At 41.5% G+C, this 111,889-nt stretch overlaps 2 protein-coding genes, 1 long non-coding RNA gene and 1 pseudogene across 7 annotated transcripts; 2 read left to right on the top strand and 2 right to left on the bottom strand.

Annotated features, from left to right (window-relative positions):
- The first annotated feature begins 28,238 nt into the window (after positions 1 to 28,238).
- Positions 28,239 to 89,882, top strand: LOC129865387 (solute carrier organic anion transporter family member 1C1-like). 5 transcript variants are annotated; one of them, XM_055938141.1, is made up of 15 exons: positions 28,239 to 28,818; positions 37,330 to 37,493; positions 54,016 to 54,157; positions 59,627 to 59,759; positions 61,803 to 61,936; positions 62,276 to 62,422; positions 67,925 to 68,023; positions 68,735 to 68,983; positions 69,208 to 69,372; positions 73,135 to 73,330; positions 76,527 to 76,692; positions 77,219 to 77,403; positions 81,262 to 81,326; positions 81,763 to 81,880; positions 87,964 to 89,882. In XM_055938141.1, the coding sequence occupies exons 2-15, from the start codon at positions 37,344 to 37,346 to the stop codon at positions 88,202 to 88,204; spliced, it is 2,190 nt and encodes a 729-aa protein (XP_055794116.1). In that variant the 5' UTR covers positions 28,239 to 28,818; positions 37,330 to 37,343; the 3' UTR covers positions 88,205 to 89,882. The 5 variants fall into 5 exon arrangements, with proteins under 5 accessions (XP_055794116.1, XP_055794114.1, XP_055794117.1 ...); XM_055938139.1 differs by having other exon boundaries at positions 62,273 to 62,422; XM_055938140.1 differs by lacking the exon at positions 28,239 to 28,818 and adding an exon at positions 31,333 to 31,594 and having other exon boundaries at positions 62,273 to 62,422.
- Positions 82,715 to 87,400, top strand: LOC129865388 (uncharacterized). Its single transcript, XR_008761356.1, has 4 exons — positions 82,715 to 82,809; positions 84,674 to 84,844; positions 85,196 to 85,258; positions 85,355 to 87,400. It is a non-coding gene; the product is annotated as an uncharacterized LOC129865388 (long non-coding RNA).
- Positions 89,883 to 93,976: 4,094 nt separating the features above from the next.
- Positions 93,977 to 106,078, bottom strand: LOC129864685 (B-cell receptor-associated protein 29-like; annotated as a pseudogene).
- Positions 106,079 to 108,566: 2,488 nt separating this feature from the next.
- Positions 108,567 to 111,501, bottom strand: LOC129865386 (B-cell receptor-associated protein 29-like). The gene is made up of 7 exons (XM_055938138.1): positions 111,353 to 111,501; positions 110,301 to 110,419; positions 109,983 to 110,130; positions 109,565 to 109,700; positions 109,219 to 109,321; positions 108,854 to 108,945; positions 108,567 to 108,665 (listed from the first exon to the last, which is right to left on the bottom strand). Exons 1-7 carry the CDS (start codon positions 111,487 to 111,489, stop codon positions 108,630 to 108,632), a joined length of 771 nt encoding a protein of 256 aa, XP_055794113.1. The 5' UTR covers positions 111,490 to 111,501; the 3' UTR covers positions 108,567 to 108,629.
- Between the last annotated feature and the right edge of the window lie 388 nt (positions 111,502 to 111,889).

The following is a 111,889-nucleotide window of genomic DNA, read 5'->3' as shown; positions in this document are numbered from 1 at the left end:
AGGTTGGTCAGATGTCTCTTTTCTGTTCACTGATGGTGTCTGTGAAAACGGCACTTTGAATGAGGAGCCAATTAAAATGTATGTCTGTCCCTCCGTCTTTCTGCCTGTCTGGTTCTCCTTGAAGATTCTACCCTTAACAGATTGTTGTAGCCGGTAATATTATCAGGAAAAATTATTTGTGGGATGACAATGTTTAAAGCAATACTGACACTTAATCTGTATCTGAAGCGTTTGAGTTGCACTTCGTGATCTCTCTCTATATCTCTCTCTCTCAAACACCAACCTCTTTGTTGTGTGATCTGTTATGGGTCATTATTTAACAGTAGCATTTAGTGTTGTAGCTGACATAACATCTTGTGATGGGCTAGGGGCCAGGTGGTTGCGTGAATCGTTAAAATAGTTATTGGCCCATATTAAACGATACAGAGAAGAGGAATCAGACATTGCTAGTCAACCCCTGACCTATACATCTGCTGAGTCACTGCCTCATCTGAATAAGGCCTTTCACGATTTCAGCGTGGCCTAGGGGGAACTGAACAGTAACAGACGCAATGGAGTGAATGCAAAAGCAATATTCACAGCCTATGATGACCTGTGTGCGTGCATGTGTGGATGCGTGCCTGTTCTGCGGGAGCAATTGTTCAAGGGGTATTGTGAATGTGATTTGGTGGCCAACATTAATAAGCTACTATGGTAGGACAGCAATATATTGCTCTTCCTAGTATGTATGACTAGTCCATCTCTAATTCCTCGATGTGACCACACTTCCACTGTACCTATTCAAGTCTGACAACACCTAACCAATGAGTTCCGTCACCAACTGTGATTACAGATAGCTTTTGGAGTGGTATATATCTCAACATGGATTTCTAGAAACATCCGTTTCCCCACTGCTTGGTTTCCATGCAGACTAGAGGTGGATGGGAGATGGAGAGAGACGAGTCTGGAATTTTACGCTGTTCCTTAATTGAGCTGTGGAGAAAAGGAGTCCACATGTTGGGAAATATGGTGAGGGCCTTTCAGATGCTGGGTCTTGGAACAATGATTCATCCTTTACACTTTGTCCTCTACCTCCCGCCTTCTCGTCTGTTGTTGCATGCTAGCTTCCCTCTGTATCGGTAAACACAGGATTGATATGACCCTTGGCAACAGCACTGTGCGTCCCTGACACACGGATACAGTGCAGGGAGGCAGCGGGAGAGGGAAGGGAGGGACAGCAGCAGAAGAGAGAGAGAGATGAGAGAGGGCTGTGTGTCATAGCGGATAATTGGTTTGTCTTTAAGTGACACTCGCTGTGTCTCAAATGGCACCCTATGTGTGTGTGTTTGCCAGCTTGACAGCATGGTCTGACAGTCCTCTGAGCGCCTAAAGACAAAAACCCTTCAAATGTTTGTCCTCCAGAACATTTCTTCCTTCTTCATCTCTCTTTTTTTTATCCCTCTATTTCTACATGCGTGTTGTTCAAAACACACCCAGGATTTATATTTTAAACTTATGTTTCCATTGAGTTGTTTTGATCACATTTTCACATTTCTGTAAAGGTTAGTTATGTAGGGATTTTTGTTTTGTGGTATTACCGAAGGGCTGTGTTTATTCCTAATTTGCAAAGGTCAGCTATGTAACTGGTATGTGATGGAGATTCTACAGTATGTGTCGCGGTTATATGTGTGTGAGAACACGGTTATTCATGTAACCACCTATCAGAGGAGAGGTTAGTTCTGTTTGCTCTGATTCCATCTGTCTGAGCTGGGGGGGGGGAGCTCACACACTCATACGCGCATACACACACATGCGCGCACACACACCAACTGTAGACTGCCTCGTGCAATTACAAAGTCATGTGCAATTGTCTAGGGGAGCTCACACGCAATTCCAAAGTGGGTCATAATACATCCTATTCAGAACCGAACCTTAGATTAAGAATAACATCTTGGCATTTAGTAATTGACAAGGACGTGATAGTGGTCACATGCTCTTGTTGACATTTCTTTCAGAGTACTACTATTCCCGTAATTCCACCCTATCAGTGGGCAGCAGGAACTCTAGAATAGGAACCAAACATGGGCAATTGGGCATTGAAAGCATTGAGCCTCCCGTGGTTTAAACAACAACAGGCACGGTTTGAAGCCCAACATCCTTCCGCAGACTTTGCCTTTGCTTCATGTTTTAACTCTGTCCTGTGTGATGTTTTTTCAGGCTATTGCCAGATTCTGTGTGTGTCCTAAATGGCTCCCTATTGACCAGGGCCCATATGGCTTTGGTCAAAAGTAGTGCACTATACAGTATAGTGAATAGGGTGCCATTGGGAATGAACAAAATGTCTCTCTCTTTGTGGGCATATGTCTGATTACCATAATCTTCATCGGCTCACATATTAGCCACAACGAGAACCAAACGAGCTTTACACCTTCTTAAATGAGACATACGAGATTTGTTTTATATATTTATCTTTAGCGACACTTCACAAACTGAATAATTATTACTGTTTCTTCTCTCTTGTATCTTGCACTTAACACATGTAGCAATACCTATAGGATGGGGAAAACAGACGTGTGATTCACCAGTATTTGTGAAGTATTTCATTTTATTACTGGTTTATTGTTCCATTTTGTACAAAATACATGCTGTACAGATATAACAAATTAAAACGACAACAAAAGTCTTTTAGATAAACTTAATTTATTTTTACTGTTTTTGTAATTTAGACACTATACTGTAGCTTCTTTTTGGCCAGAATTACTGAAAGTGCCTCTTGGTATAATGTATTACAAAGTAAATATACAGTATATTGAGATAATTAGAAATTGTCACTAGCTGAACAATGTGGATGTTGTAATGTGAATACTGAATAACATGAGTTAAATGCTGTGGTAATCGTATGTGTGGTCTCTTTGCCTCGACTTCCATTTATCTTTTCATCATTATCTATTTCATATAACTATGTCAACATGAAGTATGTAAATGCCTTTCAACTTCTCAGGTACGTCCTCAAGGTTACTGATACATTCAATATTTTGTTTGATTTATGCCTACCCGATAAGCCAACAGTCATAGTTGATTAGGGGTGGCAGGTGGCCTAGTCGTTAGAGTGTTGGGCCAGTAACGGAAAGATTGCTGGATCGAATTCCCGGGCTGACAAGGTAAAAAAAATCGTTCCGCCCCTGAACAAGGCAGTTAACCCACTGTTCCTCGGTAGGCCATCATTGTAAATAAGAATTTGTTCTTAACTGACTTGCCTAGTTAAATAAATGAATTTTGGCAACATCATAGCATACTAGTGATAGGTTTGGTTTTTGAGCTTTAACTATTATTAACCATTAGTTATAAAAGGAGACATGAGGGGTGCCATAAATGAAGTTTGGGAGGGGCTGAGTGCAGGGAAAACGGTCACATGTGGCAGTACTGATAAGGGGAGGAACCGTTTAAGGCCCAGATCTCTTAGCTCCCTGCTTAGCAATAAGGATCCAATGTGTAGCGATGAGGAGGAGACTCCACCCAAGGTGGGGTATGTATACACTACCACGGGTGACACCATGGCTTTGTCTAATGCAGCTGTATTGACCCTCTGGGCAGAATAAACTTGGTTTAAAGCTTTCATAGTGTCTGTTGAGTTTGTACTCTGAAAACTAGAACCTAACTGTTATGCCCTGACCTTAGAGAGTCTCTTTATTTCTCTTTTTGGGTAGGTCGGGGTGTGATTTGGGTGAGCAATCTAGGTGTTCTATTTCTTTGTTGGCTGGGTATGGTTCCCAATCAGAGGCAGCTGTCTATCGTTGTCTCTGATTGGGGATCATACTTAGGCAGCCTGTTTTCCACCTGAGTTTGTGTGATCTTGTCTTTGTATAGTTGCTGTTTAGTGCTACAGATCTTTACGTTTGTTTATATTTTGGTGTTTTTTTGGTGTTCATCTATAAAGTACGATGAACACTTTCCACGCTGCGCTTTGGTCTCATTCAATTGACAACGAACGTAACACTAACACTAGAAAGATCCCATTCTTTTCCCACCCTGTTATAAGATGTTATTGAGATATAAACAGTAGTGACGTGTCAGTATGGAGGGATTAAAAGAGAGAAAAAAGATGGCTATGTTACGAGCTTATGCCTGACTCATTAGTTGAGGATTTGTCTTAAAGCGTAGCTTTATACTCTGACGCCCGGGGTTTAACACGTTCTATACCAGATTAGCCACCATCCACCAGACCAACCTGGGTTCCAACAGTATTGGTTTTCTGTCAAGTACTTTTTTGATCGTTAGATTGAGTATGCCTGGAGTGCGAGATGCCATATGGGTGGGTTTGCACTTTTGAGACTATTTCATTGGCTCCATTGCATCACGCAAGCTCAATCAAACTCAGCTAATGTATTTGAAAAAGAACAGACATAATTTGAACCCAGGTCTGCCGAACACACTGGTCTCTGTCTTTTGATCCTGAGACCTGAGCTATGTGGAGCTGAAGGTAATTAACATCAACAGGTCTCACTTCCACCATAGGGATCAGCCAGATCAGCCAGCCATGGGTTGAACCCTGACCTGTAACCCCTTCATTTCCTCATTCACTAATCTAAAATAATGGTGATCTGGCAGTTTTTAATGCGGTTGTGTTGTCTCGACTCAAAGACAAAGGGATTGAGGCAGCACTTAACACCAAGTTACCCTCACATGTTCAATTCCAGCCAAAAGTTTGGACACACCTACTCATTCAAGGGTTTTTCTTTGTTTTACTATTTTCTACATTGTAGTAATAGTGAAGACATCAAAACTATGAAATAACACATATGGAATCATGTAGTAACCAAAAAAGTGTTAAACAAATCAAAATATATTTTATATTTGAGATTCTTCAAAGTAACCACCCTTTGCCTTGAGGAAAACTTTGCACATTTGGCATTCTCTCAACCACCTTCACCTGGAATGCTTTTCCAACAGTCTTGAAGGAGTTCCCACATATGCTGAGCACTTGTTGGCTGCTTTTCCTTCACTCTGCGGTCCAACTTATCCCAATCCATCTCAATTGGGTTGAAGTCGGGTGATTGTGGAGGCCAGGTCATCTGATGCAGCACTCCATCACTCTCCTTATTGGTAAAATAGCCCTTACACAGCTTGGAGGTCTGCTGGGTCATTGTCCTGTTGAAAAACAAATGATCGTCCCACTAAGCGCAAACCAAGTGGAATGGTGTATTGCTGCAGAATGCTGTGGTAGCCATGCTGGTTAAGTGTGCCTTGAATTCTAAATAAATTACTAAATTACAGTGTCACCAGCAAAGCACTGTCACAACATCACACCTCCTCCTGCTCCATGCTTTACAGTGGGAACCACACATGCGAAGATCATCCGTTCACCTACTCTGCATCTCAGAAAGACACGGCGGTTGGAACCAAAAATCTCAACTTTGGACTCATCAGACCAAAGGACAGATTTCCATCAGTCTAATGTCCATTGCTCGTGTTTCTTGGCCAAAGCAAGTCTCTTCTTCTTATTGGTGTCCTTTAGTAGTGTTTTCTTTACAGCAATTCGACCATGAAGGCCTGATCCACGCAGTCTCCTCTGAACAGTTGATGTTGAGATGTGTCTGTTACTTGAACTCTGTTCTGGTAACTCTATCTATTCTACCACGCCCAGAACTCTGCCCCTTTTATTCTCTGTTCCCAAAGCACTAGTTCTTATAGCCTTTAGCCGTACCCTTATCCTACTCCTCCTCTGTTCCTCTGGTGATGTACAGGTTATCCCAGCATGTAGCCCCCAGCATCACACCTATTCGCCAGGCGCTCTCATTTGTTGACTTCTGTAACTGTAAAAGCCTTGGTTTCATGTATGTTAACATCAGAAGCCTCCTCCCTAAATGTGTTATATTCACTGCTTTAGCACACTACGCCAACCCTGATGTCCTAGCCGTGTCTGAATCCTGGCTTAGGAAGGCCACCAAAAATTCCGAAATTTCTATCTCCAACTACAACATTTTCCGTCAAGATAGAACTGCCAAAGGGGGCGGAGTTGCAATCTACTGCAGAGAGAGCCTGCAGAGTTCTGTCAAACTATCCAGGTCTGTGCCCAAACAGTTCAAGCTTCTACTTTTAAAAATACACCTTTCCAGACATAAGTCTCTCACTGTTGCCACTTGTTATAGACCCCCCTCAGCCCCCAGCTGTGCCCTGGACAGCATATGTGAATTGATTGCCCCCCATCTATCTTCAGAGTTCATACTGTTAGGTGACCTAAACTGGGATATGTTTAGCACCCCAGCCGTCCTACAATCTAAGCTAGATGCCCTCAATCTCACACAAATGATCAAGGAACCTACCAGGTACAACCCTAAATCCCTTAACATGGGCACCCTCATAGATATCATCGTGACCAACTTGCCCTCTAAATACACCTCAGCTGTCTTCAACCAGGATCTCAGCAATCACTGCCTCATTGCCTGTGTCCGTAATGGGCCCGCAGTCAAACAACCACCCCTCATCACTGTCAAACGCTCTCTAAAACATTTCAGCGAGCAGGCCTTTCTAATCGTATCCTGGAAGGATATTGACCTCATCCCGACTGTAAAGGATGCCTGGTTATAATTTTAAAATGCTTTCCACACCATCTTAAATAAGCATGCCCCATTCAAAAAAACGTAGAACAGATATAGCCCTTGGTTCACTCCAGACTTGACTGCCCTTGACCAGCACAAAAACATCCTGTGGCGTACTGCATTAGCATCGAATAGCCCCCGCGATATGGAACTTTTCAGGGAAATCAGGAACCGATATACACAGTCATTTAGGAAAGCTAAGGCTAGCTTTTTCAAACAGAAATGTACATCCTGTAGCACTAATTCCAAAAAGTTTTGGGACATCGTAAAGTCCATGGGGAATAAGAGCTTCTCCTCCCAGCTGCCCACTGCACAGAGGCTAGGACATACTGTCACCACTGGTAAATCTACGATAATCGAGAATTTCAATAAGCATTTTTTTCTACGGCTGGCCATGCTTTCCACCTGGCTACCCCTACCCCGGCCAACAGCTCTGCACCCCTCGCAGCAACTTGCACAAGCTCCCCCCACTTCTCCTTCACCCAAATCCTGATAGCTGATGTTCTGAAAGAGCTGCAAAATCTGGATCCCTACAAATCAGCTGGGCTGTACCCTCTCTTTCTAAAATTATCCGCCGAAATTGTTGCAACCCCTATTACTAGCCTGTTAAACTTCTCCATCTTATCCTCTGAGATCCCAAAAGATTGGAAAGCTGCCGCGGTCATCCCCCTCTTCAAAGGGGGAGACACTCTAGACCCAAACTGTTATAGACCTATATCCATCCTGCCCTGCCTTTCTAAAGTCTTTGAAAGCCAAGTTAACAAACAGATCATCGACCATTTCAAATCCCCCTCTCCTTCCAGACTCACATCTCCAATCCAAAATTAAATCTAGAATCGTCTTCCTATTTCGCAACAAAGCCTCTTTCCCTCATGCTGCCAAACATACCTTTGTAAAACTGACTATCCAACCGATCCTTGACCTCGGTGATGTCCTTTACAAAATAACCTCCAACACTCTACTCAGCAAATTGGATGTAGTCTATCACAGTGCCATCCGTTTTGTCACCAAAGCCCCTTATACCACTCACCACTGCGACCTATATGCTCACGTTGGCTGGCCCTCGCTACATATTCGTCTCCAAACCCACTGGCTCCAGGTCATCTACAAGTCTTTGCTAGGTAAAGCCCTGCCTTATCTCAGCTCACTGGTCACCATAGCAACACCTACCCGTAGCACGCGCTCCAGCAGGTATTTTTCACTGGTCATTCCCAAGGCCAACATTTCCTTTGGCCGCCTTTTCTTCCAGTTCTCTGCTGCCAATGACTGGAACAAATTGCAAAAATCACTGAAGCTGGAGACTTATATCTCCCTCTCTAACTTTAAGCATCAGCTGTCAGAGCAGCTTACCGATCACTGTACCTGTACACAGCCCATCTGTAAATAGCACACCCAACTACCTCATCCCCATATTGTTATTTTTGTTGTTGTTGCTCTTTTGCACCCCAGTATCTCTACTTGCACATCATCATCTGCACATCTATCACTCCAGTGTTAATGCTAAATTGTAATTATTTCGCCACTCTGGCCTATTTATTGCCTTACCTCCCTAACCTTACTACATTTGCACACAGTTTACATATATTTTTCTATTGTGTTATTGACTGTATGTTTGTTTATCCCATGTGTAACTCTGCGTTGTTGTTTTTGTCGCATTGCTTTGAGTTATCTTGGCCAGGTCGCAGTTGTAAAAACTGGCCTACCTGGTTAAATAAAGGTTAAATAAAAAAATAATGAACTTATCTTCTGCAGCAGAGGTAACTCTGGGTCTTCCTTTACTGTGGTGGTCCTCATGAGAGCCAGTTTCATCACAGCGCTTGATGGTTTCTGCGACTGACAAAGATCTTGAAATGTACCGGATTGATTGACCTTCATGTCTTAAAGTAATGATGGACTGTCGTTTCTCTTTGCTTATTTGAGCTGTTCTTGCCATAATATGTACTTGGTATTTTACCAAACAGGGCTATCTTCTGTATACCAACCCTACCTTGTCACAACAAGACTGGTTGGCTCAAACGCATTAAGGAAGAAAGAAATTCCACAAATAACATTTAACAAGGGACACCTGTTAATTGAAATGCATCTAGGTGAAATGCATCTAGGTGACTACCTCATGAAGCTGGTTGAGAGAATGCCAAGAGTGTGCAAAGCTGTCAAGGCAAAGGGTTGATACTTTGAAGAATCTCAAATATTTTACTACATGATTCCATATGTGTTATTTCATAGTTTTGATGTCTTCACTATTATTCTACAATGTAAAAAATAGTACAAATAAATAAAAACCCTGAAATGAGTAGCTGTTTCCAAACCTTTGACTGGTACTGTAATTGCTCTGTAATTACTTTGGTAACTTAAAAGTAATTATCTAGACATGTTACTGGCTGTGCTGCCCTGCCTGACACTCACTGGAGGACTTCCCAGAGGTTAGGTAAAGCCCTTACACGGAACCCAAACCGGCTGCACGCGTGCGCATCGTGCATACATTTGTCCCCCCACACCAAACGCGATCACGACACGCAGGTTAAAATATCAAAACAAACTCTGAACCAATGACATTAATTTGGGGACAGGTCGAAAAGCATTAAACATTTATGGCAATTTAGCTAGTTAGCTTGCACTTGCTAGCTAACGTTAATTTGTCCTATTTAGCTAGCTTGCGGTTGCTAGCTAATTTGTCTTGGGATATAAACATTGAGTTGTTATTTTACCTGAAATGCACAAGGACCTCTACTCTGACAATTAATCCACACATAAAACGGCACACCGAATCGTTTCTAGTCATCTCTCCTCCTTCCAGGCTTTTTCATCTTTGAACTTATATGGTGATCGCATCTAAACTTTCATTGTATTACCACGACAACCGGCAACAAAGTTCGTCTTTCAATCACCCACGTGGGTATAACCAATGAGGAGATGGGAGAGGCAGGACTTTCAGCTCGATCTGCGTCAGAAATAGGAATTACTTCTATTTTAGCCCCTGGCAACGCAGACGCGCGCGAGCAGTGTGGGTGCAATAATTGAATAACATGGATTTCTAAATTTATTTTGCGATGCTCCCGCACGCGAGGTGTCTGGTCTGGTCTGGTCAGCATGTCAGGCAGCTGGCACAGATCTAGGATCAGTTTACAATCCCCAATTCCTATCCCTAACCATTAGGGTGGGGGTGAGCAAGCCTGAGCTAAGATTAGCTTCTAGGGTTAACGTAATTATTCTTGAAGAACGTGGAATAATGAAAGCTGTGTCTGACAATCAAATTTAGTCTGCAGTGAGACATCACATGACTCTCTGTCTACCACTCTCTCCCTAGCTCTCTCTCTTCTCTCTCTCTCTCTGGTCTGCTCTCCCTGCCCTCTCGCACTCTCTTCTCTCTCTGTCTTTCTTTTTCTCTCTCCCTGTTCGCTTTCTCACCCTTCCGACCCCCTTCCCTCTCACTCTGTAGCCTGCTGCTTTCTTTCCCTTCCTCTCTTCCCCCACTCTCTCTCACTCTCAGATAGTTTGTGTTCCTCACTTCATCCTCTGCTCTAATCTCTTCCCCTCTTGAGATCTAGCAGAAATACTGTTAATGACCATGGGAATGGGCCCGGCAAGAGATGTAGAGAGACTGAGAGATGGGAGCATCAGTCATAAGATCACATATGCCTGGTAATTAAGGACTCACACATACAGTGCCTTTGGAAAATATTCACAACCTCTGATCTTTTTTCACATTTGGGAAACTGTTCATGTTTTTATTTAATATTTATTTTAAAAAGGATTAAAAAATAAAAATCCTTAGCAATCTATACACAATACCCCATAATGACAAAGCAAAAACCGGAATACCTTATTTACATAAGTATTCAGACCCTTTGCTATGAGACTCAAAATTGAGCTCAGGTGCATCCTGTTTCCATTGATCATCCTTGAGATGTTTCTACAACTTGATTGGAGTCCACCTGTGGTAAATTCAACCAAAACATTTCTGCAGCACTGAAGGTCCCCAAGAACACAGTGGCCTCCATCATTCTTAAATGGAATAAGTTTGGAACCACCAAGACTCTTTCTAGAGTTGACCCGATGGTCACTCTGACAGAGCTCTAGAGTTCCTCTGTGGAGATCGGAGAAACTTCTAGAAGGACAACCATCTCAAAGATGAACTGAGCAAAGTACAGAGAGTTCCTTGATGAAAACCTACTCCAGAGTGCTCAGGACCTCAGACTGGGGCGAAGGTTCACCTTCCAACAGGACAACGACCCTAAGCACACAGCTAAGACAACACAGGAGTGGCTTCGGAACAAGTCTCTGAATGTCCTTGAGTGGTCCAGATCAAACATCTCTGGAGACACCTGAAAATAGCTGTGCAGCAACGCTCCCCATCCAAACTGACAGAGCTTGGGAGGATCTGCAGAGAAGAATGGGAGAAACTCCCCAAATTCGTTACACTCGCATAAATGTCTGCTAACAATGTGTATGTGACCAATAAAATTGGATTTGATTTGAATACAGGTGTGCCAAACTTGTAGCGTCATACCCAAGACGCATCGGTGCTGTAATCACTGCCAAAGGTTCTTCAACACCTTTGGCAGCGATTACATGACCTGCCACTGGCATTAAACAAAGCATGTGTGTCCATGTATGCTGATGATTCAACCATATACGCATCAGCAACCACAGCTAATGAAGTCACTGAAACCCTTAACAAAGAGTTGCAGTCTGTTTTGTAATGGGTGGCCAGAAATAAACTAGTACTGAACATCTCTAAAACTAAGAGCATTGTATTTGGTACAAATCCTTCCTTAAGTGCTAGACCTCAGCTGAATCTAGGAATGAATGGTGTGGCTGTTGAACAAGTTGAGGAGACTAAATTACTTTGCGTTACCTTAGATTGTAAACTGTCATGGTCAAAACATATACAGTTGAAGTCGGAACTTCAAAATACATTGAAACTAAGTTTTTCACAATTCCTGACAATTAATCCGAGTAAAAATTCCCTCTTAGGTCAGTTAGGATCACCACTTTATTTTCAGAATGTGAAATGTCAGAATAATAGTAGAGAGAATGATTTAATTCAGCTTTTATTTCTTTCATCACATTCCCAGTGGGTCAGATGTTCACATGCTACCCAAAAACTAATTGAGTGTATTGCCTTTAAATTGTTTAACTTGGGTCAAACGTTTTGGGTAGCCTTCCACAAGCTTCTCAAAATAAGTTGGGTGAATTTTGGCCCATTCCTCCTGACAGAGCTGGTGTAACTGAGTCAGGTTTGTAGGCCTCCTTGCTCACACACACTTTTTCAGTTCTGCCCACACATTTTCTATAGGATTGAGTTCAGGGCTTTGTGATGGCCACTCCAATACCTTGACTTTGTTGTCCTTAAGCCATTTTGACACAACTTTGTAAGTATGCTTGGGGTCATTGTCCATTTGCAAGACCCATTTGCGACCAAGCTTTAACTTCCTGACTGATGTAATGAGATGTTGCTTCAATATAGCCACATAATTTTCCTACCTCATGATGTCATCTATTTCGTGAAGTGCACCAGTCCCTCCTGCAGCAAAGCACCCTCACAACATGATGCTGCCACCCCCGTGCTTCACGGTTGGGATAGTGTTCTTCAGCTTGCAAGACTCACACTTTTTCCTCCAAACATAACGATGGTCATTATGGTCAAACAGTTCTATTTTTGTTTCATCAGATCAGAGGACATTTCTCCAAAAAGTACAATCTTTGTCCCCATGTGCGTTGCAAACTGTAGTCTGGCTTTTTTTATGGCAGTTTTGGAGCACTGGCTTCTTCCTTGCTGAGCGGCCTTTCAGGTTATGTCGATATAGGACTCGTTTTACTGTGGATATAGATACTTTTGTACCTGTTTCCTCCAGCATCTTCACAAGGTCCTTTGCTGTTGTTCTGGGATTGATTTGCACTTTTCGCACCAAAGTACGTTCATCTCTAGGAGACAGAACGCGTCTCCTTCCTGAGCAGTATGACGGCTGCGTGGTCCCATGGAGTTTTACTTGCGTACTATTGTTTATACAGATGAATGTGATACCTTCAGGTGTTTGGAAATTGCTCACAAGGATGAACCAGACTTGTGGAGGTCTACAATTGTCTTGGCTGATTTCTTTTGATTTTCCCATGATGTCAAGCAAAGAGGCACTAAGTTTAAAGGTAGGCCTTGAAATACATCCACAGGTACACATCCATTTGACTCAAATTATGTCGATTAGCCTTTCAGAAGCTTCTAAAACCATGACATTTTCTGGAATATTCCAAGCTGTTTAAAGGCACAGTCAACTTAGTGTATGTAAACTTCTGACCCACTGCAATTGTGATACAGTGAATTATAAGTGAAATAATCTGTCTGTAAACAATTGTTGGAAAAATTACTTGTGTCATGCACAAAGTAGATGTCCTAACCGACTTGCCAAAACTATAGTTTGTTAACAAGACATTTGTGGAGTGGTTGAAAACTAGTTTTAATGACTCCAACCTAAGTGTATGTAAACTTTCAACTTCAACTGTAGATTCAATGGTTGCAAAGATGGGGAGAGGTCTAGCCGTAATTAAGAGGTGCTCTGCTTTTTTGACACCACACTCCAAAAAGCAAGTTCTGCAGGCTCTAGTTTAGTCTAATCTTGATTATTGTCCAGTCGTGTGGTCCAGTGCTGCAAGGAAAGACCTAGTTAAGCTGCAGCTGGCCCAGAACAGAGCGGCACATTTAGCTCTTAATTGTAATGAGGGCTGATATAAATACTATGCATGCCAGTCTCTCTTGGCTAAGAGTTGAGGAGAGGCTGACTGCATCACTTCTTCTTTTTATAAGAAACATTCATGTGTTGAAAATCCCAAATTGTTTGCATGGTCAATTTACACACAGTTCTGACACACACACTTATCCCACCAGACATGCCACCAGGGGTCTTTTCATAGTCCCCAAATCCAAAACAAATTCAAGAAAACGTACAGTATTATATAGAGCCCTTATTGCATGGAACTTCCTTCCATCTCATATTGCTCAAATAAACAGCAAACCTGGTTTCCAAAAACAGATAAAGCAACACCTCGCGGCACAACGCCTCTCCCCTATTTGACCTAGATAGTTTGTGTGTATGCATTGATATGTAGGCTACGTGTGCCTTTTTAAAAATGTATGTAGTTCTGTCCTTGAGCTGTTCTTGTCTAATGATGTTCTGTATTATGTCATTCTGTATTATGTTTTGTGTGGACCGCAGGAAGAGTAGCTGCTGCTTTTGCAACAGCTAATGGGTATCCTAATAAAATACCAAATACCAAATACAAACAAAGTACTGAGTAAAGGGTCTGAATGCTTATGTAAATGTGATATTTCAGTTTTTTATTTGTTATACATTTGCAAAAAATTTATAAAAACGTGTTTTTGCTTTGTCATTATGAGGTATTGTGTGTAGATTGATGAGGGGGAAAACTTTTCTTTAATTCATTTTAGAATGAGGCTGTAACATAACTAAATGTAGAAAATAGTAAAGTGGTCTGAATACTTTCCGAAGGCACACACACACATTCATGTACGGAGGAGAGCACATATGCACACCCACACATGTATGGCCGCACACACACTTGCACCCACCTATGCCAACAAGATTTATCTCGCTGCAGAATTAGACTTTCATCCACATTCTCCAACTGTCAAATTTAGAAGTTTCTCCTGAGTGGCGCAGCGGTCTAAGGCACTGCATCTCAGGGCAAGAGGCGTTACTACAGTCCCTGGTTTGAATCCAGGCTCTATCACATCTGGCCGTGATTGGGAGTCCCATAGGGGGGTGCACAATTGGGCTAGCATCGTCCGGGGTAGGCCGTCATTGTAAATAGGAATTTGTTCTTAACTGACTTGCATAGTTAAATAAAGGTCAAATAAAAACATCAAATTTCTAAGAGTTTTTGTTCAGACCTGGGTCAAATAGGTATTCGGTTTCCACCACAGGAGGATGGCTCATAATAATGACTGGAATGAACTTAATGGAATGCTATCAAACACATGGAAACGACGTGTTGGATGTGTTGATGCCATTCCATTTATTCCATTCCAGCCATTCCTATGACCCCATCCACCCCAAGTAAGGTGCCACCAGCCGCCTGTGGTTTCCATCCCATAATAATCTAGACGCACCTGATTGAGCATAGGCCTATAGTCATCTCCAGATGTGCACTAAATGTCACGTGCGCTTGCCAGATCCTCGTGTTCACTCTGTAACGAGATACGAAGCATTTACTAATGAAGTTGTGGTCCGGAAAAGGGCAGTGGTGGCGGTGGGTTAAAAAAAAGAAGAAGGAAAAAAAGAAAGAAAAACCACAGTACTGACAGAAGGTGGTTGTTGACTTGTCTGGAACAGAGCGTCATTGTCCCCCACAGAAAGCCATTATACTGTAAAACACAAGGGGCCCAAGATGCTTCCCTTCTCTTGCAACATATGTGGAGGAAGTGGGAGTGAACTGGAACTCCGAACATATTGAGCTTATCATGCTATATGAATAATAGAACTTGGTCAAATACAATTCATTTCAAAAACTTGGGGTGCACTTGATTTATCTATTGGACCCAAGTATGGTGAATGGGAGTATTTGGCAACAAGATGACAATTTGCAGCTTGATCAGGGGTGATTCACTTAACATAGAGTTTGTATTCAGTCAGTATGCGCTGAAACCTGTACGTATCTAATAATTTGGATTTGTCTGCAAGGTATGAAGAATAGGCTATATCTCTAGGAGACAAATTACACTACAGTATATAGAAAGATCCTTGTCGGATTTTAGCAATCAGTTAAATAACCCACAATTAGTAGTGTTGTCAGTAGGAGACAATGACTTACATCCTTGTCAGAATTCAACGTTGAGTGAAAGCACAGAGGGGAGCGGAGTAGGGTGGGAAATTAGCTTTCTTCTGTATGGCTGCTGGCTGAGGGGAGGTTATTCCTCCAGTGTATTGTAGAAGAGAGAGGCTTGACAGGTTTAATCTCTGCTCAAATCCCTCTCTAGGGATCCCTGCTTAATGCACAGCAGGGCGCCTTGATAACCACACAACTATAGCCACACCGGTGCACGCCCTGAATACAGCTTTGCATATCATGCTTTTCCCCTCTGAACCTGGCATCGTAAAGATGGGCCAACATGGATAAGAGTCAGTGAATACTTTAAGGGTGATGATCATGGATTGGCAGAAACAGAAATGCATCCTATGCAATCAGACAGACCCACTTATTCCAACCCACAAATTCTCACTCATGGTCACCATGGCAGCAGAGAAACACAGGACACACTTGCAACTCCATAGATGCGGTAAAGAGGTCAACGGATCGCAGACCATGGTGGACAGAAGGATGCCGGTTTGGCGCACATTCAACAAACTGATGTATTTGTCAAATCCGTCATGATTGATTTATTGTAACAGGCCCAATGTGGTTACTAAAGTCCAGTTTTGATATATTTGGCTGTTTTCGATGCATAACATGTAGAAGTAGTCCCATTCGATTAAGCCGGTAGCTTAGCGAAATCAGTGGTGGTAGTCAACGTCGGTCCTATTTTTACCTGAACATAGTATGAAATACACATATAAACAATAGCCACATTTTGCTGGGGGGCAGTGAGGATAGTCAGGATCTTTCCCCTACAAGTTTCCATTGACCTCTTTTTATTTAACCTTTATTTAGCTAGGCAAGTCAGTTAAGAACAAATTCTTATTTACAATGACGGCCTAAGAACAGTGGGTTAACTGCCTTGTTCAGGGGAAGAATGACAGATGTTTACCTTGTCAGCTCGGGGATTTGATCTAGCAACCTTTCAGTTACTGGCCCAACACTCTAACCACTAGGCTACCTCTATACCGCATCTATGTGATCCTTGAAAGTTCTGTAAACAGCTCTGGTTCAAAACAATAAATCACAAGTATTTGAGTGTGATGCCTATAGGCCTGCCTACAGTAGCATGGGATGGTGGTCCCAGATATGTTTGTGCTCTCTTGCCAACTCCTATGGTTGTTTTAAGTCATGTCCCTACTTCTTAAATGACAGTTTGAGTGAAATTAATCTCAGTAAGTATGCATACTCCCAAATGGTGCAGTGGTCTAAGACACCACATCTCAGTACAAGAGGCATCACTGCAGTATCTGGTTTGAAACCAGGCTGCATCACATCCGGCTGTGATTGGGAGTACCATAGGGCGGTGCACAATTGGCCCAGTGTCGCCGGGGTAGGCCGTCATTGTAAATAAGAATTTGTTCTTAACTGACTTGCCTAGTTCAATAAAGGTTAAAAAAAATATTATAATAATATGCTGATAAATTATTAGAAGGTGGTGAGCCCTATGTGATTCAATATAAATAACTTTTATTTCCTAAGAGTTAACTTCATATGTGGTGACTGGTTTGTATGTATAAGATACATAACAACATACACTCTCAGAAAAAAGGTATGGTTGGTGTAGAGTATTGTTCGCAGGTATACAAAAAGATCTAAATACACATACATAATGTACTTTGAGGTACACATATCGCAGATTTTATTATTCGGTACCTTTTAGGGTAGATGTAAACACCTCTGCTGTTTTCAACCAAGATCTCAGCGATCACTGCCTCATTGCCTGCATCCGTAATGGGTCAGCGGTCAAACGACCTCCACTCATCACTGTCAAACGCTCCCTGAAACACTTCAGCGAGCAGGCCTTTCTAATCGACCTGGCCGGGGTATCCTGGAAGGATATTGATATCATCCCGTCAGTTGAGGATGCCTGGTTATTTTTTTAAATGCTTTCCTCAGCATCTTAAATAAGCATGCCCCATTCAATAAATTTAGAACCAGGAACAGATATAGCCCTTGGTTCTCTCCAGACCTGACTGCCCTTAAACAACACAAAAACATCCTATGGCGTTCTGCATTAGCATCGAACAGCCCCCGTGATATGCAACTTTTCAGGGAAGCTAGAAACCAATATACACAGGCAGTTAGAAAAGCCAAGGCTAGCTTTTTCTAGCAGAAATTTGCTTCCTGCAACACAAACTCAAAAAAGTTCTGTGACACTATAAAGTCCATGGAGAATATGAACACCTCCTCCCAGCTGCCCACTGCACTGAGGACAGGAAACACTGTCACCACCGATAAATCCAATATAATTGAGAATTTCAATAAGCATTTTTCTACGGCTGGCCATGCTTTCCACCTGGCTACCCCCACCCCGGACAACAGCACTGCCCTCCCCTCTGCTACTCGCCCAAGCCTTCCCCATTTCTCTTTCTCCCAAATACAGTCAGCTGATGTTCTAAAAGAGCTGCAAAATCTGGACCCTTACAAATCAGCCGGGCTAGATAATCTGGACCCTTTCTTTCTAAAACTATCTGCTGAAATTGTTGCCACCCCTATTACCAGCCTCTTCAACCTCTCTTTCGTGTCGTCTGAGATTCCCAAAGATTGGAAAGCAGCTGCGGTTATCCCCCTCTTCAAAGGGGGGGGACACTCTTGACCCTAACAGCTACAGACCTATATCTATCCTACCCTGCCTTTCTAAGGTCTTCGAAAGCCAAGTCAACAAACAGACCAGCCGTAGAAAAATGCTTATTGAAATTCTCAATTATAGTGGATTTGTCGGTGGTGACAGTGTTTCCTATCTTCAGAGCAGTTGGAAGCTGGGAGGAGGTGTTCTTATTCTCCATGGACTTTACAGTGTCCCAGAACTTTTTTGTATTTGTGTTGCAGGAAGCAAATTTCTGCTTGAAAAAGCTAGCCTTGGCTTTTCTAACTGCCTGTGTATATTGGTTTCTGGCTTCCCTGAAAAGTTGCATATCACGGGGGCTGTTCGATGCTAATGCAGAACGCCATAGGATGTTTTTCTGTTGGTTAAGGGCAGTCAGGTCAGGAGAGAACCAAGGGCTATATCTGTTCCTGGTTCTAAATTTCTTGAATGGGGCATGCTTATTCAAGATGGTGAGGAAGGCATTTAAAAAAAATGACCAGGCATCCTCTACTGACGGGATGAGATCAATATCCTTCCAGGATACCTCGGCCAGGTCGATTAGAAAGGCCTGCTCGCTGAAGTGTTTCAGGGAGCGTTTGACAGTGATGAGTGGAGGTCGTTTGACCGCTGACCCATTACGGATGCAGGCAATGAGGCAGTGATCGCTGAGATCTTGGTTGAAAACAGCAGAGGTGTATTTGGAGGGCAAGTTTGTTAGGATGATATCTATGAGGGTACCCGTGTTTACGGAATTGGGGTGGTACCTGGTAGGTTCATTGATAATTTGTGTGAGATTGAGGGCATCAAGCTTAGATTGTAGGGTGGCTGGGGTGTTGAGCATGTTCAAATTTAGGTCGCCTAGCAGCACGAGCTCTGAAGATAGATGGGGGGCAATCAGTTCACATATAGTGTCCAGAGCACAGCTGGGGGCAGAGGGTGGTCTATAGCAGGCGGAAACGGTGAGAGACTTTTTTAAAGTAGAAGTTCAAATTGTTTGGGAACAGACCTGGATAGTAAAACAGAACTCTGCAGGCAATCTTTGCAGTAGATTGCAACACCGCCCCCTTTGGCCGTTCTATCTTGTCTGAAAATCTTGTAGTTGGGGGTGAAAATGTCAGAATTTTTGGTGGTCTTTCTAAGCCAGGATTCAGACACGGCTAAAACATCAGGGTTGGCAGAGTGTGCTAAAGCAGTGAACAAAACAAACTTAGGGAGGAGGCTTCTAATGTTAACATGCATGAAGCCAAGGCTATTACGGTTACAGAAGTCATCAAAAGAGAGCGCCTGGGGAATAGGAGTGGAGCTAGGTACCGCAGGGCCTGGATTCACCTCTACATCACCAGAGGAACAGAGGAGGAGTAGGATAAGGGTACGGCTAAAAGCTATGAGAATTGGTCGTCTAGAACTTCTAGAGCAGAGAGTAAAAGGAAGTTTCTGGGGCCGATAAAATAGCTTAAAGGAATAATGTACAGACAAAGGTATGGTAGGATGTGAATACAGTGGAGGTAAACCTAGGTATTGAGTGATGATGAGAGAGATATTGTCTCTAGAAATATCATTGAAACCAGGTGATGTCATCGCATATGTGGGTGGTGGAACTGAGAGGTTGGATATGGTATAGTGAGCAGGGCTAGAGGCTCTACAGTGAAATAAGCCAATAAACACTAACCAGAACAACAATGGACAAGGCATATTTACATTAAGGAGAGGCATGCTTAATCGAGTGATCAATAAGGGTCCAGTGAGTAGAGGTTGGTTGGGGTCACGGCGATCCAGACAGCAGGCCGGGTAGATGGCTATCGGTAGCAAGATAGCATAGGATGGAGGTCTAATTGTAGATACCTCGTGCGTTTCCGTCGGTAGGTTAGTGGGGTTCCGTGTGGTAGAGGGGATCAATCCAAATTGGCAAAATAGATATAGTGACCCAAGAAAAAAAAAAAAAAAAATAATAATAATAATAATAATTGTCCGATATACTTATTCAGATAGCAGCCGATAAGACAGCTAACGATTAGCGGGCCCCAGATGAGCGTTCAGGTAACGTCGGGACGGGGGTGCCAGTTGGATAGCTCCCTCGGGCAGATAACGCCGCCAGTCAGTCGTGAAGGCCCGGTGGGGCTCCGTATCTGCAGCAACAACAACAACAACAAGAAACGGGTCCGGATAGGTGACTGTAGCCCAGGAATGGCTGATGGAACTCCTCAGCTGGCTGGCTCCGGAATAAATTACGTTTGCTCCGGGATCGACGTAAGCCAATAGTCACACGGTTTGCAGCTAGCTAGCTGCGAGATCAAGGTGCAAATGTCCAGAGCCTGCGGCTGAAATCCGGTGATGAAGTAGAAAAAAAATCCGGTGATGTGGTAGTGAAAAAACAGTCCTATATGCTCTGGGTTGATATCGCGCTTGCAGACTGGCAGGTATTGGCCCGAGCTGAAGCTGGCTGGTGTCCGAGTTAAGGGTGAAGACCGCAGCAGTGGCTAACTGACTACTAGCTAGTTATCTGGCTAGCTTCTGATTGGGGTTACGGTTCTAAAGTATAAAAGAAATAGCAGATCCGTACCACATTGGGTGAGGCGGAATGTATATTCAGTTCCTAAATGGAAAGTGAAATTAAAATATATACGAAATGCATACGGAAAAAAAACGAGGACTATTTACGCGGGACAAGACAAGACAAACACACGTCCGACTGCTACGCCATCTTGGTCGATACAGATTGAATAGGGCCCCTGGTATAATGGTGCCTTGTAAGAGGCTATATCTGTTGTACCCGTGAGTGAGAATGCTGTACCCCCACAGAATACGGTAATATACTATATTTTTGGAATTCTACAAATATTGTCCTGTAACTCTACAGTAAGTTACTGGCCAATTGCTGCCAGTGATTTACTGTAATTCAGAATACAGTACCATACCGCATTTTTTGTGTGCCTTTTGAACAGTAGGGGGTGCGTGGTATTGTTGTTTCTCACTTATTAACATATTTTGAGACGTCTTGTAAGAGGCTATATTTGTTGTACACTTCAGTGCTGTACCAATTAAAGTGATATGTGGTAGTGGTTCCCTAGCAATTACATTTATGTAGAAGACAGATCAGAGAGGCAGCAAGTCTCAAACCTTTAAGCAAACCATATCCTTTTGCTCTGTAGTCACTGTCAGTTTAGAAGCCTTTGTTAAGGCCTAATTTGCAATATCAGTTGGCATGCTGTAATATACAGTTAAATATTCACTATTAGCAATTGCTGAATTCATTTAGAATACAATTCATAAATAAAGTACTGTATAGTTGTTTTGCTATATATTTACTGCAGCATACTGTAAATGATGGTGCATTGTGGAGAAATATTATGGGAGGAGAAAGAATCCCTGACTCATTAACATATTTTAAGGCGTTCCTTGTAAGTGGCTATATTTGTTGCACCCGTTAGTAAGAGTCCTGTAACAATTTAATTGATATGTGTTAGTAGGTATACTGTACAAAAACTATAAATGCAACATGCAACAATTTTGAAGATTTTACTGAGTTACAGTTCATTGAAGGAAATCAGTCAATTTAAATAAATGAATTAGGCCCGAATCTATGGATTTCACATGACTGGGCAGGGATGCAGCCATAGGTGGGCCTGAGAGGGCATAGGCTCACCCACTGGGGAGCCAATCAGAATCAGAATGTGTCTTTCCCCACAAAAGGGCTTTATTTCAGATAGAAATACTCCTCAGAACGCCCCCTCCTCAGACAATCCCGCAGGTGAATAAGCCGGACCTAGAGGTCCTGAGCTGGCGTGGTTACATGTGGTCTGCAGTTTTGAGGCTGGTTGGACGTACTGCCAAATTCTCTAAAATGACGTTGGAGGCGGTATATGGTAGACAGAAACACTCGCTCTGTTGGCCATTCCTGCAGTCAGCATGCCAATTGCACCCTCCCTCAAAAATCTGTGGCATTTTGTTGTGTGACAAAAGTGCACATTTTTTAGAGTGCCCTTTTATTGTCCCCAGCACAAGGTGAATCTATGTAATGACCTTGCTTTTCCTTCACTCTGCAGTCCAACTCATCCCAAACCGTCACAATTGGGTGGAGGTCGGGTGATTGTGGAGGCCAGGTCATCTAATGCAGCACTCCATCACTCTTCTTCTTGGTCAAATAGCCCTTACACAGCCTGGAGGTGTGTTTTCGGTCATTGTCCTTTAGAAAAACAAATGACGGTGCCACTGGTGTATCGCTGCAGAATGCTGTGGTAGACATGCTGGTTAAGTGTGCCTTGAATTCTAAATAAATCACTGACAGTGTCACCAGCAAAGCAACCCCACACCATCACACCACCTCCTCCATGCTTCACGGTGGGAACCACACATGCAGAGATCATCCGTTCACCTACTCTGCATCTCACAAAGACATTGGAACCAAAAATCTCAAATTTGGACTCATCAGACCAAAGGACAGATTTCCACCGGTCTAATGTCCATTGCTCGTGTTTCTTGGCCCAAGCAATTATCTTCTTATTATTGGTGTCCTTTAGTAGTGTTTTCTTTGCAGCAATTTGACCATGAAGGCCTGATTCACGCAGTCTCCTCTGAACAGTTGATGTTGAGATGTGTCTGTTATTTGAACTCTGTGAAGCATTTATTTGGGCTGCAATTTCTGAGGCTGGTAACTCTAATTAACTTATCCTCTGCAGCATAGGTAACTCTGGATCTTCCTTTGCTGTGGCGGTCCTCATGAGAGGCAGTTTCATCACAGCGCTTGATGGTTTCTGCAACTGCATTTGAAGAAACTTTCAAAGTACTTAAAATGTTCTGCATTGAATGACCTTCATGTCTTAAAGTAATGATGGACGGTTGTTTCTATTTGCTTATCTGAGCTGTTTCCTGCCATAATATGGACTTGGTATTTTACCAAACAGGGCTGTCTTCTTTATACCATCCCTACCTTGTCACAACACAACTGATTGGCTAAAACTCATTATGAAGGAAATAAATTCCTCAAATGAACTTTTAATAAGGCACACCTGTTAATTGAAATGCATTCCAGGTGACCACCTCATGAAGCTGGTTGAGAGAATGCCAAGCTGTCATCAAGGCAAAGCGTGGCTACTTTGAATAATCTTTTTTTAAATGTTTTGGTTACTACATGATTCCATATGTGTTATTTCATAGTTTTGATGTCTTCACTACTATTCTACAATGTTTAAAATAGTAAATATAAAGAAAAACCCGTAAATGAGTAGGGGTGTCCAAACTTTTGACTGGTACTGTATGTGCAACAAAAATTCAACATTCACCTTCTGCTACCATTTCTGTCAAGCCATCTAAGCATACAGTTTGATGCATGCATTCGATCAATCCAACATACGCACCACACAGAACGCACTGCAACTGCCTATGCTACGCAATGTTGCAAGGCAAATGCAGCATTCCCTAGGAAATAAATGACCTTCTGATGTACCAAAATACAATGACGCTGTAGGTGTGATTGAGTTGTAAATACTAAGCCTATAGAGCACCTGGTATAGCACCCTTCAGCACAATTCAGAGACAGTCTTTTGGTCTACATACAATGTTGGTAGACATAGAACCATGTAGGGGATATGTTCAAGACATGGGTAGATCAGATGCAGATGACTGCAGATTAATGACCAGGAGATGAATAATGCTTCTGTTTGCTAGGAACAAATATCTAGGCCCATTTAGAACCTCTATCTATTTCACATTTTCTTCAGCTTGGTCCCATTGACGTCAGAGTTGCTTTGTAGACACATTTTCCAGACACGTCTCATTGAGTCGAAGTTCAGGAATGTCATTTATCTCCAGCATGAGTAAGCCCTACATGTCCTTTACAATACTGAGGTGAATTACATTTAGGGTCATCCCATGAATGTGCAGTGCATTGTCAATCAGTTTAATGATAAGGCATAACATACCGACAACACAGGAAACACCATTAGACCCGTGTGTGTGTGTGTGTGTGTGTGTGTGTGTGTGTGTGTGTGTGTGTGTGTGTGTGTGTGTGTGTGCGTGTGCGTGTGCGTGTGCGTGTGTGTGTGTGGTTTTACTATCATTGTGGGGACCAGAAGTCTTCGCAAGGACAAGTGGGGACATTTCGCTGGTTCCCATGAGGAAAAAGGCTACTTTAGGCTTACACCTTGACCAAATCGTGCACATGTTGATTTTTGCCTATCCCCTCCAGATGTTCTCATGACACGCAGGTTAAAATACAAAAAACAACTGTGAACCAACTATTAATTTGGGCCAGGTTGAAACACACATGAAACATTCATGGACATTTAGCTAGCTTGCTGTTGCTAGCTAATTTTTAATTGGCCCTTGATCATGAGTCTCCGTTCCATTATATTGGACAGAGTCTTTTGTACAAAGTTTTGTTAAAGCCCCAACACTCGGTCTGAACATTGACATGCAAAGCTTGCGGTACAGTTTTGGAAGCATAAGGACCTTATCTTTCATATCAGCAAGAAATAATTTCCAAAAAACTAAAGGTTAAATTGATACACACCTTTAAAGGGTTAGGTTTAGGGTTACAATTAGGGTTAGGGAAAATAGGATTTTAATGGGAATACATTTTTTGGTCCCCACAAGGATAGTAAAACAAAGATGTGTGTGGGTTGGGGAGTAACTGATTACATGTAATCTGATTACACTGTAATGACTGTAAATGATATGGTAATTTGGGGTATTATCAACATTAAAATACCCTGAAACATTTTACTGCAGCATTCTGTAAATGATGGTGCGTTGTGGGAAAAGGTTGTGGGCGGGCATAGAATTGCTGTATTTGCAATGGTACTGTAATACCACCCCACAGAATACAGTACCGTACCGTATCTTTAGAGCACCAAAAACCTTTTGACCACTAGGTGCATGGTGTTGTTGTTTCTGGCTCATTAACATATTTTGAGGAGTGTCTTGTAAGAGGATACACCGTATTTGTTGCACCCATGAGTGAGAATGCTGTACCAATTTAACTCGTATGTGATTATAGCGCCCCATCAATTTGTGTAGGAGACAGATTGGAGTGGCAGCAAGTCTTAAATCTTAAATGATTGAGCATTTTGCCACTTCCTTTTGGTCTGTTTTTGCCCTGTAGTAGCTGCCAGTTAGGAATAATTTGTTATGACCTCTAGAAGTGCAAGTGATATAAATCACCAAATATTCATTAATATACTGTAATGTGCAAACACTTTACCTAGCAGCCAACCTGCTTGCACCAATCCCCGTAATTACAGTAAAATACTGTGAAAAATAAACCGCTCCCCTCAATAAATGGCCATTAATTCATTTTGATTATGGTTGCATCTACTTTTTTTTTTTTTTTTTTTTTTTTAACAGTATAATACAGTCATTACATAATGACACACATCCAACTTCTAATATACCGTGCTGTCTGTTTGCTACTGGGTCGTTCCATGTCATTTCAGCAAGCCATGACACCCACCATCTCAGATTGGTGCTGTTCCTGCTATTAGGTGATTTTTAAAGAACCCCCTCTTCTCAATTTTAAAGGGATTGTTCACCCAAATTACAAAATGACATATTGGTTTCCTTACCCTGTAAGCAGTCTATGGACAAGGTATGACAGCAACCCATGCTTTGGTTTTCTCTGGCCACTTTGTCCAATGCAAGTCAATGATACCTTTATTAGCATTGTTTTGCTTAATTTCCAAATCATCTATAAGTAACATGATTGAGTTACACAATAAATGTTTAGATACTTTCATGATGATTTGAACATGAAGCTTGAAAATGCTAATATACAGTGCCACATTTTGTTACATCACAGCCTTATTCTAAAAAGGATTAAGTACAAATATTTCCTCAGCAATCTACACCCAATACCCGATAATGACAAAGCAAAAACAGGTTTAGAAACGTGTGCAAATGTATTAAAAATAAAAAACAGAAATACCTTATTTACATAAGTATTCAGACCCTTTGCTATGAGACTCGAAATTGAGCTCAGGTGCACCCTGTTTCCATTGACCATTCTTGAGATGTTTCTTCAACTTGATTGGAGTCCAACTGTGATAAATTCAATTGATTGGACATGATTTGGAAAGGCACACACCTGTCTATATAAGGTCCCACAATTGACAGTGCCTGTCAGAGCAAAAACCAAGCCATGAGGTCAAAGGAATTGTCCTTAGAGCTCCGACACAGGATTGTGTCGTGGCACAGATCTGGGAAAGGGTACCGAAACGTTTCTGCAGCATTGAAGGTACCCAAGAACACAGTTGCCTCCATCATTCTTAAATGGAAGAAGTTTGGAACCATCAAGACTTTTCTTACAGCTGGCCGCCCGGCCAAACTGAGCAATCGGGGGAGAAGGGCCTTGGTTAGGGAGGTGACCAAGAACCCGATGGTCACTCTGACAGAGCTCTAGAGTTCCTCTGTGGAGATGGGAGAACCTTCCAAAAGGACAACAATCTCTGCAGCACTCCACCAATCAGGCCTTTATGGTAGAGTGGCCAGACGGAAGCCACTCCTCAGTAAAAGGCACATGACAGTACGCTTGGAGTTTGCCAAAAGGCACCTAAAGACTCTCAGACCATGCAAAACAAGATTCTCTGGTCTGATGAAACCAAGATTGAACTCTTTGGCCTGAATGCTAAGCGTCACGTCTGGAGGAAACCTGGCACCATCTCTACGGTGAAGCATAGTGGTGGCAGCATCATGCTGTGGGGATGTTTTTCAGCGGCAGGGACTGGGAGACTAGGCAGGATCGAGAAAAAGATTAACAGAGCAAAGTACAGAGAGATCCTTAATGAAAACCTGCTCCAGAGTGTTCAGGACCACAGACTGGGGCGAAGGTTCACCTTCCAACAGGACAAGACACAGCCAAGACAACACAGGAGTGGCTTCGGGACAAGTCTCTGAATGTCCTTGAGTGACCCAGCCAGAGCCCGGATTTGAACTTGATCTAACATTTCTGGAGAGACCTGAAAATAGTTGTGCAGCAACGCTCCCCATTCAACCTGACAGAGCTTGAGAGGATCTGCAGAGAAGAATGGGAGAAACTTCCCAAATGCAGGTGTGCCAAGCTTGTAGAGTCATACCCAAGAAGCCTCAACGCTGTAATCGCTGCCAAAGGTGCTCCAATAAAGTACTGAGTAAAGGGTCTGAATACTTATGTAAATATGATATTTCATTTTTTATTTTTTATGAATTAGCAAAAATGTCTACAATTATTTTTGCTTTGATCATGGGGTGTTGTGTGTAGACCGATGAGGGGGGAAAAACGATTTTATACATTTTACAATAAGGCTGTAACCTAATAAAATGTGGAAAAGGTCAAGAGGTCTGAATACTTCCCGAAGGCACTGTAGGTACCATTGACTTGTATTGGATTTGTGCCACAAATGCAAAAAAGTTACCATTTGAAATAGTGGCCAACAAAACCAAAGCATGGGTTGTTGTCATACACTTGTCAATAGATTGCTTACATGGCAAGGAAACCGATGTAATTTCATAATGTGGGGGAACTATCCCTTTAACGTTGGGGGATAATAGCAGGAACAGCATCATCTAGTGGTCAGAACCTGGTAACATCAGGATTTGGGATGAGACATATACCGAACAACTGTATGTCTCTAAATGTTGTCTATCACTAGCAGCACCATATCACCAAGTAAAATTCTGAGTATATGTAAATGTACTTGGCGAATAAAGGTGATTTTGATTCTTAATGGGAAAGTAATCCAAAGCTAACAAAGTAATCAGATTGCGTTACTTGAGTTTGGGTAATCCAAAAGTTACATTACTGATTACAACCTCAGGAGTTTGTGGTATATGTGGTATATGGCCAATGCATCATGCCTAAGAACAGCCCTTAGCCGTGGTATATTGGCCATATACCACACTCCCCCGTGCCTTATTGCTTAAATATACCATGGCTGTCAGCCAATCAGCATTCAGGGCTCAAACCACCCAGATTATAATATGGACTAGGCTACTTTATATAAGTAGAATTGTTATGGTGTATTATGCCTTGTTATGTGACAATTCTATGTAACAATTCTACACACAATAACATCTGTTTGCCTTGTTGTTTCTCTCACTGACATCAAACTTGCATTGCAGACGTCACATGCTAAATAGTGTCTGGCATGATTTAGGATTCTTAGAACATGTTTTGGTATTAAACTTGTGTGAAAGGATCATGCCCAACACCGCAACGCCCCTTTGAAAATGAACGACTTTACCATCACTTCACCTCTTTTCAATCACAACCTAATAACGGTTAACAAATTCAAAACAACATAACCCCGGCACGGTGTTTTATTTTCGTTAGTCTTTTTGTCCATTGAGAAGCTTTGCGTTGGAGCGAATCAATTCTGGAACTAGGATACATATATCACCATACCGCGCGCTCTGCTTTTCTCCCTTTCAAGTGTTATCACGTGCGTGAGCTAAATTCTACAAGCAGTGTAGGGTTGCACAAACACATTTAGGTTCCAAACTGTTTAATTTCTCAGCGAGAACGTTGTGAAAACTCGGTCTGATAGAGGTCAAATATTTAGATAATTGGAACTGTGATGATGACAAGAGGCGGGAAGAAGAACTTTTGAGAAATACCTTCTTCTATGACCTTTAATAACCGGTGGCTTTACTGCCCTTCATCCATATGAGAAGTTTTCCCTGAGCTCGAGACATCTGCCGCGCACTCTGCGCTGTCCAAACTCTCTGCCACCGGGAATATTACGCGCGTTTTTGTCATAGGTTGTTCTATTACCACATTGGGAGATATAGGGCGATTGTTTCATGGTAGACTTGGTAAGTGACTCAACATTTCTTTCTCCTACACAAGTGTTTGATAGCTTTTGTAGTGACGCTTTACTTATACTGAGCATCACAGCTGGAATAGACCCGAAGCTGTCAGATAGTTCGACCAGGAAGACAACTATATTTTAGTTAGCGTTTATTTATTTAGGCTACTTAGTCAGAGTGTGTTTTGAATTCAGTGTTTGGAAAGCTATGACTCGTACCCATCACAAATCATGTAATTTTAGCTTTTTATGCATCAAAGATTCACAGTGAATTTAAGTGAGGAACCTGCCTACCTACACTGTAACAAAAAAACTATAAATTATACAGTAATTTGAGGTATTATCAACAGTAAAAAAAATCTGAAATCTTTCACTGCAGCATACTGTAAATGATGGTGCATTGTGGGAAATTGCTGTATTTCGAATGGTACTGTAATTCCACCCCACCGAATACAGTGCCCTACCATATATGGCAGCAGGTAGCCTAGTGGTTAGAGCGTTTGGCTCATTAACATATTTTGATCTGTGCTTTGTAAGAGACTATATTTGTTGCACCCCTGGGTGAGGATGCTGCAACAATTTAACTCGTATGTATTTAAAGTGCTTCATCAATTCAAAATGTACAGTGCCTTCAGAAAGTATTCACACCCTTAGATTTTTTTCCCACATTTTGTTGTGGGATTAAAATTGATTTAATTGTGATTTTTTGGGGTCAATGATCCACACAAAATATTCTGTAATTTCAAAGTGGAAAAAAAATGCTAACATTTGTAAAAAATAGATGAAAAATAAGACACTAATATATCTTGCTGACATAAGTATTCAATCCATGTTAGAATCACCTTTGGCAGCAATTACAGCTGTGAGTCTTACTGGGCAAATCTCTAGATTTTGCACACCTGGATTGTACAATATTTGTGGCACAAATCCAATACAAGTCTATGGTACCTATTAAAAACTATAATATCCTATATTTGACAGAGTCGTGGCTGAGCAAGGACATTGATAATATACAGTTAGCTGGGTTTTCTGTGGATCGGCTAGACAGAATAGCAGCCTCCAGTAAGATCGGGGGGGGGGGGGGGTGTTTCTTTACCAACAACAGCTGGTACGCAATCTGTAATATTAGGAGGTCTAAAGGTTTTGCTGCGTCCTGCGTTCGAGTACCTCACAATAATCTGTAGACCACACTATTTACCGAAAGAGTATATTCTTCGTAGCTGTCTATTTACCACCACAAATCAATGCTGGCACTAAGACCGCACTCAGCGAGCTGTATAAGGCCATAAGCAAACAAGACACTGCTTATCCAGAGGTGGCGCTTCTTGTGGCCGGGGACTTTAATGCAGGAAAACAGAAATCAGTGTTACCTAATTTCTACCAGCATGTCACATGTGCAACTAGAGACAAAACAACAAACTCTGGATCACCTTTACTCCACACACAAAGCTCTCCTCTCCGTCGCCCATTTGGCAAATCTGACCATAACTTTATCCTCCTGAATCCTACTTACGAGCAAAAACTCAATCAGGAAGTACTAGTGACGCGCTCAATACGGAAGTGGACCGATGAATCGGATGCTAAGCTACCCTAAGCACACAGCCAAGACGACGCAGGAGTGGCTTCGGGACAAGTCTCTGAATGTCCTTGAGTGGCCCAGCCAGAGCCCGGACTTGAACTAATCGAACTTCTCTGGAGAGACTGAAAACAGCTGTGCAGCAACGCTCCCCGTCCAACCTGACAGAGGTTGAGAGGATCTGCAGAGAAGAATGGGAGAAACTCCCCAAATACAAGTGTGCCAAGCTTGTAGCGTCATACACAAGAAGACTCGAGGCTGGAATCACTGCCAAAGGTGCTTCAACAAAGTACTGAGTAAAGTGTCTGAATACTTATGCAAATGTGATGTTTCAGTTTAACATTTTTAATACATTTGCAAAAATGTCTAAAAACCTGTTTTTGCTTTCTCATTATGGGGTATTGATTGTAGATTGAAGAGTAAAGAAATGAATTTAATGCACTGTACATATTACCTCAATTAGCTCGACTAACCCAAACCCCTGCATATTGACTCGGTACCAGTACTCCTTTTATGTAGCCATGTTATTGTTATTTTATTGTGTTACTATTTTTCTTTTAGTTTATTTAGCAAATGTTTCTGTTAGGTGAGAATTATCGGTTAATTGAATGATTAGAATATTCCGCCCTGAAACATATAATTGTATGGAAGTGATTAGAATGTATAACATCATAATCAATAAATGTGTAGTCTAGTCAGAATTAGGGTAAAGACAATATGTCTTTATGGTATTATAAACACAGACTGTCTGAGCTTGGTGCCGACCTGACTAGAGATTTGGGAGAAGAACAGGGAATATGTTTCAAGGACAAGGTCACTAATCTCTGGCGGCTGGGTAGCAGGACATGTGTGTGCGTCTGTTTGTATGCATGTGTGTGTGTGTGTGTGCGTCTGTTTGTATGCATGTGTGTGTGTGTGTGTGTGTGTGTGTGTGTGTGCATATGGTTGTGTGAATGTGTGGGCGTGAGAAGTCAGTATAAAATGAATTGTTTTGTATTCCTGACTTTAGGACGTTCCCGTGAATAAACCTTTTTGATTATCTATTGTAGCTGGACCTCCGTCTGTTTCATTCGACCAGGATCTTACAAATTCTGGTTTGCAGACTGAGTAATACAATTAAATTGGGTTATGTACCTGGAGAACAAAATTCTCTTATCAATTTCTTACTTGCTTTGTTCGTTAAGGGCTTGTAAGTAAGCATTTCACGGTAAGGTCTATACCTGTTTTATTCGGCGCATTTCACAAATACGATTTGATTTATTGTGTATAGGCCAGTGACAAATCTAAATGGAATCTATTTTAAATTCAGGCTGTAACACAGCACAATGTGGGAAAAGTAAAGGGGTGTGAATACTTTCTGAAGCACTGTATAGGGGGCAGATTAGAGTGGCAGATTAAGTCTTAAACCATAAATGGTTGAGCATTTTTTCCATGTCCTTTTGGTCTGTTTTGCTGTGTAGTCGGTGCCAGTTTAAGCATCTAGAAGTGCAAGTGATATTTTAAAAAACTAATATTCATTAATATGTTGTAATGTGTAAACACTTTATCAAGTAGCCAACCTGCTTGCACCAATCCCTTGTAATTACAGTAAAATACAAACCTCTCCCCTCAATTAATTATATTCATTCATCCATTCATTCATTCGGATTACGGTAGCATTTACTTTTTCACAGTATAATACAGACAATTTTACAGAATTGTACCGTGTGTCATCACACAGTACTTGTTTTGATACTGTATTTATATTATGTGTACTGTAATATGAAATACAATTTTTTTTGCCTGTAAGATACTGTCAAATTCATGGCAGCCCCAAGTTTATAGGGACCACTATATGTTTGGACATCATTTCTCATAATCTCTCTCTCTCTCTCTCTCTCTCTCTCTCTCTCTCTCTCTCTCTCTCTCTCTCTCTCTCTCTCTCTCTCTCTCTCTCTCTCTCTCTCTCTCTCTCTCTCTCTCTCTCTCTCTCTCTCTCTCTCTCTCTCTCTCTTCCCCAGTGTTAAATCAACACTGACATTGGTAAATGTCTATACGAGTCCACACTTTACAGTGTTAAATTAACACTGTGCTTAGTGCTGTTACACTTTCTCAGTTAAGGAATTAACACTGTTAGTGTAAAGCAATAACACCTCAATACGTCTTTTTAACAGTAGGAAGTGAATATAGTTTGCATTAATGGTGGTACATTATGCAGTATTTTTAACCGTTACATGAAGAGGACCTCTTGGCAAGATCACTAGTTTTGGATTAAGGACATTACAATAATATTTATAAATATTTAATGCCAAAAGCTGTTATGTTAGCATTTACAAAGACTTTAGGACTGGCGGTGGACATGCTCAAACTTTCAATTAACATAACCATAGACCACTTAGACTGGTACAACACTTCCATTCACAGGTGGCTAAAAACAAAGAATTGAAAGCCACACCCCCACTAAACCACGCCTCCAATATAATTTTCCAGTGTGCCTTGCTTTTTCGAGTGAACTGTGCATTTCAGGTAAAATCACAACCCAATGTTTATATCACAGGACAAATTAGCTAGCAGCAAGCTAGTTAGCTAAATTGCCATAAATGTTTAATGCTTTTCGACCTGTCCCCAAATTAATATAATTGGTTCAGAGTTTGTTTTGATATTTGAGCCTGCGTGTCCTTATCGTGTCTGGTGTGGGGGTACAAAATCAAACATGCGAGCGATGGCGCACACTTTCGTCTGGTTTGGTCAGCATGTTAGGCCATCCAACAGTTGGCATTTTTATTCTCCCACAACCTGCATTCAGAATGACTGTTAGGTTTAGGGACATTGTGATGAGACGACCTAAAACATTGAAACTGGAACAACTGCAATAAATCTAACTAACTGATTGGATTGGTTTAGAAAAATGTGTTATCTTTGTGTAGCATAAGATTCAATCAATCAATCAATCAATCAATCAATCAATCAATCAATGTAAATGCAAAAACCGAGATACTAAAAAAATCCCCAAAATGTGTAGCTGCAGTATAGCATGCTGGAAAATCTGATGATGGGCTTGGTTTTGATGAGAACGTTTTTCTCTCCACAGTAAAACTGACACAATCACACTCTCACTCAACACTAGTTATTAACACCAACACTGGGGTTATTTTACACTACTGTAAAATAACACTCTTACAGAGTTAATTTAACTCCTGAATCAACACTAGAAATGTTACTGAAAAATCAACACTAGGTAACAATAGCCAATTTGCTGTGAGCAAATGCACACAAAGTCGTTGCCATGTCCATGCTTGTAGAAGGAAGACCTATAACAGCATAAAACAATATATATAATGGAAAGATTTATGAGCACATGTTGTGCCCTACACCTTGTGCTTACATCTTTTTGGTTTACATAGCAGGTTTGTTCATCCGCAGGAAAAAAATCAATAAGTGGTCAATGTGATTATTTCCCAAGGAAAGTCAAAATGACAGCTAGGCTACTGATTGAACCCAGTACCAGTTACAGTGAGAAAATAAGTAACAACAGCATTTCTGTTCTGTTTTCTCAAATATGATTAAAGAATTTAGGCTACTAATCCTGTTCAATTCTGATTCCTTTGTCGATAAGGGATTAATCAGCAGCATTTTATCCTGACTCAGTGTTAGGCATGCAGAGAGCCAGGCAGAAATATGTCAAAAAGGTCCAAGTTCCTATAACTTAATAAGATCTCATTCAAAGTGAATCAGACTTAATGTATCCTATTGTAACAACACTGAGGATCTACTAAATTGGTGAAATATAATAAGCTTATCCTTGGAGACAGGAGTGCTCTGGAACTGCCCATCTGGTAAAGCAGTCATGAGCTCCAGTCTATGGAGTTCTGTAGTCTGTAGTTAGTCAGATAGAGATTGGATTGGAGGATAGCTGTAACAGGTTACCATGGTGTGAATCAATTTATGTTTGTCTCTATTATCTTCCTCCTTTGAGAATGACCTTCCAGGCTAGCCATCATTGCACTCGTGGTGTGCTGGCGTCTCTTCTCCCTCCTGCTCAACAAGTAGAATATTGTTTTTCTTTATTAAAGCGCTGCTGGAAAGATTTAATTTCATGACTAACCTGAGTAATTCACTCAATGTGGGCCACAGCTTCAAATACAGACTGTTTATCCAGGTCTGTATCAGGACCTGTAAGTAAGCACTGTAGGCCTACCAGTGAATTTGTTTTCTTATCAGAGAGAGAAAAGCCTTTTGCAATCAACACTAGGCTCTGATCGCCTGCTGAGTGACACCCTGCAGCTACTTACCATGCTGTATGCAGCATAGCGCTCTCACATGACTAATGGGGAGGTCTCGCTCTCGCTCCCCGGCTCCATGTCAATTTTCATCAGCTAATGTAAATATCAAATAATGACCATGTTACATCCCAGATAACGGACAAGATAATGAGACATGTTTAATGACAGAAAGCCTTATTTGGTTTCATTAAGGATCCAATATGTGTGGTGTTTGGACACAGAGTGAGGTGGGATGGCTGTAGTGACCTAACAGTAATTGGTTATCAGTTTTTCAGCATTGTGCTTTTCCTCTGAGGTAGGGTGGGTTATTACTTGGTCGACTCTAATTAGGGGTTCAAGCAGCGAAGCTGGGTGAAACATTACTGTATTTGTTGAGTTGATTATAATTTCCCTTCTTCTGCCGAATTGGTGAATAAAAAGCAAATTCCTGTGAGATCGTCAGGCCCAGGAGGTTGCAACCTTGCATGATGGTTAAAGGGTCACACCCTCTCATGCAATGCCAGGCCAATTGGCCACATGGTGGCGTTATAACAAGCATTTTAAAATGCATACTTTGAAAGCTCACGCCCCTCACCCCGTTTGAGCTAGACTCCTGAAATTCTGTACATAAGTCCCTCTACTCACAAATAACAAATTTGCCCATAAGGTCCACCATGAGGAATTTTCCGCCATTTGGAATTTGATTAAAAACACTTAAAACACTACTCCTCTGGCACCGAATGACCAATCTGCACGAAGCTTGACACATGGCATCTATGGACCAAGGTCTCACAATGCATCTATGGACCAAGGTCTCACAACGCATGTGTTTCCAGGCTAGCATCTCAAACAACATGGCAGGTACTGACCAATAAACATTCAAGTGGGTGTGACCTGACACATAAATGCATATAAATCAGACATGGTTATTCGTATTGAAACAAAACGTGATACACATGTACCCAACACTGTCAAGACTCAACATATGCAAGAACAATCTCTTGATTTGTTTGACAAAGTCATGGAATTTGGCACACATGCTCAGCTATGTGAGTCTAGCAAACCTGTAGAGTTTGGTTCTGTTTGGCCTCATGGTGGTGTTGTTGGCTTGAAACGCCTATGTTGTTTGAACTATAGTCTTGGAATATATTGGTGCAGATCGGTCAAGCTGTTCTCGAGTAGAAGACGTTTCAAGTAGTCAACATCACTAAATGGTCCAAAATCTATCAAAAGCATATTAGATTATCTTGTTTGATTTTGAGTTCTGTTATTTGGGAAACGTGGTAAGAAGTACAGAAGTACACTACATGAGCATTCTCCTGGCATCCGCCAAACCCAGATTAGTCCGTTGGACTGCCAGATGGTTAAGTATTATTCATCACTCCAGAGAACATGTTTCCACTGCTCCAGAGTCCAATGGCGGTGAGCTTTACACCACTCCAGCCAACGCTTGGCATTGCACATGATGATCTTGTGTGCGGCTGCTCCGCCATGGAAACCCATTTCATGAAGCTCCCGATGAACAGTTATTGTGCTGACATTGCTTTCCAGTTTGGTAGTGAGTGTAGCAACTGAGGACAGATGATTTTTACTCTTTGTGAGCTTGTGTGGCCTACCACTTCGCGGTTGAGCTGCTCCTAGACGTTTCCACTAAACAATAACAGCACTTACAGTTGCCCGGGGTAGCTCTAGCAGGGCAGAAATTTGACGAACTGACTTGTTGGAAAGGTGGCATCCCATGACGGTGCAACGTTGAAAGTCACTGAGTAAGGCCATTCTACTGCCAAATGTTTGTCTATGGAGATTGCATGGCTGTGTCCTCGATGTTATACACCTGTCAGCAACGGGTGTGACTGAAATAGCTGAATCCACTCATTTGAAGGGGTGCCCACATACTTTTGTATGTGTGTATATATATATATATATATATATATACTTTTGTATGTGTGTATATATATATATATATATATATATATATATATATATATATATATATATATTGTAGCTCATCCAAGAATGATGTGTCCAATTTGTCCTGATGGTTACACTGCAGGGCCAAAGCTTGAACCCCAGCATGGCTGCTTGCAGCTACAGTATATTTCTATCTGGATTGGATCATTTGAGTGTGATGAGGGGAAGCTATTTACTATTCATAAGGTTGTAGGCTTCCTGAGAGACAGGGAAGGGGGAGAAGGAGGGGAGAGTGTGAGAGAGAGAAAGAGGGGGAAATGGATGAGAGAAAGAGAGTGTCTGCGCGTGTGAGTGAGTGAGTGAGTGTGAGAGCGAGATCGAGAGAGAGAGGTGGGTGGGTGCTCTGGACAGGTTGCGTCTAGATCACATAGTTCTCTCATGTATAAGGCTCTTTGGTTGAATTAATGATTCATCAATACATTCCTGGAAGTAGGAGCAAGATTCTAGGACTTAGGCAGTCTCCCCTTTAGATATTTTGTTGTTGTTGCCCAAAGTGTGTCAAATCTCAATATATAGTCTTAATCTATGATATGCTACTAAAACATTTGTTTTTCTAATAAAATACTGTTTTATTTATTTATTGCCCGTGGACTGCAGTTCTAAAAACTCTTAAAACTAATTTAATTCACTGGCCTTCCTAGCCTTCGGACTGGAGCAATGCTGCTGCAAACACACTTATTTTCTGGATAGAAAGAGATCTGGGTCACATGCTTGAATGATCTATTTGCAGGGTTGCATGCATCAATGCCAAGGAATTTCATTAGGGGAACTTTGCCCAAGGAAAACGAGAGCCGTCTGTCTAGGATGGAGCCGGTGGCCAAGGAGAGAGGGACGACAGAGAACGGAGGCAGCTCCTCTACAAGGGAGCAACGCTCCTCCTGCTCCAGCCTCAAGGTACGATCAGAATCTCTAGGCCTCCCTCTGTCGCGCTCTGATTTTCTTTGCCTCTGACTCTCTCAGACTTTCTCTGACTCACTTAAGGGCTCTATTCAAACCCTATTACGGAAGTTCAGTGTTACAGCACGATTTAAATTTAAAGGCAATGTTCCCGCATTAGCCGAGACTGCATTTATGTCGGTGCAATTGGAAATTACCTTTACATTTTTAATCACACAATTGGTACCGCTTCAGCAATACAGATTGAATAGAGTCCTATCTCTCCTCTCCTCTCTGCCTCCTTCCTCCTCTCCACCTCTCCTCTCTCCACCTCTCCTCTCTGCATACCTCCTCTCCTGTTAAGGTTAGCATTTAGTGGGGGGGGGGTAAAGCTGATCCTATATCCCTATATCCTTCTACCTGGAACTTTCTCTAGGTATACTATATCTCTATTGTGGCAGGAAGAGCAGCCATACTGAACTCTGTCACCTGACAAGGGATGTTTTTTGACCAAGTGAGTCAGTGAGACCATGTGTGGATGTTACATGTTTCTCCTACCCTGTTAGCTAACCATGTTGTTTAATGACATTGGGCCTCGATAGCCTTTCTTTCCGATTTGGGATGGGAACTTTTCCATGACATGCAGAACCAGGCGAAAAAGAGAGGGGTTGCACGAGTTTAAGGACCAGACATTTCTTTTTTGGGGGGGGGGGGGGTCTCTGTAAAGTTTGGTTTGTAGACAACAGGCCATGGTAGTTAGCCTGCTGTAGTGATGCAATCCCCAAAACAAGAACTCCAAATTAGTCAGACCCTGGACAGGAAGTGAGTTGTTCTGGACTGCAGGTGCTGAATGGTTGGCAATATAGTTGAGGTAGTACAGCGTATGGATGAGATGCCCACGGAATGATCCAACCTTAGACCCCAGAAGAGCAACCAGAAGCGACTGTGGCAAGGGGAAAAAACTATTTTTTGGCTGGTTGGGTAGGAGTCGGTGCTTGAGGTAGATGGTGTCCGTGAAAGGAGGCAGGGACTAGAAAACAGTGCTTGAGTTAATGCATGTTCTGAGAGATGAGCATGTTGTGTGCTCTCCTGATGTGGATGTCAGAGCAGATGTAGGAATGAGAGGCTTGAGAGGACCAGCGTGCGAGAAGTTGTATGGTCTGGCATGCTGTGTCGAAGTTGCCATGGATGCAGCTCCGACATGGAAGGAGAAGTCCTGAGAATTGATCAGCAGGATAGCCATACAGTGATAGTATATGTCTCAGATGGGAATGGAACCAGATTTGGTGATGAACAGTGGATCGGAGGGAGAGGCATGTTGAGATTGTCTGAGCTGTTGGAAGTAAGTGAGTGGGTGGTAAGGGCTGAGGGTAGATGTTAGCCGGATCAGGTACACTGTTGTGGTTCTGTCAGGAGGCAGTGGCAATCAAAAACAGGTAATGGCATTCGTAGATTGTAGTGCCACCAAAACGAACGGCCAGATCCATAACAATGGAGTAGTCATCCAAATCCTAGCGGCGAGAAGGGTGAGCTGAGCAGACGACGTCTCTGTAATACAAGAAGGCCAGGGAGGAAGCCGGGGGGACCTGAAGTGGGGAGTGGTCGGCAGAGAGTGGGTGAGCCTTTGCTGGAGCAGCATTCATAGTGCTGAACGGACCTGAGCTGAGGAGAGGTCCTCACTTGCAGAGAGAGGGGGAGAGACGCTGCCGCGGTCACGTGGCGAAGGGAGGAAAAGACTGGATGCAAATTGAATTGAAGTGGAGGGTGTTGGGTGGAGGAAGAGCCAGGTCTGCCGTCAAGAGGGAATGGAGAGCAAGAGGGCAGGGCTGGGCTACGGACAGCAGTGAAAACTGGAACATTGAGGCAATCGGCTCACTGAACTGAGAGGTCACAGCTGTGAGGAATAGGGGCAAAGCCACAGCTGGAGGAGCAAGAGCAGAAGGCACATATAGCTGGCTGAGCAGTCGTCGCTGACAGAGAAGGTGAGGCACTGCAAGTGTAGCGGTCACAGAACGAGTGGGACCAGAGGCGAAGATGGAGTTTGTCACTGGTGGAGAGGGAGGGTGTGTCACTGTGCGAGAAACAGTCATGCGCTGGCTGGGCCTGAGGTGGGGAGGGGTCATCACTGGCAGAGAGAGGGGGTGAGCCACTGCTGTAGTAGTGGACAAGGGGACCTGAGAGGGGGAGAGCTAATAGTGGCTGTAGCCGGGAGGCCAGAGCGGTCGGTAGTGAAGACTGGAACCATGAGACAGTCGGTTCACTTTAGCCCTTGGCAACGCAGACGCTCGTTGACGAGTGCGAGCAGTGTGGGTGCAATAATTGAGTAATATAGATTTCGAAATGTATTTTGCCACGCTCGCGCAGACGACTCGAGTGGTGTAGTCAGGGTATTAGGGATAGCCCCCTTTTTATTTTTTTTGCCTAAAATGACATACCCAAATCTAACTGCCTGTAGCTCAGGCCCTGAAGCAAGGATATGTATATTCTTGGTACCATTTGAAAGGAAACACTTTGACATTTGTGGAAATGTGAATTGATGTAGGAGAATATAACACAATAGATCTGGTAGAAGAAAATACAAAGAAAAAAACAACAATTTTTTAAAAAATGCAACAGAATGGTCCCAAATCCAGCCATCACTTGGTTGTAATTCCGATGGTGTCCACAAGAGAGCAGCAGTGTATGTGCAAAATTTCAGACTGATAACTTGAAGTATGAGCAAGCTACATGACATTTAGTGTGAAGTCACCCAGGTACATTTGGGCAAATCGTGAAGGACGCATTCACATTGAAATAACATTTTTCTACAAGAATATTGTCAAATCTGTGTACTTGGTCTTTGATTTAGCTTTTCCAGTATTAGTAGCCATATTGTAAGTTCAATATTTGCAAAACATCCAGTTTTCATAACTTCATAACTCTCCATATTCTTGCCATTTTTGTCCAAAAGGAAAAGGCTTGCTGTTGCACAAGGTTAGCAGCAAAATTGTGCGACAGTTACGGGATTTCTCCGATTAATGCTTATTTGACAAAGTTACAGTCAATCAAATGAAGACTGCCCGCATCATCGGCGCGCCATGAAGGCATCGCTCTCTGACCAAATTTGGTGTCCTATAGGATATACTACACTCCTAATGATATAGTGAAGTCTGGTTACGTTCTAGGATCTCTGAGGAATACATACGAACGTAATTTGACTGGTTGAAACAATGTTTAGGGTGAGATTTTCACAGATTCCTTTCTTTGCAAATTGAACGAGTGGAAACACAAAATCGACCGTGCATGCTATATGGACCTTTTTAGGATATTACATTTTTATCTAACAAAACGACACTTCATGTTATCTCTGGGACCCTTTGGAGGATAAATCAGAGCAAGATTTCAGAATATAAGTACATATTTCACCTTCATAGGTGAATTTATCAAACCTATCGCGGTGAAAAAAGTGTTTTTTTAGGAGCTCTCCTCAAACAATAGTATGGCATTTTTTCGCAGTAATAGCTACTGTAAATTGGACAGTGCAGTTATATTAACAAGAATTTAAGCTTTCCGCCGATATAAGACACTTATATATATACCAACATTTGTTGTTTCTCTAAAATCTGCGATCGTGACACAAGGCGCTGCATGATTTACAACTGTCCCGTTGACGGGACGCCTATCCCTACCAACAATGCAGTTAAGAAAATAGAGTTAAGATTCTTTTTACTGAATAAACAAAAAAATAACAAATCAAAAAAGTAACACAATAAAATAACAATAATGAGGCTATATACATGGGGTACCGGTACCGAGTCAATGTGCGGGGCTACAGGTTGTTGGAGGTAGTTTGTACATGTATTTAGGGGTAAAGTGACTATGCATAGATAAAACAGCAAGTAGCAGCAGTGTAAAAACAAAAACAAAGGGGGGGTCAATGCAAATAGTCCAGCTGGCCATTTGACTAATTGTTCAGCAGTCTTATGGCTAGAAGCTGTTACGGAGCCTTTTGGAACTAGATTTGGCACTTTTTTAAATTGAACCTTTAATTAACTAGGCAAGTCAATTAAGAATTCTTATTTACAACAACAGCCTAGGAACAGTGGGTTAACTGCCTTGTTCAAGAGCAGAATGACAGAATTTTACCTTGTCAGCTTGGGGATTCGATCCAGCAACTTTTCGGTTACTGGCCCAATGCTCTAACCACTAGGCTACCTGCCTTACTGCTTGCTGTGCGGTAGCAGCCTTTTTCCTTTTTTAATAATAATAATTGGGTACTTTTTACCCCTTTTTCTCCCCAAATTCGTGATATCCAATTGGTAGTTACAGTCTTGTCCCATCGCTGCAACTCCCATACGGACTCAGGAGAGGCGAAGGTCAAGAGCCATGCGTCCTCCGAAACACGACCCTGCCAAGCCACACTGCTTCTTGACACACTGCTAGCTTAATCCAGAAGCCAGCCGCACCAATGTGTCGGAGGAAACACCGTACAGCTGGCGACCGAAGTTAGCGTGCATGCGCCCGGCCGCCACAAGGAGTCGCTAGAGCGCGATGGGACAAGGACATTCCAGCTGGCCAAACCCTTCCTAACCCGAACGACTCTTGGCCAATTATGTGCCACCTCATGGGTCTCCCGTTAGCCTGCAACACAGGCCAGGATCGAACCTAGATCTGTAGTGATGCCTCTAGCACTACGATGCAGTGCTTTAGATCGCTGTGCCAGTAGGGAGGCCCCGGTGGACTGGAGTCTTTGACAATAGTATATAGGGCCTGGATGGCAAGAAGCTTGGCCCCAGTGATGTACTGGGCTGTACGCACTACCATCTGTAGCGACTTACGGTCGGATGCCGAGCAGTTACCATACCAGGCGGGGATGCAAACGGTCAGGATGTTCTCGATGGTGCAGCTGTAGAACTTTGAGGTTATGGGGACCCATGCCAAATCTTTTCAGTCTCTTCAGGGGGAAAAGGAGTTGCTGTGCCCTCTTCATGACATTCTTGGTGTGTTTGGACCATGATAGTTTGTTGGTGATGTGGACACCAAGGAACCTGAAAATCTCTACATGCTCCACTATAGTCCTGTCGATGTGAATGGGGCCGTGATCAGCCCTACTTTTCCTGTATTCCACGATAATCTCCTTTGTCTTGCTCACGTTGAGGGAGAAGTTGTTGTCCTGGCACCACACTGCCAGGTCTCTGACCTCCTCCCTATAGGCTGTTTCATCATTGTCGGTGATCAGGCCTACCTCACTTGTGTCGTCAGCAAACTTAATGATGGTGTTGGAGTTGTGCTTGGCCATGCAGTCGTGGTGAACAGGGAAGGGACTAATCACGCACCCCTGAGGAGCCCCCGTGTTGAGGATCAGTGTGGCAGGTGTGTTGTTGCCTACCCTTACCACCTGGGGGCGGCCCGTCAGGAAGTCCAAGATCCAGTTGCAGATGGAGGTGTTTAGTCTCAGGGTCCTTAGCTTAGTGATGAGCTTTGTGGGCAATATGGTGTTGAACGCTAATCTGTAGTCAATGAACAGCATTCTCAAATAGGTGTTCCTTTTTGTCCAGGTGGGAAAGGGCAGTGTGGAGTGCGATTGAGATTGCGACATCTGTGGATCTGTTGGGGCGGTATGCGAATTGGAGTTCGTCTAGGGATTCTGGGATGATGGTGTTGATGTGAGCAATGACCAGCCTTATAAAGCACTTCATGGCTACCGAGTGCTACGGGGGGGTAGTCATCTAGGCAGGTTACCTTCGCTTTCTTGGGCACAGTGGTCTGCTGGAAACATGTAGGTATTACAAACTCGGTCAGGGAGAGGTTGAAAATGTCCGTGATGACACTTGCCAGTTGGTCCGCACATGGTCCGAGTACACATCCTGGTAATCCGTCTCTTGGCATTCTCTCAACCAGCTTCATAAGGTAGTAACCTGGAATGCATTTAAATTAACAGGTGTGCTTGTTAATTTGTAGATTTTCTTTCCTTCTTAATGCATTTGAGTCAATCAGTTGTGTTATGACAAGGTAGGGGTGGTAAACAAAAGATAGCCCTATTTGGTAAAAGACAAAGTCCATATTATGGCAAGAACAGCTCAAATAAGCAAATAGAAACGACAGTCTATCATTACTTTAAGACATGAAGGTCAGTCAATCCAGAAAATGTCAAGAACTTTGAACGTTTCTTCAAGTGCAGTCACAGAAACCATCAAGCGCTATGATAAAACTGTCTCTCATGAGGACTGCCACAGGAAATGAAGACCCAGAGTTACCTCTGCTGTAGAGGATAAGTTCATTATAGCTACCAGCCTCAGAATTTGCGACCCAAATAAATGCTTCACAGACTTCAAGTAACAGACACATCTCAACATCAACTATTCAGAGGAGACTGCATGAATCAGGCCCTCATGGTCAAATTGCTGCAAAGAAACCACAACTAAAGGACACCAATAATAAGAAGAGACTTTCTTGGGCCAAGAAACATGAGCAATGGACATTAGACTGGTGGAAATCTGTCCTCTAGTCTGATGAGTCCAACTGTGAGATTTTTGTTTTTTTGATGTGGTTCCCACCGTGAAGCATGGAGGAGGAGGTGTGGGGATGCTTTGCTGGTGACAATGTCTGTGATATATTTAGAATTGAAGGCACGTTTAACCAGCATGGCTACCACAGAATTTTGCAATGATACGCCATTCCATCTGGTTTGTGCTTAGTGGGACTATCATTCGTGTTTCAACAAGGCAATGACCCAACGCACCTCCATGCTGTGTAAGGGCTATTTGACCAAGAAGGAGAGTGATGGAATGCTGCATCAGATGACCTGGCCTCCACAATCACCCGACCTCCACCAAATTGAGATGTTTTGGGATGAGTTGGACCGCAGAGTGAAGGAGAAGCAGTCAACAAGTGCTCAGCATATGTGGGAAATCCTTCAAGACTGTTGGAAAAGCATTCCAGGTGAAGCTGGTTGAGAGAATGTCAAGAGTGTGCAAAGCTGTCATCAAGGCAAAGAATCTCAAATATGAAATATATTTTGATTTGTTTAACACTTGTTTGGTTACTACATGATTCCGTATCTGTTATTTCATAGTTTTGATGTCTTCACTATTATTCTACAATGTAGAAAATAGTAAATATAAAGAAAAACCCTTGAATGAGTAGGTGTGTCCAAACTTTTGACTGGTACTGTAAGTATTCAGACCCTTTGCTATGAGACAAAACATTTAGCTCAGGTGCATCCTGTTTCCATTGATCATCCTTGAGATGTTTCTTCAACTTGATTGGAGTCCACCTGTGGTAAATTCAATTGATTGAACAGGATTTGGAAAGGCACACAGCTGTCTATAGAAGGTCCCACTGTTGACAGTGCATGTCAGAGCAAAAACCAAGCCATGAGGTCGAAGGAATTGTCTGGAGAACTGCGAGACAGGATTGCGTCGAGGCACAGATCTGGGGAAGGGTACCAAAAAATGTCAGCAGTATTGAAGGTCCCCAAGAACACGGTGGCCTCCATCATTCTTAAATGGAATAAGTTTGGGACTCTTCCTAGAGCTGGCTTCCTGGCCAAAATGAGCAATCGGGGGAGAAGGGCCTTGGTCAGTGAGGTGACCAAGAACCCGATGGTCACTCTGACAGAGCTCTAGAGTTCCTCTGTGGAGATGGGAAAACCTTGCAGATGGACAACCATCTCTGCAGCACTCCACCAATCAGGCCTTTATGGTAGAGTTGCCAGACGGAAGCCACTCCTCAGTAAAAGGCACATGACAGCCCGCTTGGAGTTTGCCAAAAGGCACTTAAAGACTCTCAGACCTTGAGAAACAAGATTATCTGGTCTGATGAAACAAAGATTGAACTCTGGCCTGAATGCCAAGCGTGACGTCTGGAGGAAACCTGGTACAATCCCTACTGTGAAGAATGTTATTGGCAGCATCATGCTGTGGGAATGTTTCTCAGCGGTAGGGACTGGAAGACTAATTAGGATCGAGGGAAAGATGAACGGAGCAAAGTACAGAGATCCTTGATGAAAACTTGTTCCAGAGCGCTCAGAACCTCAGACTGAGGTGAAAGTTCACCTTCCAACAGGACAACGACCGTAAGCATACAGCCAAGTCAATGCAGTATTGGCTTCTGGACAAGTCTCTGAATGTCCTTCAGTGGCTCAGCCAGAGCCCGGATTTAAAATCCAATCGAACATCTCTGGAAAGACCTGAAAAAAATAACTGTGCAGCACCCCCCCCCCCCCCCCCCCCCCCCCAATCTGACAGAGCTTGAGAGGATCTGCAGAGAAGAATGGGAGGAGAAATTCCCCAAATACAGGTGTCCCAATCTTGTGGCGTCATACCCAAGAAGATTCGAGGATGTAATCACTGCCAAAGGTGCTTCAACAAAGTACTTAGTAAAGGGTCTGAATACTTATGTAAATGTGATATTTCAGTTTTTTTATGCATTTGCAAAAATTTCGAAAACTTTTTTTGCTTTGTCATTATGGAGTATTGTGTGTAGATTGATGAGAAAAAAAACTACATTTTAATCAATTTTAGAATAAGGCTGTAACGTAACAAAATGTGTAAAAAGTCAATGGGTCTGAATACTTTCCGCATCCACTGTATATGCATTAAAACATATTACAAATGGCATTTAATCTTACATTTGATAAAGACATACACAAATAATATAATATTAATAAAACAATAACTTTATTGAAAGAATAAGGATAAGGGGGTACATTGTCTTATTCAAACCTGAAAACAAGGTGCAAGTTGCATCATCCTTTCATAACCATAACATTTTATACAACATTCATCTCAGGGATATTGTCATCAAAATTGAACTGGAATTACAAAATATTATAAGAATAAGGAATATACTAAAATAACAATGATGGTCTTTTACAACTTCAGTTTCTTCTTACATAAATTCCTCTAGGCCTATAGCCTAATACTCGAAGAGTCAGAATTATAAGCATGCAAGAACGGGGAAATGACCAGTGACAATCTGAGCTACTGGGTGAAGACTAACATACCTTTTACTAGTATCTAGCTATGTATGGCATGTATATCTATGTATGTGTCCTGTAAGGGTGTGATTGTCCCTCAGCCCTGTTTACAGCCTCAGTAGCATGTTGTTCAATCTCTCCAGCCCCTGCCTATCCTTGTCACTGTGGAGCTCAGGTGACATGTCTATAGTGTCGTCCTCCTCACAAAGGTCTGAGAGCTGACAGTCCACCACAGTGTCCTGGAGAGAGAGAGGTGAGAGAAAAGGGAGTATTTACAAAAATATAGACCTCATTTATATATAGGCAGGGGTGAAAGTTAGCCGGAATGATCCAATACGGAGTATCGTCAAAATAAATAGTGCGGGTACGCTGTACAGGTAGCACATGAGCCTATCACAGTAATTAAAACATAGATTAGAAGACAACTGTAGGCTATTACACTATTTGTTATTACTGCATGTCAGTTGCATGAAACATTTGCGAATAGACTTGAAAACTTGTGGAATGCGCTCCAAAATGCGGTGTGGTTTGATGATAAAGAGCAATTTATGCCAAGGCAGAGATGAGTGGCGGAGCCCGAGACGTGCGCTGACAGCAGTCTACGCATCAATTCAGGTTATAAGACTTGTTAAGGCCTAATGAATGCCAATCACCGAATGTCATTCATAACGCTTTTTGGTGATTTGTAAGTGATGTTTCTTTGCGCTTATCAAATTGCACTGTATAGATGCCAGAATGATTAGCCTAATAGTTGGAATAGTTACTTAAGTCTGGACACTGACTGTAGGCCTCACATGTAGCCTATTATAATATTCACTCCTGTAGAATTTAGTGTTACTCACAGTAAAATTATAGAATGTTAATTTTGTCTCAGGAACAGGAGTGGAGATACTGTATATGATTTCTTTCTTTCAGCATCTTGAGGGAATGCGAATGCGCACTTAGGGACCTGTTGTGTATCCAAACGTGCAATTTCTTTCAGCGACATAAAAGCTAACAGTATGCATCCAAGACGAACTGAAATAATATCAGAAACATGTTGGATCGTTTTCACAGCTTTTCATTTTCTTAAAACTGGTCCAAGTGATGTCATTTGGTCCCCTGGTCCCTAAATGTCCTTGCTCTGTGAGAGAATCAGAAATTAAAGGGAAGACTTTACCGATGTCAACTAGATTGTTAATGATGCATTGATCATTCTATCGATTTATGACATCATTCTGGTGAACAAGGCTTTATTGTAGTATTCTAGATGAGCATCAAGTATTGACAGAAGAGAAGCAACATCTAATTATAGACAAGTTGACTAACAAATAGCTTACCAAATGTCAGAAATGATAATCAGAAAAATATCTAAATGAGGCTTAAGAATCATTTTCGCTGAGTACTGTGCGCAGGTAGCCTACATGAGCCTTTTGAAGTAATGACAATCCAATGAAAACATCATGACTGGTTGTGTTTATGCAACATTAAAAGGTAGCCTAATACATTGTAAAACGTAAATGACAAATCTTGACTATTAGGCCCATTGAAATCTAATTAAATTAATGGGGATTCTATATGTAATTCTTTGATTAGGACCATAACATGTTTTTAAGAAGCGCATGCGCAAATAGGAGGTCCCATACCGGGAATAAGTGACATTTACTTTCACCCCTGCCTAATAGTACATAGTAATAATACATCATTGACATTTACCTTCCAGTCAAAAAGCTTGGCTGAGAGGCATCAGCATCATGTGGTGGCTTCTAAACTACCTCCGGCTCCTCCATTTCAATCTCATCCTCTTCTTCCCCAAGTAACGTAATCTCACGTAAACTCGTACATCGCCTTGGTCCGTACAATTGCCCTTATTTTAGTGCCCCAAAAACGTAATACTTCCAGATCAATTGTAATGTCAATACCATTGTAAAGCACAATTTCTCCCCTTTCCAACAAAATCAATTACATGACCTAAATACTGCCCGTTTCTGCATAATTCAAGCAGGCAATGATCCCCTTCGGGTCTTTTTAAAAATGGCGGGTGGGGAAGCGAAACTAATGCGTTATAGTGAGAAGGACAGATGTCATGTGGGAAAATTGCTTTTTTCACTCGATCTATCCAACTTATCACCTTATAGCCTCTAAAATGTAAATAAAACACTATAAAGAGTTTATATAATGTGTCATTACATACCTATTTGAAGGTTTGTGTCGAATTTGAATCGGGTTTTTAGGGCGGTGCTAAAGTGATCTTAGAAGTAAACTGCGGCTTTGAGAATGATGATCGCATGCAATGATGACGAAAAAAAATGACTAGGTATCCCCCCCTTACCCCACGTCACTGTCCATTTCTTGTTTTTAAACGATGAGAGAAGTGCTGCACCTGGTGGAGAGAGATTGTAAGACAGAAATAGTTGCTTTATGCGTGCTGTACGTTACGACATGACACGTCATGTTGTAACGGAGGGTCAGTTTTTTCAACTTTTCTCCAATACTATAGAGCCATTACCATGTCGATCAATGCTTGAATAGAAACCTAGTTCACACCCCCGATTTTGAAGTCAACACAGTCGCTACAGTCCCATTAGTTTTCTTTGTAGCCTCGTTTGAATGTCGCGGTTACGCACATTTGTACGGAATGGGGTGAGTTTACGTTAACGATTACCCTGCAGCACAAAAAAAGGAATCATGAATGGAAGGCAATTGTACAAGTTATCAGGGTTAGGCTTCAGGCTGCAATCAACAGCCAGCAGGCATACTATTTTTAGGAATCGTAGCTATCACAGATAAAAAAGAAACATAATATATCTACATATCTAGCTATGGAGCTAGTTGTCGAGCTAATAATTATTGTAGCTACCTAGCTATATGGGAATCATAAATGTTACTGGTAAAATAGCAATCATGCAGCAGCCCTCTCTTTTGCCTGGCTAGCTAGCTATTTTCATATCTAATCACTAGCGTTAGCCAGTTCGTTTTAGCTAGGTCTAGCTCATACCTAAAGACAAAACTCGTCAAATTGTCAATATGAGTATTTCATTTCGTACAGTTATCAATAAAAAAACATTAACACCCAAAAGACAAGACAAGAGCTAAATCAAGTAGCCACCTTGTCTCATTTTGGCTGATTGTCTACTCGGCTTGTTATCAAAATTTCATTTCACAGACTCATCTTATCAATCTGGAAAAATACTCTAAAATGTACATATTATAATTACCAACATAAAAACGAATTGTATGCATTTTCTTACCTTAATATTGTTGTCCTGACAAAGCTGTCAAGTTGTGAGAAACCGTTCAGGTCCAGTAGAGGTGAGGCGCCACCTGGTGGCAGCATTCAGTTTCAGTCTCCATGCCAAAATTCCCAATTTTCTCACTCCTACCAATGGCGCATGGGTGTCAGTCATTACTATGCCATTTCAAGATGGCGCTACCCATACCTCTAATAGACATTGTTCAAGATCAAAATACTAAAATCAGAGATGTTTCTATGATACAAGCACATGTTTAGTATTAGTGGATTGAATAGATCTCTTTGCTCAGCTTCACTTCCTGAAGTGTTTCCATTCCCTTGCAGAAGGCAGGGTGGGGAGGGCCTTGTAGTCATCCCGGAAGGGAGAGTAACAATGGTCAAGCATGTGCTGCCTCAGGATATGCAGTTTCTAGTTTGCACGAAGTTCAGTGTAGTTCATTGAGAGCCGTCGCTGTGTAGGCTTGGTGGGGAATATACAAGGCAGCGAATATAACCCCCCAAAACTTTCTTGGGAGCTAATGTGGTCGGAATTTGACGAGGTATTCCAGATTGGTTATTCCTGTACGTTACCACAATCACACCATGTTGTTAATCATGAGACATACTCCTCCACCTCTTGTGTTTCCCGGAAAGTTCCTTCTTCCTGTCCGCACGATGAACGGAGAACCCCGCTGACTGTATGGATGGGGACAATATATCCGGAGAGAGCCAATGTAGTGGTCCATATCCCAAGGATATTAGTTCAGTTCTACACTCTCAGGTGATGGATTTCTGTTGTTTTCTCCTGAAGCACTCTGGAAAGTATGTCAGTCAATCCAATACCTGCCAACGAACGTTGTTGCCATAGTGAAACATGAAAAGTGACTGACGTTGCTCTCTCAACAGAGCACATTAGGAACAAGTCAGATGGTTCTTTCTGGATCTCTTTAAATTCCTTTAATAAAAACTGCCTTTTTGATAGGCAATGGGCCTGGGGAAATGTTGGAGCCACTCTCAAATTCATAGACACAGTGGATGCAAAGACTGACAGTCCATAGCCGTGTAAAACAAAAATCTATCTTGCCTATTACTATTACTTACTAAAACTGCGTACTGTGTACTTATCATACTACATACAATTTAGAACATACTGTTTAGTAAAAATGCATGCAGTAGGCAACAAATACTAACATATTAGACTCATATTAGTGCTGGGGACATTATAAGGCTACTCTAAAATGTGCAGTTTTCTCACACAACAGAATGCGACAGATGTCTCAAGTTTTGAGGGAGCGTGCAATTGGCATGGTGACTGCAGGAATGTCCACCAGAGCTTTGGCCAGAGAATTGAATGTTCATTTCTCTACCATAAGCCACCTCCAATGTCATTTTAGAGAATTTAGCAGTATGTCCAACCGGCCTCACAACCGTAGACCATGTGTATGGCATTGTGTGGGCGAGCGGTTTTCTGATGTCAACGTTGTGAACAGAGTGCGCCATGGTGGCGGTGTGGGGTTATGGTATGGGTAGGCATAAGCTACGGATCGAGTCCGAGTCACGAGTCCCTATGGCTGAAGTCTGAGGCCTGGTCCACGTGTTCAAGTCTGAGCCACTGGGTCCACATTAACTCAAAATAAAGTTATTTACCCAGTCAGATATAGCGTAGTGGACAGAAAAATGTAGCTGTGGTATTATGGGCCATGTCCTTTGAACAGTAGCCTAAGGGCTAGAATCAAGCCATTTGCTCTCAGGAAAAGAGGGAGACTACATTGGCTACAGAACCTGTATATGAAATGCAGTGTGAAAGTGGGAGGGTTGAGCAATACTACAAATTCAAAGAGCCTACTTTTCTATAGCCTACTCAAGGGAGAGAAAAACATATACTGTTGTTTTACTATTAAACTCAATGCTGCTATTGTTTTTTATTCCGTAAAGCAGTGTGTGTTTCTTAACCAGGCAAAGGGTAGCTAAATAGAAAGCTGGTGGTGACTGGTTAGCTAAAGTGAAGCAAGAGTCACCTGCGCCTTGTGTATAAATGGACCCGGAGCGGAGCCTGTCTGCTTTTCTGCCCACACTCATCGCTTTCTCCCCAGCAGCTCACCAGCTGATGTAGGCTGTGTTTGCTGGGTGTGACACATCCTTCCCACTGCTTAACAGAACTGAGCATCTGTGCTGCTAATATTAATCATGATTATTATTGAAAAGCTCTCAATCTCTCCAAAAACTCTTGTCCAGTCCACACTTAGTAGTCAGATGTTAGTCACAGAGATAATTTTGTCTCGTCTCGTTTTAGTAAACTGAAATGAAAAATCATTTTAGTTTACTTCTAGTTTTTCTGGCTCTATTTAGTCAGTTATAGTCTCGTCAACTGGCACTGAAAAATAGGTGTTTGATGAATATTTTAGTCACTATTTTAGTTGACGAAATTAACACTGAGTCTTCAACCTATTTTGAAGCCCCATCCCTCAGCTTTATAGCAAACCAATTGGCAGCAAGGGCTAGCAATTTGTTGTTTTTTGAATCAAGGAGTGGGCCTTTTAATCGCCTAAAAACATCCTTTCCCCTGACACAAAGGATTTACATCCACCTCAGAGATCAGAGAGTAGCAGCTTGTTATTCTTCAGGATTAAAGCTACATGAGACAATGGTGTCTAAGCCTCTTAAAATAAGATTGTTTGTTAAAGTATGTTCAAAGTTGAAAAAGGTCAGTTTCTCAGGATTGTTAGTTAGTGTGGCTCACGGTGTGGCTCACGGTTCTATGGTGTTTGTTTGAACTGTAATGCTCTGATAAATAAATATCACAATATTCTACTCGTTAGCATATCGTCGTACTGTTTCCACTGGTATTGGTAGATTATTTAACAGGAAAGTATGTGACTCGAATGAGTACTTTCTGGTACACAATGGGCCTCAGGATATCGTAACGATATTTTTGTGCATTCAAATTGCCATCGATAAAATGCGATTTTGATCATTGTCCATAACTTATGCCTGCCCATACCACAACTCCACCGCCACCATGGGGCACTCTGTTCACAATATTGACAGCAGAAAAAACGCTCCCCCACACGACGCCATACACATGGTCTGTGGTTGTGAGGCCGGTTGGACATACTACCAAATTCTCTAAAACGACGTTGTTAGAGAAATGAACATTAAATTCTCTAGCAACAGCTCTGGTGGACATTCTTGATATGCCACACCTGTCAGGTGGATGGATTATCTTGACAAAGGAGAAATGCTCACTAACAAGGATGTAAACAGATTTGTGCACAGAATTTGAGAAAAATAAGCTTTTTGTGCGTATGGACAATTTCTAAGATATTTTATTTCAGCTTATAAACAATGGACCAACACTTTACATGTTGCGTTTATATTTATGTACCGTGTAGTTTCCCGGGCTAGTCTTTGATGTGGAACAGCCCATGGGAATGTGGACGTGCCGCTGTCAGAAGACAAACCTACTCATTGTGAGAAATGAGGTGTTGCTAGTCGTGAGTGGCCCAGAGTGGGAAGACTGATGCAATGGATGCTAGAGCTCATCTTTCCTAGCCTAGTCCCCAATCTTTTTGTGCTATCTTGCCAACACCTTGTCACTAATTGTCACGCCAAACATGTTTGGCACGACAGTTCCATAAGGAGAACAGAAACAGACTGAGACCCACACTGGGTTCTTCACTCTTTTTGGTTCCAGGTAAAAGCCTTTTGGGTTCCAGAAAGAACCCTTGTTGGTTCCAGGTAGAACCCTTTTGGGTTCTAGGAAAAAAACGTTTTGGGATCCGTGTAGGTTATCGTATGGGCACAGCCGAAGATCCTTTTTAGGTTCTATATAGCACCTTTTTTTCCCTAAGACTGAAGGCCAATCCATAATGTATAAGTTCCTTCTCCTAGTCAAAACCAATCCTTTTTTCATCAGTTGCTAGGGTTGAGTCACCGTTCTCTCACATAAGGAGCCATCTTAAGTCTGACGTAGACTCTTAATCCTCTCTTTGTCCCTGTCTTCCTCAATAGCCTGTAGTTACAGATACACTTTGCCTTCCCTATCATCCTCCATCCCCCCTTTTCCTTTCCCTCTTCTATCCTCCTCTCTGTGCTTCTATGATGTAGGCCTAGTTAGAATATTAAATAGGAAATGTGATAGCAGGAGCTAAAATAGGCTAATGAGCCAATGAGTAGAGCTATGGTGTACATCAGAGCAACACAAGGGTAACTCTCCCTCTCTCTGACAATGAAAATCTGGATACAATCCGAGTACAATCTGATATGTATTAATTATTAATAACCAATATCTCTTCCCCGCCATCCCCTTTCTTTTATCTCCCACTTTCTGCCGCCTCCCTCTCCTTTCTTCCTCCCCTCATGCTCTTCAGATGTTCCTTGTGGCCCTATCGTTTGCCTACTTTGCCAAGGCCTTGTCTGGCAGCTACATGAAGAGCACAATAACCCAGCTGGAGAGGCGCTTTGACATCCCCAGTTACCTAACAGGCGTCATCGATGGGAGCTTTGAGATAGGTAAGTAAGTGTTTGCGTCACAGGTCCCCATCCCCCTGTCCTCATCTCGTCCTCATCCCCAGGGCTATTTTGGGCTTCCGTTCTATCCATGTTGTTGTGAAAGAGAAGAGATGTGAATGAATGGGTCACCAAGGCCTTACAGGAAGTCATCAGGGCCTCATTTATCAAAGGTGTGTGTGCACAAAAAAACTCTAAACCTTGTGTGCACCAGATTTCCCACAAAGGTTGGTATTTATCCATTTTGAACTTGCGGGAAAGTGTGCGTATCTCCAAGTACAGCTCAGACCATTTGTACGCACAACTTCTAGTGGTGGATCAGTTGTATTGCAAGCAAATATTGTTCTTATGGGGGAAATGGTGTTTGATGCACGGGAATAATAAAAACATTATAATGTGGGCCTAATGATAAAACAGATGCATTTGCTGTTGGTAAGAAGATTGCATAGCAGCATGTAGCTTAATATAATTATTCAACTTTTATTATATAAGCCTAAATCATAATCATATTGTGGGGCGTCTCTCTTTTTCTGACATGACTGGTTTATTCCCGCTACAGAACAAATATTAGGCTACCATTTATCTATCGTTCATTCAATAGCGCACCATGCTCAAAAGTATATAGACCGGTAGCCTACTTAAAATATTTGACAATATGGGTAGGCTACAGTAATGCTGTGGGGTAAGAGGGCGACATCATAGCCTATTTAATCTCAGAGCCTATTCTAAGGCAAGAGATCTAAACACAATCATGTACTGATAAGCAAGATATTGAACAACAATTTGTCTTTTGATTAGAAGTGTTGGCTGAAGCATTTGCATGTAAATTGTTTGAATAGACAATCAATCTTGCAGAATGTGCGGCCAGTGTGTGGCACTCACTATAGGCGGCATGCATTTTTTGTTTGAAAGTCACTGAAACACATTCTGCCTACACCTCTACAGAAATCTTATCAAACTTACCATTGTGTCTTCTTTGAGAAACTGTCAAATCAAAGTTTATTGGTTGCGTACACAGATTTGCAGATGTTATCGCATGTGCAGTGAAATGCTTATGTTTCTAGCCCCCCAAAAACTAGAAATTAAGAAATATCAGATGAGCAATATGTACTGCATTTTTTTTACCATGCTGCCCTACGCTCAGCTCGGCAACAAAAACAATAAGATCAGCTTGTGGCTTCCATCAATGTAATTGTCTGCATAATTTCCAATCCCCCATATATTTTTGGGGTAATGTATATAAAATATATCTTTTTTAAAATACAGTACCAGTCAAAAGTTTGGACACACCTACTCACTCCAGGGTTTTTCTTTATTTGTACTATTTAGAATAATAGTGAAGACATCAAAACTATGAAATAACACACATGGAATCATGTAGTAACCAAAAAAGTGTTGAACAAATACAAATATATTTTAGATTCTTCAAAGTAACCACCCTTTGGCTTGATGACAGCTTTGCACACTCTTGGCATTCTCTCAACCAGCTTCATGAGGTAATCACCTGGAATGCATTTCAATTAACAGGTGTGCCTTGTTAAAAGTTAGTTTGTGGAATTTCTTTCTTAATGCGTTTGAGCCAAAGTTGTTTTGTGACAAGGTAGGGGTGGTATACAGAAGATAGCCCTATTTGGTAAAAGACCAAGTCAATATTATGGCAAGAACAGCTCAAATAAGGAAAGAGAAACGACAATCCATCATTACTTTAAGACATGAAGGTCAGTCAATCCGGAAAATGTCAGTCGCAAAAACCATCAAGCGGCTATGATGAAACTGGCTCTCATGAGGACCGCCACCGGAAAGGAAGACCCAGAGTTACCTCTGCTGCAAAAGATAAGTTCATTAGAGTTACCAGCCTCAGAAATTGCAGCCCAAATAAATGCTTCGCAGAGTTCAAGTAACATTCACATCTTAACATCAACTGCTCAGAGGAGACTGTGTGAATCAGGCCTTCATGGTCGAATTGATGCAAAGAAACCACTACTAAAGGACACCAATAATAAGAAGAGACTTGCTTGGGCTAAGAAACACGAGCAATGGGCATTAGACCGGTGGAAATCTGTCCTTTTGTCTGATGAGTCCAAATTGGAGATTTTTGGTTCCAACCGCTGTGTCTTTCTGAGACGCAGAGTAGGTGAACAGATGATCTCCGCATGTGTGGTTCCCACCGTGAAGCATGGAGGAGGAGGTGTGATGGTGTGGGGGTGCTTTGCTGCATGACACTGTCAGTGATTTATTTAGAATTCAAGGCACACTTAATCAGCATGGCTACCACAGCATTCTGCAGCGATACGCCATCCCATCTGGTTTGCGCTTAATGGGACTATAATTTGTTTTTCGACAGGACAATGACCCAACATACCTCCAGGCTGTGTAAGGGCTATTTGGCCAAGAAGGAGAGTGATAGAGTGCTGCATCAGATGACCTGGCCTCCACAATCACCTGACCTCAACCCAATTGAGAAGGTTTGGGATGAGTTGGACAGCAGAGTGAAGGAAAAGCAGCCAACAAGTTCTCAGCATATGTGGGAACTCCTTCAAGAGAGAATGCCAAGAGTGTGCAAAGCTGTCATCAAGGCAAAGGGTGGCTACTTTGAAGAATCTCAAATATAAAATATATTTTGATTTGTTTAACACTTTTTGGGTTATTACATGATTCCATATGTGTTATTTCATAGTTTTGATGTCTTCACTATTATTCCACAATGTAGAAAATATTAAAACTAAAGAAAAACACTATATTTTACAATAGTTGTCTTTAGTTCGTTTTTAGTCCCATCCTTCACCCTCAACCCCTCACATCTATCTCTGAAGACCATCCCGTTTTGATTTCTTTTTGCCATATATTTTCCAACTGTGCTGTTTCACAAAAGTTCTGAACCTACAAAAGTTCTGAACCTGAATGTACATTTTACGGACACAGTATATTTTACATTAGTTATCTTTTTTTTCACTCTTCAGCTCGTCTCAAGGGCCTTTTTGCGTAGAGTAGATGGAAACCTGGAGAAGCCTGCTGTAGGATGCGCTGTGTGCCTCTTGTCGTGGCTCCAATGCCCCCAACCACAGGGAGAGAGGAAAGTGCTGAAGCATCTCAGGAGAGCTCCATAGACTAGCCTCGAAGTCCTTTCTCTATTTAACAACTCTCTAATAGCAGGATGTACTCTGTGCCTCTTGACCTGTTACAACCATAGAGACGTTTCCCTTTTGGGAAACCCTTAGCAACAAACAAAGCAGTTATTCTAGTCCACACAGTATTCTAAATGGATGAAGGAAAAATCAACACATTCACAGTCAGAGATCATCAGTTCAGGTGTTTTCAGCACAATAGCTCTCAGCACAATCAAAACAGTTATTTTCCTTAAGCAGTATTTTAAACTAACGAAGGGTCACAATAACACTTCAACTATCTGGCATTTCCAAGTGCTAGGTTTGCCTTAGTCAGAGAACAGTTCTTTCTGGAGTTCGGAAGTTTAGGCATTCTACAGCAGGTTTCTGAAGTGGTACTTCCCAAATCCAGCACCCTTGAAGAATAGCCTACTCACTCCTCTTAATAATGAGAGCGGATGGAGGTCCTTAAGGAATGGACGTCATCCCTCCATCCTTGAAAAACAACAATTGGTTCCATCATGAAATGGCTGCTTTTCTTTTACCTCATTTAAAGTTTTTATTGCCCACCACTCTCCTTTTTTTCTCTCTCTCTCTCTCTCTCTCTCTCTCTCTCTCTCTCTCTCTCTCTCTCTCTCTCTCTCTCTCTCTCTCTCTCTCTCTCTCTCTCTCTCTCTCTCTCTCTCTCTCTCTCTCTCTCTCTCCCTCCCCCCCCCCCTTCTGTTTCCCTCTCTCAACTCCCCCCCACTTTTATCACTCACCCACTCACTCACTCACTCACTCCCTCACTCACTCACACACCCCTCTCTCTCTCACTCACACACCCCTCTCTCTCGCTCTACCCCAACCCCCCTCCCTCCTCTCTCTATCCAGGCCACGGCACAGTCATTCAATTGGCCCTTGGTCATTCGATTTGGAGGGTTCTTCTTTTCTTATGATTCAATTTGTAAGCATTCCCAACAGAGTGAATGTGAAAATGGATTCCAAGTGGTCACCAAATAAGTAAAAGGAGGGCTGTGATTGGTTACATTGCCTACTTTGCCAATTTCTCTTTATTAAATGGGCCATAACGTTAAAACTAGCAGAGATCCAACTCTGGAACTTTGATATGCCCGTAGAGTACAGACCCCTTGACTCTTTCCACATTTTGTTACATTACAGCCTTATTCTAAAATTGATTAAATAAAAAAAAGATTAGTCAGGATCGAGGCAAAGATGAACTGAGAAAAGTACAGAGAGATCCTTGATGAAAACCTGCTCCAGAGTGCTCAGGACCTCAGACTGGGGCGAAGGTTCACCTTCCAACAGGACAACGACCCTAAGCACACAGCCAAGACAATGCAGGAGTGGCTTCTGGACAAGTCTCTGAATGTCCTTGTGTGGCCCAGTCAGAGCCTGGACTTGAACCTGATTGAACATCTCTGGAGAGACCTGAAAGTAGCTGTGCAGCAATGCTCCCCATTCAACCTGACAGAGCTTGAGAGGATATGCAGAGAAGAATGGGAGAAACTCCCAAATACAGGTGTGTCAAGCTTGTAGTGTCATACCCAAGACGAATCAATGCTGTAATTGCTGCCAAAGGTGTGTCAACAATGTAAAAAAAACATTTTTGCTTTGTCATTATGGGGTATTGTGTGTAGTTTGATGAGGAAAAAGACAATTTAATACATTTTAGAATAAGGCTGTAAACTAACAAAATGTGGAAAAAGTCAATGGATCTGAATTCTTTCCAAATGCACTGTATATTATTTTCAACAATATATTGGAACATTTGCCAAATACATTTTTGTATATTCATGTTTATATTTTTCTATATTAATATGTTATTGTAGAAAATGTGTTATTGAAATCAGAATACTACTCATATTACAGAGCAAGCGATAAAGCTTCACATGACACCAATTTTTGCAGATGAGACATTATGCAGTCTTAAGGGAGGCTAAAATGTCAGCAATATACCAACTTTGATTCGTTATTTCTAAATTATGCTTTTAGGTACAAATATATGTCAACAATGTCCTTTTTTTGTCTGGGTTTCATGAGGAATCACTCTATAGTGGGAATTAGGAAACCAACAGTGCCACTATGTTGAAACTCACCATGGCAACACACTTACATCAATGAGAGGAATTAGGCATTGTGATTGAGAATAAATTCAAGCAGACATTGTGTCAGAGCTGGGGTCAGTTCCATGTCAACTCGACAATTCAACAATGCATTCAGGAATGGAATCGAAATAGAGTTGTAAACAGAAAAACTCTTAAGTGAAAATGCATGTTACTTTTCCAATTTGTGAATTGAATCTCGATTCATCAGATTTGTCAATTTGAGAATTGACAAATTCTGTGTCTGTCTATCCCCCTACCAGGTAACCTGTTGGTGATAGCATTCGTGAGTTACTTTGGTGCAAAGCTGCATCGGCCCAAGATCATTGCAATGGGCTGTGTACTGATGGCAGTGGGAACATTCATCATCGCTCTGCCACACTTCCTCATCGGACGGTGAGGTTTTACCCGACTTTTAATTTGAAGGAGGATTAACTTACAATGCTTGGGTTTCCAGCTTCCTTTTCAAATCAAATTTAGCAGATGTTATTGCGGGTGTAGCGATTTGATTTTTTGAATGCACTTGTGGTACAGTAAGCTAAAGCTTATCTGGATATGTGTGTAAATGCGTGCCTGTGCGTGTGTGTGTAATCTATTCTGAATCACGTTTCCAGTGATCCTCTATTTAAAGGAAATGTCAGTCTACAGTGCATTCGGAAAGTATTCAGACGCCTTGAATTTTTCCACATTTTGTTACATTACAGCTTTATTCTAAAATGGTTAAAATCATGTTTTTTCCTCACCTACACACAATACCCCATAATGACGAAGCAAAAACATCTTTTAAGACATTTTTTCAAATGTATAAAAATATGTAACGGAAATATCACAATTACATAGTATTCAGACCTGTTGGAAGGTGAACCTTCGCCCCAGTCAGAGGCCCTGAACGCTCTCCCAGTCCCTGCCGCTGAAAAACATCTCCACAGCATGATGCTGTCGCTACCATGCTTCACCGTAGGGACGGTGCCAGGTTTCCTCCAGACGTGACACTTGGCATTCAGGCCAAAGAGTTCAATCTTAGTTTCATCAGACCAGAGAATCTTGTTTCTCATGGTCTGAGAGTCTTTAATTGCCTTTTGGCAAACTCCAAGCGGGCTGTCATGTGCCTTTCACTGAGGAGTGGCTTCCGTCTGGCAACTCTACCATAAAGGCCTGATTGGTGGAGTTCTGCAGAGATGGTTGTCCTTCTGGAAGGTTATCCCATCTCCTCAGAGGAACTCTGGAGCTCTGTCAGAGTGACCATCGGGTTCTTGGTCACCTCCCTGACCAAGGCCTTTCTCCCTCGATTGCTCAGTTTTGCTGGGCTGCCAGCAAAACCTACAAAACCTACAGAGTTCCTCTGTAGGAAGAGTCTTGGTGGTTCCAAACTTCTTCCATTTAAGAATGATGGAGGTCACTGTATTCTTGGGGACCTTCAATGCTGCAGAAATGTTTCGGTACCCTTCCCCAGATCTGTGCCTCTACACAATCCTGTCTTGGAGCTCTACGAACAATTCCTTTGACCTCATGGCTTGGTTTTTGCCCTAACAGGCACTGTCAACTGTGGGACCTTATATAGACAGGTGTGTGCCTTTTCAGATGCTGTCCAATCAATTGAATTTACCGCAGGTGGATTCCAATCAAGTTGTAGAAACATCTCAAGGATGATCAATGGAAACAGGATGCACCTGAGCTCAGTTTTGAGTCTCATAGCAAAAGGTCTGAATACTATGTAAATGTTATTTCAGTCAAAAAATATTTACATTTGCAAAGATTTCTAAAAACCTGTTTTTGCTTTGTCATTATTGGATAATGTGTGTAGATTGATATATAGGGCAGTAACATAACACAATTTGGAAAAAGTCAAGGGGTCTGAATACTTTCTGAACGCACTGTATTTCTGTGTGTTTGAATAAAGTCTGGTAAAGGACAGATATCACTATGACTCTGTAGTGATATGCTAATATACTGAATTTTGCACATATCTTATATATTGTGTACCATCGTTTGTGAGATGAAGCATTGTTGTGTGTTATCATGGGTTCTCATTAGCTTGGCTTGGTCATGAAAGTTTGATCAGTCCGAATGTTTTATCCCTCCCACAAGATGGGAACATATGGAATCTTAAGAATATATGCTGCACTGTATGGAGTCTCTTTACTGAATGCCAAGAGAAGTTTTACTATATGCATTTTTACAGCTGTGGGATGTTTTTCTGAAAAACACTTCAGTTGTCAATTGTTTGTATTTTACAGGTGAAGCCAGGAAAGCTTCTTCCTATCATTAAGTATTGTGTGTTACATGATGCACTTGAATGTATAAAACGGTGTTTCCTAAATATTTCATTGCATATCCAAAGCACTCATGTTCTGCTTTGTCTCTGTCCTCTCTAACTGTATAACGTGGTGCTTTCTCCCCTCCCTTCACTAAACAGTCGCATTGGTGTTTTGTACGCAGCTATAAGTTCGAAACATCAATCCGATCGTCAGTGAATTCAACCAATAACCTCTCTCCATGTCCAGCGCGCCTGTTGTCACCCTCCTCGCAAGCTTCGGGTGACCCGCTTTCTGAGGCACCAAGCACAGGGACAGGTGTGTCACCTACACACACACACAGACACACACACAAGCTCATGTGCATACATGCATTCAACCATGCAAACACAAACCAACGCACACACACAAACACACACATGTACTCATGGACACGCGCATTCACACGCTCACTCACACGTGCTCACACACACACGTGCTCATACACACGTACACACGTACACACGTACACACACACACACACACACACACACACACACACACACACACACACACACACACACACACACACACACACACACACACACACACACACACACACACACACACACACACACACAGTGCTGTATCTATTCTCTCTCTCCCCCTTCCCAGTAGGTTGTGAAGGAGAGTCCAACCTCTCCATGTGGATCTATGTGTTCCTTGGGAACGTCTTACGAGGGATCGGGGAGACGCCAGTGCAGCCCCTTGGGATCTCGTATATAGATGATTTCGCCAGGGAGGAAAATGCTGCATTTTACATTGGTAATAGACCAATTGGAAATGCAAACACATTTTAGATAATGTCACTGTGCATGATTTGAAGTACAATATTTTAAGTCGATCTGACGGTCTGAATAAACTGCCTTTCAATCTGATTCATACACAAAGGGCCCGATTCAATCAGATCCGCTTTAGCCAACATCCGGATAGCTGATGCTTAATACTGTGAGGGAGGTGAAACTGCATTAGAGCTGTCAAATCCACAAGTGGCTCCCAGCTTAACACTTAAAGCAGGCATTGTCATTGGCTGCACAGAGTCTGGGGACTATGAAAAGACCCCTGGTGGCATGTCTGGTGGGATAAGTGTGTGTGTCAGAGCTGTGTGTAAGTTGACTATGCAAACAATTTTGGATTTTCAACACATTAATGTTTCTTATAAAATGAAGAAGTGATGCAGTCAGTCTCTCCTCAACTCTTAGCCTAGAGAGACTGGCATGCATAGTATTATTTTTAGCCCTCTAATTACAATTAAGAGCAAAATGTTCCGCTCTGTTCTGGGCCAGCTGCAGCTTAACTAGGTCTTTCCTTGCAGCACTGGACCACACGTCTGGACAATAATCAAGATTAGACAAAACTAGAGCCTGCAGAACTTGCTATTTGGAGTGTGTTGTCAAAAAAGCAGAGCATCTCTTTATTACGGCTAGACCTCTCCCCATCTTTCCAACCATTGAATCTATATGTTTTGACCATGACAGTTTACAATCTAAGGTAACGCAAAGAAATTTAGTCCCCTCAACTTGTTCAACAGCCACACGATTCATTATCAGATTCAGCTGAGGTCTAGCACTTAAGGAAGGATTTGTACCAAATACAATGCTCTTAGTTTTAGAGATGTTCAGGACCAGTTTATTACTGGCCACCCATTCCAAAACAGACTGCAACTCTTTTTTAAGGGTTTCAGTGACTTCATTAGCTGTGGTTGCTGATGTGTATATGGTTGAATCATCAGCATACATTGACACACATGCTTTGTTTAATGCCAGTGGCAGGTCATTGGTAAAAATAGAAAAGAGTAGAGGGCCTAGAGAGCTGCTCTGCGGTACACCACACTTTACATATTTGACATTAGAGACGCTTCCATTAAAGAAAACCCTTTGAGTTCTATTAAATAGATATCTCTGGATCCACGATATGGCAGAGGTTGAAAAGCCATAGCACTTAATTTAGGGCTAGGCGGGGCAACATCCTGTGAAACTGGAGGGTGCGCAATTCAAGTAAATAATCATAAAAATTATGGATATTAAGCATTTAGGTACATATAAGTGTCTTATATCGGTTGAAAGCTTAAATTTGTGTTAATCTAACTGCACTGTCCGATTTACAGTAGCTATTACAGCGAAAACATGCCATGCAATTGTTTGAGGACGGCGCCCCATATCCAAATATTTTTCCAATGGTACAGGTTTCATAAATTCACAAATACCGATTAAATATTCACTTACTTTTTGAAAATCTTCCTCTGATTTGTCATCCAAAGAGTCCCAGCTATAACATGTAGTGTCGTTTTGTTAGATAAAATCCTTCTTTATATCCCAAAAAGTCTGTTTAGTTGGCGCCATCGATTTGAGTAATCCACTTGTTCAACATACAGAGAAAGGAATCCGAAAATCTTTGTTTCAACAAGTCAAAATACGTTTCTATATACTCCTCAGATACCCTAAAATGTAATCAAACTAAAATATTTTTTTACGGAAAGAAGTATGTTCAATAGGAAACTGATTTTAGCAGGTGCGTCCTGTCTTCATGGCGCGCACAAACACGAATTTCCAAGACTGTGTCCCTGTACTAAAACTGATATTTCTTATTCATTTTTGAAGTTACAAGCCTGAAATCTTGAACATAGACTACTGACACCCTGTGGAAGCCATAGGAATTGCATCCAGGGAGCTAATTTTCAGTATGACCTTATACTTGCCATTCTAAGAGGATAGTCTCCAATTTTTTTTATTATGGTTGGTTTTTCTTTGGATTTTCTCCTACCATATATATTGTGTTATATTTTCCATTATTTTAACATTTCTACAAACTAACGTCAACGTGTTTTCTTTCCAATGGTACCAATTATATGCATATCCTGGCTTCAGGGCCTGAGCAACAGGCAGTTTACTTTGGGCACGTCATTCAGGTGGAAATTGAGAAAAAAGGGGCTTAGCCCTAAGAAGTTACGTTTTTTCAACAACAGGTTATGGTCAATAACATCAAAGGCTGCACTGAAATCTAATAGTACAGCTCCCACAATCTTCTTATTATCAATTTCAACCAATCATCAGTCATTTGTGTCAGTGCAGTACATGTTGAGTGCCCTTCTCTATAACCATGCTGAAAGTCTGTTGTTGATTTGTTTACAGAGAAATAGCATTGTATTTGGTGAAACACAATTTTTCCCAACAGTTTGCTAAGAGCTGGCAGCAAGCTTATAGGTCTGCTGTTAGAACCAGTAAAGGCCGCTTTACCTCTCTTGGATAGCGGAATTACTTTGGCTTACAAAGACTCTCCTCTAGGCTCAGATTAAAAATATGACCGATATGAGTGGCTATAGAGTCAGCTACCATCCTCAGTAGCTTTCTCTCTAAGTTGTCAATGTCAGGAGGTTTGTCATTATTGATCGTTAATCTTTCCACCTCTCCCATACTAGCTTTTCTTTCATTATTAGTTTTTTCATACATTAATATAATTGTTCACTGTTTGTCGTGGGCATTTCCTGCCTAAGTTTGCCCACTTTGCTAATGAAATCATTATTAAAATAATTGGCAACATCAAATGGTTTTGTGAGGAATAAGCCATCTGATTCGATGAAATATGGAGTTGAATTTGTCTTTCTGCCCATAATTTCATTCAAAGCACTCCAAAGTTTTTTTCCCATCATTCTTTATATCATTGATCTTGGCTTCATACTACAGGTTCTTCTTCTTTTTGTTGAGTTTAGTCACATAATTTCTCAATTTGCAGTAAGTAAGCCAGTCAGATATACAGCCAGACTTATTAGCCACTCCTTTTGCCCCATCTCTTTCAACCATACAGTTTTTCAATTCCTCATCAATCCATGGAGCCTTAACAGTTCTAACAGTCAGTTTTTTAACAGGTGCATGTGTATCAATAATTGGAAGAAGCAATTTCATAAATCTATCAAGTGCAGCGCCTGGATGGTCCTCATTAATCACATCAGACCAACAAGTATTTTTAACATCATCCAAATAAGAGTCACAGGAAAATATTTTGTATGATCTCTTATACACTATTTTAGGCCCAGCTGTTGGCTTTCCTGGATATAGCCACTATATTGTGATCACGGCATCCAATGGGTACGGATACAGCTTTAGAACACAGTTCTACAGTATTAGTAAAAATGTGATCGATACATGTGGATGATCTTGTTCCTGTAGTGTTTGTAAACACCCTGGTAGGTTGATTAATAACCTGAACCAGATTACAGGCACTGGTTACAGTAAGAAGCTTCCTCTTGAGCGGACAGCTTGATGAAAACCAGTCAATATTCAGGTCCCCAAGAAAGTAGACCTCTCTGTTTACTTCACATACACTATCAAGCGTTTCACACATATTCTTTAGATACTGACTGCTAACACTTGGTGGCCTATAGCAACACCCCAAAAGAAAGGGCTTTAGATGTGCCAAGTGAACCTGCAACCACAACACTTCAATAACACTTGTCATAAGATCTTCTCTGGTGGCTCTGAATATATACAGCAACTCCTCCCCCATAAGCATTTCTGTCTCTTCTATAAGTGTTATATCCTTGTATTGCTACTGATGTATCATCAAATGAATTATCTAAGTGAGTCTCAGAAATGGCTTATATATGAGTGTTATCTGATGTTAGCAAGTTATTGATTTCATGAACCTTATTTCTAAGGCTACATATATTAATTTGGGCTATTTTCAGCCCTTTCCTGGGTAGCTTATCAGAGATAGACATAATATTGGAAGAGTAGACAAAGCAAGAGAAAAAATTATACATTCAGCAGTCCATTAATCAATCGGTGTGTGTGTGTGTGCTGCGGGGTTGAGGCTACGAACCCATAGGCTTGGCTCTCTCATCCCTTCCAGGCTTCTGGGAGGAAACGTGGACAATGAGCCTGTCGTAGCGGATGTACGCAATGTCCCCACATGCTCTGGCAGCTTTCATGGCTGGGTTCAGTTCTTTCCTCTTCTGGCGCACAGCTTCAGGATAGTCCTCGTTGAGGAAGATATACGTTCCTCTTAAGTTCTTGGCTCTTTCCAGAACAGCTACCTTGTCCTTGAACCTCAGGAACTTGACCACTATCGGCCTGGGCCTGTGGGCGCACTCCACCTCAATCTTCCTGTGGTCCATCTTCAATTTCTCAAATCATTTCCCTCACTTTGTCCTCAGACTTCATCCAGGTCTCATGTGGAGATTCTGCAATTCCGTCCACAACCATGTTGTTTCGCCTTGGTTGTCCCTCAAGATAGTCTGATTTATATGTCATTGTTATCATGGATTCACACACAGAACTGATGTCCTCTCTCAATGACTTACAGATTGCTGTCATCTTGCCGTTCTCCTGTTTCATCTCATCGAGCTGACCCTGGGAGAACCGCAAACTGTTCTTTAGGTCCTGGACCTCTCTGGTCAGGTCGTCCATTCTTTTATTAGTAGAATCCACAAGTATTTGGACAAAACACTTGAAACTATTTTCTTATTGTTGTAACAACTGCATATAGGTCTCTTTTTGTTTGTTTAAAAGATCCTTCACGTGTGATAGAGAGACACCACTAGCACTGTCCTCAACGGTACTTGCCCCGGCTTTGGTCTTTGTCATGGTAGCTAGCAACCATGACAGTCTATATTACAACACAGGACCTTCCGTTACAACGCTCTATATGTCTGCTCCTCTGTGTTGTTCCCTGTAGTAGCCTTGTTTGTTGTGTCGTGTTCATGTCCAGACGCTGTTTTTGTTCCGTTGCATGTCAGTCTATATTAAATGGTTCACTCCTTGTACCTGCTTCTCATTTCCTGCGTTGGGCACTACACGCTTGCATTAACAGAAATGCCATGCAGCCATTTTTCGAACACTGGAATGTGATCTCGATTAGGATAATATATATTTTTTCACTATTTAGTTGAATGATTTTTCAATTTGAGTGTAGTTATTTCTATATAGCCTACACTTTCTCGTTCTGAACTTCTAACGCAAGTGGAGTGGGTGTGGCTTTGACAATGAGCACAAGAGCAGCTGCTCACTGATTGAACAGCTCTTACCACACCGCCAAGACATCCACTATGCGGGTGTCTGCTATCGCCAGTTAACGCGGGATCTGATTGAATCTACCTCGTTGTGATAACATGAATGGACGAACGGTCCATGTAAGCAGAAGCATCTCTTTGACCTTTTAAAAATCACACAACACCTGTCTTATTGTTGACTTCTGGAACTGTCTCTGGTTAGTATAATAAATCAATTGCTGTGTGTGTTTGTGCATGCGTGTGCGTGTTTCATATTTCAGGCTGCGTTCAGACCATAGCAGTCATTGGTCCTGTGTTTGGCTATTTACTGGGATCCCTGTGTGCCAAAATATATGTGGACATTGGATTTGTCAACATGGGTGAGTAACCGGTATCTACCGAGTATTCTGTCTAGGCCACCTACACACTTTTGGACTAGTCAGTTCTCCAGTTTAGACAGAGACAGGGCATTCGCCTCCGTTCTGTTACTACTAGACTAACAAACAGGGCTCTGAGTTAAGTTCATTGTCGTTCCTAGAGTGCACTCACTGACTGTGTTCAATAAGTGTTATGTATGCTCATGCTTCTAGATTCTAGGTTATCGGACTAAATGAACTAGTGTGCTCCAGAACACTGCTCAGTGACGTCAGCTACCTAATTTGAGTAACCAATTTGAAGCAGGAGAGATGGTTAAGATATGCACAAAAAGCAGCTGTGCTGTGCTTGTTTTTCTCTCCAGTAAGTCTTGTTGCTAGGAACGTTGCTAGTGTACTCACAGTTATTCTCATAAATTATTTTGTCCCTAACAGTCACAGCTCTCTCTCTCTCTCTCTGTGCTTGTCATCCCTGTATAGAGACTATCACCATAGCCTTCTCTTGTTATATGTATGTACTGACATGTATGTGTAACTGATCGATGCACACACACACACTACATGTTAATGTTTTTAAATGTATGTAAATTGTAAAGTATTTTGTCTGTAATGTATTTTTCGTTATATATCGGACCCCAGTAAGACTAGCTGTCACCCTTGTCGTCGGCTAATGGGGATCCTAATAAATCTAATTCTGTGTCTCCCCTCGCTGTACAGAGAGTATCACCATAAGCCCTGGTGATGCTCGCTGGGTGGGGGCCTGGTGGTTAGGTTACCTTATAGCTGGGGTAATCACCCTGCTTTCAGCCATCCCCTTCTGGTTCCTGCCCCGTTCCCTGCCCATCCCGTCAGACCGAATCCCAGCCCAGTGCACCCCGGAGCGGACTAGCTTCATCAAAGACTCCCCTCTCCTGGAGCATAAGTACCAAGCCGACGAGCCAGCTGGCTTTCTGGAGATGGCCAAAGGTATTTTGTTGAATGGGGATGAAGTAAGAACATTTTCTGGTTTAGATTGAGATTGGAGTTTAAAAATGCTTTTTTAAAGTCTATTCAGGTCAAATGGTATATTAAATTCAGGTTGCTTTTGGATGAAATGACCATAGTATGGAAAAAGGTAGACAAAAATGCCCATGACAACTGATGATGTCGTTGACGACTGATGATGTTTTGTTTGATGGTTTTTAATCTAGATTTCATACCAACGTTGAAAACCCTCCTGGGGAACCCAGTGTACTTCATCTACCTGTGTGTGACCATCATTCAGCTGAACTCTCTCATCGGCATGGTAACCTACAAGCCCAAGTACATAGAGCAGCATTACGGACAGTCAGCATCAAAAGCCAATTTCCTGATGGGTACGTAACGTTGGCCAATCATATAGCTTATATGGCTTGATCAGGGTTGGAGAACATTACTTGTAAAAGTAACTTGTTACGTTAGAACTTTACTTACTATGGAAAGTAACTTGTTACATTACTTCTGCGTTACCAAAACCAAAAAGTCCTCTGAAGATGTCTTGTCGTTCTTATAGGCCCAGTGCAGTCAAAAACATGTTTTTCCTGTGTTTTATATATATTTCCACACTGAAGTTGGAATAATACTGTGAAATTGTGAAAATTATGATAATGCCCTTTTAGTGTAAGAGCTTTTTGAAAAGACCACCTGAAATGAGTTTTGGCCTGCCTGGTGAAATCACCAGGCGGTAAAATTGTTAATAGACCAATAAGAAAGAGAGTTCCAAACCTCTCTGCCAATAACAGGTAGTTTTCAGTTTCCCCCTCCCTGCTCAGACCACTCCCAGACAGTCCTAGGTAAATTCTTGCTTGAGAAATTGGTCTTTGCTAAGAAGCTATTTTTGTTTCTTTTTGACCATTTGAATTAAAAACAATCACAGTAAGGTACTTAATTGTTACCCAGACATGATTTGATATTGAGATAAAAACAGCTGCGGTGGACCTTTAAGGGTCTATCAGAATTAGCTTTATGCACACTACTTTTAAATGGCTTGACTCTGACGACTGATGGGCCTAGTGCAAGAGTAGGCAACTAGATTAAGCCGCGGGCCGATTTTTGCAGGAGAGGATGGTCGGGGGGCAGGAACATTTTTATTTGATTTATTTTACTTTATTTAACTAGGCAAGTCAGTTAAGAACTAATTTTGATTTACAATGACGGCCTACATAATTAGAATCATTTGTACACTGCAAATTGACCACAACTAAGCCTAAAAATAAGTTGTATTTGAAAATGACAATACTTTCATATCTTTATTACATTGAGACACAATCACTTTTTTGGGGGGGATACTTAAGAACAGATTCTCTAGATTAAACTCAGTGTTATCTGAATTCCTTGTGATTATACAGTGTTTTTCCCCCCTAAGAAAATCACTCACGGGAAGGTTTAGGCCTGTGGACCACATGTTGCCGAGCCCTGGCCTCCTGGCCTAGTGGCTACCGTCCAAAATGGTTTCCATGTGTTTGATGCCATTCCATTCGCTCAATTACAGCCATTATTATGAGCTGTCCTCTCCTCAGAAGCCTGCACTGGTTTCCACATTGTGACGTGTTACAGCCTAAATTCAAAAGTGATTCAATAAAAACATTTCTCACCCATCTACACACAATATCCCATAATGACAAAGTGAAAACATGTTTTTAGAAAATGTTTCAAATGTATTGAAAATGTAATACAGAAATATCTCATTTACATACTGTAATTTCACATCACTCAGTCAATACATGTTAGCATCACCTTTGGCAGCGATTACAGCTGTGAGTCTTTCTGGGTACGTCTCTAAGAGCTTTGCACATCTGGATTGTAGAATATTTACACATTATTCTTTAAAAAATTACTCAAGATCTCTTAAGTTGGTTGTTGACCATTGCTAGACAGCCATTTTCAAGTCTTACCAAAGATTTTCAAGACGATTTATGTCAAAACTTTAACTTGGCCACTCAGGAACCTTCAATGTTGTTTTAGTAAGCATCTCAAGTGTACATTTGGCCTTGTGTTTTAGGTTATTGTCCTGCTGAAAGGTGAATTTGTCTCCCAGTGTCTGTTGGAAAGCAGACTGAACCAGGTTTTCCTCTAGGATTTTGCCTGTGCTTAGCTTTAGTCCGTTTCTTTTCATCCTAAAAAACTCCCTTGCTGATGACAAGCGTACAGTACCCATAACATGATGCATCCAGCACCATGCTTAAAAATATGAAGAGTGATACTCACTGATGTTATTTGCCCTAAACATAACACTTTGTATTCAGGACATAAAGTTCATTTCATTGCCACATTATTTTTGCGATTTGACTTCAGTGCCTTATTGTAAACAGGATGCATGTTTTTGAGTATTTTAATTCTGTACAGGCTTCCTTCTTTTCATTCTGTAATTTAGGTTGGTATTGTGAATTAGCTACAATGTTGTTGATCCATCCTCACTTTTCTCCCATCACAGCCTTTAAACTCTAACTGTTTTAAAGTCAACATTGGCATCATGGTAAAATCCCTGAGCGGTTTCCTTCCTCTCCGGCAACTGACACCTGTGTCTTTGTAGTGACTAGGTGTATTGATACAACATCCAAAGTGTAATTAATAACTTCACCATGTTCGAAGGGATATTCAATGTCTGCTATTTATTTTTACCCATCTACCAATAGGTGCCCTTTTTTGTGAGGCATTGGAAAACCTCCCTGGTCTTTGTGGTTGAATCGGTTTGAAATTCACTGCTCGACTGAGGGACTTTACAGATACATGTATTTGTGGGGTACAGAGATGAGGTAGTCATTAATAAATAATGTTAAACACTATTATTACACATAGAGTGAGTCCATGCAACTTATTATGCGACTTGTTAAACACATTATGACTCCTGAACTTATTTAGGCTTGCCATAACAAAGGAGTTGAATACTTATTGAGTCAAGACATTTCTGCTTTTCATTTGAATTAGTTTCTAAAAAAACAGAATTCTGCTTTGACATTATGGGGTTTTATGTGTGTGTAGGCCAATGACACAACATCTCAATTTAATCCATTTAAAATTCAGGCCGTAACACAATAAAATGTGTAAAAATCAAGGGGTATAAATACTTTGCGAAGGCGCTGTATAAAACTAACTGGGCACAGTAAAAGGAGAGCTCCAATAGAAGTATAACTGGCTACAAACAGATACAAACTTAGCAGCGAGATATGAAAACACACAAGTTAACACGACCAATAGCAAACATGCAATTCATGAACCACAACAACCAGATCGTCTAGATACCAACTAGTTGAATTGTTTTCATAGACGTTACAGGAGTGTTGCCTTTTCAGAAGGTCAACGTGTGCACATTACAACATTCATGACTCAAAAGTCAAAATAGAACAGCTGACCTTCAATCACACCTTGTTGATTTATTTCACTGCTTTCCTCCAAAGTATCGACTAGTTCAATTTAGATTTGAAACTTTAAAGGACGCTTTACGCACAGAAAAGCACATGCATACAATATTGTTAATACTAGACGAAGCAATAGGAGATCAAAGGTGCTGTGTTTTATTGAGCTATACAATGGGTTATGATTCAACCCTCGAATGTGAATGCTGATCTAAATAGGCCTCATGTTACACTATTGACCTGACCATTGCATGCTGTGTATGAAAGGTAATGCAATATCTAGCATAACTACAGTAATAGAGCAGAGAGATAAAATATAATACCTGTACATTGATGTATGAAAAAGACCAAGAGCTTTGGTCTTTGAGTGGGTGTTGGACAGCACTACTGTGTGTTCTCTCTACTTTCAACTATATCAAAGGCAGAGTCTCAGGCGGTATGGCCTGGTTCTACTCTACTGTACTGTATGTATGGGGCTGTAATGGGTTGTGAAATAGCACTGGCATAAAAGGTAGACTTTTAGCTACAGTGATATGGAAGGTAGCAAAAGGTACAGTATGGTATTGTGCGAAAGTGTATGCCTGGTTTAGGGCTTTGGCTGGTTTACATGGTGTTTCAGTCCCATTGAACCTATCGTCAAGACCTTAGTGCTGGCCTAAATCCTCCATGACTAGGAATTAAGAATATTTCTAAAGAATGACGTTAACGTTTACAGAGTGTGTGTTGTTTGTATGTTTGTTCCAGGTACAATCAACATCCCTGCCGTGGCGTTGGGAATTTTCACCGGTGGCCTGCTCATGAAGAGGCTGAAGCTGAGCATCATGGGAGCAGCCAAGTTTGCGTTCAGCACCTCTCTGATAGGCTACTTCCTATCCCTCTTCTTCTTCGTCATGAGCTGCGAGAACGCCAAAGTGGCTGGGATCACGCTGCCCTACAACAGGTGGGGCATGCACACGCACAGAGCTCTGGGTAGAAGTTGCCCTTAAGTAAATACAGTATTTACCCTCTGTAAATGTTCTATTCCCAGCACCACAAACAGGTAACATGCTGGAGTGTGTATGCTAATAATTGCTCCTAGAGGACAGCATACCTCTAACACTGGAGAGATGTGGTCTAGAATAGCAAATCAGGGATTTCTCCCCCCTGGTTCTGTCAAGGCTGTTTGCTGCTAATGTCAATATCAGAACTCGCACTGAATTTGGTTGATAACATCAGTATTCATTGAATCGGTAAACGTAACATGCAACAATTTAAGCGAGTTTGCTGAGTTACAGTTCATATATGAAAATCAGTCAATTGAAATACATTTATTAGGCCCTAATCTATGGATTTCACATGACTGGGCAGGGGCGCAGCCATAGGCCCACCCACTGAGGAGCCAGGCCCAACCAATCAGAATGGGTTTTTCCAGACAGAAATACTCCTGTTTCATCAGCTGTCCCAGTGGCTGGTCTCAGACGATCCCACAGGTGAAGAAGCCAGATGTGAAGTTCTTGGGCTGGCGTGGTTACACATGGTCTGCGGTGGTGAGGCCAGTTGGACATACTGCCAAATTCTCAAATTTATTTAACTAGGCAAGTCAGTTAAGAACAAATTCTTATTTTCAATGATGGCCTAGGAGCTGTGGGTTAACTGCCTTGTTCAGGGGTAGAACAACAGATTTTTTCTTTGTCAGCTCAGGGATTCGATCTTGCAACCTTTCGGTTACTAGTCCAACACTAACCACTAGGCTACCTGCCGCCCCAAGGATGTGGTAGAGAAATTAACATTAGATATCTGGCAACAGCTCTGGTGGACATTCCTGCAGTCAGCATGCCGATTGCATGCTCCCTCTCAACCTGAGGTCATCTGTGGCATTGTTTTGGGTGACAAAACTGCACATTTTAGAGTGGCCTTTTATTGTCCCTAGCTCAAAGTGCATCTGTGTAATGATCATGCTGTTTAATCAGCTTCTTGACATGCCACACCTGTCAGGGGGGTGGATTATCTTGACAAATGATAAAATGCTTACAAATTTGTGCACAGCATTTGAGAAATATGCTTTTTGTGCAGATGGAACATTTCTGGGATCTTTTATTTCAGGTCATGAAACATGGGACCAACACTTGTTACATTTATATTTTTGTTCAGTATATATATATATATATATCGTATTATGCATTTGATTAAATACACGTCAAACCTTCTGTATCTGAGCAGGCAGAGGTCAAGTCATGTCTGTATTCATTCGATTATCTGTATAAAGAAAAGCGCTATAAATTAAAATCGATTCGTTTTTTAAATTGCTAACAAGCGTCGGTCGATGCTGAAGCGACTTTTTCAAAACTCTTCAGTCTGCATTACCAACATGCATTTTAGCCGAACAGTTAATCTCACCTCCAAAACTCACTCAAACCGCCAAAACACTTCATACAGGTCTCAAAATAAGCTTGTTTGGCCATAACTGGCAATAATTCTCACTCAGAAAGCATATATTGTCACTCATAACACACTGACAGGGAGCATTACATAAATTAACTTCTCTTTGAAGTTTGAATGGTTTTTATAACATAAATAACACTTTCACTTTATTGACTGTACTAAAGTATATGTAACAAGAATGAATCAGATGCAGCAATTTGCTTCAATGGCCTTTATTTTTTCTATATCTTTGCATATAGTAGTTTACTTGTGAAAAATAAGTTGAAACCAAAAAAACAATTTCCTGAAATTCCAGGGCTGCAATAATAATTACGAAAAAACATCAACATGTATAGTATAATCACTCATACTGTACTGTGAGGTTTCTAGTTCTTCCTCTCTCCTGCATTTGGTCACAAGTTCTCATCAACATCACACCTTATGTCTTCTCTGGCGATGCATCTTGGGAAGTATCTTCTGGAATGTCTAATCCAAACCTGGCAGTCTTCAGGATAATTGTCTCCACATCCCACATTCATGGCATCCAGTAAGGACATCTGGTGATGTGGGGTGGCAGCGTAGCCTAGTTAAATAAAGGTAAAGAAGATGTGGTCATAAACCTTCCACCTCCATGCAGAGAAAAAGTCCTCTATGGGGTTTAGGAAGGGGGAGTATGGAGGCAGGAATAGTACTGACATCCTGGGATATGCAGCAAACCAAGCCACAGTTTTACAGTACTTTACATTATGCATAGCTGTGTATGTACCCTGATTGGTTATTGAACAGACATCTTACCTGGACATATTGATACCGGAGTTCTTTCACACGTTCACTGTTTCTCTCAAAAGGTACAACTGCTTCATCCTTATCTTATGTTTCTCTAGGACTCTTGTTGTCGTTGTGCTGACCGTATTCACATTCCCAAAAATGATATTGTCTGCCAACACTCTGTCCCGAATTTCCCGCAGTTTTATTGCATTGTTGCAAATGACCATGTCAACAATGGCAATTTCCTGCGCATCTGATAATATTCTGCCTCTCCTTCCTGTGGGAGGCAATCTTTGGATCCTACTAAAAAACACAAAACAATCAATATATTTCAAAATGTCAGTACATGTAAAAATGTGAACATACTGTATTGTACTGTAATATGTCGTTCAATTATCACTGAAGGATGCACATCTCACCTGTTGTTTTGCCGGAAAATTTGTACTATTGATGCAACTGTTGAATGCTGCAGATTTGGTTGCACCCTTAAACCGGCCTCTCTCAAAGAGAGACCGGCCTCTCTCAAACAGCTGTGTTTAAAATGATGAAATAGTCTGCTGAGATTTTCTATATATGTTTCAATCTGGTTACTGCAGAAATGCACAACATTTTTCATCATTCTGTTTTGAATGTGTTTAACAGTTTTGGAAACAGTGTGTTAGCATTTGAAAACATGCTGCAAATATATAGTTTTGCAGGTGGTGGAGTATGAATGAGAAAAGAGTTAATGGATTTTGGAGAATGTGGTCATTGAATGCATTTTGTGTGAAAGCAATGAAAAAGGACTCACAGTTTGGTCCACATGCACTTCTGTTTCGCTGACTGTGTGAAGAGTTTTGACAATGTGACTTCCGTTTTGACCAATGCATGTTAGCAATTGAAAAAAACGGTAATAGCAACCCCACTTTTCCCTTTCTCTCTTTCTCTCATTCTCTTTATTTCTCTCCCTCTTTCTTTCTCTCTCTCAGGGTGGGTGGTGTATCGTATGAGGAGCGCTCAGTATTCTCAGCCTGTAACTCAGACTGTGTTTGTTCAGGCAGAGACTGGGACCCTGTCTGTGGAGAGAACGGCATCACGTACGTCTCTCCCTGCCTGGCTGGCTGCCAGACCTCCACAGGATCAGGGAAGAACACGGTGAGATGAGGATCATTGCCAGCACGGAGGCTGCATCCCCAAATGGCACCCTCTTCCCTATATAGTGTACTACTTTTGGGCTCTGTTTAAAAGTAGTACACTATATAGGGAATAGAGTGCCATTTGAGATGCAAACTGACTGTGTAATCTGATATATCATATCATTGATTCATAAACTTGTGAGCAACAGGGTGGGGTCAATTCCATTTTAATTTCAGTACGATTTCATTTGGAATTGACTCGCACCCTGGTGGGTTTATGGATAACTTTTGAAGCAGCAAGTTATGTTGTTTTTGTGTCAAATTGTTTTGTCTGTGTGTGTGTTTGCCTGCCTGTGCCTGCGTGTGTGTGTGTGTGTGTGTGTGTGTGTGTGTGTGTGTGTGTGTGTGTGTGTGTGTGTGTGTGTGTGTGTGTGTGTGTGTGTGTGTGTGTGTGTGTGTGTGTGTGTGTGTGTGTGTGTGTGTGTGTGTGTCTCTGTCTCTGTCTCTGTCTCTGTGTGTGTTTCTCTGTGTGTGTGCCTCTGCAGGTGTTCTCTAACTGTAGCTGTGTGGTGGTAGCAGGGCTGAGCAGTGGTAACCTGACAGCCAGTGTAGGCCACTGTCCTCACAGAGACGACTGTGACCGTGTCTTCCCTTACTTCCTGGCTCTTTCTGTCATCACTTCCTTTATCATCTCACTGGGTGGCACGCCAGGCTACATGGTCCTCATCAGGTCAGTCACACACACACACACACACACACACACACACACACACACACACACACACACACACACACACACACACACACACACACACACACACACACACACACACACACACACACACACACACACACACACACACACACACACACACACACACACATACACACACACAAGAAGGGATGGTCATAGCAGTTGGCAAGAAAGCACAAAGAAATCTGGGACTCCGGCTACAACAAGGCACCTTAAAGGGGAAACAATCAGAAGCCCCGTTTGTACCTGGTTCTAACGTGCGTCCGTTGTCCTGATCATGCCACATTCTGATTGTGCCCACATTGGTCGACAGGTGTAGACAATCAAAATACGCATTATGATCTGATTGTGATTGTGACTACCTCCGGAGGTAGTCGAAGACGCATCTTGTACGAATATCCTTGGTGTAAATGAATCCGGACGATGAAAGTGTATAAATTTGGCTAATGTCACGGTTGTCCCGGCCTCTTAAAAAAAGAACACCAGCCAGTTGAATTAAGATCATGGTCTTTAGAAACCAAGTGCCAACTGGCACTGTGGTCGGATATGCCACAGTCCAATACCGCGTCCAGCTCTGATTAAAATGGCATATAGAAATAAAGATATTTATGAAGAGATAGTATCCTGAATATGAGAAAAGGGGTTCTAATATTTGAAAACGTCGTAGGCAACAGAAAGGCCAAGGAATTCAGATGCACTTTGTAGCCTACTCTGTAACTTAACCTGTTTCTGTTTTTACTGTGTGCATTAAGGCCTAAGTGTCATTTGTATTTATACTGTGCGATAATTGTATTTTGTACATACATCCAGATACTCAGCTTGTTTGTGTGGTGATGTTTTTAGGGATTGGAGAGATTCTCTGAATAGTTCTCGGGACAGTAAGTCTATTATGCCTTAAATCGTTGGATAACAAAAGTAGGCTGTAATGATGAGAGTATAAAACTATTAACTATAAAAGCGTGCTGTTTTCTGTCGATTTTAATACAGCTTGTGTCATAACGGGAGGTCCAAGGCAGGTTGGATTCATTTACATACAGGGAGGGATCAGGGAATCTGGTCACAATAGGGACGAAGTGGGCAGATAAGAGACAGATATTACCATGTGTAGACGCAACAAATCTCGATCAGATAGTGATCGGATCATCTTGATCGTGTTGTTGCAAGGTGTAACCATGTCTACTGAGAAACCAGTGGTGGAAAAAGTACCCAATTGTCATACTTTAGTAAAAGTACAGATACCTTAATAGAAAATTACTTAAGTCAAAGTCAGCCAGTAAAATACTACTTGAGTAAAAATCTAAAAGTATTTGGTTTGAAATATAGTTAAGTATCAAAAGTAATTGTAATTGCTAAAATATACTTAAAAAGTAAAAGTATAAATAATTTAAAATTCCTTATATTAAGCAAAGCATTTTCTTGTTTTTAAAATGTATGGATAGCCAAGGGCACACTCCAACACTCAGACATTATTTACAAAACAATACATTTGTGTTAAGTGAGTCCGCCAGGCCAGAGGCAGTAGGGATGACCACGTGTTCTCTTGATACGGGGCGGCAGGGTAGCCTAGTGGTTAGAGCGTTGGACTGGTAACCGAAAGGTTGCAAGTTCAAATCCCCGAGCTGACAAGGTACAAATCTGTCGTTCTGCCCCTGAACAGGCAGTTAACCCACTGTTCCTAGGCCGTCATTGAAAATAAGAATTTGTTCTTAACTGACTTGCCTAGTTAAATAAAGGTAAAATAAAAAAATAAAAAAAATACGTGCTTGAATTTGACCATTTTCCTGTCCTGCTAAGCATTCAAAATGTAACAAGTACTTTTGATTGCCAGGGAAAATGTATGGAGTAAAAAGTACATTATTTGCTTGACGAATGTAGTGAAGTAAAAGTAAAAGTAGTCAAAATATTAATAGTAAAGTACCGATACCCCCAAAAACGACTTAAGTAGTACTTTAAAGTGTTTTTACTTAAGTACTTTACACCACTGAAAACCTAACCAGCATAAGGTCTACTACATTTATCTGCACCACCTTGTTCAGAATGATCTCACCTAGAAAGTTCTCACAAACACTTGGCTACTACTGTACAGGAGTACACCATGGGTAACACTGTAGTGAAATGGGCTCACAATGGGTGACAGAACGGCTGACAGAAGTTCAATGTAGTCCGGTATTCAATTCAACTGCGCTTTGTCTACAAAGCATCATTTCCTGTAAATTTTTGATTGAGCTGACATATGCAGTGTTTACGACGAACGCGGAAACATTGTCTTTAAAAGCTGCATAGCAGACAAATCGCGATCCGATTGAATTCCGGCCTTAAAGGGCTGTGTTGCAACCATAGAGAATGATAGAGGCCTCTAGTGGTCAAAAGGCCATATTAGCATGGACAGTGCCATTGAGGACTTCCACCATTTTAATGTAGTCAACTGTGTGGGACTTCCAACTTTATTGGCTGGAGTCATGTCCAACCGGGTCATCAGGAGGGATCTGCCAATTTGGAAGAAGAAAATGTAAATAGAGAGAGCCTCTATAGAGTCATAATATTCGTCCAACAGGGAATTGGTTCCAATCGTTTTCCCACCATTAACAGCTAATTAGCATTTCCTTTTTGGGAGGTAAATACAGGCAAATATATCGATAAAAGTCACCTTTTCTTAGAGAGATTTACAGTTATCAAAACGTCACGCCAGGGTAAACCTACACACAACACAGCCCTTATTTGAAGTGTTTCTAAAATCCCCTATGTGAAAAATGAATGGTGGAAAAACGATTGGTACCATTTCCCTGTTTGACCGCTAGGTTTTATGGGTATTATGACGGCAGGGTAGCAGGTAGCCTAGTGGTTAGCGGGTTGGGCCGGTAACCGAAGGTTACTAAAACGAATCTCCAAGCTGACAAGGTAAAAATCTGTCGTTCTGCCCCTGAACAAGGCAGTTAACCCACTGTTCCTAGGCCGTCATTGTAAATAAGGTTGGAACAGACTTTATAGAGGGCGAGGAGACAGTCAAATAGCATTTTCAGATGATTGAATTACGTCCTCTAGATTCGTGGTCTGACTGGACTGAGAGAGAGGTTTTTATGAGTCAGCTCATTGTTCTTCCTGCTCTCTCCCTATAGTAGTAAACATAGTTTTAGTACATTTTATTTAAATCTTTATCCCACGGCATACTTCAAAGAGGTTACAGGAAAGTCAGCAATAGAGGATTTTACTGTATATCAGAAAAGTAGAATACTGTTACTGGCTAAAACTAGTCCTTAATTAGCAAATGTACACACACACAGACAAACGCATACACATACACGTACGTACACGTACACGTACACACACGCACACAAACCAAAAATCCAGCAGATCCGCCCAAAGCTCGATCAGCTGACCCCAATGAAATGTGTTGCCCTTACGGGGACAAATTAAGTTACTGGCAGTGCCCTATCTGCTTTTTGTTTTGATATTTTTAGAGCGTCTTAGTTGTCTGAGATGGGTCTGCTGCTGTTTTTGCTCTGGGTTTTGAGAGAACAGCAAGGTAGTAAGGGCAGACCTTTCTGATGGTGTACTACCTTGCTCTACCAACGGAAGCCAGTAGTACTCACTCTTTGGTACTCACTGGCTACGTCAGAGAACGTCATAAGTCAACTAACTGTATATCAGCAACAATAGTCTTTTGAGTTTACCTTTAAAGCTGTCTGAGTATGCAAACTTAATAATGAACCATAACTCAATTGTGGATGCTTTCATATCATGACATTTCATGTATAATATCTTCAGATTTATGTCTATTATCTGTATTCATAGTTATGTTAAAGTTCAAGTTGATGATGGTGTTCTCCCATGCAGGTGTATCAAGCCTCAACTCAAGTCCTTAGCTCTGGGGTTCCATACTCTGTCCACACGTACACTTGGTGAGTCAATACTGTCAGATCACAGATCTAGGATCAGTTTACTACCCAAAATGTTAACATGTGGGGGGCACTAAACTGACCTTAGATCAGCGTCTTGTGGCAACTTCCTCCTACTCCTGTCTGATCAAGCCATACCAGTCCCACAGCCAGCGCTCTGCAGCTTAGTAACACTGATATAAAACTAGCTGCAGCCAGTTTGTTTCCAAGTCACACATTTCTCCACTAATCAGCTTCTATTAGGATTAAAACCCTGAACAAAATCCTCTTAAAAATCCACTCTGTTGCAAAGGTAATCTAGAAAAAGTATTACTTGTGAATCAGGTGTGTTAGCTCTGGGTTGGGACACAATCCTGCACACACTGCCCTTTTCCATGACCAAGATTAGCCACCTCCGTATTACTGGTAGATCACGTTGTGTGTATTTGTGTTATAACAGCGGGCATCCCAGCGCCCATCTACTTTGGGGCGATCATCGACACCACGTGTCTGAAGTGGGGCCAGAAGAGATGCGGAGGGAGAGGAGCCTGTCGTATATACAACACTACAGCATACAGGTAATACACACATACACACTACTGGGCCCTGTTTCAGAAAGCAGGTTTAACAAACTCTTGAGTTTAAACCTGAACTCTGGGTTGACTAACTCTGAGCTGTCAAAGTTTTCGGTTTCAGAACAGGTGATAACAATTAGTTCAATCAACTCTGTGTCACGTCCGTCGTCGGAGGAAGAAGGAGACCAAGGTGCAGCGTGGTAGGCGTTCATGATTTTTAATAAACTGAACACCGCAACAAAATAACAAAGTAGAAAAAACGAAAGCGCACAGTTCTGTCAGGCAACAAAAACAGCTAAACAGAAAATAACTCCCCACAAAACCCAAACGGAAAATGACAACCTATATATGATCCCCAATCAGAGACAACAATAGACAGCTGCCTGTGATTGGGAACCATACTCAGCCAAAAACACAAAGAAATAGAAAACATAGATTTTCCCACCCGAGTCACACCCTGACCTAACCAAACACAGAGAATAAATAAGGATCTCTAAGGTCAGGGCGTGACACTCTTGAGTTAAGTTAACTCTGAGTAAAGCACGTTTATGAGGATATAAAAAGCCCTCAATGGAACGCAGATAACATGATTCATCATGGCAACAGGAGAAAAAAGGGCACGAGCCTCCTACTTCTCCCCAGTGGAGTTAGAAATATGAATGAATGGGTATGCAGAATATGAGTCTATATTTAAGGAAAAAAGCAGCAGCAAAAGAACGTGAGCTGGCGTGGCAGAAAATTGCTGACCGAGTCTATGGGTGAGTATTAATTGAAAAACATTTTGTTTTATCTTGAGTGTTCCACAATTTCAACATTTATATATTGTGTGTGTGTGTGTGTGTGTGTTTAATATTTATGCAGGTGCAAACCAACAGGCACAAAACGTACTTGGCAGCAACTGAAGATGAAATATAAAAATATACTTCAAACAGGTAAGGTATAATTTCATGACAAGCAATTGTGGTGTTGTTTGTTCTACCCTAGCTACAGTGAGGGAAAAAAGTATTTGATCCCCTGCTGATTTTGTTCGTTTGCCCACTGACATTGAAATGATCAGTCTGTAATTTTAATGGTAGGTTTATTTGAACAGTGAGAGACAGAATATCAACAAAAAAATCCAGAAAAACGCATGTCAAAAATTTTATAAATTGATTTGCATTTTAATGAGGGAAATAAGTATTTGACCCCTCTGCAAAACATGACTTAGTACTTGGTGGCAAAACCCTTGTTGGCTATCACAGAGGTCAGACGTTTCTTGTAGTTGGCCACCAGGTTTGCACACATCTCAGGAGGGATTTTGTCCCACTCCTCTTTGCAGATCTTCTTCAAGTCATTAAGGTTTCGAGGCTGACGTTTGGCAACTCGAACCTTCAGCTCCCTCCACAGATTTTCTATGGGATTAAGGTCTGGAGACTGGCTAGGCCACTCCAGGACCTTAATGTGCTTTTTCTTGAGCCACTCCTTTGTTGCCTTGGCCGTGTGTTTTGGGTCATTGTCATGCTGGAATACCCATCCACGACCCATTTTCAATACCCTGGCTGAGGGAAGGAGGTTTTCACCCAAGATTTGACGGCACATGGCCCCGTCCATCGTCCCTTTGATGCGGTGAAGTTGTCCTGTCCCCTTAGCAGAAAAACACCCCCAAAGCATAATGTTTCCACCTCCATGTTTGACGGTGGGGATGGTTTCTTGGGGTCATAGGCAGCATTCCTCCTCCTCCAAACACGGCAAGTTGAGTTGATGCCAAAGAACTCAATTTTGGTCTCGTCTGACCACAACACGTTCACCCAGTTGTCCTCTGAATCATTCAGATGTTCATTGGCAAACTTCAGACGGGCATGTATATGTGCTTTCTTGAGCAGGGGACCTTGCGGGCGCTGCAGGATTTCAGTCCTTCACGGCGTAGTGTGTTACCAATTGTTTTCTTGGTGACTATGGTCCCAGCTGCCTTGAGATCATTGACAAGATCCTCCTGTGTAGTTCTGGGCTGATTCCTCACCATTCGCATGATCATTGCAACTCCATGAGGTGAGATCTTGCATGGAGCCCTAGGCCAAGGGAGTTTGACAATTATTTTGTGTTTCTTCCATTTGCGAATAATCGCACCAACTGTTGTCACCTTCTCACCAAGCTGCTTGGCAATGGTCTTGTAGCCCATTCCAGCCTTGTGTAGATCTACAATCTTGTCCCTGACATCCTTGGAGAGCTCTTTGGTCTTGGCCATGGTGGAGAGTTTGGAATCTGATTGATTGATTGCTTCTGTGGACAGGTGTCTTTTATACAGGTAAGAAACTGAGATTAGTAGCACTCCCTTTAAGAGTGTGCTCCTAATCTCAGCTCGTTACCTGTATGAAAGACACCTGGGAGCCAGAAATCTTTCTGATTGAGAGGGGGTCAAATACTTATTTCCCTCATTAAAATGCAAATCAATTTATAACATTTTTGACATGCGTTTTTCTGGATATTTTTGTTGTTATTCTGTCTCTCACTGTTCAAATAAACCTACCATTAAAATTATAGACTGATAATTTCTTTGTCAGTAGGCAAACGTACAAAATCAGCAGGGGATCAAATACTTTTTTCCCTCACTGTAATTAAACAGCATTCAGTGGCTACATTCAACATGTGATATATTTAAGTAGTTTGTGAAATGTTCTAAGCAAAGAAAGGTACTTTTTCAGCCATCCCGGCACTGCCAGTATTTAATATTGTCTATTAAAAAGTAACACCTAAATGCCTTTATACATACAATTCTCCAAATTTGTGCTTACTGGTCAAATTTGACCTCCATTATAGCCAATAGAAAAAAGGCAGAGGGACGAAAAACAAGTGGCGGTCCACCACCACTCACAGAGGCTGAAGAGATGGCCCTCAGTCAAAACAGTGGGCGACCTATTGCTGAAGGCATCTCTGGAGGAAGCTCATCTGACCCAACCACCCCCCAGGACACAAGGACCTACATAAGAGGTTAGTTATTCAAATTATTGATATATGTATATTCATCCTTTTGCCAGTGTTACCTCAGTGACTCCCACCCATCCATCTTAGACACAACTTAGCACACTGATTTTCTTGTAGTGGTACAATTCTTTGTAATTGTACTCTTAATACTCTACAGATTTTTCATAATGGGTTAGAGTAGAACACCAATTTTTTATTTTTTTTCATTACATGAGGATGATGAAGACACCTTGACAGCTGCCACAGAGAGGGAAGATACAGAGAGGCCTATTGAGGTTTACACCTTAAAAATAACATCTAACAGTTGATGATAGTGTTGTACCATAATAAAACTTGCACCTTCTTTTTCTCTAACAGAGCAATGCTGGAAATTACAATGAGGAAGAGGGTCCATCCACCTCCACAGCCCAACTTACCTCAGTAAGATGTTGTTCAGCATTGGCCCATGACTTACAATGAAACTAACTAGACCTGGCACTGTGAAATTCAATGTCATTTTTTTGTGTGTTCCTATAGCTCCCTGTGCTGTACAAGGTGCACTTAGAGAAACAAATTGAAAAATGTAATTTAGAAATTGACCACAAGGCTGCAGATGCAAAAGATAGAAATACAACAGCTGGAACATCAGTTAAAGGTGGGTGAGGTGCCTACAGGCGGAGGATTTTACTTGTTTGAACAACATAACAAATATTAACTATTGTACTGCATTTGTACTTGCAGGAAATAAAGAAGACTTAATTAAAAAAAGGCACATTGTCTTTATTTGACACTGGGGAGGTGATGGGTCAATTAGAAATGATGATAGCATATTGTGTCTCTGACTGCTCTTCCATCTCGTGCGTCAGCGGGGTGGTCAGGATCGTTATCAGGATCGTTCACTGGTTGAGTAGGACATTGATCTCCTCTAATTGTGGCAATGTTGTGGAGAATCACACATGCCACAATAATGTCACATGCCCTTTCTGGGGTGACCCTGAGCCTACAAAGGAACTGTAACCGAGCCTTGAGCATCCCAATGGTCATCTCTACCCTGGCTCGTGTCATGCAGTGAGCCAAGTTATAACGTTGCTGCGGGCCAGGATCAGGGTAAGGGGTCAGAAAATAGGGTTGGCAGGGGTATCCTCTGTCACTGAGCAGGTAACCATTGAATTCTCCAATGATAATACGAGGATACAGTTTACATTTTCAGTTGCAATAGGAGGAAGCTAGATATTGATTATAATAGGATATAGCTATATATATAACTCTCCACGGGCGCTCAATGTACACTCACAAAAAAATTGTGAGTCATGCACAGACCCAGGCCACTTTGCTTCCACGTTGCTGATGATGTGGGCTGCATCACATATGGTCTTCACAGTGCATAAGAGTAATTAGCTGCAGTAGCTGTATTGTGAAGTATCTTTCATTTGGAATGCTAAAGGCTACTATTTAGGCCTACCTGCACATTAATGCTGTGGAAAGACTTCCTATTCACATAATCTCCTTCATTTACTGAAGGAGCTGTGATAGGAATGAGTGCCATCTATGCAGCCAATCACACCTGGAAACCCTAAAATATATCAAATTAACTGATTAGTGCTTCAAGTCTCAAAGCTTCATACTAAATAGATAAATTATTGCTTAGACTGATACCTGCAATTCTGTGGAATTCTTCTTTGATGAGTCTTGTGGGTCTGTGACTTGGGAACACCACAAAAGTGTACAGTAAACGTTTCACTGCAAGAGTCACATTTCTGACAGCCTGACAGACGGTTGCCTTGGAAATATGCTCAGTGTCACCGATGTTATATAGAAAACTCCCGTTGGCAAAAAAAAACTAAGTGCAACACAAAGAATTTGTTCCGAACTGAGAGCATGTCCACGATGTGTCATATGAACGATATGAGGGCTGAGAATATTGTTCAGATGAATGATCGATTGTGCAGAAAAATGGAAACGCCCACAGATAATCATCAGGGAATGATAAAACATCCAAGCGGTGTGTCGTGGAAAATTGCAAGATTATGTTATAATGCTTGTAAGATTTTGTTATAATGCTTGTAAGATTATGTTATAATGCTTGTATTACATTATAATAGTTGTTATATTCGACAGAATAGAGTATTGTGTGTGTGTTCCACTGAGGATGGGCCTCTATGAGATAGCACTGACAGAGGAGATTTACGATGTCTTTGGGTGATAAAACCTAAAGAGCATTCCAGAGAACATGAGCTAATGGTTCTGTTCTATGCCGTACCAGGGAGAGACGGTTCCCTTTTGGAGTAAGGGGGCCAGACACTGGTCTTTACAATGAAAACTGTTGACACAGCAGTAATTGTCTACTATGTTATATAGATATCTTTCAAACAAATCTTAACCTTTGTGAACTGTTCCTAAGATCTGTGGTTCGTCAGTGTAAGTTGAGATGGGTGTATCTTGGCTATAAAAGATCTTTGTACTTTTCTGTTGGTACTTTTCAATGGTTCATTAGAGATAGCACATCATTGAAAGTCAAAAAGGCTATTGCAAAGCTCTTATTAAAAAAATGTAGTTTAAGTATAACTCTGACAGGTGTGTGAAGTTTGTAACTCTCCTCATTTGGTAAAGCAGAAATATGACACCACAGGGGTCTGATCACCCTCTCCTGACGGAGACTTCTGCGGAGTATTTGTGCTTCAATAACTGGCTCTTCAAGAAAAGGGCTCGCCATGTCTGACACCTCCTTCAGTCTGCAGGCTTCAGCTAAAGAGGAGAAACTCTGGGTTAGTTGAAGAAAACCTGCCAGTGAGCAGGTTAGCTTCACGGAGTATGTTGCCATAGTAACTGACTCAGGGTTAAGCTGAACTGGCTTTGTGAAACCGAAAACCCAGAGTTTCCTTCAACTCTGAGTCAACTGAGTTCTCACTAAACCTGCTTTCTGAAACAAGGCCCTGGTCAAGCCTGATACACAACACAAACGCACACAGACAACACACTTAATTCAAAGTGATAATGTTGGAGAGGCATACCTTCTATAACATCAGATGCTGAACATTGATTTTCAAGCCAATATTGAAGGCAACCCCAGTAGACTTGCCACTTGGAAGCACCAGTGTAATGTCAAGTCTCTGAGTGTGTGTATCCCTTGGTCTCTCTCTCCTCAGGATAGCTTACCTGGGTCTGACTATGGGCCTGAGGACAGTTTCCTTCCTGCTGTGTATACTGGGATTCGTGCTGCTCAAACAACACCTGCGGAGAGAGGAACGCAGCGCCCACCAAGTGGCCAATGGCGGAGCAGAACTGGAGGCACTCAGGAAAGAGGAGGTCCTAGCCTCCAACTCGGACCAATCGCTACAGACTTCCACAACAGACTACAACAACACAGAGAGAGAGACACGGCTGTGACAGTCTGAGACAATCTCCCCTGATCCCTCACGTTACACACAGACACACACAAACACTAGATTTGCAGGAACCAACAACGGGCTGTCCCTGACCATCTCATCTCATAGAACATAAATTATGTATTTGTACTGGACCTGTCTAGGTTATGTATATTTAAAAATATACAGTTGAAGTCGGAAGTTTACATGCACCTTAGCCAAATACATTTAAACTCAGTTTTTCACAATTCCTAACATTTAATCCTAATAAGAATTCCCTGTCTTAGGTCAGTTAGGATCACCACTTTATTTTAAGAATGTGAAATAGTAAAGAGAATGATTTATTTCAGCTTTTATTTCTTTCATCACATTCCAAGTGGGTCAGAAGTTTACATACACACAATTAGTATTTGGTAACATTGCCATTAAATTGTTTAACTTGGGTCAAACATTTCGGGTAGCCTTCCACAAGCTTCCCACAATAAGATGAGTGAATTTTGTCCCATTCCTCCTGACAGAGCTGGTGTAACTGAGTCAGGTTTGTAGGCCTCCTTGCTCGCACACGCTTTTTCAGTTCTGCCCACAAATGTTCTATAGGATTGAGGTCAAGGCTTTGTGATAGCCACTCCATTACCTTGACTTTATTGTCCTTAAGCCATTTTGACACAACTTTGGAAGTATGCTTGGGGTCATTGTCCATTTGGAAGACCCATTTGCAACCAAGCTTTAACTTCCTGACTGATGTCTTGAGATGTTGCTTCAATATATCCACATAATTTTCCATCCTCATGAGCCATCTATTTTGTGAAGTGCACCAGTTCCTCCTGCAGCAAAGCACACCCGCAACATGATGCTGCCACCCCCGTGCTTCACGGTTGGGATGGTGTTCTTCGGCTTGCAAGCCTCCCCCTTTTTCCTTCAAACATAACAATGGTCATTATGGCCAAACAGTTCTATTTTTGTTACATCAGACCAGAGGACATTTCTCCAAAAAGTACAAACTTTGTCCCCATGTGCAGTTGTAAACTGTAGTATGGCTTTACAATGGTGGTTTTGGAGCAGTAGCTTCTTCCTTGCTGAGTGGCCATTCAGGTTATACCTTCATGCGTTTGGAAATTGCTCCCAAGGATGAACCAGACTTGTGGAGGTCTACAATTTTCTTTCTGAGGTCTTGGCTGATTTCTTTTGATTTTCCCATGATGTCAAGCCAAGAGGCACTGAGTTTGAAGGTAGGCCTTGAAATACATCCACAGGTACACCTCCAATTGATTAAAATTATGTCAATTAGCCTATCAAAAGCTTCTAAAGCCATGACATCATTTTCTGGAATTTTCCAAGCTGTTTAAAGGCACAGTCAACTTAGTGTATGTAAACTTCTTACCCACTGGAATTGTGATACAGTGAATTATAAGTGAAATAATCTGTCTGTAAACAATTGTTGGAAAAATTACTTGTGTCAAGCACAAAGTAGATGTCCTAACCGACTTGCCAAAACTATAGTTTGTTAACAAGAAATTTGTGGAGTTTTAATGACTCCAACCTAAGTGTATGTAAACTTCTGACTTCAGCTGTATATGTTTTTGATATAACTGAAGTATTTCATAGATGTACCTGCTGTATTTCACAAAACCACAAATGTAAGTACATAGAAGGTCATCTTTGTTGTTGGTACAAAGAAAGTATTTACGTGGATTTGTTAACCATTGGTTAATTGTTTTTACTGCAGCGAGAGTCCAGTTTCGGTCACTGAGTATTTTTGTAACAACTCTCAAGGTTGTCTACATTATAATATTGTTAGACAGCTTCAATCTGTTGAAAGAGAATGTCAGACATTCTGCGTTTCTCTACTGTTAACATTGCCAAATTGTGATCTCAATAGCCCTGTTTATACCTGGTTCTAACATGCACCCTTTGTGCTGATATTGTCCTGATCTTGTCTGTTTACACTTATACACAGCAAATTGGTTAGTGTTACCTCGTGTTGATATTTCTGTTTAACATTTGTAGTGTTGATTCAGGTGGTAAATTAACACTCAGTGGTTTAAAAGAAACCCAGTGTTGGTATTAATTAATAACCAGTGGTAAACCAAAACCACACCCATCATTATCATATTTCCCAGCATGCTCTACTGCAGGTAGATTTCTTGGAATTGTTTGTTTCAATATCTCTGTTTTTGCATGTACATTTATTGATGAAATAGTCTGATTCAACTCAAATATAACATGCATTTTTCTAAACTAATCAAATATGTTACTTGGACTTATTGTACCCGGCACTGAAATGGTTGTTCCAGTTTAAATTCTTTAGGTTGTCTCATCTCTTATCCTTCCCAAACCAGTAATCGGTGAACAAAAATTCAAAATGTTGGCTATCCCCTCTGGCTGGATTACAATAGGAATTACACATCACAGCATTATGTGACCTACAGGCCTGATTTTCCCTGTAAATCACGAGTTTATGGCATCTGATTTATGGTTAAATAATTAAGTTTAAATGATAACAGGCTGTAGGATTGAAAACAGATGAATGCAACAACCATCTCTCTGTCACTAAGTAATACAGTCATGGGTGGTATCTCTGCAATTCACTCGAAAGGCAAGGCACTCTGGGAAATATGCAAATAATGCTTTACACTAAGCAGTGTGTTAATTTAACACTGAAAAGTGTGGACCGGTATAGACATTGGACCAGTGTTAAATGTAACATTCTCAGTGTTGATTTAACACGGGAGAATTTGCTGTGTAAGATCTGATCACAATACACCTTTTAATTGTCTACACCGGTCTAAAAATGTGGGCACAATCAGGACAAAGGACACGTTAGCACCAGGTATAAACAGGGCTACTGTTCATCATGTCTGTGTGACTGTTATGCCACAGGAGATGCCACTGTGCCAGTTTACCGTAGCTGTTCTCTGCCTTAGGTGTGTAGCAGGAGTGTTCTTATTTCAGTTCTGATCAAATCCACTAGGTGGCAGTATTGCATACGGGTAGTAAATCCATCTCGGTCTTGAAAATGTCAGTATTATCACAATGAATTGTGATACAATTAACAACTCAAAGATCATTATAGATATAAAATGCACATCCACTGGACCACTACACTGTCTACCATCAGTGACTATCCACTGTAGGTGCCATATTCATTATGAGAAGTAAAGCAAATTTGCATAATTTATTGGTCAGTCTGTCTGCGTGTCTGTGTGTATACGTTGTGTACGTATGTTTGAAAGTTTTAGGGCTCTATTTAATGTGTATCGCTGAAGCTTTACAATTGCGCGAGAGAAATGTAAAGGTAATTTCCGATTGAGCAGTGTTTACCATGAATGCTGTCTCCACTACAGCTGGAATATTGCCTTTGTATTTTAAACACACCAACGCTGAATTTCCGCAATACGGATTGAATAGAGCCTTTAATGTGCCAAAATCTCTGAACAAAAACATCATGGTCAATTCTCAGGTTGTATCAAGGTTGTTTCTAAATTAGTGAATAAACAAGTATTTTTATATTATACAGGTGAATATTTCAATCACTTGGGTTGGTGGGCCAAATATATGTTGATTTGGCAAGAGATACCAAGAAACTCTTATTTGAATCGCTTTGTTTTGTGAAGCAAATTAAATGAAATGGATGTCATTTCTCACTCGCTTAATTTTTGGGGGGTATTTCTTTGATTAAACAAAGAGAATATCTTGTAAATGTTATACAATAATAAAACATTTTTAATATGGGATAACATGATTGTATGTGGAGAACCCCCCCCCCCCAAAAAAAACTTTTTCAAATAATAATAATTACATTAATAGTGAGCCATACTGAAATATTGCAACACTTTCTTACTCAAAGCAGATTTTTGTACTCGCAATGAGAAAATATATCTACAGTGGTCTGAAAGGCACTTATTCAGTCAGGGAAGCTTCTGTCCCCTAGTATTGGAATTTAATGTACAGTACTTGGGGGAGATAAGTGCTTAAGGCATGGGGGCTAGAGTAAGACTTGTTGGTCAATCCCACTTCAAGTGCAGACCCGGTCCACCCAACCAAACCCCTGGGCTGAGACAGTCATACTCTCTGTTTTTTTTTTTTTTTTGGGTTTTTACCTCTTTAAGGAATACCTAGGATAGGATAAAGTAATCCTTCTAACCCCCCCCCCCCTTAAAAGAGTTAGATGCACTATTGTAAAGTGGTTGTTCCACTGGATATCATAAGGTGAATGCACCAATTTGTAAGTCGCTCTGGATAAGAGCGTCTGCTAAATGACTTAAATGTAAATGTAATGTAAATGTTTTATTAGTCTATACAATCTTCACAGTTGTATGTGACACACTACAGGGGGTCTGAGAGTGAGAAGAGGGAATAGGAATCTCCTCCCACTTTTGTAACTGTTTGAAAATCCTTATTTTATTTATTTAACCTTTATTTAACTAGGCAAGTCAGTTAAGAACAAATTCTTATTTACAATGACGGCCTACCCCGGCCAAACCCGGACGACGCTGGGCCAGTTATGCGCCGTCCTATGGGACTCCCAATCACGGCCGGTTGTGATACAGCCTGGATTCAAACCAGGGTGTCTGTAGTGACGCCTCAAGCACTGAGATACAGTACCATAGACCGGTGCGCCACTCGGGAGCTCACTTGGGAGCCCACTCGGGAACCTTATTACAAAACAGAAAATCATGACCCCATATTGGATTTTCAATCTAGACCGACCCTGTGTAATATTCACAAACCCCTTAACATCTAAATACGTAGAATATCTTCAGAGGACTGAAAACAGAACATCGGCATTGATATCAAATATTCAACAACAAAAATCACTCAATATAGCTTCTCTACCCATAATAACTCAATTCTAATTTTGTTTAACAAAACACATAAAACTCAAATCTGTAATATGCCTATGTAACAGTATAACTTTAGACCGTCCCCTCGCCCCGACACGGGCGCGAACCAGGGACCCTCTGCACACATCAACAACTGACACCCACGAAGCGTCGTTACCCATCGCTCCACAAAAGCCGCGGCCCTTGCAGAGCAAGGGGAAACCCTACTTAAGTCTCAGAGCAAGTGACGTAACTGATTGAAATGCTAGTAGCGCGTACCCGCTAACTAGCTAGCCATTTCACATCCGTTACACTCACCCCCCTTTCAACCTCCTCCTTTTCCGCAGCAACCAGTGATCCGGGTCAACAGCATCAATGTAACAGTATAACTTTAGACCGTCCCCTCGCCCCAACACGGGCGCGAACCAGGGACCCTCTGCACACATCAACAACTGACACCCACGAAGCGTCGTTACCCATCGCTCCACAAAAGCCGCGGCCCTTGCAGAGCAAGGGGAAACCCTACTTAAGTCTCAGAGCAAGTGACGTAACTGATTTAAATGCTAGTAGCGCGTACCCGCTAACTAGCTAGCCATTTCACATCCGTTACACCTAGCTGCTAAGGTAAAATATATATATATATATGAATGCAACGGTGGTACTCTTGCCATATACAGGGAAAAAACAGCATAGCAAGCCCCTTACATCAAAAATACATTCACAGTAGAAGACCACTGTAATCTGAAGCTTGTACAGCCATGCATGCAGGCATTCATTCACAACAGTGACATTCTCCAAAAGTCAGCAAATACTATAAACACTATTTCTATGTTGGTGTAGTAGCTATTCTATTACAAACGTGCTCAGGTGTTTTTTATCTAATGTTTGGCGGCTCAGTGGTGCTTTGGAGGAGTATTTTGGTGACACCATGCACAGTGCTTTAGTATATCAAAGGAAAGTGACAACGTGCGTGACAGTGTTTTTTCTGGTTTCTTGGTACAATCTGTAAACGTTCTGACCGCTGTAGTCATAAGCCCGATCAATCATCCTTTTTGTCTCCAATCTCTTGAAGATTCTGGGGGAAAAAAATATATACAGTATATCTGTGAAGTGGTAGAGGTAAATATACAGTAGTAAAGTCAGAGCTGAAGTATTCTGTCTACATTTGAGCAGGGTCGTAATATACAGCATCCAAGTGCTGACAGCTTTGAACAAGGTTGGGTGAGCAGTAATATCAAATCAAACATGTACAGTGCCTTCAGAAACTATTCATCCCTCTTGACTTATTCCACATGTTGTGTTACAGCCTTTCTTTCTCACCCATCTACACACGATACCCCATAATGACAAAGTGAAAACATATTTTTTAGAAATGTTGCTAAATTTGTTGAAAATGAAATACTAAAATATCTAATTTACATGAGTACTCACACCCCTGAGTCAATACTTTGCAAAATAGCCTTTGGTAGCGATTACAGCTGTGAGTCTTTATGGGTAAATCTAAGAGCTTTCCACACCTGGATTGTGCAATATTTGCCCATTATGCTTACATTTTTCAAGCTCTGTCAAATTGGTGTTGATCATTGCTAGACAACCATTGCCATAGATTTTCAAGTAAATTTAAGTCAAAACTGTAACTCGGCCACTCAGGAACATTTACTGTCTTCTTGGTAAGCAACTCCAGTGTAGATTTGGCCTTTTGTTTTAGGTTATTGTCCTGCTGAAAGGTGATTTACTCTCCCAGTATCTGGTGGAAAGCTGACTTAACCAGGTTTTCCTGTAAGATTTTGCCAGTGCTTAGCTCCATTCTGTTTATTTTTATCATGAAAAACTCCACAGTCTTTAACAATTACAAGCATACTCATAACATGATGCAGCCACCACAATGCTCGAAAATATGGAGAGTGGTACTCAGTCGTGTTGCATTGGATTTGCCCCAAACATAACACTTTGCCACATTTTTTGCAGTATTACTTTAGTGCCTTGTTGCAAACAGGATGCATGTTTTGGAATATGTTTTGTTCTGTACATGTCTTTCTTTTCACTATGTAAATTAGGCTAATATTGTGGAGTAACTAGAATGTTCATGATCCATCCTCAGTTCTCCTGTCACAGCCATTAAAACTCTAACTGTTTTAAAGTCACTATTGGCCTCATGGCGGTCCCAGAGCAGTTTCCTTCCTCTCTGGCAACTGAGCTAGGAAGGACGCCTGTATCTTTGTAGTGACAGGGTGTATCGATACACCATCCAACGTGTAATTAATAACTTCACCATGCTCAAAAGGATATTCAATGTCTGATATTTTATTTTATGTTTACCCATCTACCAATAGGTGGCTTCTTTGCAAGGCATTGGAAAACCTTCCTAGTCTTTGTGGTTGAATCTGTGTTTAAAATGCAATGCTCGACTGAGGGACCTTAAAATAATTGCATGTGTGAGGTACAGAGAGGAGGTAGTCATAAGAAAAATCATGTTAAACACTATTATTGCACACAGAGTCCATGCAACTTATTTTGTGACTTTTTAAGCAAATGTTCACCCCTGAACTTATTTAGGCCTGCCATAACAAAGGGGTTGAATACTTATTGACTCAAGACATTTCAGCTTTTTATTTTTTATTAATTTGTAGAAATTTCAAAAAAACATATTTCCACTTTGACATTATGGGGTATTGTGTGTAGGTGATTGGTGAAAAATCTCAATGTAATACATTTTCAATTCAGGCTGTAACATCAACATTTGGGAAAAGTCAAGGGGTGTGAATACTTTCTGAAGGCACTGTAGGCTAATTGTAGATACTGTATGTATGAGCTGGTCTGGGGTTACCTGGTGTTCTTTCAGCAGTCGGTCGTATTCTTTGGTCAGTCCGTCGGATTGTTTCTTCATAGCTTCCATCTCGGATTGGGACTTTTTCAAGGCTCTGTAAAACATTAACCCCAAAGCATTCCCATTATCATCCAATTCCCATGCATTTTTTGGTTCTATTATTCAGTCAGTCACAAAAGTATTGTGTGTGTATTTCTTCCTCACCTTCCTCTGAGCCCTTCAGTTCTCCTCTCAGTTTCTCCATCTCTTTTCTCAGCAGCTCGTTTCCCTCTGCTGTGGCCTTGTCCCCCTTCCCATCCATCAGAGTCTGAAACAAACATAGGTAAACATTAACAAACATTAACCACACCTTTCAACCATATGCAATACCAAAATGTGTTTATTTTCTTTTAGTGTGGATGAACAACCATATCTCTGAGTAGGAGTTCTGATACAGCATCAGTTTCGCCTTTTACATCAAAATGAATACGTTTCCATGGACAAGGGGGGCCTTATCCTAGATCAGCGCGCCTCTTCTTTTTGAGACCCTTTTAAATATGGGCTCAGGTGCAGAAAGGGAAGTGATACTGGTGCCATGACGTTGGCCTGTGGGTAAGGTTTATGACCCCCCATAAATACCTTTCTCCCTTTCCTCTCTTGACTCTACAGAAGGACTCTTGAAAAGCCTTTGTTAAACATAGAGAGTCTAGGAACATCAAAAGGTGGGGGGAAAGGAACCATATTTCGGTAATCCAACAAGTTGAAAATATGCATTGGTACTCAATGAATATGATGCCAGATCAGTTGGCGTCTGAGACAGTATTACTGATGATAGGACGACATAAACTGTACCTTGGAAAGTCTACACATTCTAGTTATCAGATTCACATGGAATTGTTGTGCAATTTTAGCTTCCAAATGAGAGAAAGCTCTGCTCACTCAGTGGGCTGCCCATGTGAAGAGACATTGGTTATAAACTATGAAACACGCCCTTCTCTCCCCTCCTATATAAAGCCCTTGACGAAAATGTAACTTTCTATCCCGAGGACGTTAGGGCGACAGTCCTACGTTAAAAGGACTTAGATAATAAGCTGTTCCAAGGACGTGTGGACTTGAGGTCCCCACGTTGAAAGGACAAAGACCACCTACAGAACTAAGCCAACCTTAGAGATCCTAACGAAATTAACATCGAATTTCAATGTGAAGGTGACAACCTACATGCCGGAAGGATGAATTTCGACTATAGCAGTCAGAATATAGCATGAGCATATAGCATGGCAACTTGGTATGAACTTTGAACTCTTATTCACTAAAGGAGTGATACGTCCTAGCCGTCGCGTTAGCGCAGCAACTGTAAACGTGGGCTAGGAGAGGACGGACAGAGTGTTTGTTCTACCACACGACAATGGTACTACCAAGTATCCATTCTACCATGCTCCAGTTCACCACTAGACAGTCTTCAGAGGACTAGAGATCCATAAAGGACAAACACGGCCTTCCATCTACAACCAACCTATTGAAGCGCAGCTCAGAGTAAATATTTATTCAATTTTCCTTTTCCAAATGTTGGCTAATATTTAGAATGCATAAGATTCTGTATTTACGATAGCATTGCTTCTCCCTTTGTTCTTCAGTCCTCCCACGCTTTCATTCAAGCCCAACCCTCTCTCTTTGTGTAACCAGCCGTCATACAGGTTCCGTCTCCCAGGGACGTTTTCTTGTAGGACATAATTATTAATCAATGATCCATTCTGTGTATATGTAATTCTGTGTGATTAGTTAGATATTTAGTAAATAAATAATTAAACCCAATTTTGTATTGCTGATTCAATTTGTTAGCCAGGGTTCGTGAAGATAACCAAGAATTTACAACTTTCAGATGAGACTAAACAAGGTGACGATTAAACATTGACTGCTATTGATGTAAAAGATTACCAGGTCTTTAAGAGTTTATTCGGAAGATAACAGCTCTATAAAAATTCTTTCGTGGTGGCCCCTACTTTCTAGTTAATTATCTACCTGATTAGCTTAATCAGGTAATATTAATTACAGAGAAATTATTTTATAGAATAGCATGTCATATCACTTAATCTGGCATAGCCAAAGACAAGATACTGGGTATGACTTTACCTGTTTCAGTAGCTCGTTGTCCTCCATGTATTTCTTGGCAGTTTGGTTGTCACTCTCTGCCTTGGTCTGCAGAGAGGCCGTGGTGCTAGACGCTGTCGCCAACTGGTTGATCAGCGTGATCACCCGCCTCAGCACTCTGTAGAGAAACAACACACATAGATTGTGTTCAATACTGATAAAACATTTTTAACAGAGAGCTGCCACCTGAACTTGTCCATCTGAACACATTTTTTGTTTTCCGTTGCTAAACATTTTTAGCATCAGCTTACCGAGGAAAAGGACTATAAGGATTATGATCATGACGAGGAAGAATTTATTCCAAAACCTGGCCATTTTGTTCCATATTCTCAGCTGGAAGATACTCTGCCATCTGCAAAAGAGCACAAAAACATAATGCTGAGACTCAGAACACTGCAAAAGCAAATCAATGTCTAATAAAGTAACCCTGGATGCAGCCAGTCACAACGTTGTCTCAATTGTAACATGATTCCTGTTGTAGCTTGTAGGGAGCCAAGCGCCTTTCACTACATTGTCCATAGCTATAGCTATACTCTCCATGTTATGATGGATTCCCACTAAGCATGGACCACAACAAGACTTATTTTTGGGGTCAAAATCTGAACCAATCATAAACGTCTTTGTTTGGTTCAGATTTGGTCAGGTCCTGACCGACCTTGATTTGGCCCAAACACAGTAGAGCAGGGGTTACCAAACGTTTTCACTTAGGTCCCACTTCCAGCATTGGGGAACATCCCGTGCCCCCTCTATTTCTATGGGCACAAGCATTGTTCATGACACAACCTGTTCACACCCCTCTTGTTGTCGGGGAGAGAACATTTTGCAGGTTTAAAACGTATTTCCTGCAGTTCTACACATTTTGTCATGGGGTGCAGAGAACAATTCTACAGTTTTTGTCACGACTTCCGCCGAAGTCGGCTCCTCTCCTTGTTCGGGCGGCATTCGGCGGTCGACGTCACCGGCTTTCTAGCCATCGCCGCTCCATTTTTCATGTATCCATTTGTTTTGTCTTGTTCCCTGCACACCTGGTTTTCATTCCCCAATCAATCTACATGTATTTATTCCTCTGTTCCCCATCATGTCTTTGTGTAAGATTGTTTGTGTTACGTGTGTATTGTTGACGCGACAGACTGGCTTGTTTTTCCGTGTTATTTTCCACGAAGATGTTTATTGTTAAACATAATTCTTGTGACTGTTTTGCGTGTTTTGCACTCTTGCCTAAATAAAGTGTGCACCTGTTCACAAATTCTCTGCTCTCCTGCACCTGACTTTGCTACCAGTACGCACACATCTGACAGTTTTAAAAGGTAATTTTCTTATAATTCTATACATTTTGCCATGTCCAATGTTTATATATGTGATATTTGAGTGACTAACATTAAAACGAAATCTATGGGCTTAAAAACGACTGTCCTGTACTCAGGGGCGAAAATCTGATATCAACTTTGGAGGGGACAATTACATGAAATTTTCTCAGGAGCAATTCCTGAGGGGGACACCAAAAGTAGTGCTGTAACACAGCCTACGTTGTAATATGTTAAATGTATATTGAGGGACCATAATCACTACTACTGGATAATTGTTAGGTACAGTAGTTAACTGAAGGGTTGTCCCAACTTGTTTAAATCATTATAATACTACTACTAATAATAGTTATAGCAGTGTTCCTTATCAGTCCAGTATGTATGCAGGTATTCGTACTTACAACCAGCAATATCAAGAAAGGCCAGTAGGCGGCAATGGTACTGTACACGGTATGGGAGCAGTTTTCATAAATACAATGAACATGGTGTGATCTCATCGTAAAGAATCTCCATTGAGAACCATCACAAAGTTGGTCTCCGTATTGAATTGACCTTTTAATTTGACTTTGTGATACATTGATATAGTCATTAAATATGTGCACCTGGCCTGAGTCTACTACAATATCTTTACAAGAACAAAAAGCTTAAAATAAGTACAGTTCTAAAAGCAAAATAACTACTTCAATGAAAAACCCAAATAAATCAAACAAAATATCCTTCAGTCAGTGTCTCAACTCTTCAAACAGCAGCTATGGACAAGTATGTCACACAAAGTATGCAATTTTAAATAAAATAACATGAAATAAATAATTTGTAAGTGTACTGTCATGTACTAAAAACTGAAAACTACTAAACAAAAGAACAAATATCAATTACACCAGGGGTTCTCAAACAGGGGTCCATGGACTAATTGCAAGGTGTCCGTGAAATAAAAAAGTGTAATGAACGTATTCAGTCCCACAAGGTTTCCAGTAAGTTTACATATAATATAGAGGGGGTGGGGGTCCCTGAGGACCGCTGAAAACCTTGCCTGCCTTGCCTCAAAATATGCAGGGGTTCCAGTACCCAAAAAAGGTTGAGAACCACTGCTATACACACTACTGAACAAAAGAACCGAACATATGTTTGCGGGTTTCAATGGATCCAACAAATTGCTGGCAGATATTTTCCCTCTTGAGACTGTCCAGCCTGTCTTTATGTACATTACAGACAACTACGCCGTTCAGTCTCTCTTGGCCCATGATAGCCCGTAGCCAAGTCTTTAACCTGCGGAGTGCACTGAAACTCCTCTCAGCCTCACATGAAGACACTGGCACCACAAACAAAATTCTGATCAGCACCTCAACTTGGTCAAACAACCCCCGCACCTCCACTGGAAGCCTCCTGAGGACCTCTGCTGCCTCTCCACTGCTGCTACAGGGGTATTTGTTGTGAAAGAGAGGGATCTGCACTGAAAGAGAATCTATGTTCAGCTCAGGGTACTGATCTAGAGACTCATCCAACTCCCCCGTGAGAAGCGCTCTTTCCAACTTTTGCAGGACGTTTAGACTGTCCTGGTCAAAACGGTCGCCAAACTGAACCTCCACACCATCCAACACAAAATTCTGCCCTACAGTGATCCACTGCTTTGCCAGCAAATCGTCTTGAGTGCGTCTCAATGGATTCAATAGAGTCAATCAATGTATTTTCCTGCCATGTTTGAGGCACCATCGTAACTCTGCCCACGTAAGCCAGACATGGGCAAATTGAGCCTCAACAACACATCAGTTGCCACTTTCGCAATGCCCTCGCCTGTTGTCTCCGACACCCTGTATAGCCCAATAAACTCCTCGTGAGGGACAAGGTCATGGTCAACATAACGCAGACAGACACTCTCCTGTTCAGCACCAGAGACATCTTGAGTACCATCAACAATTAATGAAAATTGTACAATCGGAAGAGACCTAATCTCAGCTGCAGTGCCTCGAATGACTGTATTGGCCATGATGTTCAGAATTTCATTCTGTACTTTGGGGCCTGTGTACATTGTGGTACGCTCTGTTAACCACTTCAGTAAAATGGGATCATCCTCTTCTGCCCTGAGTTTCAAAAGCTGGTATAAATTCCCACTGTCATCCGTGTGGCCTCTAAAGGCTTGTCCCTGTCTTACTACATGCCGCACCGAACTAACAATTTTCATCAAGCAATGCCTTGCGTCCTCCTGCTGTTTACCCCACGCACTGGATAACTGGACACTGATTGGATTTAGCTGGTGTGCTGTTACAGTTACAAAGTGGCGGTGGGTTTGGCAGTTTTGATGTGCTGTGAATTTTTCAATGGCTTTTCTCCAGTTCCTAAATCCTGCACTAATGAAGGCAGCATCTGCTCTTTGGCCAAAAGACGGCTGGCTTGAAAACCCTTGGCTACAGTGAAAACACAACACTCCTTTTATTGATGGATTATAATGTAGCCAGGGGAAATCGCGAAACCATCTCTCTTGAAACGTCAACACTGTTTGCAAGAGTTTGCGGTTCTATAAATTGTGGGTGTGGCTGATATGGTTTTGTGCCATCACTGAGGTAACTGGACGATGCTGTGCCACTGTCCCCTATACTGGTGTTGCTGGCAACAAGGGTGACACCTGGTCCTGCCGTGGCTGTGACACTGTCCTCTGAAGTCTCTCTCCTTGGCTCTTTCCCTTTCACCACCCTCACTGACTCACAGTCTGTCTCCTAGAAAATAAATAAGGTGTTTGCTGTACTCCTAACTACCGGTACCCAAAACTACACAATTAATCACAACAGCAATACCATTGCCTTAAACAAATCTTAGTTTAGTCACCAGTTTAAGTTGAGTGGGGGTATCCATGGCATTTTCCAATTATGTCCCTATTTTACAAATCAAAAAAATTGAGAACCTTTCATAATGTTGCCAAACAAAGACTCAACAAACTTACCTGAGACTCCCTGTTTCTGCCAATCTGTCCCTGCATATCTGTCCCCAGCTCTGCTGTCTGTGTGCCATCTGTTGCCTGCTCTGCCTAATGACATCATTGTGAAACATTTCCATTAGCATTTCACTTCTTTCTTATGAACATTTTATCAACTCGTCTTTGAGATATTAGGCTACTAGAGTTCTTACTTTGCGTTTTGGTGTACTGAAAAATACTCTGATGTCCGTCTTTTTACTTTTTTCTGGCATGTTTCTACCTGGCTGGCTGGCTGGTCTAGCTGCACACACACACATTTACACAACACATGCTGCAACGTTTTGAAATTTTAACATAGTTTGTTTCATATTGGCAGGCTTCCAACAATAGCTGAATTTGCAAAGCTAGCGAGCACCAATTCCGTTTCTGTGGTGTTTGCTATAATCTTTGCTACCTGGTTAAATAAAGGTGAAAAAATAAAAGATTCACTAGCGACAATTTAGCTTTTGCAACGAGACCATTAAATATATTTAAGACAATGGTATAAGAGAGTGTAGTTCTGTTCAGTTTGGACTTCAGTTTATCGCTAACCTTATCACAGGGACTTTGAAGCACTACAGCTGCATGCTAATCTTGGAATAAACTGACGATAGCAAATATTCCATCTTTGACGACGCCACATAAATGGAATAGGTACTAGCTAGCTTGATAGTTAATGTTTGCGCGCTAGCTCTGCAAATTCAGCTAGTGTGTGAACCCTGCAACATTAAAAAAGTATATACATTGCTATGGCGCGATTGACTGGATTACCTCACGTCAGTTACGTACATTGAGTGCCTTTCGGACAGTAGATACGAACCCTCTATTACCTTGCAAGCTAAAGAACTGGCAGTGGATCAAATCATTGTGAGGCAAAGGGCGGGGGGGGTCGCAATCTTGTGAAACTTAAAAACGCGCTATTAAGTGTCTATAATCAGCACAAGTGCTTTCATTGCGTATTATTAATATTATTGAAATTACATAGTTATGTTTACAGTGATATATTGGGGGGGACAAATCATATTTTTCCCAGGTCCCCCCTGGGATTTCCGCCTATGCCTTGACTCCAACCCCATTCGATGCATTGAATGGATGTGGGTGGAGCAAAGTCTACATAAGGGTGCAAATGATAAACATTCACAAAAACTCTGACGAAGGCCTTGAGGCCGATATGTAAAGCTTAATAAAGAGCAGTGTACGGGTTTCTTTGTTTTTTTCTCATCTTATTCAACTGTTATCATGCACCTGCAACAAAGATAGCTCAGATGTGCATGTGCTTTGAATCTTAATTATTATTATTTTTAACCTTTATTTAACTAGGCAAATCAGTTAAGAACAAATTCTTATTTACAATGACGTCCTACTCCGGACGACGCTGGGCCAATTGTGCGCCGCCCTATGGGACTCCCAATCACGACCGGATGTGATACAGCCTGGATTCGAACTTGGTACCCATATGGTAAAGTAACTTGCACTGAGATGCAATGCCTAACATGCTGACCACACCATTGCAAAATAAATTTACACATACATGTTATTCAATGATTGCACCCACACTGCTCGCGTCTGCATTGCCAAGCGCTAAAATAGAAGTCAGTTCTATTTGTGACTGAACGCGGTGCAAGTCCTGCTTATCCCATCTCCTCATTGGTTTATAGAAGCAGATATCCACGTGCCATCTCCTCATTGGTTATACCCACATGGGTGATTGAGTTGAGTTCAGTCGGTCGTAGTGGTAACTATGACAATCGCCATATAAAGTCCAAAGAAGAAAAAGCCTGGAAGGAGGAGAGATGACTAGAAACAATTCAGTTGACTGTTTTATGTGTGGATTAATTGTCGGAGTAGAGGACCTTGTGCATTTCAGGTAAAATAACAACTCAACGTTTATATCCGAGGACAAATTAGCTAGCAACAGCAAGCTAGCTAGCTAAATTGCCATAAATGTTTAATGGTTTTCGACCTGCCCACAAATTCATATAATTGGTTCAGAGTTTGTTTTGATATTTCAACCTGCGTGTAGTGATCAAGTTTGGTGTGGGGGGACAAAATCAATTTGCACTCCATGGCGCATGCGCGCAGCCGGTTTGTGTACGGTGTTAGACCGCTGCACCACTCGGGAGTCCATACTTTTGATACTAAAAATATATTTAAAATCAAATACTTTTACTGAAGTAGTATTTTACTGGGTGACTTTTACTTCAGTCATAGAATATATAACCTCAGCAAAAAAAGAAACGTCCTCTCACTGTCAACTGCGTTTATTTTCAGCAAACTTAACATGTGTAAATATTTGTAGGAACATAAGATTCAACAACTGAGACATAAACTGAACAAGTTCCACAGACATGTGACTAACAGAAATTGAATAATGTGTCCCTGAACAAAGGGGGGGGGGGTCAAAATCAAAAGTAACAGTCAGTATCTGGTGTGGCCACCAGCTACATTAAGTATTGCAGTGCATCTCCTCCTCATGGACTGCACCAGATTTTCCAGTTCTTGCTGTGAGATGTTACCCCACTATTCCACCAAGGCAGCTGCAAGTTCCCGGACATTTCTGGGGGGAATGGCCCTAGCCCTCACCCTCCGATCCAACAGGTCCCAGCCGTGCTCAATGGGATTGAGATCCGGGCTCTTTGCTGGCCATGGCAGAATGCGGACATTCCTGTCTTGCAGGAAATCACACACAGAACGAGCAGTATGGCTGGTGGCATTGTCATGCTGGAGGGTCATGTAAGGATGAGCCTGCAGGAAGGGTACCACATGAGGGAGGAGGATGTATTCCCTGTAACGCACAGCATTGAGATTGCCTGCAATGACAACAAGCTCAGTCCGATGATGCTGTGACACACCGTCCCAGACCATGACGGACCCTCCACCTCCAAATTGATCCCGCTCCAGAGTACAGGCCTCGGTGTAACACTCATTCCTTCGACGATAAACGCGAATCCGAAGATCACCCCTGGTGAGACAAAACCGCGACTCGTCAGTGAAGAGCACTATTTGCCAGTCCTGTCTGGTCCAGCGACGGTGGGTTTGTGGCCATAGGTGATGTTGTTGCCAGTGATGTCTGGTGAGGACCTGCGTTACAACAGGCCTACTAATTCCAGCCTCTCTCAGCCTACTGCGGACAGTCTGAGCACTGATGGAGGGATTGTGCGTTCCTTGTGCAGTTGTTGTTGCCATCCTGTACCTGTCCCGCAGGTGTGATGTTCGGATGTACCGATCCTGTGCAGGTGTTGTTACACGTGGTCTGCCACTGTGAGGACGATCAGCTGTCCGTCCTGTCTCCATATAGTGCTGTCTTAGGCTTCTCACAGTTCGGACATTGCAATTTATTGCCCTGGCCACATCTGCAGTACCCATGCCTCCTTGCAGCATGCCTAAGGCACATTCACGCAGATGGGCAGGGACCCTGGGCATATTTCTTTTGGTATTTTTTAGTCAGTAGAAAGGCCTCTTTAGTGTCCTAAGTTTTCATAACTGTGACCCTAATTGCCTACCGTCTGTAAGCTGTTAGTGTCTTAACGACCATTCCACAGGTGCATGTTCATTAATTGTTTATGGTTCATTGAAGAAGCATGGGAAACAGTGTTTAAACCCTTTACAATGAAGGTCCGTGAAGTTATTTGGATTTTTACGAATCATCTTTGAAAGACAGGGTCCTGAAAAAGGGACGTTTCTTTTTTTGCTGAGTGTATATATTATATTTTTTTTAATGTAAAAATAACTATGTAAAATATGTACTGGGGGGTGGGGGGTGGAACAATGTCTAACTTAAGTTATACTTTTTCTTGAGATAGCTGATTACTGATGTGCCTCCTTGTGCTGTTTTCACGCAGGCGTTGCTCTTCATGTCTGATTGCATTGACGCGTAGGCTATATGTGGCCATTGTCATTGTGTGTTTGTGTATGCTCTGATGAAGGTCTTGCGTCTGAAAGATTAGCCTAATAAAATAAAATTTATGCATTGGTCCTGAGTGTTCAGAGACTTTATTCCATTACAGTATCTCCTGCACCTTCTCTACGGTCGGGTGTACTACAGATTCTCCTAAATTAACGTGTGATTAGACAAAGTATTTTATTATACTTGAAATATGAGTAATCTATGAATTCCTTACTGTTATTGTGAAATAAAGATGTTATCTTCTAAGACTGAATGGATTAAGACTAAAGATTAATAAAGTTCAAACTAAGATGCCTCCAGCGTTTAATTGCATTCCTCCTTCAATCCCGCGTCTTTCCTGCCAAAGGACTCTCATGTAGTGTGTGACTCAAGCTTTGTGATATTTAAAGTGATGTTTTTGTTTATATTCAAATACCAATCATATATTTTAAAATATGAGTAGAATCAAGTTAATTCCTAAAGTGTATAGAGTATATTCAAATGTAGTGGTTAGCCTGTTGTATACCATGAGAATTGGGCCGTTTTGACTCATTCACCTAAGATGTTAGGTGTGCTGTCATGATATGTGACTCATCTGCTGGATTTGTTCTTATGTAGCAACGTTTGAAATTGTATTTATTTACATTGGATAAAAGTAGAGACTCAGAGCTACAAAATGGTGTATCAAAACATTTGAGGAACAATGGGAAAGTAATTCTGCTTTAAAAGTTGATAAACTTGTAATCTCACTTTTGAGAAAATGGCCTTTGAATATTTTGGTATCTAGTGAAGCGCTCTTTGTCTACACACAATCAGCATCGTTCACACCCTCTTAAACTTTAGCCTCACCCATCTCGTTTCGGTCCTGGGGGATTCAGAGCGTCGGCTCTGGCCGATGATTTGTTTACCTCTGGATAACATGAAAGCAGCCAAACCAGCTCAGCTGGCAACAATTTCATTATGCTTTTTTTGCCGACGTTTACTGACACCGGCCATATTCAATGGGTATTGTACACTTTAGCTTACATGTTGTTTACCTAGCTAGCTACGTGTAAGATCACACACGTCACGCAACGTTAGCTAACAAGTCAGCCAGCTAACGTTAGCTAGTTAAACAACAACCTCCAATACTTCGCCCTCATTCACTTCCATTTCTTCTGTCTTCAGCTCACTGCTTACACTTTCTACCATTCTTCTTTAACAAACCACCTCCCCTTTTCCCGGCATTTTTAACTAACTCAAGCTCAGCATCTACACAACCAAACCACTGGACTGGGACAGTCATACTCTGGTTTTATTAGTCTATACAATCTTCACTTGTGTGTGTGACACACTACAGGAGGTCTGAGAGTGAGAAGAGGGAATAAGAATCTCTCAGTGGTGGAAAAAGTAGCCAACTGTCATGCTTGAGTAAAAGTAAAGATACCTTAATAGAAAATGACTCAAGTAAAATTCTACTTGAGTAAAAGTATTTGGCTTAAAATATACTTAAGTATCAAAAGTAAAAGTATGAATCATTTCAAATTCCTTATATTAAGCAAACCAGATGGCACCATTTTCTTGTTTATTATTTAAGGAAAGCCACGGGCACACTCCAACATTCAGACATAATTTACAAACGAAGCATGTGTGTTTAGTGAGTCTGCCAGATCAGAGGCAGTAGGGATGACCAGGGATGTTCGCTTGATAAGTGTGTGAATGTGACTATTTTCCTGTCCTGCTACACATTAAAAATGTAACGAGTACTTTTTGGTGTCAATGAAAATGTATGGAGTAAAAAGTACAATATTTTCTTCAGGAATTGGTGAAGTAAAAGTAGTCAAATATAAATAGTAAAGTACAGATACCCCCCAAAATTACTTAAGTAGTACTTTAAAGTATTTTTACTTAAGTACTTTACACCCCTGGAATCACCTCACACTTTTGTAAGTGTTTGAGAATCCTTATTACAAAACAGAAAATCATGACCCCATATTGATTTTCAATCTAGCCGAACCCTGACCCTGTGTAATTCTCAAACCACTTAACATCTAAATACGTAGAATATCTCTAGAGGAATGGAAACAAAACATCACCATTGATAAATATTTAACAATAAAAATGACTCAATATAGCTGATAATAATGCTAATTTTGTTTTATAAAAAACATACAATTCAATCTGCATAGTTGCTAAGGTAAAAAACTGGAATATAGACATCATTGATATGAATGCAATGGTGATCTTGCCATTACATCAAAAACACATTCAAAGTAGAAGACCACTGTAATCTGAAGCTTGTACTGCCATCCATTCTCCAAAAGTCCGAAAATAATAGAAAAACATTTTCTATGTTGGTGTAGTAGCTATTCTATTATAAACATGCTTTTTATCTAATGTTTGCCAGCTCAGTGGTGCTTTGGAGGAGTATTTTGGTGACATCATGCACAGTGCTTCAATATGTCAAAGGAAAATGATAGCGTGTGTGACAGTATTTTTTCTGGTTTCTCGGTACAATCTGTAAATGTTCTGACCGCTGTAGTCGTAACCCCGATCAATCATCCTTTTTGTCTCCAATCTCTTGAAGATTCTGGAAAAAACAATATATCTGTGAAGTGGTAGAGGTAAATATACAGTAGTAGTACTAAAGTCAGAGCTGAAGTATTCTGTCTACATTTGAGCAGGGTCGTAATATACAGCATCTACTGTAAGCTTTGAACAAGGCCAGGTGAGCGGTAATATGTAGGCTACTGTATGTATGACCTGGTCTGCGGTTACCTGGTGTTCTTTCAGCAGTCGGTCGTATTCTTTGGTCAGTCCATCGGATTGTTTCTTCATAGCGTCCATCTTGGATTGAAACTTTTTCAAGGCTTGTGAAAACAATAACCCCAAAGCATTCCTATTAACATCCAATTTTCATGCATATCATCCAGTCTATCCCAACGGTGACATGCTATGGGTCAGAGTGCACATTCTCGAACAGTAATTGAAGCCCATGTTTGTTTTACTGTAATTATGGTCTGATTTCATTTGGTTGGTTATTGTAGTTTAGTTGTACATTTTCAATTGATTTCAGTATTATTGGATTTTTTTGTTCTATTATTCAGTCAGTCACAAAAGTATTGTGTTTGTATCTTCCTCACCTTCCTCTGAGCCCTTCAGTTCTCCTCTCAGTTTCTCCATCTCTTTTCTCAGCAGCTCGTTTCCCTCTGCTGTGGCCTTGTTCCCCTTCCCATCCATCAGAGTCTGAAACAAACACAGGTAAACATTAATTACCACACCTCTCAACCATATGCAGTACCAAAATTAGTTTAGTTTCTTATTGTGTGGATGAAGGCCCATATCGCCGTTTCGCCTTTTAGATCAAAATGAATACGTTTCCACAGACAAGGGGAGCCTTATCTTAGATCAGCGCTTCTCTTCTTTTTGAGACCCTTTTAAATACGGGCTGAAGTGCAGAAAGGGCAATGATACTGGGTATGACCTTACCTGCTTCAGTACCTTGTTGTCCTCAATGCATTTCTTGGCAGTTTGGTTGGCACTTTCTGCCTTGGTCTGCAGAGAGGCCGTGGTGCTAGACGCCGTCGCCAGCTGGTTGATCAGAGTGATCACCCGCCACAGTACTCTGTTGGGAAACAACACACACAGAGATGGTGTTCAATAATGAGATTTTAAAACATTTCTAAAACAGAGTGCTGCAACTTGAACTTGTCCATCTGAACACATTGTTTTTTTCCGTTTTTCTAAACATTTTGCTACGGTGTCCCCTACTGAACACGACCACTGTTATGGTCATTGCAATGAATAAAGGAATCTCTATGATTATGACGATCCATGCACTGGCTGGTTTTCACCAGACTCAGTATGTCAATGGGAGGACAGACAGATCCAGAGCTCACAGACTTACAGCCAGAGGAAAAGGGAAAAGCCGGAGATGTAGAGGTTCCTCTGGGCTCTGAACAGCTTCATGTGGAGGTGGTTAAACATGTCGGGATGCAGATTAGCATCCTTGTTGTTCTTCACCTCCGAATACTTCCACATCTCACGCAAAGAGTCTACAGGAGGACGTGCAGGTGTGGTACGACATGGTTAAACATAGCAAAACATTGAGATTTCAAAAGCATTGTATGAGATTGAGATTGGAAACTCTCCGTGAGAGATTGTCACTATTGTGAGCCATTAAAATCTGTGAGTAAATTAGACATACTTTTTGGCATCAGCTTACCAATCAAGAGGACTATAAGGATTATGATCATGATGTAGGATAATTTGATGTTGAGGAAGAATTTGGTCCAAATACTGGACATTTTGTTCCATATTCTCAGCTGGAAGATACTTTGCATTCTGCAAAACAGCACAAAAACATAAATCGCACAAAGCAATGGATCGACGGCAATGTCTTTTTTTGGTGCAGTCTGGACCAGCCTTGACTTCAACGTGCACGGATGTAGATTTTTGGTCCGGTCCGGATGTAGACGTCTGTTTGGTTCAGATTTGATCTGGTCTGGCGTTGATTTGGCCCAAACATAGATATGTTTGGTTCAGATTTAGTCCGGGCTGGACCAGCCTGGATTTCAACAGCCACAGACTTCTGGACCGGCCTTGATTTGGCCCAAACATAGACCTCTTATGATTGGTTCAGATTTGGCCCAGTCCAGATCAAATCTCTCTAATTGGTTCACATTTGGTCCAGTCCAAATCATAGACATGTTTCACAAGTTTGTACAGTACCGCACAATTGAGCACAGCAGAGTACAGTACAGTTCAGTAAAGAAAAGTACTGTTGAGTACAGCACAGTGTATTGTACTCTACTGAATTAAACTACTGTACTGAACTGTGCCATACTGTTCAAACTGTTCCCTGGTAGGCCATCATTGTAAATAAGAATGTGTTCTTAACTGACTTGCCTAGTTAAATAAAGGTTAAATAAAATATGAAATTATTTTTTATAATTTATAATTTCGCAGCTGAAATTTGGACATAGAATCAATGACCAAAAAAATACATATTTTCAACATCTGTAAATTACGTCTTTTCAACTTTCACTCAGAACCGAAAGTGAACCTGATTTCAACGCCTGGAAAATACGTATTTTCATCGTTCAAAAATATGTATTTTTCAACTTCCGAAAAATACTTTTTCACCATTCATTCCGAAACTGAAATTAACCTCACTTCAACATATGGAAAATATTTACTTTAGGCATCATTTCAAAATGATTTTAGTTTAATGTGAAGTTGCTGAATGTATCAGGACAGGATAGGGCTCATCCCTACCTGGTAATTGAGATGAAGGGTAGACAGAGGATGAGGACTACACCTATTTTCACATAGAGGAAGAAAGCAACTGCAGTCCATAGGAACGTCATCTCTAACAATACAGTCTGAAAAAGATTAAACATTTTAAGCAACATAGATCCTTTTCACAGTACGGCAGTAGGTTATATTGCCAGAATGGAAAAGGGCTGGTTTAATTGTTGATGTCAACAACCGGAAAGTTCAACTGGCTACGTAGCTAGCTTGCTATCTAGTTTCCTATGGATATTGTATTTCAGCTAACTGTGAAACCATGAATGCAAATGTTTTCGGAACAACAATGCAGTCCCTGTTTCAGTGATACGCCTCGTATCCTAGTTAGCTACCTCCAAAGTTCACATGCTTGGTTAAAAGATGCTACACAAATGTTATTTATTTTCGAATTTTTGCATTGTAATTTCTAATGTCAATATATTGCAGTAATAATTGACTGATAGCGTTTCACAGTATTACATTCCCGACTGTGATATTAGCCTATTGATTTCTCCCGCTGGAGCT

Source organism: Salvelinus fontinalis, chromosome 11, assembly GCF_029448725.1.
Source record: "Salvelinus fontinalis isolate EN_2023a chromosome 11, ASM2944872v1, whole genome shotgun sequence".
Classification (NCBI taxonomy): domain Eukaryota; kingdom Metazoa; phylum Chordata; class Actinopteri; order Salmoniformes; family Salmonidae; genus Salvelinus; species Salvelinus fontinalis.
Note: the sequence above shows the minus strand (reverse complement) of the source record. Positions and strands in the feature narration are given on the sequence as shown.

What these genes read in the sequence shown, in the direction of transcription:
- LOC129865387 (XM_055938139.1), top strand. Translation starts at nt 37,344, where the DNA reads ATGCCAAGGAATTTCATTAGGGGAACTTTGCCCAAGGAAAACGAGAGC. An exon ending in AAATGCTGCATTTTACATTG is followed by an intron (nt 62,423 to 67,924) that starts GTAATAGACCAA and finishes TTCATATTTCAG; the next exon opens with GCTGCGTTCAGACCATAGCA. An exon ending in GGCTACATGGTCCTCATCAG is followed by an intron (nt 77,404 to 81,261) that starts GTCAGTCACACA and finishes TCTCCCATGCAG; the next exon opens with GTGTATCAAGCCTCAACTCA.
- LOC129865386 (XM_055938138.1), bottom strand. Translation starts at nt 111,489, where the DNA reads ATGTTGCTTAAAATGTTTAATCTTTTTCAGACTGTATTGTTAGAGATG. An exon ending in CCTTATAGTCCTCTTGATTG is followed by an intron (nt 110,131 to 110,300) that starts GTAAGCTGATGC and finishes GTCCTCCTGTAG; the next exon opens with ACTCTTTGCGTGAGATGTGG. An exon ending in ACAACAAGGTACTGAAGCAG is followed by an intron (nt 109,322 to 109,564) that starts GTAAGGTCATAC and finishes TGTTTGTTTCAG; the next exon opens with ACTCTGATGGATGGGAAGGG.